We start from the raw sequence: 129561 nt of genomic DNA, 5'->3' as shown, positions 1-129561 counted from the left end.
GTGACTGAACCACTGGGTTTCGATGGTGCAGGGAATTTGAGCAGCATTAGAAGGTTAAGTGGTCATAAAAGTGCCCATTGTTGTCGGGTACGACCAGAAAAACAGCCTTCGATGCCAATGTATATACAATTGCGGTGACACTTGGCCTGTTACGAAGGAAGATAAACTTTGCGATGCCGAAACGGAGGTTTTGGAAGCAACTAACACCCATTTTGCAGCATTGGTTCGCTTTAGAAGTCATTTATAGCGTGGTGGCATACTTGTTGCTGGGAGGGTTTGAACTAGGATGACTTCGAGTGATTGCTTGCGTCGAGGAAAAGTGCATATGATAGTTCATTTGTGTGACGATGAATTGAAGGTACAAAGTTTCTGTACTGTATAAAATTCAATTAATCTACCGAAGCGTTAAACGAAACTCGAAACTTGTTCTTCTACAGTGTTGAAGCTATTTGTTGTATTTTTTTTTTGCTTTCGAAGCTTCTGGCTTCGTTCCGGATCGTTCGACACTTTCTGGACATTTTCTGGGCAGCACGGATGTTAAAGCAGAGGTTCAACTGTCTGCTGAATACGTAAGTTCAACAACTTATTATTCAAGCGTAGTTAACTTTTATCGAAACAATCGAAGGTGGTAGTAAAGTTGTACCATAAATTGTCGTCTGTGTGCTAAAGAATGACTATGCTTGAGAGTAATCTGGAAAATCTTTTAGTAAGTTTCTTCCACAAAGAAATGTGGTAAAGTTTTCAGCTATATCGCTTGTGGTTTATAAGGTTTACAGCAAAACAGCATCATTTTCTTTATTAACAAATATACAGTACATAACATAGCACAAACTACAATTAGACTACATTATATACATACGCGGTAAATAGTATTGCAAAAGCACATCTACATGCCTTAAAAATGTAACGGAATTATTCTACTTTAATTTTTCTATGTCATTCAACTACACATACATAGGATATGATTGAAATCGTTGAGCCACTCTACGACATAATCGAAATTCATGCTAGTATTTTTTTAAATTTTCCTACTCAAACGGCAAATTAGATATCTACACTTTATGGTAATTCTTTGAACACGTCAGAATCTAAAAATTTATTTCCCATGTTCGGAAAAGTATCAATTACTAAATTATTAGATCCTGGATTATCACCTGAATTGCAAAACAGTGTTACTTCCTTATCGCGTTAACCGCTTTCCCCGAGAAAGCATCGTTCGACAAAACCGTTCTTAAATTGCACTGGCCGGCAAAACCGTTAGGTTTGTACTTTTGTACTGTCATGCACTGTTGTGTGAGAAGTAGAGCGATTATGTGATGATTTGGATGTGAATTTAATATATCAACATTAAAAAAAGGTTAAAGGTCCTCCAACAAATACGTGACCATCTTAAAAGTGATTACTAAAATTTAACATATCTTTGAAAGGGTTAATGTTTAAAGTTGATTTATTTCATGTATTGCATCATAGTATCTAACTTAACAATTTCTCTTTTATAACACAGAAGTCTTGTGCAACAAATCAATGATTGAAATTATGTTTGATCAAAACTCTCTGTACAGTAAAAAAGGAATAAAATACCACTTTCCATAATACTGGGAAAAAGTGTCAAAATAGATGTGTCGGTCAAATTTATGCAAAAATAAACATTACCACCATCCTCGAAAGAAGCGTTTAATAACAAAGAAAATTATTGAAATTCGAAGGAGATTCTATTTTAGTGTTTTTTTTTTCTATTAGAAATGGAGGGTTTTACTAATAAATACAATTTTTATTTGTAAAAGTCATGTGTTGTTTATTAAGAAAAGAAATGTATTGGCACAACATGTTTTATTGACACAAAAACGAAAAATGATTATGGTATGTAACACGAATGTGACTATTTGAAACAGTTTTAAATGTGTAGAATAAATTCATCGGTTCCCTGGAATAATTTTGTGAGTTATCCGGTTATCCCAAAATGTTATGTAGCTTCCTGTAACAAACAGAAAATAATCAATTGAAATTATTCATCGATTCGTTCAACAAGAAATACAATTGTCTGTTGCTTGGTAAAATTCGGATTTTCCACACTCTTTTGTCCATATCGGAGGTTTGGAGATGATAGTTTTTAAACAGCTGGATCGTGCTAATTCAAATCAAATGGTGGTTATACCGGAGCCTGGTGAATCAAATTCATTGTTCGATCGGGAACGGAACGGTGAATTCTTTACTGTGACCTAAAAAAAAGTTATAGTATTTTGTTTATACGTTCTGTTCAATTATCCGTAACCCTATATTGTTTTGCTGTTTCCTCGCCTATGGAGTGTCTCAGAGTGACTCTAATCAAGGACCTTGGTCTTTGACACGGTTGAAGCCGGGCTGGGACTCGAGACTAAGAATCGCCTAGGACTTTTACGACTCGTTGTGGACTGAGGTGCATTTCTGTTCGTTCTCTGTTAATGGAATATCAGCACTCTGGTCTCCCTCAGCAAGGATGAAAATCGATCAGTTCGAACCAGGTCAGCTTACTTTGTATTTCGTTGTTGTATAAAGTTGAACAAATTATCAAAATATGATTTAAGGCAATTACGTTTAATGGGAATTACGGAAGAAAAATGCATTTTTTTTTAAATAAAACTAGTTATAATAAAATCATATTCATCGTTACAACGATGACCATTATGTGAATGCTGTCATAAGGGAACATAGTCTCGTTACTGTAAATTCTGAACGATATGGCATATCAATTCGCAGTTTACTCACATTGGACTGCGTATGACATTTTGGATAGCAACAACAATAATGTCCTTTCTCAGCCTACACAAACAAAACAAGCAAACAAACAGCTTTTGTAGCATATCTACATTAACATTCCTGCTGTTCTTTAGCAGAAACTTTACGCAGCAGGTGTTTCAATCACTTTACATTACGACCAGACCGCCCTACACCACCATCAGTAGCAAACGTCTCAATATGGTAACGGTGCTGTGTGTATTCCTTCCGGCCGATTCACGGGGATGGTACCATTTCTCTTTCGTTTTTATTACGTCACCGCACCTTCGTACCATTGCTCCGGTGCTATTCAAAGCGAGCGTTCGGTCGTGCTAAATAAACATGAATGTGTCACCGTTATTGATATTGATGGGCAAACTGTAATGTGTGCGGTGGTTGCACGTAGCTCCACAATAGCACGAAATCATAGTAGAAGCTTCAGCTTCGGAAGCTTTTACGCTAAACAAATCACATCAGCATTACAGGAGATCCCGTTGCCATTCGCAACAGTCCAGTAAAGGAGATATTCAATTTCGCATCCACAATTGTACGTATATCAAGGTGACAGATTGCAGGCTCGTTCTGTGAAAAAAGATTTGCAGAATTTGTTGCAAATATAAATGAACTGCGACAAAAGCATTTACTTTTGAAGGTGAGATATTTGCTTCGCTAAAGTTCATATTTATATCCTTAAATAATCAGCACAACGTATCTCCAATCGCTCTCAGTACATATTAACATATAACAAAATATGTGAAATAAAATCGATAAACTGCCTTTTAAGAAACAGATAACGAATAAATTAACGCAGTAAGCTAATCTACCTATTACAAAATAATATTTTTTTCGATAAATTTTATTTTTTGTTCAAACTAGAACGAAACGAAAATTTTGTTATTTCTGTTTCCTTTAATGTTATTCGAAACCGATGATTCGGTACCATTTGTGCGCGAGGACACACTGCATTCTCAAATTACACCATAAATCAATCAACGGAAAATATGATCGAATATTCCGTGCAATCGAAACCCACTGCCAATACATCTTTTATCGGTTTTTTTTTATTAACGAATTCTATCGACCAGTAAAAACGTTTATAACTTTGCAATGCTAACGTGTGCTAGTTGCTCGTTGAAACAAGGGCACGTGAATTGATAATTTTGCAAAATATTTTGATTCATGATTTTCCGTTTAAACCTTTCATCGGCTAGGGAATGTGTATGGTTTGCAAGATTGAAAGAAAATATCTGGCAGTGACACTCGGCCAGCTGCTGAATCTGATATTCCAATTACGAATTAAAAATGTCGCACTTGCGTAGCTTAATGGAATAAATTGTGCATTCTGTTTTTATTTCCAACGCATGTGGGTAGATAAAAAGTGATTGTTTTGTACGGAGATTTTATCCACTATAGACTATGATTTCTTTTTAAATTGGTATATTGAACTCTAACGCTTTGAATGAATGGAGAAACGAACAAAAAACCTTTGAAAAGTGATTTTGTAATTGAACCTATCAATCGCCATAACCCCAAAATATCATGACATTTAATGTACTTGTATAGCGTCATCTCGTTCTAAACGCAAAACGGTTTATGCATGTGTAATTGCTATACAACTGGTGGTGGGAAATGCTTAAATGATTCAATGATTGTAGCGAAGTTTTTAAATATGTTTCATTACATTTGTCGAGAAATAATAATGATTCATGCAACATAAAATGGAATGTATCTAGTGTAAATAAATTACGAATGATACATATGTGGGTATATTTGCTTCACTGTTTTATGACCATACACCATACTTACTCAAAACGCTGCTAATTAACTTGTACAAAAAGCACCATTTTAAAATAGCGCAGCATAATACAGTTCGCAATACTGCTTGGCCGTTCTTTATGAATAAAGCATGACACTATTTTTTTTTATTCGTTAGAACGGTCTGGCCGTGTCGACTTATTTTACCACGTAGCAGGATATTCAGTCCTTGCTACGGGGGATTGGTCCGGATGGGATTTGGTCCGGTCCGTTCGTGTGAAGACCGGCTCCGCTACCATCATGCCACCGGGCCGCCCCTATGAAGCATGACACTATTACCATTGAATATGAGCTAGCTTATTACTAAATTAGAAAAAGTTGCAGAAGTAATAAACTCGTAGAATTATTGAAAAGAATTATATTCGTTTAGATTTCAACTATTGCATAGTTACCGAAATATACTTCCGGTTTTAGCCAATGATTTACACAAACTGAGTGAATATGCTCTGAATCAAGCTACCATCGCATGCATGCAATTCGCATATTTCCGAACAGGACGAAGAATAAAAGAAAGTTTTTCAATGTAAGAACAAGTGCGTCAAGAATATTGATGTTGACAAGGCGCCAAACGCATTTGTCGTAATTAAAGACAAAATTTTAAAAGCATTCATCCGTAAAAGGTTGAGAAGAATGGTTGCCAAAAAAGTTGCCATTTGAAATACGACCCCGGAGAGACACAGCCAACGGATGTTAGAATGGTAGCCAACGTGTCCAAGTCTTCTGGTAATAGCCAAGGAAACTACCAAAAAGTCACTCATGTGAGCGAACCCCCCAATGCCGGAAATGTGAATGTCGCCAACGGTCGTTTACCATTTTATACTTTCTGTTAGTTTTATGGTCGAAATTACGCGCAGTTGGTTTTTCATGCTAACAGACTGCCTACGAGGGTTTTAGAATGCAGCGTTCTTATGATATCCAAAATGATAACATGTGATTGTTTTGTATAAACATAACACACAAAAGTGTGTAAAGTTCTGTCCAGAGTTTCATACTAATTTGAAAAATATTGAAGTGTTTTATCAGCCGGTTCTTTCAACTGAATTCCGTGCATGGAAAACAATTGTAAACTATGCCATAACATCGTAAATATAAATAGTTTAAAGATCGTTTTTATCGAATAGTCTACCTTGTGAATGACTTCCTCGTAAAAATAATCATTTTCAATATCCGCTACGTTGTGAACTCATGTTTCTGGGTATAGTAGACTATCTGTTAGAATAATGTGTATCAGAAGATCCTTTCCTCAACCGCACAAAGCGTAAAAGGAACAGGACGTGAACAATTCAATTAGCTCCACTCCGACCTTGATTTCCTCGGGGTGTTTGATCGTAAGACGAGTACGTGCTTCGTTCGTAACAGCGTTTCGATTATGAATCTGACTTGTTGGATATTGGCTAGATGGAAACTGCACGAGCTGCTCGAATGAAGCACCTGGGATCAAGGTGAATTTCGTTGCATCCTATGAGACACTCGCGGTATGGTTGAAAATGGATACAAATAATATGTACAACATCAATGGATAAACAATAGTATTAGCCTGCTACCAATCATATATAGTGGATGATAATTTCGAATTAGTAGCAGTTAACTTTGCTTTGTTAATAAAAGTACATGTAAGAATCCAACTGTAATTAATTTATAAAAATATCTATACGAAATCCATCAACATATAGTTTGTAACAACATTAGGTATCTTTGCAAAATTAATGGAGATGTTATTTCTTGTTCATTCACGTCTTTAGTAGTGAATTTCAAACCTTTTATTCCAGTAGGTTTATGAAATTGAAATTAATATTTCTATCGAAACAGAAGGTAGGGCTAATCTTGTTTTCATGTTTTCTCTTTCTGTCTGTAACATGTTATCTTTAAGTCTAAGTAGTATGTTTAATCGTCTTTTTGAAATCTGTCTGAATTTGTTTTTTCACTTTCTCAAAAATTGTTAAATACGTGTAGGTTAAAATGTATTAAATGTTTGTGTTGTGTTTTTGGGGAACAAAAAAATTACAAATTAAGAAAACATTTCCAAACCTTATAAACAAGACCAGCATATATAACAAAAATAATATCTTTTAACACTTTCCATGGCTTTCAGCATATCCAACTTCATGATACTTTATATCCACTAATATTTTTCTGGAAGTAAACAGCTCCAGCAATTGGAGAGAAACTTTCAAATGTTTCAAAAGCTGGCCGTGTAAAAGGAAAAGTGAACACAAGCGATAAAGTACTTCACCTGATTTCCTGGTCACCCTTTTCCTTCCAATCATGGGCGGAAGTTCCGGTTGCAAGGGTCGAAAACATTTTAAGGGAACAAGAATATATAAAAAGGACAGACATTGTTTTTTTTGTGAGGGGAAATCAAGAAAGCGAAGGCCAAACATTTTACCTTGCTCATTAGCTTGGTTATTATTTTCGCCGGATTCACCAGTCACTGTTATAACCTGTTGGGCGTTGAGCATGATGTGGATTACGCACATCCAAAGTGTTTGTATCTTAATTTTATGAAAGCTGAAATTGACATTCTAGGGTTAACTTAGATATAAATAATGATATTGAACTACAAAGCAGATATATTTTTAATCAGGTACTACCGATAATCAATTTTAAGAAAATTACTGCTGTTCAATGTTGAAAATATAAAATTTTGTGTTTTGTTTTAATATCACTCTTGTAATGAATCAAATTAATTTTCTTATTGTTGTATTTCGAAATGAATATTAAGCGAAACTATAAACAAATTTAAAGCTAAACTCATACAACAGCAGGCTAGAAATCGTAATGACTTGAGAAACCGAAGATCAGATAATTGTGGAATTTGGGATCTATACTACTTTTTGGGAGTTGCTCAAACCTCGAACTAGGTCAAAAAATAGTTATTTTATTTGTTCATTAAATTTTGGTTTTGTTTTTTTTAACTAATTTTTTCCTATTTTCTAACAAGTAACAACTATAGTTCAAAGAAGAACAAATTAGCAAAGTTCGAAGATATAATCATTCTGATTTTGTTGCAATACATACATCCAGGTCGTTATTGCCTGGCCTCTGCCCCTAATTTAATTACGGGTCGAGTAGAATTTCGGAATGAACCTATCCTCTTGTTTTTATATGTTTTGTGTTTACGATTTTCTTTGTGTGTACTGAACTCTATTAAGGTTACTAAGGCAAAGAAAAGTTAAGCCGAAGACTTAGAAGGTGATATTTTTTTTCAAAAGCTTGAGCATTATTATTATTATTTATTATTTATTAGTTTGTCCACACAAGCTTCACAAACATAACTTATAACTAAGCGCCTTAATTAAAAACTAACATAGAGGAAAAGATAAGATAAGACTTACTTACTTACTTAGATAAATTAAGACTACAAAGGCAAGGGAAAGGAGGAATGAAGGTATCAAAGAGTGGAAAGGAGACGAGCACGATAGGGAGAAAGAGATCGGTGAAACTCAAACAGGTGACAGGAGGAGTTAAACAAATGCATTGCTCGCAACAGAGGGTTGTTGCAGCCAACAGGAGTTCGCAATGTGGGGGTATTTAAAAAAGGCCGGAGGGAGCGGGTGGGAGTGTACAAAGGTATTGCAGACAAAAGATCCGGTGCATCCGTGCAATCCAGAAGGAGAACAGCGATTAGGGAGGATTGTGCTACAGAACGGCGTGCCTATAGAGTTTCAAGGTCTAAATCACGACACCTTGAATCATAACTGGGAAGGGCAGACGAGAGTGCCTCAGAGCGTTTGCGGAAGACGAATCTGGTGAAAGACCTCTGTACCCTCTGTATTATGTGAAATGCTTGGTCGAGACATTATTATGTTATATATATATGTTGCCAAAAGATACAAAATACAAATAGCAAAAGATAAAAGCAATTTATGCAAATAAGATCATGTTTAATTAAAACTCCCAGAAAATGCGAAAAAGCATTAACATTAGTTCAAGTACGTAGTACATTTGAATATTACCTGTCAAACAGACTATTTTTGGTACATAAAAGATAATGAAATTCTAAATGATCTTTTTAAATTATTATTTCCCTTCAATTAGAATGGAAACTAATGTCCGCTGTTACGATTCAAATTCGAAATTGTGCTCCCCATTTAAAATGAATGGGACGGAACGGCCCAGACGGCTGGTATGATCGTAGCGACGCCAGTCTTCACATGAGTGGACAGGGCCAAATTCCCATACGGACCAATCCTTCGTAGCAAGGACTGATCATCCGGCTATGTGGTAAAATAACAGATCGTTCTAACAGAAAAGATTGAATGAAAAAAAATGTGGAAAATTCGTATTTCCAATCTCTTCAAATGAAATTCTTTTATATATTCTAAACGAGAACTAAATTGCACAAAAAGACATGGATAAATGTAGTTGTCATATTTTAATAATAAGTTTGAAAATAATTAGCATTGGCATTAGCATTTTAGCTGTCGTAGAGTAGACGGTTAACCCTTTGACTGTTAAGCTAAATTTTAGTACTCGCTTTTGAAATTGCTACCAATTAATTTGGTAACTAGATAATCGTGATTATCAAAAAAACCCTATATAATTAACATAACCCGGTCTGTTGGTTTGAGCCAGTAAGACAAATCAACTAATGCATTCTGCGCACACTAAATATTTAAGAAGGATTTTGGTCATGTCACTCTCGTGAGAGCGAGAAAAGGGTTTAAATTAATGTAGTGCTTAATGAATCTTTTGTGAAGAGTCATTCATATGAATTGTATTCATATTCATTCATTTAAGGAGGAGTTATTCAAACCAGAAGTCGACTCTCAAAAGATTCATGAATCCTCAGTGATTTATCCTCAAAGATTCATAAATCCTCAGTGATTTTGTGTTGATAGCGTTGGGTATATTGGAGCGTTTTTCATCATCGCCAAAAATAAGAAATTTTATGCATTTTCCAAAAAATTGTATTAGCACTGCTGGTATTCTTAAAGTTGAATTACTTAAACCTAGCGAAATGAGTTTTATGCTTGTTACCGTAACTTTGCGTTGCCCTTAGAGTAATCCCAACGTGATAGTTCTTTTTTGGAAACTATACATATTTGTTTGAAGATTAAATATAATTGTGTATAAAATAATTAAAAACTGTTGACCCGCAAATACCCGGGGATGTTAACATAGCAGATTACAAAGCTAAATTTAGCTGGAGAGATCGAACGAATTTGCCGCACTACAACGAATGCATGTTGATTCTAGGTTTACAACCACTAAAAAAACGACGAAAAATGGCTCGAGTCACATTTAAAGGAGGCTTAATACTAGGGACTATTGATGCGCCATCGCTACTTGACACAAACAATACTTATGAATATAATAACGCGTTGTTTCAACGTGCCTTTGAGTAGCAAAACGTATTGGAATAGTAATACTGATATTTAGGTAAATTTATTTATTTATGTATTTATTTATGTATGCATTACCTCAGCTCAATTAGTTTAAGCAATCTAGCTTTATGAATGCTAGCAGTGCAAATAATAACTTTATCTGTATAAACTTCCTTATTTTGGACGAAAAAATGATAAGAAAACGGTTCAGAATTATGTTTCCGGAATCATGATTCTTGGGGATTTATGAATCTCTAGATTCATACTTTCAGTTCAACGATCCATTCAGATTCATGAATCTGAATTTGAATTACCCAAAACTAGCTAGTTTAAAGTATAGTTTAAATTGCTATTGAAATTGCGGCTAATACAACCTTTTTTCCATAGCACAATTTGTACGCCCATTTTTATGCAATCAATAGCACGAACATGTACTAAAAATCAGTCAAGAAGCGAGAAAGAAAACATTTGCTGACCGGAATTTAGTACTGGTTTGTGTCTCAGATAACGTGCTAATGTGCTAGCTAAGCTAATGTGTATGCAATATTGTACAGTGATTTGTTAACAGTAAAAATTTTTACGTAAACGTACACACGTGTGATCGCACTCTACTCCTCGAAGAGGATATCCTATAGGGTATATAGGATATATCCTATATACTCAAGGATATGCTGTGAAGAAATATACCCTGTTATATACATTAAAAGAAATAATGAATTTGCCATCGCTCGTAATTTGTGCGTCTCCAAAATTATTATTCTTCGTTTCAACAATTTCTTGTACTGGCAAAGATAAAACGATAAAATGTGTTCAAGCAATCATTGGCCTTTTCGTTAACTGGGAAGCAGCTGGCATCAGTGTGGCCGGCGAAATATGTCAAAAATTCGCCTGCTGTATGGGAATTTTCGCCCGTTTTGATCGGAACCCCGCACAATGGGATCTTAAACCAGTACATGGCCTAAATGTTCACCCGGATAAGCGAGACTCGTGAATATATTTTCTATTTACTTTCAGCGAGCATCGCGCGTTTTTCGGTGTTGCTTTCACGCTCAACCTCGTCGACGGAAGTGTTGGACGGAAAGTGCAGAGAGAAACGCGTCCCGTTCTGACGTAGCCAAGGTAGAATGTCTTTACAATTGGTTTTGGTAAAAGTAACGGTATTTGTGCTGCACCTTGAATCGCACTGATACAATACACAGGTGTTACACACATGCATACCTTCGGAAACAGAAGGTGCATTCTGTGGAGTGTGAGTGGTGGAAAATGGAAGCAGAGAAAAAAGCTCGAGTGCATTGAAGTGTTGCAGTTTGTTTCCGAACCATACGAAGTAGATATTTTGCGTGTGGCTCTTGTGACGACATTCAATGTTCGATCTGAATGCCTTAAATAGTGCGATCCGTTTTGGTACGAAATGGTGGCCATCGATTGAGCGAGAAGCCAAATTTGGCTGAGTGTTTTACTCCGTATTACTATTTGCCAGTGCAAATGATCGGTTTTCGATGCTGCGGAAGCGGAAGCGTGAGCTCTATTGAGAGGTGTTTTTTTTTCATTTCAGCAGTGCTAAAATGTTGTTTGTCGTGTAACTTGTCTCTTTTAAGCAAAAAGTTTGTGTATTCGTTCAACAGTGAATTGTTTTGTGTATTTGTACCGCGCGACGAGTGTCTTATAAGATAAACGATTTAGCAAGTAGTGTTTTTATTTAATGTTTTATAAGTTATATCTCCAAAAAACCGTCCTGCTAGAAAGAAGCAGTTGCGTCAACACCGGGAGCGAAAAATAGAAAGTGAGCAAGCATACAGTTGCAAGCAGCAAATTCACGTTGCAGCAAGGTGGGATCGGTACGCGTTGGATAAATCTAGAGGATATCTCTCTGCAGCGGCACAATTTAAAGCTCATCCAAGCCGCTGAAAGGCAAAAGTCATCATCGAGCGAGAAACGGCATTTGCAACACAAACACACGTCGCAAAGCGTCGTGGAATAAGCGAACGTGGGTTGAGTACAGCCAAAGCAGACCTGCAACAAAAAGCCTCACGATCACATCACATCCCAGCAACAGAGGGTGAACCCAAGCTCACCTTTGAAATTCCTGCTCATCGCGTGTTCATCGCCGTCCCACCTGAACAGAACCCTCCTGCCCACACAACCTGTCTCGCCTGGAATTCGTCTGCAAAGTACCTTCGACGCACATATCTTCAGTCTCTTCATTCAAGGTAGGCTTCTCTGGCCGTGCGCCGCCTTGTGGCGAAACAAGTTTTCTTCTGTCCCGTTTTCCACCATATCCACCACTCGGCCCCGTTCTCGAATGCTCATCCAACGAGTGCCTTTTTGTTCGCACTCGTCCATCTTACTGGCTGGCGAATGGTCTCAAGCTCTTTCAGTCGCACGTGCACGGTTGTTTCTCCCGACCGGATGGTTCCAGTCCCCGTTCATTCCACTTTTATGGCCGGCCGAACAGCAGCCGTTGCTTGCATTTACCTTATATTGTCGTACCACCACCGTGTCTTGTTTCTTCTCTGTGCCTGATGGACGACGCCGTCTTCGGTCCCTTCTCAATAGTCACGGGCCCGTCACTTCTCGAGGCGGGGGAAACCCCAAAAGCAACCGTACACTCCATTGTACGTTTGCTTTGACCGCCATGGTGAACCGGTTTCGGAGTCGCATCCAACGGTTGCGGCAAAAAGCAAAGAAGTCGAAGGCGCAGGAGGCTGTGTGTTTTTTTTTGCTCACTCAAATGTGAACCTGGTGTAAAATGAACCTAATCGTTTCGTCATGTAACCTGAGGGATGGACGATATGCAGCTATGACTGCCAAGATCTGGCTTTCTTAGTGATTTGAGGTTGTTGATTTTCTGCGGTGGGCTACAAATCGTACGATCGCATTTTCAGCCAGATCACTGAGTTGCGATATAACAGTAAATGACAGAGCTGGTGGTGTTGTGGCATGCAAATAGCACACGCACATTTTCCCCTTGTATTGAACAGTGTGTACTGCCAAAACGACTCCGGAAAGTGTTGCTTACGGTGATGAGTTTTAGATTGAGTACGGTGAGTCGATTGTGCTATAGTAACGGTGGATTGGTGTTAAAGGAATAAAAAACAACCTTGTCGAACAAAATTAGAATTATTTTATTTAATTAAATCATACATACATACTTACATGCTGTATACATTTTTGAAAATGAGGAAAAGGTGTTATCAATCATTGCAGACAGTGCGAAGGGCTTGTTTGGTAAGCAATCCGTATTGAACTTGGTCTAAACCGAGAGTACACTAGTACCATCTTCTGAAGGTCGAAGTGGTTTATTGGTCTCGAAACGTTTACAAAAGAGTTTAAAAAACAATATCTATGGAGAAATGTTTTTTTTTCTATTTTTGTTGATCGATATATCCTATTAGGTAGCGCTAGATGCGTAACATCTTGAGCAAACATAAACACTACAGTTTCATCTGTTGAGATATCTACCAAAAACAGGCAGGGATAAGGCCAACAAAATGGAAATGTATAAAATGCGTGGTACATTTAGAAGAAAGCAGGTGCTTTGTGCTACAGAAAAAGTAAATAATGATGTGCGACGGTGTATGTTTTGTTTTCCATCCAGAAGAAAACAACCAAGGAAATTTGTGTCAATTTGGAAGGTTTAAATGTACTGTCATTGTGCAAAAACATTTGTTTGCCACTATTATTCTTATTATTCTGTCTTGGCTTTTTAGTTCTCATCGTAATGGGATGTTGATGGAAGCTGAAAGTATTCCGTTTTTGATGAAATACACATCGTAAGTTCGTTCCGATGATGTTACATTGAACTGTATGCCCCGCATTTTCCCTGGTATCTGGTGTTCTATTTTTCTAAAGATGTGGAAATGGGAACAGACACTTAAATTCAGGGATGAATCGTAGCGATTAGGTACGGGTTTTCATTCGCAAAGCCCCCTTGACCCGATACAAGCACCGTATCCATCCCGTGAGTGGAAGACTAGTAAATTATTGAACCTTCCAAAATTGAGAAAAGCATGATCAAAATACAAATTTAGGGAGAAAACTCTGGTGGTAAGAGGTTGTAATTTAATGGGAATCCATTAAAAATGCCCATCCGAACACATATGGAAGAGAAAATTGGTTATAATGATATTCATCCGTGTGCAATCGGCTGAGAGTTCGACGTATTAATGTGAACCAATGTGTAAGACGGTTTCCTAGCAAAAGATCATATTTCTGCCACTACTCCTATCAGCTGTGCTAGTATTGGTTCTGGTTCTTGCTCCGAAACCCATCCATCTCATCAGGTGGGCTTGTAAAGTGTTTCGCTTCGTAAGTTACATGAATCATTCGAATGAGTGGTCAAGAAAAGAATGAAAAGAAAAGAAGGGCTGGCTTTAGTTTTAAAATATATGTGAGAAAATCATCGATACGTGGAGGAAATCGGACGTGTGCGGGAGGATGTTAGCCATCGATCGCCGCGTGCATGCATTAGCACGTTTCGTTCCATTCACCATCAAGCAGCAAATAGTGGTGGGCTATGCCTTGTACATACGCGTTGTTTCACTTCATGCGTACTGTTTTGTTGAAACTGGTGTGGTTTTTTAAGAGGAAACCTTTGCCATGCTTTATTGTTTGTCTTTCGCTTGAAGGCAATGGTAGTATGTTTTATGTACGGATGGTTGATTAAACTGCTGTGTGTGTTTGTGTACGGTTGGATATGGTTACCGGAAAACAACGATGTTTTATTGCGTACCGGTAAGCTGTTTGGAATGGAATAAAAATAGGACGAATAGGTGGTAATATGGTCATGTGACCAGGTGCATGTGTCAGCAAATTCTGTCACAAAATGAGATTTGTCAAAGTTGAAGCAGTTTCCAAAAATACCCTCTTTGGAAGGTGACAAGAAGATAAACAGCTATTGACTTTGACCAACTTTTAATTTTTTTCATTGCAATTATGTAATGTTCGTTCGTGTATCGATTGAGCTAGTGGGAATAAGGACTCGTTTCCCAAACACCATATAATCTAGGTAAACAAATTGCATGAACACATTTGATGTTTACCTTTTGTATTATACATTTATGGACTCCCCAATGTGTGATTTTCCGACTAATAATAGTCATTTGCGGGATGTCTTACCATTCTAGTATTTGTGGGAACCATAAGGTATCTTATGATTATGCTTTTGCTGCTTTTAAATATATCTAAAAAAAATCTAAGACACTTCTTGAGATTCTTGATAAGGAATAAAAAGCTAATTGTGTGGTCAAAATGTCATCTCACTTCGCATTGAGATTTTGCAAACCAACGAATGAACCATTATGAACCTCGCGCGCTTCGAAACTAAAACCGTTCAACAGTGGAAATGTTTTATCGTAGAGACATTTTGTATATCTAATGATGCAGAAGTAACAACAATCCTCAGTAGTTTTTCTATAGAAAATCAAAACAAATTGGATTTTTAAAGAAAGTATGTAATTTCATCCACCTTTCAATTTGACGACAACCAACCAACGAACAACACTTTTGATGTCAGTTATTATTGATTTAATGAATAGCTATTGCTCTTTAGATATTACGGTATCAAAAAATCACCTATTCCGCTCCGGTCTAAATAAAACATGAATTAAATTGAATCTGACTGCTCAGCAGTATGAGTAACGTGAGAAATCGAGCAAAAGTTTATATTTTGGATAGCTCTAAAGCACGATTAGAAGTCATTAACAGCGACTTAGCTTAATAGATCTTTCCAAAATGGATACCTCATAATTACTAGACTGGATAGGGTCAGCCAGTGCTTTATTGGCAGCGGCGCCGGTCTCGATAGAACCGATCTAAAATCCCATCCGGACCAGTCCCTTGTAGTAGGAACTGACTATCCGGCTACGTGGTTAAATTAAGTGTAGTAAGCCAGAAATGGCAGGCATTACCTTTAGAAGGTCGTTACGCCAAGAAGAGAGAGAGATAAATATTGGACAAACATTCTGTTTAATGATAATATTTGGAAAATATTTTGCAACACATGAAACAAATAAATGTTTGTTTCTCTGGACACTAATATACACTCCTTCGTGCGTACCGAATCTCACGAAAGCAGCGTATTTATACCGGTTCCCTTCCTTTCTGTTGCAAAGCGCTATCTATATGAAAAACAACTAGACATGTGTCATGTAACGAAACACGTCGTCTGTGTAGGTCGTTACGTATTTGTGGTTATTGTCGAGTATGTTTATTGAAAAATCACGTACTATCGCTTATGTGTACTTTGACGATTAACAAAAAGGCTAGCACATCGTCTCTTAATAATCCACACTTAATATGTGCACCCTTACTACTCGACACTATACTCTTAATCAGTCCACATGTAATAATTAAGTTGAATGATGTGTGATAAATCATTTAGACAAAGCTGGAAACAGGTCCTAAAAAAAGCTGCCCGGAAAAGACCGAAATTCGTTGAGAAAATTCATACTCATGGTCGAGAACGGCTGAAAGTTTGTGCTAGAACAATTACCGATTAGTTGGGTTTTGAAAATCGAAACGAAGGCTATGAAGGGAGGTTCACTTCCTTTAGAGGTGCATTGTAGACATGGTGGTATAATTTTTAAAACCAGGAATAATGACAAACTTCCTGTCTGCGACGCAGAAAAGGTTTCCTTTTAGATGCTTGCGCAGAAGGCTACGAAGGGCGTGCTTGTTTTTTCAAGCATCTTGTGTGCTGTATATGTGGTGCTGTATAGTGAAGTATTAAGATAACCGCTCAAAGATACTAAATGTAAGTGGTAAATTATTCTCAAGAGGTCTCCATAACGTGTGTACCATTTGTATTGTCTCGATCGGTATGGGCCGAGAGTGGAATTAATTATTTTGTGAAATTTGGAAAACATCAAAAACGCGCTTTAAAACAGTTTTGAACTATTTTAGTGAAAGAAGCTATCTTTTGGTATTTATGTTTTTGCACTGTTTTCTCATAGCATACGAAACAGTAAAGCTACTGTACTGTGAGATTAAGATTCATTTTCAAGTGATCATTTGTGTGGTTTTTGTGCCGCTGTATATATATATATATAGGTCATTTGGGAAAACGATTGTTATTTTTTCATACATCTTACATTCATTCACCCGTCCTCAGACGTTAAGCTGGAGATAATCAGCTGTTTGAGTACTGTGCGTTTCGGTGGTATGAGTTTCTATGAACCGATCTCCACTGAAACGTGTCATGTGACCCGGTTGGCAAAAAAGTAAGGCACACGTTTATTTTTGGGTTAATACTTTTCAACAACTACGAGGTTTTTCTCCCCTTTCGTAATACCTTCAGTTCTATTTGGTTTATGTGTTGTATATTTACTGTGCATGTGAAAATAAAACATTTCTACATAATATTTGTTTTATTCCCTATTGTTTTACGTTGATCTAAATTATTCTTTGCAGGGAGAGTATTCTAGCAAAAATACCATATTTTCTTTTTTATATGTTACCATTTTAAAGTTTGCATAAAGCATCCATCGATTTGAAACTGTTGGCCTGAAGTTTTGCTGTAAAATGTATAAGCCTCTTTCGCGAATTCAACTTTACTTTCTCCAATTTCCGGTCCATAACATCAGCCGGCTGGCACATATTGCCTACCTAGGAAAATCTAAATGTAGCATAAGCAGTACGGTTTAATTGTGAATGTTAAACTGCAACTTCCCTGTGAAAAGTAGAAGATAAAAGCGACAACACGTGCACGTGATGGCAAGAGATTGTGAATATTATACCGGGGCAGTAAGGGAGAAATAGTTCGTGATGAATTTTTCATGACCATCCATAGACTGCATTTGACTTTCGGCACAGCTTTCGTGCCGCTTTTGTTCGCAAACGGTGTTCGATAAAGCAAAATGATCACTTGCGCGGATGTGCTCTGATTGCGGTGGAGTAGTGTAAAACTATAGTGACTATTACAGGTACCTTTACAGGCTTCCTCTATGTTGGTGCGACAAAATAAGTTCACACATTTGATATAACCAATGTGGGGGTTTCAATATCAACTGTTCGAAGCGGGAGGTTGGAGAAGCCTTATTTTTTTGTGTTTTTGTGAACAGAGCAATTCATATGAATCTTTAGCGAGGAGTCATTCGAATCACATCACGAAGCGACTCTCAAAAACTTAATGATTCCTTTGAGCAGTGGTCTATCATGCCCCTTGGGGGCCTAATGGTAGTTGAATTAGGTCTAATCTGAATCAGATTCATCCACTACTAGTTATTTCCATAGCAAATATCGTATCATTTTGGATTGTGCCTTTATTTTAACCCATTGCGGTGTCATTAGAGGTCTTTCTCTGATGATCCGAAAAAAGGTTATTTTCGGGATTTATAAAGAGACTTAAGGATTACTTTCTCCCAAAAGTTTTTTTTTCATTTCAAACTGGATGGTTTGGCTGTATTCTTAAACGCTATTTTTCAAACTCTTAAAAAAAACTGAACTGAAAACTAAATCGGCAGTAGCTTGTGTACTCTTCTTGTTTGATTGTTGAGTAAATTTTCTTTTGAACTATGTTTACCAGCTATGGGTTTCGTACGGGTTTCGGAACGGTGCCATGTGGTAGGAAATGCATCTGATTTAGGGAAAAGTTTGAAACAAACAAACCACCTGAGGCGTGAAGGTGTTAATGATGTGCAACGATTTTCTTTTACAGATGCATCAATATATAATGGTACGTTTTATCAAACACTTGAACGCTGTGATATACGAGTGTATGGATTTTGTACTTGTACTTGTAAAAATCCCAATGGCAGTGTAATCAGGGGTGAATGCCTTTTTTAAGATAAAATAATTTTATAGCGAGAAGAAATATAGTTTCACGTGACTCTGCAGACAGTTGCTAGGTGCCGTCCGTAGCCAGAAAATAGCTTAGCATGTTACTGAGCAGTGAAAAGAGAATTGAAAATCGGTTGGGCCGACGATGTAGTGACTCGCGCATCACTAGTCACCGGTCCCGAGGTTGGTTTTCTTTGTGGGGGTTAGATGTATCGGTTAAGATATCGCGTAACGCTTCGGCATCATAATTATGCAACCGAATAGTTAGCGAAAGCGCGGAAAATAGCTTGCGATTTTAGGCTTCGACTCGAACTCCCGTGTACTGCTGCAAACCAAAGGCGGAAAACGGTCGCTACCATCAAGCTTCGTGTGTTCCACGACTGGGTTACTGAGCTGGCTTTAATAGTAAGGTGCTGCTGTTGTATTTAAGCGCTAGGGCTCCTGTAGGGCATGTGTGGGATGTCGATTAGCGCACTACCAGCGAACCGATTTTCCCACGAAACTTTTTTCAGGCTTGGGTCTTGTAAAACTTACATTCGTTATTTCACCCGTTATCTTTGCATGTAAGCCTGTTTTTTTTCGCAGTAATGTGAAAATAGCAACGTCTTTCAACGTGATGTTGTGTGTTTCTGTGTATAGGTTCATATTTCCACGAGGATGTGTTTACATCCGCTGGGTTTCAAGTTATGGCAGCTGCAGGAATTGAATTTCCGTTTGGGACCGGATAATTGAAACGCCTGCCTAAATGAAGTGCAGCACAATACTCATCGACATCATTGCTGCACATGTTCATCCACCATGGGCTGTGCAGAGGACGATTCGGGTCATGCGTTGGTAAAACACATGTCGTCTAGAGGCTACGGTTGGGTTGGTGAAGGATCGCATAAGAGATCGACCAATAGGAAACTGGGACAGATGGATCTTCCTCTGCGGCGGTGCGCAGGATGATCATGAAACTTCGCACCGGCATATCGCACAAGGGATGAAACGGAAATAAAGATAATCGTGTTAATGGTACCCTGAGGGATTGTGAAGACGATACATGGCTATGTGTGGTTTTCGCTGTAGGACAACATTTGTTAGCGATAGGAACTACCAGATGCACTTCTTTCAAAGAATATTTAGCTGCACGATCCTAACACCATGTGCACCATGTCTTAGGGTGATAAATGAGCATTAGCTTTGCGCAACATCATCGACGGAAACATATGGAATAAGTTTAAAGTGTTGAAATGTACAACACTTCTTTTATTACTTGAAGTAGAGATTCAACTTTTCGAACGATGCTTCAATTCGCTGTGAAGGAAAATGATTGTTCGGCAGTAAACAAAAATTATTTATAGTGCGGCGTTACACGGATGCTTCGGTTCGATGTTTTAGCACATTCTGATTTATAAACAGTGCAAAACACAGACCATAAATATTCCTTCTGGCGAAGATTAAAAATATCGATTCTGTTAAACATATACAGCCGGTGCGAAACCTGTATGCGGACGAAATCATCCAGCCAGAAAACTTAAGTGTGAAATTAAAAATAGCGTCTAATGTTCCTTTGCAACAGTGCATCACGGGACTGTGAAGGTAAACAGCGTTTTTACTGATCTCTAGGACCGGCTTAGGTTTTCAAACTACTTTTGCAGGTTTCGGTCTGCTCGGCATAGGCAAGCGCGTTTTTATCCTTGGTTACATTTGTGTTTTGTCGTATAATTTTTCACACAACTGTGTTTGTTAAGCAAAGGTCAGTATAGTGACGACCGTCTCTAAATTTGAAGACAAGACGACAGCTTCTACGATCACTTCTATCAAGAACAACCATTGGAAAGCAACGCTCAAACCCGCCGCAATATGTGTATATGTGTGGATCTTCTACAGTTATTTTTACTAGTGATGTTTCGAAATAAAAGCTGACACGACGAGCGCAGGTTATTCGGACTAAATTATGCTTTTGTTTTCCCCATTTATTACCTGGAAGGCAGGCTTTGAAAAGTAAAAATCAAAACAAAATTATGCTCACGGGTAATTTACGTTAAAATACAATACCCTGTGCCTGTGTGTTTGCAATCCAACGGACGATCATCGTCCGAGCCGGAGCTATTTTTATGCCGGTCTAATCCGGAAACGATGTCGGTGCAGGTCAATCCCGTGTCCCAGTAGACAGTGGTTGCCGACATGCCAGGGTGCCCTAGGTGTGGTATTAAATTAGAGTGATTCTGATCGGGGTGAAACTGCACGCTCGGATTGGCATGCGATTCAACGATCGGCTTGGATGGGACAATAGCACCCCCGATCAGATGATCGGGGGGAAAATAGAGAAAGTGAAGCAATGATCTGTAACAAATTTCATGGTTCAATCGGTTTGGACTTTGGTTCAAGCCTCAAACGGTGGCTCCTGTTTACCCGCACAGCCAGATAGATACTGTGGGATAGATAGAAATGCATCCGGTAAGCTTAATTTATTGGGATATACCAATTTCTTTTACGAGAGTGTTATATCGTTTCTTCCACCCTTGGGCCGTTGTTTGGAGGGTTTAACAGCTTCACTCAAATCATAGATCGATGGTGAGAGATTTATTTAAACGTTGTTATGTTTGTGCTTGTGGAATGTGGTTAGTCATGGAACTTGATTCTGTCGCAAGATTTTCACGTTGTATTGTTCAGTAGTACAAATGTGCTTTTTGAAATTTACGAGCATTGCATTATATTCATAATAGCGGTGCCAGGTTTAAAATGCAGTTGAATATTTAACTGACTGTGCAGTTATGTCGTTTTATTTGTGTATGAAACGTCTTTTTCTTCTTCTGTAATCATTCATTTATATTGCGGATTTGGAAGTTATTGCTAAGCTTGTTTATATAGAAAATAAACATATTTACCCATGCTACTTCTCTGTACGCTGAGTTGATTCCAAAACTGGTCGGTTGTGAACTTTACAAGTTCCGTTTGAAGAAATGAATTGATTAAAACAGAACTTCGATAGTGTATTAGCCAAAAACTACATGATTTTTAGACTGTTTTCTCAAAGTGCTACAATAACCAGGAACCACATACACAGAATAGATAAAAAACAAAAAAGTAAAAATCAATAACCGTCTGGGTCGAGGATGAAAGGAGACCAATCATTACTTACATTGAAATATAGCATCAAAAAATCAATAATCATGTGCTTGGAAAAGTTCTTCAGAGTCGCAGGGGTGAGTTTTCCGACAATCACCTTTTCAAGGCACGCCATCGCTAGCATGGTCAGACAACAACATCGCTGTGGAATATTCATGTTGAAAAAGTGTGAACTCAGGAGCTAGAGGGACCGTTTTGTCTACAGACTGATTTGATTCCGGCTGGGAAGGACAAACGGAGAAAAGAAACAATTTTACATGTTTTCTGCCATGTTTTGCTCGGTAGTTCCTAGCACATGCACGAAAACATTAGTTGTAGTAGGTCAAGGTGTAATGACCTCTTTTTAATGAATATTGGAATGGTGCACGAAGAAAGCTTTTCGAAATATGTTCGTAGTACTGCCAATGGAAATATCGTTTCGACACATTCGCTTCGAATGGCTTTTGCGCTGCAGTGACATTAAGCGTTATTATATGGATTTCAAAAATTAATTCGATCAAGCAACAGCATGGTATAGATGCAAATTTGGACATGGTTTCGATGCAATCAATCCATTCAGTGGCCATGTTGTGTCCTTGGTTATAGTAGCATGATGCTGACGGTGAATTCCTTCCATAAAGTTTTGAGTAGTGAAGAAAGAATATAGTTGGGCACCGTTATTGGTCGGATTGATTGATCGGTGGACATAAAGCTGTGCGTAACTCTGTAGCTGATGGAAGCTTCCAATGCCAATCGTTATTACCCTGTGTGATTATACCTATGATTCTTAGTGGGATGATAGGCTACGGTGGTGTATAATAGCCTAAAGCCTTTTTATGTATATGTATAACTTTTTGTGTTATAGAAAAGTTTGATGTTCATGTAGCTTTTTGAACGCTACAGTGAAGAAGTTAATAAGCAACCCTATGTGCGTGATACTGGCTTTGGTAGAGGGTTTTCGGAGTTGCACAATGTCTAGAGATTCGAATCATTGAACGTAAAGGAACGGAAGTAAAACAAAATCAATTTCTCTACACATGATTCGGATAATTGTGCGAGTGTCTGTTTCCCCACGCGTTCTGGTAAGCTACACGCACCCAGTCGCCGTCGATAGAATGTTAAAAGATGCACATTTTGAAACCCTTTATTTAAGCCCTTTCCATGTTGCATCGGTGAATGAACATTAGGTACAAAATCAGATACATGTTATTCTGACGATGAGAAAGGCGTCGACTAGAAACTTGTATACTCTTGTGCAGTAGAATTTTTTCAAAGGGTTGAACGTTCGTTATGCGAATATGTGTGCATTCTAGCAATAATTAGTCATGGTACTGGCATAAATCTGTTCGTTCCCTCACGTTTGCTTATGTTCTCTGTGGAGTAATTTTATTTGCTACAGAATCAGTTCATGTGCAAATGGGTACCGTTTGTTTTTAAATAACACGCCAGGTGGTCGTTATTGTTGCTGATATACGGCAACATGGTGGACTGCTGCACAAAGCTGAACTTTGTGATGGTTCAGCCGCTCATACAAAATATTTTAAGCTTTTTAGTGCTATAGAGTGTGTTAATTTTTTTTAGTAAATAATTGTATACATCCCAATTGTAATTGTATTTATAACTTCAATTATTACAATTATTTTGTCACAATCATAATTGTATTTATAGTAAATATAAGATATGTTAAAATGGCGAAAGTGATATAAAGATAATTGTAAGGATTGATTTTTTTTATTCAAGATAAACGGCCAAGGTCGTATTGTTAAAATTTAGACTCATCAAGTAGTAACAATTGTCTTGTAAAATGAATCTCGAGTTATGGTAGTGGAGGCAATGAGTACAAGTATAGAACGAATAAAACATAACTCATATAAAACCGTTGATACATAACATTATCTTTGAGACAAAATGTGAGCTCTTTTGTAGATTTCATTTTCTAGATATTATGGCTTCAGCAAAGCAACTATTTAAGTTTCCGTAAAGAAAAGGGAATGAAAATATGATTATAAGAATATAACATAATTGTTCTCTTAAACTGAGCTGTTTAAGCTGTGCAAAGAACTATCATCATATTTTATTAGTAGTTGTTTGAACAAAAATGGGTGTATTCAATTGAAAAGGGGAGGATGCAAAGATAACATCGTCTGTTTTTTTCTACGAAGGAAACACAAGCATCTGTTTTAAACCATAAATAATATGACCAATAAAATAAGAACCGTTTAACGATATTAAAATGTAGACTAATTTTTTGTCATATTTTATTCCCATTCTAACTTATCGTTCTTGACTGTGTACAGTATAACTCATTTGATGCAAATGATTCTCTTTGTTTCAGATTACTAACTCGGGATGATGGCTCCTTCTCCTTCAAAAAGTTCGAAAACACAACATCCATCTTTCTTAATAACAGCAGACTCGGTAGATACAAGTCCAGTTCCTTCGAGCCCGCCAAGTACAGGTAAATTCAAACAATGGTACTTATTCAACCGTTTTTATTATCCATAGAGAGTAATTTAACTATTTTTTAAATAAAACCATACATCTGAAGGTTTGCTTATTTGCTATAGGTATTTATCGTAATTGAGTACTAATTTCGTGCATCTCGCAAACACTATATTTGGTGAATTGAATTTATCCGATTTCCTCTAGCATTGTGTCTGTCGTGACCGATATTGGTTTGTTATTATTTTCACTTTCCATAAATTAGCGGTGGTCTTTTTCATCGGAGGCAAAACATAGGACTGTATTGCTTAAATGGAGGCATTGCAATATATGCGTGTGCCAAACAGAGAACCCTGGGTGTTTGCATATGCTCTGTTTTCATTTCCCCACTATTTTTCGTGAAATTTCTTTACTCTGCTTTTCCTTTTCGTCCCAAGCGTATGCCATCGGCACAATGAAAGAGAGAGTTTGTGGCAAAAGTAAGTTATCACTTTTCTGTGATGATGGATTTTGCCTCTGGTGGTAACCAGCTACTGTGCTTTTCCGAAGATATGCACACATGTCAATGCCATGCTGTCATCTATGAAACACTTTCTACGGTACGTCTTGAGCATGTTTTCGATAATGAGTGCGTATGAAACTTGAGTCTGTTTATGTGAAACAACTGGCGATGAACAGTTGTCCATCGTTCAAAGTTACGTGCGATGGAATGCTTTCTAATTTGTACGATATGAGTGTGGGGTATCCATAGTTCACACAGAAATTACGATGATAGCAAATCTAGCTGAATTAGTTGGAACGAGCATTATGTAATGGTTTTGATACATCTATTTTTTCGATTATTTAACATCGATTGGTTGCAAGACAGTTTCAAACCCTAATTGGGCTGTGAAAGTCGAAACTATGTTTGTATCACACACCATAAATAATTAATTTTGTTAATAAATGCTGGTCAAGATCATTCTGGTAATTGTAACATATTTTCTTTCTTTTGTTTTCAGATGCGCCAAAATCACAATGTTCCTCACTATCTGATGGTGAATCGTTTGAATGCTACGGTGATAACGACATCTCTATCTCAGAAGCTGGTGGTGTCGATCTGGAATTGGCGCCACATTTGAACTCAACAACGGTTGCGTAAGTAACTTTGTAACACTCTGTGTTTGCATGGTAAGACTGTAGTACGACAAGGATTAACATATGCATGTTGCGTTCTTTCGTTTTATGTATCTGGCTGGTGGTAACAGTGAAAGCAATGGTAATTCGAACAATCCAACTAATTCCGGAATTACCAGACATTCGTGGAGCCGGACCAGCCTGCGTGGTGCACCTAAAAGGTTCGTTTAGTAATGGATGTGTCAAAGTCAATTGGAAAGTAAATCACAAATAAGATAATAAGTGTCTATTCAGTGTCTAGCTTAGAGCAAAATTCTAGCTGAATACTGAAGCAAAGCGTTGCTGCATTCAAAACAGTAATGAAAAACAAGAAAATAGGAAATGTAATGGAAATCCCAGATTTTGATCGATCATGTATGTAGCGTATCGCAAGAAAAAGCTTGACAATTTGAGCAAAAGTTGAAATTGAAGCTTCGTTAGAACTTTGTCCCACTGAAAGTTATTGATCACAGTTCATAGCAAAATGCATAGAGCTCAATATAAATATAAAAAAGATACTGAGACAAACAAACATCAAGTAAACATCAGTTTTATTTCACATATGTATGAAACAAGTTGGTGCTACAGAGCAGTTTTTCGTCTACTCCCAAACATTAAGCATGGTTTTACTATGCAGTTACGACCCAAGTTAGAAGTGTTGAAGTTATGTACTACAAAAAGTAAACAGTTCAAACCTCAATACACTGTAATGCGATCTAGATAAAGTAAAGAATAATGGCATCGTTAGTTCAAACGCAAACGCACAAAGATATCCTTATTGCCTCGTTTTTGCCTATGATTTGTACAATACTAGGGCAACATTTATAAACAAATTTAATTTCCGGTTATAAAACAAGTTTTAAAAAGATAATATTGTAATATTGACATATTAATTTTAGTTTAAAAAATTCGATTGCGGTTGCAAAGATTACGTAGCACGATTGTAGTTAGCAGATGTTTAAAAGTAATTGATTTCGATGACGAATCGTCAACTAATGATAGATGAACTCGGGACATAACTTAAGGTATTCATACGGTAATGAAACGGTTAGAACTATTATTAGTTATTCACAATATTGAAAAGTATTGAGTAGTTATTGAATAGTTTGCTATAGAACATGTTTGTTAGAATATGAAATAATATGAATGTTGAATAACTACATATTCTACTATAAAAGCGGTTCTATGTAATTGAACTAGTACTGTGATGCATAAACATAGGTACTGTCGAAGTGGCGCACTGTTTTACGTTGCTTAATTTATAATGTTTAGTTGTTCTGTTTAAATGGCAAAGATGCGATGTTTCAAAGATGAATTATTTAATTCATGTGCAATTAAATTAATATAATTAAAAATAACTTATTCAGATATCGATTGCAGCTCTTTATTTTTTTATCTTAAAAAGCTATTTTGTTGCATCATGATTAAGTGTGTCAAGGTAATAGAACATTATTCAAAAACAATGCCAAGCTTTTATTTATAAAAAAATATGTGAAAATCCACATTAAGTTTCTAAATGGTCAGTATTAGAAGAAAATTTTACCAAAAAGTTCTCAATCATCAGTAAACTAGCTTTAAGAATGGAATTTTCAATCACAATTTTTCAAATGGGTTCAAAGATGCAAATATTTCTTCAACATCTAGTTCAACTAGTGACAATTGAGCATATCATCCGCATTAAAATTTGTTGTGAGCTTGATACAGGTTGAAAATTATTGCTGATTGACTACAACTTTTTTTTCTGTTACGAAAGATCAAAAAAGTTTACAGTACTGGTAGATATTTTATTTGAGGTAGATTCTACTAAATTTTCTACGAAATATTAGTGAATTTTCGATGTAACTAAGATCATAGAATTATAAAATTGATAATAGATATTTATCATATGTCGTTCCATGATAAATCCATAATGACTTTGCCTCCTTGTAACGTTCTGACATTTTCACTAACAAGTAATTTAAAAAACGCCCGAAACGGGTTAAAATATAGGGTTATATCTGTGGAAGTTTAGATAAAATGTCGATATAGCGATTAGGTAAAATAATAAAAATAATTAATTAAAATGCATAGAGCTTTGAATGAAACAAATATGAAACGTAATCGTACTTTGATTTAGGAATGATAGACTCTCGGCTATATACTGCTGGGAAATGCAAGGATGCAGAACATCTGTAGGTTTATTGTTCAAATTGGATTTTGGAAAATAATGTAGTGCGCTTTGATTCCACAGTTACAATAGTTGAAGTGTTATTCATGTTTGTTTGTTCAAGGATGTTTGTAGTGTTTTTTTAGAGGACTTTGGAAGGATAAAGTTTAATGTTGAATGAAGTTTGTATTACTAGTTTCATTATCATTTATTCACTTACACTTATTAAAACTTATTCCTATTTTTATTTTTTATACTTATCTTTCAGTCACAACGACAATCTACCTAACAGGCGCTGGGGATCAATGAGACAGTAAGTATACCTCATTATTTGTGTGATAATTTGTTAGGGGATTTATCGAACTTCCTTATGTAGAAAAAAAAGTATTATTTTGCAGTGTTCCACATTATGTCATCAACAACTAGTAACTAACAACTTGTACAACTAGTGAAGACTACCATAATCATGAAAAAATGCTTCCCAATTCCTAATAAACTTAATGCAACGAGTGTAGCGTTTCGTGTCTCTTTGGGTATCACGGCTGTGAGTGTATTTAATTGAAAAAAATATAGATCGATGCGTGCAATGAGAGAAAGTGGAGATGGAGAATGCTGTAGCGTTTTTGTTACAAGAATTGTCACACCACAGTGTGAAAGTGTCATAAATGAAAAGAAAAGAGTATGATAGAAAGTATGGTTGTATGTAAAAGGAGAAAACATTATTACTGTTTTATCCAGGAACATGCTATTTGCTCATTTTCTGTTTTCAAAAATATTGCTTTTAATTTGTAATATTATTATACATATTGTACTTTAACATATTTTTTTATAATTTCCATTGTTCAATGTGAGCGTATTACTTACCAACGCATCGCGGTTGAATTTACTGTGTATTTGTTTGACTATTGGTGGTGATTTTACAGTTGGTTATGTGTATGCGTTGAGATTTATACATTAATTGGATGAAAGTATTCAGCACGCGAGCGACACGTTTCTATCTACCTGTTTTCTTTTCCCGACACATGCTGTTTCGTTTATACAACGGAACGTTTGGGGTTTTTTTCTCGCTAACTTAGGAACGTTTAATTTTTTTATGAATCCCTCAGGAATGTTATGTCTATTTTCCTTGGAAAATTGTCCATTGTCCCTAGATGATTGCGTTGTGCCAGAGCTATTTTTGTTGTTCAGTATAGTATAGTCTCAATAACTATGATTCATAAAAATAATTATACAAATGCTTGCGGAATGTAAAAATATTTCTGAAACGTTGAAAGCTTTCGGCCCAGAGTTTCTGGTACCGATTGCTGAGATTATTTGGTGGAGAGAAAACAAAATCATGCTTGGCTATCTTGGGTGACATATAATCGCCACGCGTAAAACTGGTAAAAAATGGATGGAAAAAAATATTTGAAAAAAATCAACAAAACATAAATCCATTTGCCTGCCTGCCTGCTGCACACGCATGTAGTGTTGAAACGTATCACACAGACAGCCACACCGCGAAGGCTTTGCTGCGATATCCAATAAAGCGCGTTCCACGTACATGTTGTCAACAGGCAAGCAAAAATAACATAACGTACATAGTGTTAGTTGGAGCCGTTAGCGAGCCCCATCGGCTGTCAGAGTGCTGTGGTGTCATGCATTTGCCTGCCAGCCTACCGTTCAGCACAATCAAACAAAAGTTGTCAGTTGTAGTCGTACTGTTGAATCGCTGGCAAGGTAGAGACAAAGCGGTAAACGAAATCCAAACTGCACGAGCTGTGGTACCGCAAATCATATTTGCGTACACACCCTACATAGTGGAACCCAGCCGATCGAGGTGGAGGGATCGGTCGGAAACATTTCTGCTCTCGTGACGAACAGCTTTCCCTGTGCGCGTTCGATGATATCATCCGGTGTGCAAAAACCCACAGTGAATGTGAATTTGTTCTGTTACTCTCGATTTAGTGTCAAAGGAGATTTTGGAATTGCGACACTGTTGAATCAATCTGATTTTAAGCAATAGTGAAACATTGAACCGGCTTGAAGATAATGTTTCAACCCTCGCGCAATCAACTGAAGCTAAGTGCTTCCAGGTGACGAAGCGAGAAATGTGCAGTCCTGTGCACTAGACTGCGAGTTGTATTTTGAACGAGTTGTATTTCAATTTGTGCACGAGCACTTCCATTCGAGCGGTGTGGCGCTTGAAGTATTTTAATGTGTAGTGTCACATGTGTGCTATGTAGTGTGTGTGTGATGTGTAATGCAAGTGTTTGTTAATCAGCTGATAAGACAAAGATTGCAGCCGTGCGAACGAGAGTGAAAATCTTGTATCCATTATTTAAAAGAATGAGTTCATGTATATCGTGTAGATCTTCATCAATGGTATAAATTGATTAGTGCAGAAGTGTGATTAAAACAGGGATAGTGAATCGGTAACGTGAGTTCGCTAGTATTGCTACCTTTGCGCGACATAACAGTTAATTGAAATTCTCGATCCCGTAAGCGTTCCGCGTTACGCGGCCAGTCGTCCCCCAAACACCATGGATAACCTTTATAAATTGATGGTGTATAACAATGCTAGAAAGTTTGTATTAACCCACGCCCCCGTGGTTTGACCGCGTGCGGTGTTGTTGAATTCTATCTGGACGTTACGCATCCATAGGTTTACTTTGTTGTTGGGTGATACATGTAGGCTTGTGGACGTGCACTAAGGGCTTAGGAAAGCGGGTTGGTTGTGTAAAAGTCGGTTATGCATATGTTATTGTTTCGTCTCATTTATGTTGCCAGCACATTCGGGTCTCTAGGTAGCTCTATCCCTATCTAATCTGCTTAGTTGGGTTTTTAGTTGGAAGGCTTGGTGCTGCTTAGCGCGGTGTTAGTATGGATCGGCATAATAGTGATTTTGATGTACGTGTAGCGACGATGGATACTGAGACGATTTAGGAATATCTGGAAACAGCATGAAAGACGCCAACAGGGCATTCATCCGACAAATTGTTTGTATGTTTCTTTTCGATGTTGAATAAAAAGGAATCATTTTGAAACTTGATAGGTTGATAGGTTTAGTACATAATACATTTAGTCTCCAAAGTACATGGTAAATGATATGCGTGTATTCGCATATTTTGAAATATTTCAGCTGAGTTAATTTACAGCACATAGTTCAAGAAAACTCAAAAGAAATTGATCATCTAATACAATGTTGTTTTTTTAGAAATGATTTGCCCGTATTTTTTTTAATTCAAGAATATATCAATTATATGCAATGGAACCTGCGGACAAATGCCGAGAAACTGCATCAGTTGATGAACTAGGTTTTACAGTGTGTAGTGAATAAGAATATTGTTTTGAAATCATTGTTCGGTGTTAAATTCCGTTTGTAATGTAACATTTGTTTACTGGTACGTGTATGCCGCATATCATACACCTGTATCAAATGAAAACAGGCGTGAATTCGCGTCTTATCGCAACTGAACTCGTAGAGCACTTACGTTTTAAAGGAAGACGAGTACCATGCGGTAGCAAAACATGCTTCAATATTTTTTGCAAGTGATATTTGTCGATTATGAACTAAAGCTGATGTTGTTGGTTAAAAGTGACGAAGAGGAGATAAATCGAATATAAATTTTTTGTCAACCCGATAAATAAGATTCCATACATAAATATACTATTAGAATTATTTCAGTATTATTGAAATCATTCATAAATAAAATCCAAATTCTATTTTATAATTGAGTAATAAATATTAAGCACGGTGCATCGACACAATTTTGTGTTCGGGAACTCCAGATCGTACAATTGCGTCATATGATGGGACACGCGAAATAATACATCGTTATCAGCTACTGGTTTATATTAATTATTTTATAGCCTCTCTGTTGCTTCCATGGACGGTTTTCGGCGGGCTTTGGTAGATGGAAAACATGAACGAAGTCAAAAACTTGAATGCTTTGTAGTGCATTAGTTCTATAAATTTGTTTTTACTTATATAAAAAAAGAAAAGCAGAATAGATTTGAATATTTTTACCGAGAAAACTAACTGTTGAAAATGCAGATTTCTATTGGAGCTACTGATATACTAATCATCAGTAGCTCGCATAGAAGCATGTACTACATATACTAAATTTAATTTACTGCGAAATGAGTACTAAAGCATAATCTTTTTTACTACTTTAATTTCAGCAGTTCTGGCAAACGACAGCTGGGATCCAATGCCTTAGCAAAGTAAGTTTTGAGACGAATGATCAAGCGATGATTGAATGTCAGTGATGCTATAATTGATTTGTTGTGTATTGTCTTAACTCATTTCAATTTTCTCGGAATAACGTGAAATAGTATGTGTAACCACATATGTCTAACCGTGCTATGCCCAGAATGTTTTGTGCAACTGAAAAAAGTTTGCTCCGGTGGAATGTTATCTAAATTTCTAACTTTCTTTTTGCCCTCAATTGCACAGTCCCAATTGGGTTGAACTGTAATGGTTTCTTATAATGAGCCAGTTGTATGGCGCCCATCGTGTCTGAATAAGACTACCCTGTCGACCTTGGTGGGAGAATGTATTAACGGGTGATTCATCCTTTTTTGACAAAGACTTCATTTTAGTTTTTTCATAATTTGATGTGGCGGATAGTCTTCTACAAAGAGCTATTTGTCCATTCAAAACAAAAAGAGATGTTGAAATGTAGCCAAAAGTACGTAAACGAGTGGTTAACAGGTAGCGTGTAATTCGCCACTCGCTTCTTAAATCTGCCGACACTTTTAAAACCCCATTGAGAGGTAACCATTGGTTAAAGAAAAATTCAAATGTTGTCATTGGGCTGAACTATTTTTAAAATGATTGCTTAAAATTAATTAAATGATTTAAGCTATATCACAATTTTAATTTGGACTAGAACCGGTTTATAAATTCCACATCTTTATTAGTTGCCAACATAATAAAGTATCCACTTCCATGTCAATGGACAATGAAATTATAAAGTGTAAGCTTAAATATAAATTACTTGTTTTGAAATATGTTTGATAAGTACAAGTGCATCAAACAAGTAGGAACCAAACTACGTTTAAGAGCCATTGAAACAATAACCCTTGTGCTTCTTAAAGCTGCTATAATGAGAACAGAGTGAGAGAAAAAGCCTACTCAAGCACTCGTGTGCTTTATAGCAACCTGAAAGCTTCTAATGCGCATGTAGTTTTATAGCGTACAGCGGTGGTATAATGTTGACTCACATTTATTGCAACTCTAGTCATCTTTATAGATCGTCGAGCTTTAACTCGTCCGGTAGGAGTTCTAACTGTGATACGGCCGAAGACATGTACAGCGATGTCAGTTTGGAGGACGTACAAGACATAAACCATAAGGTATGTATGATTTTGAACTAGTGAACTTATGTTATTGATGTTGTAATTATGGTCAATACGGTCCCGAAGCCGTGCTTTAAACTAGTGGCATATTGACTGAACAAAATTTACAAAGAAAATGTTCCTTTAAACCATATTTTGGTTTGAGTGAATTTTTTTAGGAAATATATTACATTTACAATACTAAAAATGATGGATCATTCTGAACTGTGGGGGAAATACATAATTTAACGAAAGATGATTGTAGCACAGCAAATAGTACATAAAACGGTCAGTAGATGAAAATATATTTTAGATGATTAATGATTTGTGACATGCATCGATTGTAGTGCAAATATGCTCCAAAGAAAGTGATAGATACCAGTAATTAACTATGCTCACATTCTATCAATTTGAAACTGAGATTTCGTGTTATCGGTATGATCGGTAGTGAGCCGCAATGTACAAAAAACGAAATAAAAGATTAGTGCATGAAAGAACAAGTGGGACATTAAACGACATAGCGCTGACGTTTTCTTTTGCTTACCTGCGTGCATAATTATTTATAATGTAACGATCGATATAATGTAATGATCGATTAAATGAAGCAGAAAATTTGTCGTTTGTTGTGCTCCAGCAGCGAGCGTTTGTGGATCAAATCATTTGAGGAGAAAATGCTTTAAATAAGGTCTAACATTTGTCACTCATTTTCATATAATATACATATACATATGAAAATAATACTAATAACAAATAATAAATCATATAGTGCTGCGAGTGATGTGATGAGTTAACTGAATAAGAATAAGATAAAATCTTCAGAAGTATCCGAGAGATTAACATTTAAATTATGTCTGTCTTGATTGATCTTCATTAGGTTCATGTGATTGAATTGATGGCCATTATTCGTAATATATTATGTGGAAATCGCATTGTTAAGCATGCGTGACAATCCTATAGGTATGCTATTATATATTTCTATTTGTGCTGATAATGGAAATTCACATTATTTAATTAGTCATGGTCATTCTTCTGGGTCATTGTGCATACGTGAATTAAAGTGTAACAAATACGAAAAAAAAAATAATATTTAATAATCTTGTTTTAAATTTTTATTAGTAAAATCCTGTGATGCCCGGTGGTTTATTTGGTAGCGGCGCCGTTCTTCAAACGAGAGGGCCAGTATTCTACCAATACAAAAAAAGGAAAAGAGTAAAAAGTGGATTATTTTGAAAGCTAAATCGAATTCAGTCGGATCTTGTACCACTATCATTCGTTGCTATATCATAAGAGGTGAAAGATGAAAAATCGTTTGTGAGTGTTATTGTGACACTTGAAAAAAGTATTTGAGAAAAAAGTAACAATGAGTGGAAAATTGACCCTGTTTCCTTAAACATGGCTGCAGACAGGTAGCATTTGTACAGCGGTTGCTAACAATGGTCTATTAAGATTTAGCAGATGTAGTTGGGTGAGAAAATAGCTCAATTCAGGGAATGACTGTCAATACGCATGCAAGTTCCGATGAAGTCTAGTTTTTCACTGAATAAACATGATATTCAACGGAAAGGAAATGGTGAAAATACGCCCATGATGGAAGATTAAGATGGCGATAGTTCTTCAATGTTTTGCTCCGTTTGTTTTGAATCTTGATAGGGTAGTTTAATGTACGATACCGATGCAAATTGATACCATAACTTGATATCATGGCATACAATAAACTGCAAATAAAGAAGAATCCAACACATTTTCCGCTGAGGTCAATGTCAAATGAATGGTTCGGAAATACTTTCCCGTACAGATGTGTGATTAGTGGTGTTTGGTCCTTCCTTTTTATTACTAACACACATTTCTGGGAATGGTAAAGTGGTGATATCATACTGCCTCCAAGAAGTTGCAGCAGTAAGCGTTTGAGTGCGAAAAGTGATCTATTTTTGGTGCAGTTTGCTTACGTAAGCTTGGTATCGCCGGGAGATGATTTGTTCGCTGGTTTGCTCAAGGTCTCAAATAGCTATTTAAGAAATATGTTTTACATTTGAAATAAAATGAGATAGTGATTCTCATGGTTGCAAAATTTACACTGCTGGTTACAGATATGAAAAAGTGAATAGTGAAAAAAGTGTAACATCCAGAGATTTAATTTAAGCGCAGTGGTTTATATTTAGACTACTGCTCTCGAATTTAAGCATCAGCTGAGGTCAGCTACATGACCGTTCTCGGCGGCATTGGCAATGGAGGGACGATGCGAATATGAAGGAAATATTTAGGTTAAGTTGAACTTAGCATAGGTTAGTTTTTGAGATTTGTTCTTCGCCTGTAAAAAAGGTTTAATTGTTAGTGCAACGCGTAAATGTATTATCGGATTACCCAAAATAAGGAAAAGCGTCATCGTAGAATGAAAATTAGAATAATTGAGACGAATGAAAGACATTAAAATTAGCAGGTCTCGTTGATTCTGTTGTCTGGAAAAGAAACATATTTTCCTTTGCGCTAATGGGAGGAGATTTGGCCTAAATGGTATATTTATGCGCCAAACAAAAAGCTCACATTCGTATTGCTTGCCCCGTGTTATGCATTATGGGAAGAAATTTTTGCGTTGAGAAATTTTCAAGACAAACGGTCGATTTCGTCGCTGTTCGTGGAAGCGCTGAAGGAATGATATTTTAAAGTTGTTCAAATTAAACCAGTCTGTTTTGAGAGTCGAGCGTTTCATCCCTCTAGGTGGTCTATTGCGGGTGGAAGTAAAATTAATTCGGTTTAACGCCTAGTTCCACGATGAGCTATGAACAATCTTGTCACGGTAATTGCAAACATTTGATATCATTTTCGCAAGTTAATTTCCGCTAGATAGTTTGCTAAATGTAGGTAACGTTTTAAGAGAGAGTAAAATTATGAGGAAGCAAGAAGATGCTGGTTGTGTTAGATAATTCATAGCTCTTTCGTAGAACATTTGGAACATCTGGCGGTCAATGAGTGTACTTTTTTTGCATTCTTTGACCATTAGGGGTCCGTTATTTATGAATAAACAAAAGCGACAGCAACGAATACACTATTCAAGAGCTACTGTTTAGCCGAACGGTAAACGAAACTTGTTTGACTCTACATTAATGAAAAATGTCCGTAGTAAATGAAAAGTAACACCGAAAAAATATTTCTTTATTTTTTTTCTTGGAATTATAAATCTTAGAACGACTGACTTACAATTTGTGGTTTGGGCCAAAAATAAAAACGCTGATAATCAAATAGAACAGCATTTGCGAAACGCTGCAAAAAAGTACAGAGCATACCATGTGTTTTTCACATGAGAAATATGACGGACATGGTACAAGCGAAAAGACGAAAGATGTGCATGTTTACTCGGTGGTTCAACCGCTAAACATGATTGAAAAGTAATTAGGCAAATAATTCCAATACTAGAGGTAATAATTTAAAAGTAAATAAAACGTGTACTCCGAGAGAATTTAATTTACATGTTACGATGTTGTGATGAGAGATTCCAGGTGTTTCACTTATCTGTACATGGGATGCAACAAAACACTTTGATTCGATAACAACACTAAACTAGCGGTTACATTCGTACTCTGCGAAAAATAATTGCTAAACCAAGTTGTCCGTTGTTGTTGCGCCTCCTGCTAATCCTGAAGGGGCATTTCAGCATCAAATTTGAATGGCATGGCATCCTACAGCTTGGGAATAAACGTATTTGAATGCTATTGAGTAAAGCAATGCCAGCGTTTGCGAATGTATTGTGCTGTTTTGAAGTCGTATGTGTTATAGCAGCTGTTTTTATCTGGTTGGATGTGAAGCTGTTTAACTGGTGCTTGGAAGATGATTACCCACGCGTAGAATGAAAATTGTGTCTCGTAGTTGTTGTCGCTCGGACGACATGACCTGCGTCATGACACAATTGTGTTGAATGTTGAGCAATATGTTGCTGCACACGCCGTTCGGCGAATGGTATCCATCGGCGATGAGATCATCCAACGAAATGGTGCTATTAATTTACTTACACTTGCGGAACAAAAACGTTCGTAAGTTGTTCTAAATTGATAATAGTTTGTAGTGATCTTTGACATTTATGCTGTGAATAAATGAAATTCACAAGAATCCGTTTTTTGCCGTACGTTTGCAAATTGCTTAATGAATCACATGTGATTTTCATCAGTTGTTGGACGAGTATCAATATGATCTGTAACAGGGGTTGTGATTTAGAAGAAGACTTCCACATGCACGCACTGTTTGACTTTCAAGGGTAAAGAAATGTTCGTTTGTTTAAGATAGTATAAACAAATTGGATTCAGCTGTTATGAACTAATTAATGCCCATCATGACCTCAAGTTACATGAGTCTTTATGTGTAGTACAATAAGTGCCTTGTTCGACTGAAGGACAATTGAAGGTTTGTGTTAAATCGTAACGGTGCCGGTCTTCATACAACAGAACCGGTCCATAATCCCATCCGGACCAATCTCCCGTACGTAGGACTGACTATGCAGGTACGATTAAATAAAGTCAAAAGAAACCCAGAAATGGCGGATTGTTGTGCCGATATGGTTCAACAAAAGAAGAAGTTTAATCCTTCGTTATTCTAACATGCGGTGGACCTTTGGACAATATTGCAAACGTATTCCGAATAAAAAAAATGCTTGCTTGCTTTTATCAATATAAATTGGTTCGGCAATGTTATGGCATCTGCTCACGTTCATGAACGTTCAAAACATACTATGGAATCCCACTAGGATCGAATAATCTGTGGTTGCTTAGCACCGCTGGGACCGCTCCTTCGACAAACTTCCCAATAGAAACAACAAAACTGGCCAATCATTCATTGCATAAATTAGCATTAAATTTAATGTTCCAACGCAACTTTATCCACTTAATTATTTATTTTCGAAAAGGCGTACTTCGCTCGTAAAAATGTAAACTACAAACCTACACGCCACCACATTTCGATCATGGTAGTTGCATACATCTGCATCTGTGCATCAAACATGCAGACTACTATGCCTGTGACGGTTTTCTGCTTTGTGAAGCGCTTTGTCAACGAGCCGAGAGCAGCTAAATTTAGCTAAACTACCAAACACCGTCGATAGTGGTGTTGAAATCGCTTAAATATTCTTCACGTTAAGAGGTTTAACAGCTGATGCGCCGTAATATGTTTGATTTGCTGTAAAAGATCAACATTACCTTGTGCTTCGTTGTTTTCACAGTGCGTGAAGATAGAACTCCCGTGCAGATGTGGAGGAATGACAGGAAACTTGTTGGAGTGTTATGTAAATTTTGAATTAGTATGATCGAATAAGAATTCAGCTATGAGAAGTGACAAATTGAAGGTCCAATTGGGGTTTGGGTTGGATGGATTCCTCTTCAAATTTGACTTGGATATATTTGTTTTTGACGGTTTATGTGGTTATGTGTAAAAATATATATGTATAAGTTTAATTTCTGCACTGTGGTAAAAACAGTTATATGCAGCTATATACAGTTTTATGGATCTAATTAAATAGTTTAAATTAATATCAAACGTCTGAATAAATAACGACGTTTTTTTCATTCCAACAAATCATTGATTTTAAGGCTAGTGCTGTTCAATGTCTTAAATTTTGTTTTCATCAGCATGTGAGGTATTTGAGAGAGAATTTCTTTTTATATGTACGTTCAGTTTTATTTTTCGAAAGGTCGATGCTGGTCGGAGAGTTTTGAATGCGTAGCGCGCTTGCTGTTGACGAGCCTTTGTGAATCAAGAAGCCAAGATTGGTAGGGAAAGAGAAAATCTCGGAGCGAAAGAGCGAAAAAGAGAGCTTGAAGAGCGCGAAGAGAACCCCGCGAAATCGCTAGCTCTCGATCGCGGTCTCCATTGTTTTGATCGCAGACAAACGCGTCAGTTGCTCGCGAAACGTCCGCACCGTGCATTGGTCGTTGGTGCGTTGATTTCGTTTAGGAGTTAATTTACTTAGCAGCTATTTTTCCTCACTTATCTTCTGTACTCCGTTCCTTCGAAACCTTGTTTGCAAACCAAAAATCAACTATCTTGGCCGAGAGATCCGTTATCGCGCATTGGGGTGCGTGTGAATGCACTTGGTGTTTTATGTGTGTGTGTGTGTTTCTGGTGTGGTGTGTGAACGTAGGTATCAACACGAGTGGGGCATTAGTTCAGAAAAAAAATCTTTCGTGATCATCGACGGCAAGCATATTCGAGTTTCGTTCGTGTGCGGCTGCGTTCGTGCATTATTTACCACAATTATTTCGGTATGGCGTTGTGTTGTGTTATTAAAACATTTTTACGGATCTTTTTCACTGCCTAGCTACTCGCGATCTTCATGAGCTCTCGCACACCGTCCGTTACCGTTTGCAAGTGAGAAGAAGGATGATGTATTCGGTTTCGAAGCCTTAATTATGGCACTTTTCTTTTTCGCCACCATTCCAAAATCGCACCACAAAACCACCACACCGAGCGGAGCGATTGTCTTTTTGATGTGTGCGCGTGTTTTACAATGAATAGTGTGATTTACTTTCCTTTCGAAATACTTTCTTCGACGTTAGGGGTGATTTTTCATTATGATTTTTTTCGTGTGTGAGCTCCATTTGATGATCATTTTAGCGTGATAGTGTGTGTACATTGTGAGAGTGTGTGCCGCTATGGGAAAGATAAGAAAGTGATAACATATGTGCAACGGCGACATAAAATGAAATGTGTGTTTATACGGTTTCAAAAGCGTTAAAATAGCAGCTGATAGTGTTGTGAACAGTGAGGCATCACTTTTTTCGTTTATGTATACTCGACCGCTCTGAAACGTTCGAAGAGGCGCAGAGTCTCCTTAACGTCCTCTGGCGCTCTAACACGTAGTTTATTGATGATAGGAGCATTTGTGCGGTGACCGGATCGACTCGCACGAGCTCCGAACATGGGTTCACCGCAAGCTGGCAATAGTGATAAGGTCGCACGATGACACACTTACCTTCTGAAGTTTGGATCTCCCGTGGCAAGTTATGAGGGATTTCGAAATCATGAAACTGGTTCCGGTTCACGCTTCTCCTTGAGTTGTGCATCACGTTTGAAGAGGGAACAATACAGCTGTAGCAGTGTCTGTTTGTCTGATTTTCTGAGAGACGCGGAAATGTACATAACATGGAATAGCGTTCCTCGAGCGAAACACGATCAGGATGAGCTGAACTATGATTCGTCTTGAAAAGCTAAATATCTGCCCAAAAAAAAACGGCGATCCATGTGGTGTTGAGAATGTCATGAACCTTCGAGTCGGTTATACATGGCCGATTAGAAAGGAAATGGACGAGGAAGTTTTCTTTGCGTGTCAAGAGCAGAACATTGTTCGCCGTTGGACGCAACGTAAAGTATGGGAAAGAATAATAGAAATGTGCTGGGAACTTAAAGGTCGACATACGTACCTTGAAGAGTGGAAAATTGAAAATCATAAAAGCCGTGGGAAAACGCTGATGCTCCAGATATTGACAGAAGTGCATTTGGTTTGCATTATTGCCTCTGAGGACGCTTTCTACCAATCGGGTTGGTTATTTGTTGAGAAAACCTGTAAAGTAGTCTAGTACCCGAGAGCAAGGGCTGGATTTGGAATCTATCTTTATAAACAATTGCCAAACGAAAGGGCGTACCAGTACTGTGGTGCTGTGGTCGTCCCTAATTGGTGCTGTTAATGGTTATTTTACTGGTTTCTCAATTCTCACACTCCAGTTGAAACATGTGGCCTTGCCCGAGTTGTTCACCCTACAATGTAACGCTAGTGGTGGCCCTCGTTAGAAAACAGTTGTGGCTAGTTTTATCAAGCATAATGGCACGAATACTGGTGGACTGATTGCGTGTAAGAACGTACTTCTGTTGGTTCTTTGAATTGTTATATTTTTGTTGCCTCTGTCCAGAAGTATGCAATGGTGAAGGTTTGCCTCATTTGTATCCATGGGTGCTTGAAGAAACGGGAACTTTACGGTTATGGAAGCAACAGATCCACCACCAATCATATGGTCGTTTCTCATATAGTTTACTCGCTTATGTGAAGTGGAAGCGTTGCTACCGGTCATGGATGATTGCCTAAGTAGTGGCGTACGCGGATTCTAGAAACAACAACACAGAACCATGGTTGTGGCTGATGGTCGTCAATCGAGCATGAAAGAATTCGTTTCGTTCGAGTGGTCCATAGTAAAAGAGATTGGAAAACGAACAGACTAAAACAAAAGCAATAGGAAAAGACACTAGGAAGATATTTGCCATTGAAACATACCATCGAACAAATGAAGCTTCTTGTTTAGCAGGTTCGGATTGGGTGAAGACAAAATATTTTCGCCATACCGTGCACAACAAATGGCGAACGATAATCTTATCAGCGTTACGCGGCGTCCCATTTCCGCAACGACACTCTGTAGTCTTTGTGATCAAGGTCATTCCTGGAAAAGGAATGAATTTGCTCACGCATAACAAAACGTTTACCGGTGTTTGTGTTGGGATTTTGGTTGACCCAACAGTTCACTAAATAAGCGAAGAACCATAGCTGAAAGTAAGTGGCTTCCCCTCCTAATATAGAAGCCAACCATATGAGCATGTACCCTCTTCCGTTCGTAATTACCCGTGTCCATAATCGCGATGTGCCGCGTTTCGGCCTAGCGTGGAATGATGATACTGTGGTCGTTCGCCGGTTTCACATCAGTGCTAATTTCAGCTCACTTACGTCATGCGTAACCAGTGTTAATACCAATACTAGCGCTTTGCTGTCATTACTTACTGTTAACGAAAAAAATGTGTGAATGTTGTTGGCATTCTTGTCAGTGCTTAGGGTATTCATAAGTTAACAGATTATGACAAAAGAAAATATTACGTTTTATTTAGCTATGTTTGCATTTAAAAAGCACCTAAGCCGAGAGTAAACTAAAATAGAAGCTCACAAAGAATGTTGCCAAAATGTGAATTCTTTAGGTTTACAGAGAGAGAGAGAGAGAAATAGGAGACCACATTTATAGTCATGGTCGGATCACGACACCAGTATATTGAAAAAAAAAGTCGTTTGAAAAAAAGATTTCGTTTCGGTTCGGTTGGAGATAGAGTATGGAATAAACAATGGTGTAAAAGAGATCATTTGAAATGAACGTGTCTAACAAAGGCCACACTTAAATTTACTTGAACTTAAGGCAGGCACATTCTTCTTTGCAAAGGTAGGAATGACTCTGTAAAGCAGAAGGAATACGTTGGAACAACTATACCTAGCGCTTCATATACTGCATTAAATTACGATATTGTCTTCTATCAAGATGGGCCAAGTTGCCGGTTTGCTGGTCAGCAAACTGTCGTCCATTTGCGAACAAATATGGCTGGTTTGCTATGCACAGTTGATTATGCACATACATATATTCATTTTGGAGATGTATGATCTTCGAGCTCGACTCGACATAGCGACTATCTGAAGAAAGACTACACTTGGATATATTTTTACAGTTGTACGTGGACGTGGGCATTATACGAACAGCGGCGTGACGAACGACGTTGTCAAGTCCCTGCAAGTACTTCAGGCACTTAAACATCATACGGTAAATTTTACTTTACGCTATTGGGTTGATGAAATGACTGAGAGTTTATTAACATTACATTCCACATAAGATCAGCAATTGTGATTGGTCAGCGTTTTTGATAATGATAATATGTAGATGAATGATTTTTTTTTAAGTTTCAAAGATCTATTGCCACCTATTTCATACGGTTACTTTAATACTATTCTCTGCACTCACACATCCGCAATGCCCTTGTCCAATTAGTTGGGCGGTATTAGGAGAGCCAACGAATTTTAAGCTTGAAAGCAATTTGCTTCCATTTTCCGTTGGCTGACCCATTTCCTTAGCACACACCAAATCGGTAGTTCGGGTTTTCTGGTGCAGCAACTGCCAACCCGCGTAACTAGACCATGGCAAAGGTGTGTTAAACATGCGGTAAAACAATTGCATCGCTAATCGCTACAGCCACTACCAGCTTGCTGTTGGTAACATGAAAAAAGCCTCAAAACATCCGATAAAACATACGCTGCTGTATAGCACCCCGGCACGTGTGACGCAGTTAATGGATAGGATACGCCTTGCTGGTGCGATAAAAGTACGCTCCTGTGCCAAGGGCCGTTGGTAGTTGGATTGTGGTGCCTGTTCGTTGCTTTTTTCTGCTGCAAATATCTGTTATCGTAAGTGGGAGCAGTTGTGCTGTAGTGTAAAGTACGGTCAGCGGCCTATAACTCGCTTGCGCAATCTCGTGGGCGAATTTACACAAGTTATGCACCGCTATTCTTCCATCCAATTCTGATCAATTCTTTGCAATTGTTTTTTTTCTGTTATTTTCTCTGCATGTTTTGCCAGACTTTCTGCTCTGGTTGAAATTCTAACATGATTTTCCATATCGAGGAGTCTGCCTTTGTAGATGCTGCGCAAACCCACACTATAGATTCTACCGCTATATTGAACATACGAGTCGATGTGCCATGCATCGCTCCTCACGCACATGTTAAGCTTGTTCAAATTGGCCTTCAACGTTTCACTTGCACTAATTTAGTTCAATTAGCTACTGAATTGGTAGCTTCTGACGTAGAGCAAGAGCTGAACTTGTGCGTGGAACATTCCATGTGTCGTGACTTGGGGTTTATTAGTCGGTAGCTGTCGTTCTTTTACTAACTAAGGGCACAATAATTGACGTTAATATTTGGCATTTTATTACGTAACCCAAGCGAACTTAGAAATCCTAAAGGTAGAAAGAAAACATGTACTAACAATAACAATAATAATAATTTTAAAAGGCTTATACTTTAATTAAACGCTTCATCCGGAAGTAAATCGATCGCAAAAGCAGCAAGTGATCTGACGGAGCAAAGTACAAGAGAAAAGCCCCATCGCTGCAGTCGATTAAATAACCAACCTTTCTACTGCACTGTAGCCGTATTGAAATTCAAATTGTTGTACTCAACCGATTCTTCCTGTCCTGCTTGGGAACGATCGTTTGGTGTCAATTTGCACGCCTTTCCTTTCGAGCGCGGATATTTCGAAGTGCAAAAAAGACATTCCATTGATTGGTATTTAGTGTGCTGGCAAAACACAACCCTTCGTCAATTGGTGCAGATTGCAAATGAGAACGGCGGAAAAGGGTAAGATGGGACCATTGCCACGCGCAGTCGATGTAATGAAATGATCTACCACTGGTTGAAATTCGAGCTTTGAAAGATCCGGCAGATTGATTCGGCGAAATGTAACCTGCGCCGTTAAGTCTACACCACACCACATCTGCTGACACGAATCGCTCATGCAGAGCGCTAATTGAGGTGTAAAGCGAAATTCGTCCGAAATTGAAGTGTTTCCGCGTGCGTTTTCCTTCGATGAGGATATTCATGGTCTCGAACCGGTGGCCGGTTAGGAGGCTTTTATGAAGTGGAAAGTTTGGAAATCAGGTGATTCAGGTCAGATTTGGGCAGTAGTAGGAATAGGGCAAATTATCTGTTCCGAATGGTTTGATTAAATTTGGTCTACAATTTATGAAGGTCGTTTGGTTGCTAGTCGAGGACCTTGTGCGATACCATATCGTCGTAGTTTGAAACAAAATAAATGTTTATTTTTCCCCCCTGATATAACTTTTCTTAAAATATTTTGGCCTCGAATACCGTCTACACACTCAATGATCAGTGTAGCAGGGATTAAAATAAACAGTGCTGGACTAAAACATACCTTGCTTACATTTTCCACACCTTTGTCCAATGGTATGTTTCTTTTCCGGATAACACCTTTCAAGTCTTTGATTAGGTAATGGTCAGCTCAGATCAAATAGGATTAGTAGCTAGCTCATTTCCCAAAGGCGGCGTCTAGCTCAAGGGTGAACATTCAACATGCGACAGCGCAACACTTTGATGTTATGCCGGATTCGTGGTGAGCGAGAAAACATGACTGGAACAGAGCAATCAAAATCTTCCTGCAGCGGTATCGAGCGCTGCTTTACTTTTGGAAACACATTGTGCAGCGATCAATCACACTTCAGGGTAGAGTTATGCAATGCTTTTCTTCTCTTTGCGCCTCTGTCGACGATCGAGACATGTTCGCTGTAATGTAAAGGGTTTTAATGGTGCATTGGGTTAGTGTAACAAACAACGGCGGACGGCAAAAATAAGGTACCCGAGACAGTGGTACGGAAGTGTCGCACCTTTCTTCTCGAACCGTAAGACATTAGGTAATATCTCCTCAGTACCTCAAATCAGGCAGGTTTTGCGAACATGGTTTGTTTCGCTAGAGTGGAGGATCTCGCCTTGATTGCAGTATTATATGCATGGGTTCAACGACGGAAGATGAATTGGATATTATAGCAGTAGAGCAGCTGATGTTTCGCTCATGAATGTCATCATCTGTCTTCTCGATGTAGCTTTGTTCACAAGGCTGTGAGTCCATTGTGTTTCACCGACTCCTGATGTTTGTCTACAATATATGCAAATACTTAGGACGACTTGTGTTGTTTTCTCTATTTGTAATTAGTCTAGAACGTCGCATGTTCGTGAACACTGAGTGGAGCAAACATTTTTGCTAGAAATGTTTCATTAAAGTGTGGTTTTTATTTTTATTTCCATTTCATACCTAGCTCATTTTGAAAGCATAAGCGTGCGAACATTTTACAAGATGGCAGCAATTGGATGCAAATTTACTGTATGTCACTATTGTTGACAAAACATCATAGTGAGGTAAATATGTCTCACGACCTCAACGGAAGTTCAACATCTGCTGCCATTGCCAACCCGAAACCGTCTCAAACGCGACATAGGATTCGCCGGTGTCACAATCATCGGCGAACGTTTGAAACACTTGTTATGTTTGTTGCACTGCTGATTTGTGTGCAGCCGTCGAAAAAAATGGACTGTTTTTTTAATTCTGGTCGTCAGTGCTATTTATGTGCGCTGTTGGATGCGCCGCGGGATCTGAATGTTTTATCTTCTTTTATGGGAGCAGCTAAGCTTTGCAGTCAATCTGCGATGTTGTTGCATAAAAGTAACGTTGCTGCAGGGGGGTATTCAGTTGATGGGCGTATAAATTGTCGTCCGAATCGTTGATTGTGGGACGGATGTTGCATTCCTAGCATAGCACCCGAAAGCATTTTGAAATCAGATGCATGGTGATAGGGCGTGCATTTCTCAACCATAGATGGTGGCGGCTATTCGATGTGAAACATTTCAATTTCTTTCGTCTTATTTTAGTGGTAGCTGTCTCGTGTTAGGGTTCACAAAATAAGGGGTGTAACTTTAGTTCCGGTATCATTTTTACATTTTTCAAATACACATCCGCATTCAGTACGATCATTCACGATCGTCAATATAAGCAGTAAAACTTGTAGCAATAAAACTTGTGTCACCCTAAGTAAAAAGGGCAGGTGCAAAGTGTGAAATCAACTTGAGATTCTAATTAAAAACAAATTAATGGGGCGGCCCGGTGGCATGATGGTAGCCAGTCTTCACACGAACGGACCGAACCAAAATCCCATCCGGACCAATCCCCCGTAGCAAGGACTAACTATCCGGCTACGTGGTAAAAATAAGTCAATACGGCCAGAGGCCGTTCTAACGAAATAAAAAAAAAAAGAAAATAAACAATGTAAAAGCATATAAAATACTCACTGTTTTACTAGGTACAGAACTACTAAGATTAAAAATGATTTTTTCAAAGATGTACGGGCAATTGAATCAAATTGTAGTAAATAAATTAGACTTCCCATGCGATATGTGAAACTATTTCATTTCTGTTGTATAAATGTGTGAGCGTGATAACAGCTAGTTTTTGGGATTTTTTTGCTAAACGATATAATTTTATAGTTTTTTGCCAATTTTTACCAATGACATAAAAAATATAAATTGTAATAATATTTTATAACCTCATATTTCTCATATATCTCATATTTATACTTAATCGAATGCCTGATTATTTATCTAAAGTATAAGGATATGTATAGTATATCTAGATTTGGATCTGGAGTATGTTATATTTCTTATTGCTTAGAATGAATTCGTGTATTTTTCAGTAAATAGAAGTTTGTATAGCATATTTTATAATGTACTCTTTTGAAGCAAACTAGGCAAGCTTTCCTCGACATGGCTTGTGTAAATGTGTAGTAGCACAATCATGCATTACCGACAAACGCCTACAGTTTCCGGTGCATTCAAAAGACCAGTTTAAAATCACACCAGCGCGGGGGCAACACAGTAATAACAATTCGCATGGTAGACGATCGCGTTGGTAGCAACCGTGTACCACTTGGTCATATGTCTTCAATCTTTGCATCTCCTGCATGCCAAGCATAGCACGACGGTATACTTTGCTTTTTCAACTTTCAAGCAGGAAATTTTCCTTTCGTTTATCGCTGTACCATTCGCTTCCAGTGATGGATGTGTTGGAGGGAACAACGGTCGCACTGTACGTTCGTGCTGTTGGGATGGTGTGCTTCGTGCAAATATATTGAAGGAGGTTGCACCAGGGCAATTGCACCGTGTGCTGCACCATTTGCATAACAAACTTTGCGTAAGCTCCAATTCAATTGACCTCCGGGAAAAAGTATACTGTGGGCTGTACTATGGCAGGCATTAAACAGTGTCGATAATTTGTTGATAGAGTGTTTTGCATAAAGGTATAAAACGCTGTAATTCTCGCTTTCGAACAAAGTGTGCTGTTTATATTGTGTGCATTTTTTACTAGGCTTTCTCTTCGATAAACTCTTTGATAAAATGCATACATTTTGTAAATGGTGAAAGATTGTTATAAAATTACAAATTAGAAAAGCTTTCCATATTAATAACATGTATGGTATTCCATTAGCTTTGTGACACTATTCTTTGTTTAATACTTATGTTGCACTGCATTTGATGATTATATTAATCCCATAGAATAACGGAGAAGAGAATGAAAATGGAAATAAAACCAAATGGATCAACTGTTGTACTTGATTGCAGGGTTACGTTGTCACGCTAATTTAAAATTAAAAACTCTTTAAACTCTTTTTAAAAAGAAACTTTTAAAACTCCTTTTCACAATCGATGATAAATTTCAAAGAATAATGCTATGTGCTTCCCTGCTACGCGGGAATTATTGTTTTAATAGATTTGACTTTGATCAATGACTCGTGGAGACGTGGTGTAAAATTCATCAATGTACTAGTTTGCATGTTAAGTAACCAAAAAGGCAAGAGTTTCAGTTGAATACCATCTGTACGGTGAATGTGTGAAGACTTTCTTTAAAACGGTTTCTTTCCCAAGGGCCGATGACCAATAGAAACAAGATGGAACGGGAATGGTATACGTATGTTGATACACGATGCAACCTTCCACTCGCCAACATCGTTCGCAAGACATTTAATTTTCTTGCAAAACGGTTGCTTCATTTTCCATGGACTTAGTCGCCGTCGTGTTGACTGTTTTTATTGCTGGATTTCAACAGAAAACAAAACATCCAGAAAAGGCGATAGAAAAATCTTACGACACGTGCCGCCAAGCCAGTTGTTTTAATTGAAGTGATGTATGGACCATGTTTATGTTTCAGTGGTCGAAGGAATGTAAAGCGTTGTGGTTGTTTATTTTTTACTATTTGGAATTAGAAGATATTCGACTTGGTCTGTGGTTCCTGTAGTGCAGCACGAATAGCAGGAAAGTTAAGTATCTCCGGTGTGAGTCGAGTCCCCTTCAACTCGAATGTAGATTGACAAGAGCTATTGGTTCCGGACATTATTGACGGTTGAATCGAGGATCGATTTAGACTTTGGTATGAGATTGTGGAAGAAAAATAATCGTAAAGAAAAGAAGGTAATTTTATTGGGTTCGTCCAACCGACTTCCATGATGTAATGCAATGTTCAATAGTGATCTCAGTGAGGTACCCCTTCGAGGGCAACAGCAGTGAGCTTAGTCGTGGGGTCATTGTTTTTCGATCCAGTTTTCATCCAGTGTGATCCCAAAAAAAAGAGAAGTAGCGTGAATGGATTTAGGTTTAGCTTAACACGCTCTAAACCATGACGAAAAGCAGAAGGAACACGGCGAACCAACGATTGTACGATCGAAAAGAGATTTATTATTCATGAAACTCAGTCCATTCGAATGGCGGCCATCCTTGGCCGCATGCTGTTACTGAAGGTGAAGGGTACCGAGGGTGGTACCTTCGCTGCATGCACCACTATTCGAAGCCCGTACTCACACGGAATCGGTGAATGCAATGGTTTGTTTAACGGAAATTGAACAACTGTACTTGAACGAGTTGAATACAGCGAAACGGGTCGTCAGTACAACTCTAAGAGCGCCTTTAGTTCGAAAAGCGATCGGCAGTGGGCAAAGCAAAAGATTCCGACATCTAATATTAGCTCTAGGCAGATGCAACATGTTTGATGAATGCTACAATTAAGCATTAAGCGAAAGCAGAAAAACTGAATGGTAACAGCATGGCATTCAGCGAAAGTAAATCGTGTAATATTTCGATAAACATTTTTGGAATAATTACCAACAAGTAGATTGAGCGTTGAAAATTAAAACTCTAATAATCAAAAGAAGAATATAATATACGAAAAGTATTTGGTATTTGGTGAAGTACATTTAAATGCAACTTAGTTCTCATATTCAATATACATGGAATATTACAATATAAGTTTCGTTGGACATTATAGAAGAAATCATTTTTTAATATATCGTCATTATCAAAATTATTGTTATTATGCAATACTAAATTAATAATTTTCGACATGTTTTGAAAGCTTTAAAAGCCGAAACGATTTCCCCTCGTTGCATGTTTTAATCGAAAAATGTTTGCATAACATAAATATTGTTTCTGCAGATTCATCAGATAGTGCGAGCTAATCCATCCGAAATGAATGATGAGGTTGGTTTTGCTACATCAATCAAGAAAACTCAATGAAATTATGATGATGTTCGATGGGCTTATGCCAATGAAGGTAAATTTTGACCGGTTTCTCCTATATAAATAAGATTGATAATGCAGCTCCATTCCAGAAGTCATGTTGACCAATAGTAACATAGTGATTGAGACAAGTTCGAAAACAAGCTGAAGACAGATTGCTGAAATAAGAATGTCCACTTATACTACTGTAGAAAACGCAGGGGTGTCCAAAAGCAACACATCCGGTTGTATCCGGATCAAAAACTCGTACGATCGTTATTCGCTCACCGTGCGTGTAGTAACGACTCCTACTACAGACAGAAGCATAAACGCCCAACCCGTTGTTATCCAACAGTAGTACAATGCTAGTTGTCTTTCCTGCATGACTGTAGCCAATTCCACGGACCAAGTGGTAAATTGATTTTCCATTCAAGAAAAACGCTGAGGGACTACGTCGTAGATGCTGGTTTTGTAGCTCGGCAAGGGTTTTTATGCATTTACCTCCCCCTTCCATTTGGTGGCTTGGTTCGACGATTATGGTAACTGCTTATACGAACGGAACGAATAAACCATTTCATGGTACAGTTGTGTCTACGCGGTAGATTCTACTGTCAAGGCAATGTTTTGTTTCTCAGTAGTTTACTGCTCTCTTGTGACGATAGTATCAGTTGAAATTTTCCATTAGAATCGTAAATCTAGAGTTGGGCAACCTTCAGGAATATTTTTTGTTTATAATATTAATATTAACTAAATGCTAAGAAATGTGAAATATTGTTTTCGACTTTTCGTATTATATCTAAACTTAAGCCGAATTCCAATCGTTACATGTGCAATTTGCAAATTCACAACAAATATTTGTTCAACAAAGTTGAAAAAGTGGAAAGCAACATTAGATGTGCAAAAGACATATTTAGTTTGCTGCCATGTAAAAAGTGGCTCGTTGATTGAAATTTCATTACCTTCTTTGCCAATGGAATGGTGAATGGTCGGCTTCAATGCAATGGACACAATTATTGTGAACGAAACACTAATTGAAAATAGACAGAAAATTCATCATTAAGAAATGTATGAGGTACCTACTGCTGGCATGAAATAATCGAGCAATGCTATTGCCATAGACAATTAATTTATGCCTGTGCACCGGTGTAGGTGCCGAAACAGTCCTGAACGGGTGCAGATCAATGAAAAAGTTGTAAGACATTAACAAAATTGCTTACGTCAGCATTGCATTTATGAAGTTTGCCGAAAAGTTAGTCCGATGTTTTATTTACTTTCATAAATATTGCTCTGTTATTATGTGATCGTGTCCTATGCGTACATCTTTTTCGTGAAATTTCATACATCGAATCAAAAGTGTAAACTTATATTAGTAATTCATCAATGACATCAAATTTGAGTAAAACTTGAACATTTTACACCACCAGACAAAACATGTGTAATCAGCGTGTTTTGAGAAATCGGAAGGCCTACATGAAGCAGATTTGAAAGTTCATTAACCCAGTTTATGCGTGTGCTTTGGAGATCGACGGATGTCAAGTGAATGTTGATTTATCACCAAAATTGCTTCCGATGTAGCGAAACGAATCATGGAAGTAGACGGAGAAATGAAGTAACCAGACAACAGACATGGTATGATGGAGTGTGTGATTATAAATCTTTTTCGAACAGTTCATTTTATGTCCAATTTGGGAGCGAATTTAAGTTCAGACGGTTCGTTAATTTTATTATTTTATATTTGTGCGCAGTGTTTTATACGTCTTCACTTTTCATCAAGAAAAGATCATTGTACTAGGAGAATGGGAATTTATTTACAGTAGAATGTGCGTAACGTTTTCGAATATGAAGTCTATTCTGCCGTGTAAACTAGTGGACAAAATTATTGTGGTAATGCATTTCATTTAGCAACATTATTTGCTGGTTATAAAAATAATATATGTACGATGTATACTTAGAGAAAAGTTAATGCCACAAAAAGCGCTAACGTTATTATCGTTAAACAGATCATCCAGAGTGTATACGTGCAAATGATTAAACATAATTCATCAGCGTAGTGCAAGTAGTGAATGGTTTGATACGGTAAAGGCACACTAAGCCTTTAGCTGTGACTGTACTGTGTAAATAATGACCGATCGCTGCCAGCCCAATGAATTGGCACCGACTTAGTGACAAACTTTCTCCGCTAAAAATGATGACTACCACGAAGAAAGTCGACTACCTGTCGACGACACCAACATCGACTACGACGCCCTCCTCCACCAGCCAACCGGACAGTCTGGATCTAGACTACGATATGTGGCAGGGTCAGTTTGAGTTCGTTGGTCCCACCGTTGTTGTGCCGATGAACGCTGTGAACGGTAGCAGCAGCAGCAGCAGCATCATCGGCTTCACGTCGCTCGACAAGCAGTCGCGCACGTCCTCATCTAGTCTAGAAGATTTACGCTTAAACGGGTACATCCCACCCGATCAGCCGGTGCTGATCGACGAGGAAACGTTCCTCAGCCTGCATCCAAATGACTTCCCTTCGTCCGGACCTCAGTCGGGATTTTTCCTGGACGATTACGGTAACCCAAACCAAAACGGAAACGCGCACGAGACATACCAGCTGAACAACAATAGCATTACAGCGAACGGTAATGTGAGCGGCGGCATACTCAACATCAAAATGCTCAACAACAAAACGAACAACCTCATCAGCTCGAGTACGATCGAGGAGAAGAACGCCAAAAACAACCTAATCAACAATAATCTAAAGCTGATCAATGACAATCCGGAGCTGGGCAATAAGTACATTTTAAAATCGAGCAACAGTAGCAGTAAAATGAGCGATCTAATCAAGACCGACTTATGTGATAATTTAAACGAACAAGTAAGTAGCATTATCAAACAGCAACACCAGGCCCCGGTTTAAGTATTTGTGGCGGAGAAAGGAAAGACAAAACTATGCGACCCAAGTAAAATTGTTGTGATATTTTTGGCAAACATGTCCGTCGAATACATCGTTCATTTGACGTCTTGCAAATATTACTGTTGCAAATATTTTTAAAATTGCTATTCTAAGAAATTAGGTAGAGGTCTACAACCTCGGATGGTTGTATATTTGAGTTTGCGTAGATCCATCAGTGAATGATTCATCATATTTTGTATGTTTAGAAATATTGTTGTATTCGTTCAATTTGCTTCGCACTAATAACGATGTTTGTTGTTCTTTTCTTGTACAAAATAACAGCTGGAAATACTACAACGGCAAGTCACCAATCTGGCAGATACCCAGAGCAATGTCGACGACCGTACGAGTAGAACCAAAACAGAATATGCCGTTCTTCAGGCTCGTTATCACATGCTGGAAGAACAGTTGAGAGAGGTAAGCTATAACATTGGTGTGCAATTGGATTATTTAGAAAAAGCTGAAATCTAAACAGCGACGCAAGAGATGTTTGATGAGATATTAACTAAGACAATTAAGATCAGAGAAACATAATTCACCTTTTTTGAGAAAAAATGTTACTTTCAAATGTTCAAGCGTATTGTTCCGACTGCTTTTGCGGTTAAAATAAAGGTGGGTAAAAGGAGAAATGTTGTTTATACAATACTTCGTTGATTGCTTAATTGTAAATATTTGGGTGTGATATGTTGTTTTAATTAAAATTCATAGAAAATGTAAACGAACATAACATAATGTATGTGTGCATTAGAGGAAATGACGTAGAGCAACCACCGCACACGAAATAAAGAAGTGGTCGTAATGGTTGAAAATGGCAAAGCTGTCCATCACGGAAAATTAAATAAAGGTATAGATTAGCAATTCACCGTCTCAACCCTTTACGGTGATGGCCGCATGGACGGTGAACGATACTATCGCAGTGAGGCTTACTAATAATGAAAGATCGTTAAAGAAAAAGGGGTATAATGAAATTGAATATTCATATTCAGTTGTGTAAGATATACTTGTCGTATGCAATGCACGATAGCACAATATACATGTGTTGTGGTTACCGTGTATTATGGCAGTAATTTGTGTTGATGTTGCTAAAGTTCATTGACATAGGAGAGTATGTTTTTTTATATTATCCATTGATTCATGCTACCTAACCTGTTGTAGCATTATGCATTGAATGGGAGCCAAATTTTGAAGTTTTTTTTTCATTCTGTTCCTTTTCCAAAAAACACAATCACGTGAAATTGTTCTGGTGAATGAAATGGTGACGAGAATCACTCAGTACAACGCATGTGTACATTTGATTCGTTTGCGCTTTTGTCGCATGAATGATCATGCCGATCGGACGGAAGCGGATGGCCTCACCCAAGGGTGCTTCCACTCATCCGGTGGGGGCACAAGCCATTAGCAATCGCATTGTAAAACTGTTTTCATTTATAAACCGTTCATTCGTTATTGCAGACTGAGTTACGAGCGGAAGAACGATTGGCCGAAGAACAAAAGCGTCACCGGGAGCTATTGGCCCGTGTCGAACGGGAGGCAAAGCTGCAGAATGAAAACTGCCAGATCCGGATACGTACAATGGAGATGGAAGTAACCGGGTTGCGCGAGGAGATACAGCGATTGCGTTTGCAAAGTGACAAACAGGCGGCCGATTTGCATGCGACCGAAGAGAAGCTGGAGAAAGCCCGCGACTCGCTGATGATCTCTCAGCAAGATCTCGTTGAGGCGAGAGCAGAAGAAAAGAAGTATGTGTGTTAGCAACTGATAAACAGTCAAGGCTGTTTTGATGTTGTGTATATGGCATGATCATATGTTTATTTTTTCATTTTACTTTGTAGACATCGAGCAGATAAGCAGGCGGCCGAGGAACTGATGGTAGAGTTGGGCAAAGAGTGTGAACGGCTTCGTTCTGAGCGTGGGCCCGCGCTGCCCACGACTTCGCCAGAGTCTCTTCGACTTGAGGAACTACATCAGGAAATGGACGAATTGCGTCAGAAAAATAAGTCACTGGAAGAAGCGAACGAAGAACTTCAGGCTATGATGCTGACGCGCAGTGTCGAAGAAGGGCGCAATCTTCTGAACGGCACATCGAACAGTTTGGCCCAAGAGCTAGAAGCCATGAGCCAGAACCAGGTAATGCATCCATCCCGCGCCATCATACGTTCAAGTCGTATTGTCGTACGGGGACGAAAAGTTTGGCTTTCTACGTCAAGGATGGTTAGGGTGTCTTGTTTTTGTTACTTTATGTTCAATCACGTTACATCTTGTCCCTTATCACTAGAGCTTAAATTAGTTTAGATATCACCGCACCACGGTAGGGTAGGGGTTGCGTCACACCCGTTATCCTACTTGGTGTTGATTCGCCCTCCGAAATCGAAATCGAATATCCGTCTGTTTTACGTCGCCGGTCAGCGACGGTCACCGTCTACTTGTTTGTTGAATTCCATTTTGTCACGCTTCTGTATCTTCTTCTTTTTGCCCCCTTCACAGGATACCGTTGATTCGACCACTTTAGCGTCATTAACACAGGTTAGTTTGACGGTAAAAATGGCCTACTCTTCCGTTTTTTCATGTTCCTCAGCTCCATACAATTTTTCGCGATCCATGGGATTTTTTTATTCGAGCTTATCAAATCGGAGCTACGTTTCTTTGTCTATCTTATCGGATTGTTTCATTTTCTTTTCACTAACATTGGGTTTGCGTGTGGATGTGGTATTATTATTTGCAGACTTTCTTTTGATTTATTAACAATATTCAATGATGTTCTGGAATAGCATTGGTCATCAAAAGTGAAATATGTTGATTTTGTTAGCGTTCGTCATACTAGAAAACTTGGTGAATTAATATTAAAAATTCTGCTTTGTGGCGAATAGAATGATATAGTTTGAGTTGAAATAATCAATTTGAAGATTGTAAATATTTAACAATAGTATATGCAATAGTTATATACTTAATGGCGATGGTCACATAAACATACAGAGACATAATTGCATTTTTATTGTTATGGAAAAAATAAAGAAAAAGTATAAAACATTGATATGTATTTTAGGAGTGAATGGAGGAGGAATTGTAGGAGTTAACTTGTTTTTCAAATAGTAGTAATTATTACTATAACCAGAGGAATTATTTTTTCTTATATGTTTTATTGTAAATATGTAGCGAGTATAACGAACGAAGTCAAAACCAAGGTACTAAAATGCGAAATGTAATGTTTGTGTTTTTTTCATCTGGATTGTGTAATTAATAACTGTTCACACTATTGCCATACGTTGTGATTCTGTAACAATATCAACGCTACAAGAACTATGATCGATGACTGACGCTCTACCTATTGTTATCTATTGTTCTTCAATGTTATCTGGTTGCAAACTAATCTGTGTTAAGTGTGCTCTAAATTCATTCTGTTACGTTTTATGCTGGTGTTGGTTCTAAATCGTTCTGACCATAAGGCTGTATAAAAGCTTACTCATTTGGTAATGACAATGCGTGTTTTGTACTCCTTTACAGCTGCAGGTGGCATTTCAGGAAAAGGAAGATGAAAACCGACGACTGAAGCATTACATCGACACGATGTTGTTAAACGTGGTGGAAAACTATCCGCAGTTGCTAGAAGTGAAAGCCGCTTGAACTGGATTTAGGATGGTTCTGTTATGCAGTTGGTTCCCTTATTGTAAAGTACATTCACTTTTTACAATCAACCTAACGCATTACGTTACACAGGTACACACAGTGCAGAACATGAGCGTATGTTAAAAGGCACAGAAGAGGTAGAAGTCAGGGTAGAGAAAACGTTCAAGTTAAAGTAACGTCTAGGGAGGAAAAATTCAAGCAATATAATGTTTTTATACAACTGACTACATTAAGAAATTACACACATACATTAAAAAAATACACACCTACACACACAAATTGATCGCCGTAGCTTGTTAGTCTATAATTTCTTAGGCATCGCTAAACTAACGAAAGGAAGAAGTAAATAATTCTTTAGTTCGAATGTAAAGAAACAATCGCAGTTTATTTATCACAGAAAATGTTGTTTCACGATAATACTACTGGTACACATTGGTATTGTTCGGCAAGAAGTACGTCCCTCCATTAAAGTTGCTCCATTGGTATGTGAGTAACGGGTATGTGAGTATTCTCCAAGTCCCTAGCTTAAAGTTGCGCATCATAAATCGCCTTGCATTAATCAGAGCAGCTTTGTATTAAGCACTTACCAGAATCGTGATAATTCATCGGTAGCCTTGAAATGTGTACTATGTGTCGGATCCTTTTTATGTGAGCGTTGTAAACTATTGTTATGCGTACAGCAGGGAAGTTCGTAAACGAGAAAACGAGTGGCCAAGAAGAACGGTTAAAACAAAACTTAAAAAGAAGAAATCCTTAAATCATTTTTAATTATGCAAAGTATTTCGGTTGTGTTTATGTTATCTTACATGACTTCTCGTTTACAGTTACAGCAAAGAAGGATTCATGGTTAGAAAGGCACGAAAAAAGTGTGACAGTTTTTGATAAAATTCTTTTAAGTAGCAACCCAACAATCGTGCGTTAATGTACACATAATACAGACAGATAACAACGTGCGTTAGGAAGCATGTTCAGTTGAAACATATATTAACAAAACATATTTGGAAGGTACTATTTACAAAGAATAACTAGTTGCGACTATTTCGTGAGTAGCTTATTGTTATTGCGATGCAAAAAGTGGCTCCGCGGTGTGATTTGTGAACTAAATTTGATCATTCGTGACGGTTGGAGCATAGAATGATAGGATGCAAAGCAAAAGAGAGGAAGGGAAAACTGGCGTATCTACGGAGTAATTTCTAAAGTTAAGATAAATGACTGGTAAGAAAGCTGAGAAAGCGTTTTCAAAACGATGTGTGCAAGACGTTCGGGAGCGGTCTGCAAGCACTCTCTTTTAAAAGCATGGATGCCAAAATAGCGTTCTACTAAAACAAAACCCAACTGTATTATTACACAGAAACAGAAATAAAAACACTTACAACATACATGGAAACAATTGATTCGCTATGCATTAAAACGCCTCCACTATATTGAGAATGCTACCACATTATTGTGACATTCACATTAGAAGATAAATCATTTCAAGGTGTGTTTCTGTGTGTGCTGGTGATAAAAATGTAGATGATGTCAGCTAATTGATCATTTGATAATGATGATGTTATCGTTAGTCAAACAACCGGTATGTTATGTTACCAAATGTTTTGTCGATGTAAATCGGTTTCGCTTATCATGTGATTTTAGAGTTGGAATGCAAATGTCGATAATATTTTATGGTTTTATGGCATCGTTAGGTATGAAAGCTATCATCATTAGCGAATAGTCTACCGCCAGAATGGGACGCTGGGCAAGATTGCTTCTAGGTGCAACGTTATTCTGCATTTATTTAGGTAATGAAGTACAAAGATAACCAAACGATTTTTTTTTCAATTAATACAATTCTCCTTTGCGTAAAGCATCTTCGAAAGCTCATCGCGACAAAAGGATGGCTTCGGGAACGGAAGTCGAACAGTGGGAAGTGCCGTATCAAGTGTCCTTTAGATTGATTGAAGCGGATCGTCATTTAGGTAGTGGTGCCATCCTTAACGTCCGATACATTATAACGCAAGCCTCGTTCATATGGAAACTGCTCCGTACCTATCCGGAGCAATCCCTGTCCGCATTGGCGCGGATTCGTTTAGGACAAGTGGAACTTAAGTCTAAAGCGGATGATCAATTCCGCTCCATCTATTCGTACACCTATCACCCTTCTTTCGATTTCGAAGCTGCTCGTAACGATATAGCCCTGGTTCGCACAGTCGAGTATATAGAATTTAATAGATTCGTACAGCCAATTGAACTTCGGAGAGGTTCCATTCCGGAAGGCAGTGCAGTGATGTACACGGACTGGGGTGCAGAAAAGGTAACTTATGCGTTACATAACGTAGCTACATTTAAATTCTTTTAAATATACTTTTTTATTATTTTAGGACACTGCAACACAGGATGAGTACAAGGAGAAGCTTCAAAAATTAGAAGCTCGTGCAATATCGAATGATCAATGCAAAGAGTTACTGAGCCCTTGGGATTTGCAAGATTTGGTGTACGACACCCGGTTGTGCGTCTACACGAACGGAACGGGAAGCATCTGCACGGTATTGTACAACCACCATCTTATGGATGTAACACGCAATAGTAAAAGAGTTTACTTTTTCAATCCATCCAATACCAGGGTAACGTCGGAGGCCCGCTTGTGATAATGGAGGATGGAAACCCGCTGCTCGTAGGGGTTATGTCTTACGTATACAGAGCATGCAACGCATACGTTCCGGGCGGATTCGAACGGCTTTGGAATCACTACGAATGGGTCACTAAAACGGTTACCATTGACTACAATTACGTGAATTTCGGTGAAATGTGTCGAGTAACACGGAACGTAGCAGCCCAACTATTGATGAAGAACAAAGAAACTGTGCGACAGCGAAAAGCGATGAAAAATTCTCAGTCTGAAAATTACACAAAGCTGTAGTTTCGAAAGATGTATTTGCTATAAAAAGGGATGATAAAAAAATTTCAGTGTACTCTTACGATGGAAGGATTTTTGTAGCGCTACGCTCTAGACCCTCCTCCAATCGTATCTGTGGAAAAAGAGCATCAAAGTTCAGTAAAGCCAAATCACGATCAATTTCTCGATGGCTTCTTCGGTTGTCCGTCAACTCGAAATCGTCGCCCTGCTCTACTTGATTACGTTCGAGGAAAAGCTTCATTTGGCGATCAACGTCAACGTCGAAAAAATGATCCAATTTCAGACCCGTGCAATCTAAGCGGTTTTGCATTTCGGCAAAGTTAGCCTCCAGCTTTAAATCATCAGCCACGGAATCCGTATTGGTTGTGAGCAGGTCACCAATTTCCTGTGACTTATCACCGATCTTGCATAGACTGCAACGTGTCTGAAGCAGCTTACGTCTAGCAGCCTGAAGCTCCAACCTTTCCTTGCTAAACTCGATTTTTTCTTTAGCCAAACGATCTTCCCGTTCGGACACTTCGCGAAACTGTCGCTGTACCAATTGCATCTTTAGCTGTATGTTTTGCTCAGACTTGCGAAGACTACGGTATACCGTTTCTGCATGACGCTCCCTTTGTGAAGCTCTATCGATGGCGGCCTCTAGTTCGTCTTTGGCTTCACGTAGCTTGCTTTCGCGCGTCTGAATCTCACGGCGCTTCGATTCGAGCTGACGCTGTAGCTGAAGATAACGTTCTTTCTCTGCGTCGGCGAGGCGAGCTGCTTCCTCAGCCACCTTCAGGGCGGCATCCACCTCAGCGCGCGATGTAGCGGAACCAAGTGAAGAACCAGTACCGGGAGTCAGTTGAGCCATTGTTTCTAGCTTGGCTTTCTCCTGCAACAGTATTTGCCGTTCTTGTGCCACTTTATCCATCAGACGCGCGTGATCTTCTAGCTGTGTTCGCTTAAGTTCCGCGATACGACTTTCCTCGCGTTCGTGTCGATCGCGAAGAAACTGTTTTTCTTTGTCCATACTTTGCTTTTCAGCTTCTAACTTGATACACTTTTGCTGATATTCCCATCGCTCTTCCGACGATATCTGCAAGGTTGAATTTTGATAAAAATGGGCTCATGCTAATAAAATGAAAATAAAAATCTAACCTTTGTCATCTCGGTAACTTTACCCTCTAGCATTTCCACCAAGTTCAGCAGACGAACGTTCTCTTCTGCTGCGGCATCCCGAGTGTGCTCGAGCTGCCTTTGCTGATCTTCGAGTTGCTTTTCGCGTTGCTTCAACAGAAGCTCTTTTTCCTTGTGTGAAAATTCGATTTGATCCTGCAGCGTATCTCGCAACTGTTGTAGATCTCCGGACGCATTCTCTAGATAGCTGGAAGCACTTTTGAGCGTGTTCAGATAGGATTGATTTTCCTGCACGACGGAAAACTCAAGAATTTTCGATTCTCGTATAGTAGCGATCATTTCGCGGTGATCCTGTCGCAACTGTTCCAAATTTTCTTCGTATCCTTGTTTCAGTTGTTCGATCACTTTGCGGTGCTGTTCTTCCATCGACTGCACCTTCGCTTCATGATCTTTAACGAGCTTTTGCTGCTCTTGTTCGATGAAGCTAATTTTGGCCTGATAGAACTCTTCCAACTGCTTATTGTCGTGTTTGAGCCTTGCCTCCATGATGCGAAGACTGTCTTCCAAAAAGGTTATTTGCTTTTTGTAGCTTGTTTCAAGTATCGAAAGTTCTTGCTCATGGTTCACCGAAAGGCTTGAAACCATATCTTCCAATCGAAGTTTTTCCATTTCGAGCCGTTTTACATCCGTTTGGAGTTCTACCTTTTCGATTGGATTTTTGTCTGAACCGTGTTGGATCTCATTTTCGGAGTGGTCTGCCGTATGTTTGCTGCCCAGGAATGGGTTAACGGGCATAGCAGCAGGCTGGCTCATAATGAGTTGAATGTTCGCATTTATTCGTTGCTGCTGCTTCGCAAGGACATCTTCCAGTGCAGTGTGGCGTTGCATTTGCTTCTGAAGCAGTTCGTTAAATTGTGCTTCCTGCTTTTTGAGAACAGCCTGCTGTTTCTGCTGCATATCGACTAATGCTTGTTCTTGGGACTTCATTTGACTTGCCACAGACAATTGAAACTCTTGTTGTTGCATTGTCGCAATTGCACTTTGCGCTTCCGCCTCCACCAGCTCGAGGGTGGTGGTGAATGTTTCATGGTCGGTTAATAGCGGTTTGGGTTGAATAATAGGTTGGGCAAGAACAACGGACGTTTTAGTAGGCGATGGTAGCCTATCTGGCTTTGCGAGAACAGGTACTTCCGAAGCAATTTCTTGCTGTTTAGGAGTTGAAGCAATTGGTATCTTTGTAGCTATGGAATCACGTTGTTTGGTTAGTGTAGTCATTGGGATGGGATCCACTTCCTTCACCGCTGTGTCATCATTTAGACCCAACCAGTCAGCGCCTCCTTTCTTTGGTTGCTTTGTTTCAGAACGGGGAAGTTTTTCTTCCGTGGTGGAACCAAACAGTCCCAAAGGATCGTTCAGCATAGAGACAGAAGATTTCCGTCGTCCGCTTCTCTTTGGCATTGCACCGGAACTTGGCACGTTATTGCTGCTAGGTGCGTAGCTTCCCGTAACTGTACTTTCGGGTGGTGGGTTGTCGGAAGTTTCCGTTGTTTGACGAGAAAAAGCTTTATCAGTATTGGGCGGTTCTTCTAGCGTCGTGGTAAGGCTTTGTCTAGGTTTAGCAATAACACTTTTTGGCGGTATTTCTTTAGTTGATGCAGTTAACGTACCACCGAGAATATCGTCAAGAATGCTGGACTTTGATCGGGGCTTTTTAGGATCGAAACCTAGGTCCGCCAACAGGTCACTATCATCGAATGAAATCTCTTTCTTCTGTGGAGTAGCGGGTTTGTTAGATACAGTAGAGCTAGCGGGCTTGTTTGCCAAGGTGTCCGGTTTCCTTCCCTGGACACTGGTTAAGCTTGACGGTTGATGGGTAGCCGATGTAGATGGTTTCGTATAATCTAACGATGCCGGTTGCACTTTTTCCGACGCTGTTCCGCTTTGTTCCGCAGTTTTGGGAAACGAAGCACCCTTTGCTGGGTCGGTTTTAATACCGAACAAGTCCTCCATCTTACCGGGCTTGGTAGTTTTGGGAGGTTTTTTTGATGTTTCATTTCCAAACAAGCTATCATTACTGCCATCACTTAGCAATCCTTCCAGAGGATCGTCTAGATCGAAATTCATTGTTACTATACACTGCGAAGAACTGAGAAGTGATAAAAATCGTATCAGATAAATGCTACTATATGACTGATTAGGAATAATAAACAGTTTGTTGAATAAACCTGTTGCCATAGTAACGCCTTGTACGGCTTGTAGTTGGACAGCATTGTTTTGTTGGGTTCGTGAATTACATACATTATAATTAGTGTCTTTTTACGTACTAAAATATGACTTTTATTTAAACGTCCTATTTTGTCGTGAAAAACTGTAAAATTAGAACACGCAACAGAACGAACAGAAGGAATTCAAATGAAAATAACACCTCCATTGTGCAGCGAACTCATTTCACTAGGCACACACTTTTTGACGTTTCTGTGGGACTTGGGGCGAAAAGCGAAATCAGCTGTGAAATGACATAACATAAAACATCAACAAAGGTTAGCTTCCGCAAAAAGTGCAGATCGGTAACGGAAAATGTTATAAAACATGAAAGTGGAATGTAACTAGGAAGCATACACTAGTACAAATATTGCGGTACAGTAGTTTCGTATTAAAATGTTGACAAATATCGTGCGCACTGCCTGTAGATCATCAATTACAAATTCTTTTACCAAAGCTGGGCGCTCGTCGCTAACAGAAGCACCGGTACGATGGTTCACCGGGAAAGGTGTCGACTCACAACGAAAGTTTAGAATACGATCAACAGTGTATTATGTGGCAGCTGCTGGTGTATTGACCGTAGGCTTAAGCTATGCAGCCGTTCCATTGTATCGTATGTTTTGCCAAGCCTATAGCTATGGAGGCACCACAAGTCAGGGGCACGATGGTGAGAAGGTTGAGACCATGCAAAAAGTAAAGGATAGAGTGCTAAAGATTAAGTTTAATGCCGATATTGGTGCATCGATGCGGTGGAATTTCAAACCACAACAAACCGAGATTAAGGTATGACCGAGAAAGGAGGAATGTTGCGTAAAACAATATTGATACAATTGTCTTGCTATTTTAGGTCGTTCCCGGTGAAACGGCACTAGCGTTCTATTCGGCAAAAAATCCCACCGACCATCCCGTTGTGGGCATTAGTACGTACAACGTGATCCCGTTCGAAGCCGGAGCGTATTTCAATAAAATACAGTGCTTTTGCTTCGAGGAACAGCAGCTAAATCCGCACGAGGAGGTAGACTTGCCGGTATTTTTCTACATCGACCCGGAATTTATCGAAGACCCTAAGATGGAACTCGTAGATTCAATAACGTTATCGTACACTTTCTTTGAATCGAAAGATGGTGTAAACATACAGATGCCAGTGTATGCAAAAAAACATGGTTAAGGAATGATGCTTTAATTTTTGAAACGATTTCAGATATGTTTGTTTTCATCCTTGATATGTTCATTGATGACATACCTTTATCCGTGTGTTTGTTTGTGTGTTTATATTTTTGGTTCTATTTTATGTATTTTCTTGTGTATGATACCTTAATCAGTATTCGATATACCACAATTCTCATTATAAGAAGGAGATGTTATCGTAGGAATGGTATAGCAATTTTCCAAAGCAATTGAATAATAATTGATGTAAAATTAAACAGAATTCAAACCCTCGTTGGATTCATTGTCGTATGATCGACGATAGACAAGATATTCGTGTAGGTTTCGCACATTCTGTTTAGAGCATCATTTAAGTTGACAGAGTGTGACTCTGTTATGATATATACTAACCATGCCTTTCAGAAATGACTATAGTTACGGTTTAATCAAATGAGATCGTTTCAAAATCATCAAAATATTTCCCAAATATTAACTGGGTGCATCGATGAAGCGGCATAAGACGAATATTTTTTAATTTATATTTTACAGTTATTTGCTATGTGCGTACATTTATGCCTTATAGAATGCGTTACTGAACCTAACCTAATACGATATATTTTGGATCTCCTATGTTGCTATGTGTGATAATCAAGGTGTAGTAACATTGTTAGAACCGGCAAATATATTGAATAACATATTATTCATGCCCTTAGTCGATTATACTTTTTTGTCCTGTGAACGGCGAGAGTCATTATGTATTATTATACATAATGTTCTGATTTTTTAACATATAATTTATGTTCTGAATCCAAAATTGATTATTCGGCTTTTTAAATCTAATGTAATAGTTTTATTTCATTGCTAATCATTGCTATGTTGATAATTATTAAATAAATGGAGAATTGGAGTTTGAGGTACTTCGAAAGATTAAGGATGAATAACTAGTAAATAGAGCGATGAAGATCCTGAAAAACACAACAAGAATTTTCACGCGCTTGTTCACGTTAACGACAAAAAGGAAAGGGTTTTTTTTTTTATATCGGAATGTTACTGGCGATAAACAGTAGCTGTGTTATAATAACTCAAAATGTCAGGCAACGTATGGATGCCCCGTCCTATCATCGGCAACCAAAGTGGGTATTCAATACAAAACGATCATGCTGTGTTATTGGTGGGTCAAGCAACTTGTGATCCATTATGAGTTGCTATAGAAGAAAGAGAAAAGATCACAAGGCAGGTTTACCGACGAATATCGTCGTTTTTGAATTGAGCATTGGTTGACCAGCTCCAATGTTGAAGTCTAAAATGGATTAATTATGCTTAGATAGCGGCCAAAGAACAGTGTTTTATCCTGTACGTTAGCTAGCAATACCAGAAAGATGAAAAATTGTAATGGAGAGCGATGGTAAATATTTTGAACAATGAATATATAACCAATAGAGACAAAAACTCTTCAAATTGAAATTAAAAACGTTACTAACTTTTGGGTGCTGCTTATAATAGAATAATAAAAATAAAGTGAAAACTTCGAATAAAAGTAAACGAGGCACATGACAAAAACACACTGACGTGCTGCCCAATGATTGAGACCATAAATATTTCCAAAGCGATACTTTACAAACAATGTTGTTCACTGTGTGTATATTAACACGTTCTGTGCCCAGGGCGAATCAATACTTTTTCTGCGGGACCAAAAATTTCACTAACGCAATTTGCAAAAAAAAATGCACGAATGAAACAATTGTGTTTATATTTATCTTTGCCTTTGATTCATGCGATAATGATTGTAGATGTATTTGCTATGATGACCACAATAATACAAATAGAAAAAAAAATCATTGAATGATATACAATGATTGGCTAACGCAAAATCTAGTCTCTGGAACTAACAATTGCGTCTCGCATTGGAGAATTGCTGAAATGATCGGAAACTTTAAATAAAAAAGAAAATTGTTGAACAAATGTAAAAAAAAATCATTTAACAAAATCTATTCGAGTTGCTCAAACCTCGACTGACGTGGAAAATCGCGAATTTTTTTTATTTCCATAAATAATACTTATCTATAGTAGTTTAAAATTACTGTTTTATTGTTCATTCCTCATTTACACAAAGAAACTTATTCTAGTGATTCTGTGTCAAAAGTACGAACAAATATTTTGTATGCTAAGGGCACAATAACGTCACCCACATCTGGGTGACGAGGGCTCCTTTCAATATTCCACGTCATCCACATTTGGGTGACGTGATACGGAACGTGTTAACCACTGCCAAAGCTTAGTGCCAGGACTGTCGTAGTAGAAGTTTGCTGTCGCAGTTGCGTTGCTGCGATAGCTGCAATGCCCTTTAATTAACACCTAATTAATCGCTCCACATATCAAAGCCAGCAAGAACGGGCGGTGTTCGTACTTGTGATCGCTGCACCATGCTGTTTTGGTGTTCCTGTTTATTTCCTTTAAAAAATGGTCATGTACACCCTAGTATGGGCACAACAACAGTTTAAAAACAGGCATCATGAGAATGTGGAAAATGTTGGAAAAATACATCCTCCTTTCAGAGCATACTATGTATGCCGAGATCCACCGGAACCAACGGAGAGAAGCTGTGAAATGAGGAAAGTACAACAAAATGTTTTTGTAATTTGTTTTTTTTCCAGTAACGATATTCGGAGCATTTAATATTAAGGGCATAATGCGCTGGGGAGATGAGATTGGCACCTTGCAGGCGGAAGCGCTTAGCATGCCATGGTCATAGTACAACCGTAGTATAGCACATTCGAAGCATTCATAATATGTTGGTGGTTAATTTTTATGCTGCGACACCTAGGAACGAGTGAAAATGTCGAGACACAAACAAAAAAAGGAGGGAAACAACACACATGCACAATTATTATTCCGTCATAGAATGACGAAGAGTGAAAGTGTGGAAAATTGTGAACATTTTTTCTTTTGGTGGTGTGTTAATGTACTACCGGCACCAACATCCCCAAATGATCCCCCTCATTTGCATTCGTTTCAGTTTTTGTCGTCGTTTATGATCACTCTGGTTGGAAAAACGCAACCTATTTCCGTCACTGCCGGCACGTTTGGAGCCAGACAGCAGCGCTGGAAAACAAGCTCGGCAGAGGGTTAATAGAAAAAAAAATCCCCCCTGACCCCTCCAACCAGTGGTAGCTTTCGAAGGTATCTAGCAAAAAAAGGAGGTCCTTTAATGCTGGAATGAGGCACGCGGGGGTGTAACGAAAGGGTGTAACTTTCATCTGCCGGCAGCAAAAGACACCCTGGTGGGCAGATTTCTACAGTACCCATTTGAAAAAATAATCACCCTTGTCGCTTCGACGGGACAACAAAATGGCAAGTGCGCTACAGTAGTTAAAGCAAAACGGTTTTACGTGCGGGTATGGATGCGGTGTACGTTTTTATGCAGCAGGTGTCATGGGTGTCGCGTAAAGAAATCCTATCACCGTGATGCACTCAGCGATAGCAGTGATGATGGATTTTAATTTCACGCCGGCACACCACCCGAAAAGGATTTATTAAAAGGGATCAATTAAAGCCATTTTGAAAAGGGGTTGTTTTTTTAGTCGTCGATGCTTTAAGGAAGATAACATCCCGTAACAGTTGTTTTAGCTTTAAGCAATACGTAAAATAATGCATTTTAATTGTGAATGAACAAATATTGGCCTCTTATTGTGATAATTTTCTATTTACGATTGTAAGATATGTTCAATCAATTTTATTGTTTCGTTAGAACGGCCTTGGTCGTATCGACTTTGTTTTACCACGTAGCCGGATATAGTCACAGTCCTTGCTACGGGGGATTGTTCCGGATGGGATTTTGGTCCGGGCCGTTCGTGTGAAGACCGGCTCCGCTACCATCATGCCTTCCGGGCCGCCCCATTCAGTGGTAAAATTATTATATTTGCAAAAGAGATAAATATCTTGTTTTCTTAAAATATTTGTTTGTTTTTTTTTTATCAACTATAATACTAGGTCTACTACCTGGATTGGTTACACACAACGCTGTTAAATGCTTGGACTGTTAAAACATAGTTGTTGTATACACTTCCGGGCTCAGACTGCTGCAGACACTAGATTCACAGAAAGGTTTTCAGTGTTTCTCAAAAGTAAAACACCACCATGGTGACCATCTTGGCAAGCTAATTGTCTTGAAATGATTATTGATCGGAAAAGTATATGAGATTGGACACTAACGTTCCGATCAACAAAGAATAGTGGATGGGAAATTTTATTTGACCCGCCTTTTAGTACAGACTGGTCACTTTTCGGCTACCACTTGTGCTTCTGTTTAATGGAAGGGAATAGGTTATTCATTATTTACCACCAGTTAAGTAAAAATATAGCTAAAAGAGTATTTTCAGATGGAAAATGAATAAAATCTTTTAATTAATTTTTCACAATGAAGCCCCGTATTTTTTCAATTGTAAGGAAAAACGCAGGATCTCAAACTTCTGTACCTTACTAAGAATGTAAGGGTATCAAGAACTTGTAATTCTTATGCACGATATCTATGCCGTATTGATTAAAAAATAAATGATAGTTTATGGCATAATTTTGATATAATAACTATGCTATCTGTTAAGGACTGTCATCATGATTAAATATATACGTTAAGACGTGTTATCCAGAAATCATCTCAGGATCTGGCAGATTCTTTTATAATCAATTCGATATTTATATTCAATGGCTGCGCAGTCAGCTTTTCAAATTCCTACAGAATTACATTAATATCACAAAGATCAGGTATCGAACAAAAAATGATTTGAATAGTTAACCTCAAATTTTCCAGGATTTGAATGTAAGGATTTATTGATTTGCCTCCCGACGATTTGATTAGGTTTGGTGGAAGTTGTTGCTTCTTCTGCTGCTATTATCATGGCGATCGCGAAAATGCTGTTGTGGTCCGGGAGCTTGGTTGGGCATCTGTCGTTTTCTGAGACGATTCCGCATTCTGCACCAGTATTGGAGACAGATCCAGATCCAAAAAAATCTCGATTAGTCCGATTTTTGCCGTATCCTAACATCTTGAATAGGTTTAATCGATTACTAGAGGTTTGCTTGGTGAAGGAGCAATGAGCAACGAAAGATAGTTTCGAATCTAATAACTCCTAGGATTGTAGCTTTTTTAGCTTTAGGTATGATAGATTGATTATATTTTATAAAAGGTGGTTTTTGTGTGTGTCGTATGCGACAAATGTGCGATGTTTTGCATTTTCCAGCTAAAAAATCATATTTTGTGAATTTTGTCCAGTTTTGTAGACCTTTGATTCCGAATTGTAGAATTTTTCTGAATTCAGAAACAGGTTTGACCGTGGGAACTAACGTGACGTCATCGGAATATAAAATGTTTTTAATTTGTTAGGGATATGCTGAGTTAGAAATTCTAAGCTTATAAAAAAGTGTTAGATATAATTGACCCTTGGGGAACTCCATTTATAATTTTTTTTTTATTTGATAGTTGAGACCCAATAAGGACTTTGAAAGAGCAATTATTTTGAAAATCCTATATATATGATGTAAGGCGTATTTGCTTAAAGGTAGTATAGCGCCATGTTCTATCAAACGCTTTACACAAGTCTATGATGGCACAGTCCATATGAAGATTCTCATTCCTTGCTTTGGTTAACAATTCTTCAAAGGAAGCGAAATATGTTGAAGTGCCCCTACTGCTTGGGGTCTATTAAGTAGTCGCCGTAATGAAAAAAATGTGAACGTAATATAAACGTGTTTTGATGAGCTGTTGGCAACAAGCAGTTTTTTTCTGTTTCAGCAAAGGAAAATAGTAAGATGTAACGGACTAGTAGTGAAAGGAGTTACCTATTACTTTTGTATAATAAATTTACCTTCATTTAAATTACATTCAGCATTGGTTTTTGGATGCTTTGCATATACCAATCTACAACGGATTAAGAAGCTGTGCCGTAAAGAAGAGAATGGATGCGATCAACCAAACAATAATCTTCTATCAGTAGCAATCGACGTTCATATAGTCACATTCCGTCTGAACGTCGGTCTCGTTACTTTGTTGGTATTTTCCCAAAATGCAACAAAAAAAAACGGTAAGAAAAAACGCTGACAACTGTGCAAAGCCATGCAACTTGAATAATGATACCATTCCAATCGGTACGACTAGAGAGATGAAAGGGAATAAAAAAACTCCTGGCGCATCGGTACGCGCATCAAGTAGAAAAAGTGTATGCAGTCTATGCAGCGGACCGAATTTCAACGACATCATAAAACGTGGCAGCAATGGGTAGCAGATTCGTGGAAATAAATTTCCACTGATGACGATCATCATGGAGTCAATAGGACAACGATTTGACGGAGCCGCAAATAGGTTTACGCGGTAACGCTAATTCTTCTTCAAGGGTGAAACGTTTATTTCAAAATCCATCTGCTATTCTCGTCGTGCGTTCACGTTTGTTGGTCTTGTGGAATGAATGGTATGAAGCGATGCGCCACGTTTATGTCAGATTAGGCGTTGGAGATTGACAGAGCCGGGAAAATTATTAGCACGGTCTGGATGATAGAGATACGTGGCAGCTGAGGAAGGAAGAGAAATTTATGTGCCTCAAACTTTGCGTTTTCTTCAATGCGAAAGGACATCCATCTTATAATAAAATGACACTACCAAGGGGGTTATTTAAAATTACATTACAAACACAAATGGTGTAGTAACTGCAAGTAATTGTTCGTAATTAGGGAAAGACAAAAAATCTAATACACAGCAGCTTACGTGCTAAATAACATTGAAACTGAATGTCTATAGATAGGATAGAAGTAGAACCATGTTTCGACTGTGGCTTGTGAACGATTTACACAATAAAGATTTTTTATATGGCAAAAATTAAAAATTAATGGCAAAAAATGAAGAAGTTCCATATGAACTTTGAAGACCTTTTTACCTATGAGAACGCTTTTTGAGGTTTGTCACATTCCACCAGTACGTTATCTTTCTGGGAAAGTGAGTGCAAGTTATATTGTAATTTTTTGTTTACAATTTGTCATAAATTATGTTTTACCAAAGATCGCATACCTTCGCAGCGGTACTAAGATGCGAGGGACAGAACCGCACAGACGGAGGAATCGCGCAGGTAAAACGTGAACCAAATTATAACATTCAGGCTGTGGATGGCTCGGTTACGCTTCTGACTAGTTAAATTGCCATTAAATTTGGACTAATTTTTCAATGCAAACGTTACTTTTATTTTCCAGCAACACGCATTGCTGTCTCGATATTCAATGATACATGGTCCATAAAAGGTAGTAAAAACGTAGTAAAACAACGTAGTAAGTGAAAAAATCTAATTCGACAAAAAATAATAAATGATGACACATTTTACAAACACTGTCATCACTCTTTTTACTTGCAGCTTGAGAATTCAACCGAATGAGTATTCGATGATTATGTTTACGGTTTACGATATTGTCTTGCAATCGACCTTTCCAGCAGAAGTATCTTCATGTTGCACTACTTAATAAAATTCTTTCGTCTTCAAATTTCTTTGCTTCTATACTGCAATAAGTATGAAAGACAATGATTTTGTTTTATTATTTTAATAATTTATTAAACAATTAAAAATATGCTTTCGTTTCCACTGTATAAGAGGTTTTCTTCTTACTATAGTAGAGTTTTACTGCGTTTTTCAGTGTATTTTCTTTTTTGTTTTGTTTGTGTGCACTTCCGCTTACGTAATATGTATATACATATACATATATATACATATATATACATATACAGATGCACACACATATATATATATATATATATATATATATATATATATATATATATATATATTTATATATATATATATATATATATATATATATATATATATATATATATATATATATTACATATATATATATTACATATATGTTGTTTTTCTTCCAGCCTACAAAAAAGGTTGTATTCTTTACGTGACGGAGGCTGGTTTTCTATCGCTAGTATTTATAAGTTTCCTGCACGTGCGTACACTGGGAACGGAAAATAATCCTAACACACACACACATATACAACTGTTATTTTGTGTTTTGATTTATGACTATCTGCTTCCTGGGCATTGAGGTCCCCCGGGCGTCCTTGCTTGATCTTTGATTGGACAGTTTACGCTGTCACCTGACATCCTATCTTCGAAACCAAACGAAATTGAACCAGAGCTAAGATTTTTAGCTTGAAGCATTACATCGTAAAAAAGCAAACAATAAAAAAACAAATGTTTGGTTTCGGTGATGGTTGTGCTTTCCTCTATGCAACGCAATAAATGAACAATATTCGTATACAGTCTATGTATCTGTTAAAACCAGATAATTTTAAAACGTTTTCTTTATTTGTAAATTTCATTTTCCCTTTCACCTGCAACACTATCTTTCTGTTGAACCTTTACGCGCAAAACAATATCCATTGGATACTATCGCCACTTCGTTTCGAGCGTGCTCTTTCCACGTTGTGCATGATCATTGGAATTCTTTTAATTTTCCCTGGCCGCTAACCTGTCAGCAGGAAATTTTAGTTCGGAACGAGATGTATTTGCAGTCGAAGGGATAAAATAAATGTAGGAGCTTCAGTTACCTTTGGTGTTCAATGATCTACTGCATACAGTTTGCACTGCACTGCATAAATAGAGCTTGGGTATGCTTTTAAAAATTCAAATCACTCGAACGCTAGCAAACGAATGTTTCCGCCTTAAAGAGGAGGACAGTTCCGATAAGTGTTGTAATTGCTTTTATGCCGAGATTTCATTTTTGATAGCTTTTGGGATTTTCAGGAAAGCAACTGATGCGGAATATCCGTACTTTTTGACATCATCATGTATTATTATCTATCTGTTCCCAGCACGAAGGTTTAACTGTCTGTTTAATGTTAGCGTTTCCCTTATTGTTCTGTTTTCATTTCTTTTAGCTTACGCATCTAAATATCTATTTATCGTACTGTACACAAGCGATCACACCATGCTCCAGGGGGTGCTTGAACACCTGGATCAAGAGGATCGATTCTCCTATGCCGTACCAATCCAAGGGTGACAAATAAATTACATAACATTTACAGTTTTTGTTTGTTTTTTCAACTCTCTTCGATGATCCGATTCCATTTCCCACTATCTGTCGGTGTTTGGCGACGTTACATTTTGGGATCGAGGTGACAACAATTTGAAACGGATGCTACGAGCTGATCCAAATTGCATACAAATGTATCTGCCATTGCATTACGTTGATATGTACAATTCATCCTTCTGCCCGTGGTTTACACCGGTTGGTCATCGATTACCTTCGGGAGAGGATGAGATTCGGTGTCTAGTCTATTGTTAAGCCATATAATAAACAAAGCGGAGACAACATGCGTTTCATTTGTTTGCCAAGTTAAAAAAAAGAAATGCCAAAACCACCGACAGTTTTGCTACTTCCAATTCGAACCTAAGGCAACAAACAATAACAAAAATGAAACAAATCAAGGAAATAAAAACTGCCTGAAGCACCTCCAAACCTAAAGTAAATCCCCAGTGGAAGATGAATCGAACGAAACTTAACGTAAACCTAACCTTATACCTTAACCGTCACTTGCAACCCTTTCCTTGGCGTGGACAGGGTATCGCGCTTATGACATTTATATGGCAATCTGAGAGAAACTTGCACTGGACGAAGTATGACTTGGCAAACAGATGTGAAGAAAGTTAACACAAGAGCCAACGGACGCGTTACAAATGAAAGAAACAAACGTTAACAAAACCGTATCGTGCAAATGCAGTCCGTTGTGCAACAATATGCATAACGCGGCAAATTCACACACGAAAGGCTGGAAATTCGAAGCGATAGGGCGACTACAAGATATAACATGTTCTTTAACGAAATGCAAAAAATGCATTTCGACGAAGCTGCACTAGCTCTATCAAACACAGATACAGAATAAGTGACATTGATTTGCAAATATGTACGTACGTTTGAACAGCACACTGCTATTGCTATCAGAAGGGGGCAAGGTTTAGTAATTTCCATTTTCCAATCTGCGTTCGTTGGTTTATGACCAATAGCGTTTTAAATTAACTCTAATTACGTATAAAAGTTCCATCAAAATGCACCATTTTTGAAATAGGGTTTACTTTGAGTGCTTCGCTGTGGTAGAAGGATTATACTACAGAGGATTATGGATTGTTAAAGGTGTACAGATTCGAAAGCAACATAATATTGGTGGCAGTGACATTTGAGTGTCGATCTTCGTTGGAAAACTCTTCATTACACAATTTTAAAAATGTTTGTTTGCTTCGTTTCTTGTCCGCATGAAGAGGACTGAATAGGTATTGTCACATGCGTTTCCTTCTTTCCTGTGCGGTTATTGTTCATTTCTTCATTTTCGATAGTTGGTAATCGCTGTCGATTTGGCGAACAATTTATCACGCTCGACAATGAACTGACGAAATGTGCTTTCATTCCCGTGTTACTTCGTTCCACTCCTTTGTTGACGTTTGTGAGTTGTTTAGCTCTATGTATAAAATATAACTTACAAACATCCACAACTCCATACTCCATCTCCACGAACAATGTATCTATTACCATCTCTAAAAACTCTATTCCACTACTAACCACATCATCGACTAGAAAGAGAGCCGCTAACTTGAAACTGTCCTTATACTAATGCTTGTCTGTCGGATAAGTTATTCGCAGGGAGCTATAATTCATATTCATATATGTATGTGGGCGCATGATTACGGATAAGGTAGATAGAGCATAATGATAGCTTATGGTGTGATCAGTGGTAGCAGCATTTTAGTCTGGTTCGTACCACCACGTACACCTGTTACAAGTGTGTCCACGCGTCAGCACGTAGTAGAAGTAGTATCGATTTGAGTTGAGTTGGTTTTAATACTATTAAGAATTGCTTTCACGCTCCGCTTCACATTCGGTCAGTTTCATTCCCAACGTATGCTACCACCTGCTGGACAATGGACGAAAACGTACTGCTCTGCTGTACAAAACTCGCGCACCAATTGTGTGCAATGGCTATATATGGCTCGAGAGAAAGAATTCGTCCTCCAGAAGAAAATCGCGGATTGGGAAGTGTAGCGCACCGAACGGATATTCACAGTTCACTTAGATTGCTGGGTGGTATTCTTCGAGTCGCCGTATCTGATCGTACGGCCAACTATATCGGACCATAATCGCTGAGGGCTTGCCCTGGTTGCGGACCGGGAAGCGTTACAACGACTGAGACGGCGCGCGGATCAACGACCGATCCGGATCCGGCTGTTAAGGTAGATGCGCCGCCTATATCTCCAGGTCATACGTGACTAAGCGGTGCCTGCTTGAGAACGTGATGGTGCAGATGGTGGTGGCTGGTGGAAGCCACACTGCCAACGGTTTGTGTGTATGGCGTAGCCAGTAGTGAGGCTGCCGCCGATCCTGGCACACCGATGCCGGACGTAGCGTACGGTTGGGGTAGTGGAGGTCGCGGCTTAATCAGCACCTGTCCCGCGCCGGTGGGGTCAGGCGAACCGAACAGTCTTCTCCAGAGCCGCCGCCACGAATCAACTGTTTTCCCGGACCAGATCCAAACGCCAGACGTAATACCGACGGCTAACGCCATGAAGTATTTCAACATGAGCACCGAGTAGAGCGGTTTCTGTCGAAGGCCAGGTGCCACCTTGCACGGACACGTTAACCCGGTCATCCAGTCCTCGAAATAGGACGCCTCGTACAGATGGCAACCGATGACGATTGTTGCCGGCACGGTGTACAGCACACTGAAGATGCCTATCCGAATCATCAGTTTCTCTAGTTTGTCTGCCTTGGATCCGGCACCGATACCACCTTGCTGCTTGATTACGGATCTAATGCGGAACAGTGATACAAATCCGGCCATCAGGAAGGTGGTTCCGACTACAAGATACATGAACAACGGGGCTAGCACGAAGTTCTTCAGATTCTCGACGGAGGTGTTGCCGACGTAGCAAATACCTGCCACAGGATCGCCGTCAACGGCGGGTCGCAATAAAACCGACACAGTCTGCACGGTCGGAATGAGCCACGCGGCCAGATGGAAATACTGCGAATGTTTCGAAATCGCTTCATTGCCCCATTTCAGCCCGGCCGCCAAGAACCACGTGAACGAAAGGATCACCCACCAAATCGACGACGCCATGCCGAAGAAGTAAATCATAATGAAAATCATAGTGCAGGAACTCTGGCCTGTCGAAGGATATTTGATCGATTTCCCATCGCATGCGATTTCGTCGTGGCCGAGAAAGATGCGCGTCAGATAGCCACAGGAAACAATGAAGTAGCACGCGGATAGGAAAACGATCGGTCTCTCAGGGTACTTGAACCTTTCGGTGTCGATGAGGAAGGTGGTCAGTGTCATTAGGGTGCTTATGCCGCAGAGGCCGGACCACAGCGCTATCCAGATCCCGGCGAAGTCCTTTTCCTCCTGGGTAAAGAACGCTCCCCGGCACGGGATCGCGCAGTTTTGCACGTCGCCGACCCTTTCTACACTTTGGTTGCTGCTTAGGCTGCCGTGATGGTGCAGTAGTGTTGTGGTGCTTTCCCTCCCCAGGGTGACCAGTGGCTCCCGGCACCGGCACATGCACTCTTTTGTTCTTTCCCCTGGGGGATTTTGGCAGTTTTTTGAATTCTTGCCCTTGCATTTGTTGTTTTGCTGGTTGCCACCGCTGCCTCCGTGAGATTTGCGTGTCGGTTTACCCGAATGTCCCGATCCACCACTACCGCCGGCGGATGCACCTCCTGTACCGCGATCTCCGTGCTCTTCCTCATTCGGCATTTCCATGCACAAATTATCACTATCGCCCGAAACAGGCAGATTTTCACAGGCCATTCGTTCTGGCCAGTTGAAGCTGTATGACTCCATAATCGGTGCGCAGCCGGCTCTCGCCCGTTCACACACGCTGCGACACACCGGCAACGGTTTGTGGTAGTCCTCGATGCAGATCGGGGTGTACATTGAGCAAAGGAAGAATTTCAAATCTGGTGAACATTTGATTTCTACCAGTGGCCAAAATTGATGCACCTCCAGCCCGGCTTCCTCCTGCGTTTCGTGGTTCATCTCGTTCGGGAACGAGGTTAGATTGTATCCGATGCCGCGGCACATTGGGATGGTGATTTCTTCGCAACGTGAATTGGGGTCTTTCGGTACTGCTGGCACGTGAGGCATCGGGCTAACACCGGAGTGATAGCTGCCATCGACCCTTCCGCTGATCAGCAACAACAGCATCGGTAGTACGCAAGTGAAACAGCGTACACTGGCCTGTTGCAATACACTTCGCATTGTTTGCCTTCTGTGTTTACTTCGTGCTTGTGCCATCGTGTCTGTATGTTTGTCAAACGTGGTACGTTGGTGTTTGTCTGATTGGGATTTTACTGGGTGGCGCTTTATCGCCTCGTTACGATAATGTAGCCTCTGGTGCACTTCGCTAGTGCCCTTACACTCAATTACTCGATAAGCTGATTAAATCCCGTTTGGCAGGTTGCTTCCAGTCCGCAGTAAATGTGGTATTTAGGGTTAGATTGTCCACATTGTGCCGAACATATCCAAGCGGTGTATGTGCAGCGGGTATATTGAATAATTGCATTCGGACGTTGTTTTATAATGCTCCTACGACATCGCCCAAAACGATGAACTCTGTGGAAGAAACGAAAACAAAAGAGACCGTTTATTGGTGATGAAATATTTGTTTAAAATAAATCATACAAGCAAGAAAAATATAAATTATGGTAAAGATTAACATTTAAAACAAAGGCCTTTATAATAAAGTTGTTTCCAATATTTAGCCTTTCACTCATTAAATACTACGACACATAAATACTCAATCAATAGTACGATTTTTTGAATCGTTAGATTTGAACGTAGAGTTGGAACTACTTCAAAACAGTGTTCCATCTTGGTCCATTCACTAGCGGCTGGCGAATTTTATTTGGGTGCCGTTTAACAATGCGCGAAACGCATCGTTGCACGATATGACGGTCAGTGTTGCCTTTTCCCCCTGTGGGGCTGTGCGTACTGAATTAATACATGAAGGGAACAGATGTGCGACATGATGTTTAGTTCTGTTCGGACCGAATACTGTCTGGGCGTACGCATTTTAGAAAGTCATGCTTGTCCTCATGTCAAAGCATGACCATTAATGAAAGAGCTCTCGGTCCCTTAGGAACGGACTGTTCCTGAATTAAATGGAGCGATGGGTAAATGTCTAAATGATGTGGTCTTCCCCGTACCAAAACAGAATGGAGCAAAGACGAGCAGCCTGATTTGGGAGTCAATTTATGTTTCGACGAATGGGGAATCTGAAAGTTGCGTACTGTCCTTGTCATTAAGGATGTGTGCTTGTGCTACGAGAAGCATATTCTTGGAAGGCTCTTTCTACGGCTTCTTGGGGAGCTGAAGAACAAAAAGCGAGTAAGAGGACCATACGACCGCTTAGGGTGAAGTGTTTGGAAGGTGTTAAAATTATTACACAAGCTGGTTTCGTCTATCGGTAAGCCGTCCAGATACGTCCAGAAGGTGTTGGGGACACTTGCGCAGGTTGTCCCGCACCAAAGTGGACCCATCCACTGGCATGAATTTTTGCCCAGGAAAACGCCGGGCGTTAAGTTACCATTGGTGTATCAGATTTTTGCCACCCAGTGTGTGGTTTGGCAAACAGTTTTCTTTGCTGCCTTCGTTGCTTGTGCTTGATAAAACTGATGGGGGGTGCATTTGATAGGTGTTGTAGCATAGCCTTACGCTCTCGTGTAGGTAAAGGTTGACACTTTTCGTTTCTTATCCCATGTTTTCGCGTCATTCCGTCAGCTTGTTGCAAAGCAATACCCCGCACCTTTCACGATGGTAATCTAATCGTGTGGAAGACTGTTCAGCAAAACATATGGGCAGAACAAATGTCAAGCGTGCCGGGTTTCAAGACAATGATCGCCAGTGATGATTGCAAAAAATAATGTTTGGTTGTATTCACACTTATGTTGTCGATTGGACGTCCGCCGAATCTGCTGGTTGGAATGTTCTCAATCACTTCTTTATCACCTGCATTAATAAATGCCAAACGCACTATACATGCGTGCCAATTATGATGGGTATAACACTGAATGCGTGGCATATGCGTTACATAATACACGTGCAGTAACAGATTGCAAATAGTGCAAGATTTTCAACCGTTCTACCGCTTGTAAAAGTTTTCTGTTTTCTCCTCTTCACGTCCATGCTGTTATGCGTCCACAGAGATCGAGTTGAGTTACGGAGCAACAGGAAGTGATCAATAACGACCTATTCGCAACATCTCTCGACAGGGCGTGTCTATCATTAGTCTCGTATTCAGGTGTATTTGCCACAGCATATGTCATCCGGTGGTGCATGCAAAGGAAGAGGAATGACACGGACGGCACAACCATTTCACTGCATGTTGAAGTTTGGCTGTGCTGCTGTCTACGGTAACTCGCTTAATGTTTCATCGAGTCGGTGTGTCTGCACCGGTAGCAGACACGGTTTAGAAAGACGAAGAGCATTAAATTTTATTATCTGTAAACTATTTTTATCGAACTTGTGGTGCACGGGTATCCGACGTTGTTTGTCTTTCAGCGTTCTTGCCCGCTGCACTTGCTCGGGTGGAGACTACCCTGCACTCGTATGCAATGCATACTGATGGCGCGCAGCATTTAGAAGGACGGCGTGAAGGAACTACAAACCAGTAGAGGAGGTTGTCAAAATCAAACCAGATACCGAATGACTGCCCAGCTGAAGATGATGTTGCATCGACTGCAACCAGGCGGATGCGATATGCGTACCAGCAGTAAGGGCATGAGTCTATGTTTAAGAACCGAACTCTGCGCTCCACGTTGAAGTAAACATGGACGCAAACAAACAAATGCATCTGGAAGCTCCTTGCATTGGGGGCAGCGCAATAGACCGCGTACACCGCACATAGTGCAATGGAGGAAAATGTACACAATGTTATGCTGGATTGTGCGAGATGCAGCTAGCGGGAGCTTGTATGATTTCAGCTTTCAATATTGATTTTCATACATTTCTACGACAATCGTCTTCCATCCCTACAATGCATGGTGATTTTGTCACTAGTTTCATTATGTGCATAGTAAATGGTAAATAAAAAATGCATTAAATTGAATAAAACTGAGTGGCTTGTTTGACTATTTTGTATCTAAAATAGACCACATGCATTATACGACAAACATTGAATTATCAATAATCTGTTTATGATTTTCCACAGGACATATTTTTGTTCACTGACCGGCTCCCTTTGGTCAATTATTTTGTTTGGTCCAATTTTCCTCGAAAAACGAAAATATCTACTGTTAATTGCATTTTAATTACCAAATAAACCTTCAGAGCTGAACCGTTCAGAAGAAGGGTTGCGGATGGACCTGGCAAGTAACGCCAATACGGGCACATTAAAAAGTCGGTGCAGCCGGAAAACGAACATAGGGACATCCGTTTGCGTTTACATTATGCTGAAACCGCCGTGAATATGATTGAATTAGTTTACGTACGAACGGTGAGTGCATTCGGGCCGCTACTGGATGGCCCGGTAACAAAGCGAAAGTGAACGGGTCACATGATGAACTAACTGAGCTGACTTGTACTAGTGTGTATCGATTGACACGGGGGTGGATTGTTTACACGTAGTGTAGTAGGTACGGTGCGGTGTTTACGGAACAGAGTCTTCCTAAAACCCCAAGTGAATGTTTTTAGGGAGAAAAGTCTAGCAAATTATCTAAACTTGATATTCATCGAAATCACATCCCTTATGGAGGTGAGTGTTATTCTTCAAATATTTGTACTATTTGTAGCTAGTTTTTCAACTTTTCTATTATGTTTTAAATAGCAGAAGTTAGCGTACAAATGAGCTTCAACAGAAAAGTCTCTCGGATTGCTCACATAGGCGAAGAACAGAGTGGATCGTGTTTGGATGAAGCATGATTACCCTATCTTTAACGCAGTTTTACGCGTACGACCTCAAGTCAGCGTGCAAACGCGCTCAGCAACGCAACACGCTTGGCGCAGCAGGTCAACGCAGTGCGCTTGTTGTTATTCAAATTTATCGTTTCCCAACACCCGGGAACCAGATCTTGTTCCACTGACAACCTGTTTATAAAGAAAAATGTTGAATCTCTCTCGACGTGGTAGGGTTCACGCTTGCAACTCTTGTGTGTGCGTCGCCCTGGTTCATACGTTGGCGATTACGGAGGAGCCTGTAGTAGACCCCATCGGTTGGTGTTGTTGATTATTTTTTTCTTTCACAACCACATTCCCTTGCATTCCACCACTTTCTGATTTTCCAAGGTACATACCCGTAATTTATGGGACAGATTTGTACAAAATGAGGAAAGGGACAAAGAATGAATGAGAAAGTAGAACAAACAAAAAAAAGACACGAGACGCACTGCAATCCACACTTTCCTGAGCACCGTGCATAAATCTCCAACATCAACAGCACTCGGATAGCGTCGTTCGATCGTGTGCCGATTATTTGCATTTTAATTTATAAGTTTATGAATTTATGCCTGACTGTGGGTAACCCACATAGACACACAGAACAATTCATCCACCTCGTTGCGTTTTAATACACAACTGCTCGCTGAAACGCTGTACAGTTACGGGTCATGGCGTCATTGCTCGATCATCCTCCTGGCGGTACTATCCCGGTAATGGTACTTAAATCGTGGGTATCTGAACCGTAAGGACGGAGCCACGATGGCGACGAGAATATGTCATGTGTTTATATTTATTTTCCAATCAATTACTTAAGCGAGCTCTGTGGGCTGGGGCTTCATCGATTCAATTCCATCGATCGTGCTTGGTTGGCGTGGGCAATTTGGTATTTTGCATCTCCATGCTGTTACCCGTAGAGCGATTGGGGTGCACTTGACGATGTTCGATTAATTTAAGCCGTGTGGACCAATTACACGCGAACCGGCAAAGGGTGAGTGTGTAAATAAATGTGAACAAAGCATCGTGCCAAAAGATGCAACTATAGCGAGAGCTTTGTCCATTGCGTTTCTCGGCGGTTCCTCAAGATCATCACACTTTCTCGTATGAAGTCAAGCGTCTGTTTTGGAAGCATGATGGTGTCCAATAAATATTTTGACAGCAATCTGAGCAATTGTTTCGCGATGACCTTCTACGAACAAGTCTCCATAGGCGGTGTAAAATACAAACACACGCACACAAAACCGCACACGAAAAACAATCAACGATGTTTTCTATGGACACTTTTACTGCTATTGGTATTGAGCAAATGGACTTTAGCAATTTTAATCAAGCCGAATCAATTGACTTCCAATCGAACGACCGATTGGTGGGTCTTCTAGTTGCTACGAGGTCATTTTTTGGTGCGACATTCTGCGACGGGAAAAAGGAACGCAAAAAAGTCATCTCAATAAGGCACCAAATAGCATTTCACATCCCTATCGTACGGCTTGGTTAAGGTAGCACTTTTCCTTGCCGAAACGATTTGTCTGTAGGATGTTGAATATGCGAAGTTGATAAACCGTATTGCATGAAGCCATCTTATCGATATTCAGATCTTATACTATCAGGCACAACGCGCAAAATATGCGCATAGTCATTTTCCTTCTCAGTTATCGGTGAATCTTCAAACAGCTTTAGGGCTGGGATGCTACAGCAACCGTTACGCTAGGTGAATATACTGAAAGTAACGGATAAAAGGAAAATATAAAATCGACGACGACACGCGTAAGAAAATACGATTACCAAACAATCGTTCTCGATGTGTCAGTTAGTTAGCATACGCATATGGTCCCGCACAGCTTTTCTACCACCTACGTCGATTAAATCGATTGTAATGTAATATATATATACACCTTTACAGCTTCCCGCCTAGAACAGCATCCATATCCAACAACTGCTCAGAACGCCTAAGCGCTTCACTGTAGGGTAGTTAAGAACAATCCAAGGTCATAAATGTATTTTTTTACTTTAAATAGATGAAATTCGATTTAATCACATTGAGTTTTCTTAGAATCAACTATTGGAAATCGAGATGGCGTTAAACAAACGATCATGATTCTAGTTTTAATTGTTTTGGCAGAAAAATATGAAACACGGGCCACATGGCTGGAATATTGTAATCTAGTTTATGATTGAATTCTTATTTTTTAACAAAAGTTGTATCTTTACTATTACGTTAGAAAATCGAAGTTAGAAGTTAATTGACATTTTCGTGAATTTATTTGACTTAGATATTTAACTTGTTGTTCAAATTATTCGTAGTAAGTTCTGCGTTGAATATACAGACTATACAAAGTCAACACATTCCAGTGTATATCAATTTCAATTCCCCCGTTACTACAAATGGGTTTAACCTCTGGTTAATTAAGAACCCTGGACGTATGAAGATGGTCTAGTTCATACAGAACGGAGAATCATTTATTGTAATTAAAACAATTATACTGATAATACGGCGAAAGCCGTCATCATGGAAATATAAATAAAATAATTATTTATTTATTTTTTGGGCTTCATTATTTGGGTTTCTTAGGCTTCATTACTTACAAACCTCAATGGAGCTGGCGAACTAGTAATAAAAATATTTATACCACACCTAATAATGATTAAGAAATAATATTTCGGGTCATGATGCTCTAGTTATCTAAATTATAACAAAGTGAATCAAATTTTAAATCGCAAACAAAAAAGAAAATTGGACATATGGTCGGTAACGCACTGCACAATTGGGAAACGAATGTGAGTAAAGCTTTGGCAAAAAAAATAAATCAAAAACATAGCACAACTCTTCTAAATGATGCCGAAAACCGTGGTATAGTCGAGCCGAAGTCTATACCTTGTGGACATAAAATACATGATGTTATGTTCATGAACAAAAAAAGTAAACTCTGGTTGCACGCTCATTTTCGGAGGACAAGTTTACCCTAGAGTGACAATGTTTTTTTTCACGCCTCCATGGACAATTCAAAACACCTTTCGAGGTGCAAATTTTTACATTTCGCTGTTGATGGGCCTGCGGTAGGTCGATTGGTTGGATGAAATATAAAGTCAGAAGAGAAGGGTCACGGGATGATGGACGGGCAGCGAATGCAACATTCATTTCATAAAATCCATAAAATATAGAAAATGTGGTTTTATATTACGCATTTGTGTATTCCGTAATAGCCATAAATACGCCTAAATACTCACACGATTGCATTCGTTCGTGTGTCAGCTGCTGACGACAAACCACCAGACAAAATACACAAAGATTTTCAATGCTTTACCCTAGATCGGTATCGACACTGGTGGAGCGCTGGTGCGGCTTCCACTGTTTAAATATGTATTCTCAGCTCGACATTCCTAGTCCTTCTGTTTATTTTACATGTTCAATATTTTCTACCGCATAGATTCGCTTTTTACCAGCCCACTGGATGTGATGCATGCGACTGTATGGTGTTTTGTTGGTTTTTTTTTTAACTGTGTAAGTTGTAGTCTAATTTTTTCTCGCTTAATGCATCACACCGTCAGACCGTCATTCGACTGGCGTACCCAGACGCTAGCGGTCTAGTCAGACAAACAAAACCGATCGACGCACAACACACGGCTGTGTACGGTTGGCTCCCCGCGAAGGAAAACGTTGGTACCGCGTGGGGTAGAAAATAAGAACAGGCCGTGGCCGCGAGACGATCGGTGCGATGATTGACATAGCGTGAAAATATTGAACGTAGCGTTTTTCGTGCCTGTAGTTTTGTTCGTGTACGGGCGAAGAGCGAAAAAATAATTTTGCCACTTTTCTTAACCACGCACAAACGACTCGAGAAGGCGGAAAGCGGATGACAAGAAATTAGTACCAGACGTAGCGAAATTATTCGCACCCAGAAAGGAGGAGGTTTCGCTGCGTCTAGGAATGACACGCAGAGAGGGTAAAAGCGAAAAATGCTCCAACTTAACGACAGATGGTAATTAATAATAATTTCTGACTTTTCAACGCCAATTTTGTGTGGCTACTGGATAAAATTGGTTGTTGTTTGAAAATAGTTCGCAGATGCCAAATGCTGTGTGAAAACGGGCTACAAAGATGACGCTGAATCAATTTTAGTAGCACGATAAGTTGTGTACTTTTTGTATAAGCTCCCCTTAGCTTCACAAATATTTACTTGCTGCGTTCTGCAAAATGCCGATCCAGTTGCGAGTTATTTAACTTTCCTAATGCAAAGAAAACAGGCTCATATTGCACAAACCAGCCCAGAAGTAGTGCAAATCCTGCGCATAAATCACTCATCGATTGTGAAACACATAGCTGTTTACTGAGGGATACGCCTATGGGCAAACATTGACATTGTGTCCGACGTATGTTCGTTCTTGTTTGTCGACACTGATATAGCTTTCTTAAGTGCGCGCTTTTGTTTGCTTTAAAGAAGCTGTCCAGCGAAGACCCGATTGATAGGCCACCGGGAGAATAGCCAGTTACAAGCGCATGATAAGGGGATTCCATAGTTGCACTTTACGATCAAGATGTGCATGCTAATATGTGAATAAACACAACTTTTTGCGCTGGAATGATCGTTTATTGGCGCACAGGACGTGGGGAGGGCTGAACCACTCATATCAGCGTAGCGTTGACAGTGACAATTTGCATTTGTCTACGATGCACTCTTCAACTGCGGTCATTCAATGGGAATAAATGGAAAGAAATCCGTACTACAAACATGCAAATAGTGTAAGAAACTGCACAGATGGAAGCGACCTTACTCGGTAAGCGCGATGGAACGGAAGGGCTTCGCGGTGGTTCAGGAAAATGAAGAAAAGTGAAAATTGTTTGTGGAACTGTTGGATAAACACTATTAAAATCTTAATTTTCACTACGACAATCAATAACAAACAACGGGCTCGGTATCAGTGCAACACTACACGCGTACCGGTTACTCGCAGCAGGAACTCGGGCATCTTCCGTTTTGGTGTTCGGCGACGTCTGTCACCGGAAATCGAAGACTTCATGCAGCGGATGTGAATCACTAGGGGCCCTGGTCGAGAGCTAAGCGTGAACGGCGATGCCGCTCTGTCTAATCTATTTCCAAAATGGAAAAACATTAGCGGAGCTCCCGCTTTTGCAGGAAATCGAATGCTGTCAGCCAGCATGGCGTTAGGTAAACATCTCATCATCATTCCTAAGCGTTTTGTACATCACAGACACACTGCAGGAAAAATCACATAAATGTTGAAAGAAAACTCACATCATGCTTAAAGTAAGTGAGTAAGTGTAAAGGTATGAGACTAGACGAATATACGATAAATACATGATGATTGACACTACAGATTACATTGTGTTGTTGGAGTATAAGATAAAAAGTTTACTCTATAATAAACATAAAATTTGTGATACGAAAAAGAGAAGTACATCTCAAATTTATCATAGTTGATGTACCCTGAATCCGGTACAATGTTAACTGTCATTCCAGTTTAGAATGCAAATAACATTAAAGAGTACCCTCATCTGGGTGTCATGTGTCCTGGTTGAAATTGCTTGCCAGTCCATGTATTTTTCCAACCCATATGGTACGATTCCAAAACGTAGCCCTCGATTAATGGATCGATGGAAACATTTCATATGACTTTGTCATATTGACTTAGACTAATGACTAACTCAAGGCGATGTTGTCAGCTCCATCACATGGTACCTAAGGTGATTATCGAAATTCCAGAGATGGGTAAAAAAAAATCCGAAACACTTTAGTGTAAGCTACTCTGAGGCAGGGTGGTGGTAATTAAACACATAATCAAATTAAGTTTTGCTCGCCACTATCGTAAAAATTGTATTTTGATACAATGATTTGTTAATAATAACTCAAAAATGTGGCGAGCAGCAATAATTTAAATCATTACAATCGTTAATCGTGCAAGTGGGACTTATCATCATCACCAAGTTGGGAGCATCGTTAGTGTCAGAAGAAGTTCACAGTCATCATAAATCCTTCTGAAAGAAGACCAATGTTTTTCTCATCATGTAAATGTCATTTACGTCTGGAAGAGAGTATCGCGTCGGCGACGAAAGCAAAGGGACATCCAGCGTTATTGGGTTGTAGGTAAGATCTGATCTGGTAACCATTGGCAGTTTTAGTCGTAAAATGATGCATTTATGCGTTAAATCGCGAAATAAAACTAAACGATATAGACATCACATATCCTTCACGAGAGAGACTAAAGTTTGCTTTATAGTTGTGTAGTACATTCATGCAACAGTGGATTGACGCATTTTGCGGAGTATGTAATTTTATACAAAACGAAGACTACAAAGCTGGAAATAAAAACGAAAACATTGCATCAGTGATTTCGTTGAAATATCTTCTTCATGAACGCATACGCTGTACGTATAGTGTAAACTAACAACAAACGAGAATTACTCTCACAATGTGCACGAGAAAACACCTTCACAGTGTCTTCGAATGTTTCATTACAAGACTTTACCAGCTCGAAATAAAACCCGCGATGGTTAATTTATTCTAACATGATTTGATTTCATCCGCATCTTTCCCGCTCTCTTGCCCCACTGATAGCGTCGCGATTCGATGACGAACGAACATTTCATTCCTACCATGTTTCCCCGTTTTCAGCGTCATTCGCTACAACGAGGTTCTAGGAAAATTCCCGCAGGGGTGCAAAAGAAAACAAACCTTCGGAGTTTCAAACCGCAGCAAGCAAAATAAATAAATTTTAATTATTTATGACAATTTATTTATACATGCACTCGACTCCCGTGTGCGTTGCCTCTGCCAATCGGCTTTCTCTTTTTCATATTTTCTTTAGCTTATTTAGTTCCAAACGTTGCGAGTACATGCATTCCCACAAGGTCTGTGGTTTTTCCTATTGCAAAGCCCTACACAATGAGCAACCATGTTGCTATGGCACACGATGAAACGTTTGTAACCATCATAAGCAACACGCGAAGGTTACGATGCTTGTTGGCCTTTTCCTACAAACATCTTAAACTCGACCATTTTCGTCATCGTGCACTCCGGTTAAGTTGATATTTTGCATTTTTAATATTCCGCTTACTTGGGCAATGATGTGTGGAGGTTGTCTTTTCCTTTATCGAATGACAAAAAAAGTGAATTGAGCCAGTGTGAAAAAAAAAACATGAAACCAGAAATGGAAAGAGCTGTTCGACCAGAAACGAGATGAACCAGAAGTTGCCCAGAAACGTCTTGTGCATGACGACAGGAGCTGATGCTGAAGTAATTTATTTTTTTATGTTGCATTTTGCTCTCATTACATATTCTTTGTAACTCTTGCATGGTGTCTTTCGATAAGCGATATGCAGGTTCAGCATTTCTCCCTGTTATATACTGTTATATACGAAATGATAACTTAAGTAAAACTGGTAAGCTTGAAAACTGTATTTGTTGAATGCGGGTTTTCAAAATATTACACCTAAATATAAAGATATTACATTTCGATCAACATTTGTTCAAATCCTTTTCTTCTAGCGTACTTGGAATCATATTAAAGTAGGCAGGAAGATTAATAAAAGGGTGAACATCTACAGTCCCGTATTCACGGAGCATTTGTGGATTGAACTGTAGCTAGCGGTTTAATTTACGATCACAGCCATGCGTATGTCATCCGTGTGGGACGACACGTACACACGACTATAGCAGGCCACCAACATTGGCGGTTAGATTAAATGTCCACCCAGGCTTAATACTCGTTCGTGGTGAGATGTGTATAACGGAAGTCTACAACCCTAATATCCAATCGTTGGTCAGCATCAGTATGAAACATAGTTTACACCTTTCTTGACTCATTGTCGACCAAACATTGGTGTATTTATTCCCTCGGTTGACAGAGATGAATTCTGCGAAAAAATGTCAGGGAATATGTTCATGATACAGGATACACAAGTAAGACAGAGCAGGAGTAAAAAAGTACGATGTGAACAGCAGGATAAAGTGAAAGGAAAAAAAGATTAATTATTTTAATGTCACATAAATAAAGTTTTCGAGAAAAGGCTTGTAACATTGCTTCAAAGGAAACGTAATTGAATTTGAAATGTAAGCTGGGCCAAAAGGGCCCTTTCGATTCCTTTTGACTATACATTAAATCACAACATAGAATGGCAAGAAACATTAGGTTAATCGCAATGTATTATAATATTTAGTAACAACAGTGAAATTCAGAAGAATTCAGAGAAATAGAATAACACCAAATTTCAAAAATAAGTAGTTGAATTATTTCCACATTTTAACCCATATTTGGAATGTACTACTGGGGCGGCCCTTTGACATGATGGTAGCGACGCTGATCTTCACACGAACGGACCGGACCAAAATCCCATTCGGACCAAACCCTCGTTGCAAGGACTGATTATCAGGCTACGTGGTAAAATAAGTCTAGTAAGGCATGACCTAGTAGGTCCTTACGCCAAAAAGAGAAAGAGATGCATGTATGCTTGTTTACCATTTAGAATCCAAAATTTGTGTTCCAATATATGAATATACTATAATAAAATGCAGATTTCTTTATAAACACAGACACAAAAAGAATATCCTTCATTTTCCAACTGGAGTTGAAGAATCGATTTTTTTAATCATTTTTTAATATGATTTGCAAGCAGCATAGCAGCATTAGCTTTTCTCATCATTGTGACATTAAGCAACATTTGACAGGTTGATAAAATTCATTGATTTTTAAACAATCAACGAAAAAAGGGAAATCTTCACGAACGATTGAAAAGCAGACAGGCTATGCGAATAATTTCATTTAAAAATCACTCTGGCGTTATCCTTTGGGGAGCGGATCTGGTGCGCAAGTCGAACATCCCCCATACCCAACGCGTGTAGGTGGAGTAGAACTTTCTTTGTCTGCTCCTGTCTATTCCTTTCCGTCAGTAACAATATTTTTCTACTCCTGTTCTCCAATGTGGTGTTTTTTTTTCGTCCGTGCAATTTTGCGCATAGCTTTCGAGTGAGGGTTCCGGAAAAAGTTTTCCGCTGACTTTTCTTGTCATGGACAACGAGTTTTTTTTCCTTACATTTGTTATTTTTCGTAAAACTTACGAAAACCCTAGCGATCAAAGAGACAAAGTTTTTCGATTAGTCTGCCACTTCCCTTGTTGTTGTTGTCTGCAATACCAGCCAATGTAGGATATGATTCAGTGTAGAAATCGTATTAATCGGCTTCTAACAACATCTGCAGGCCAGCTGCAGAAGGCACGGAAAAGTATGAATTTCCAGGTTGATTGTTTACAGATTAGGCTTGATTGGTGTGGTTGCCACTGGAGCTGTTTAACTACGGAGTTAAGTATACTTTACATCGAAAACTTTAGAAGAGGTACAACAAAGTTGTTGATCGAATGAAAGTCTCAAAACAGAGTTAATTTAAGGAATGACTTATTCCAACAGTGCGAGTCTCTTATCTTGTCCTAAATAAAGTTCTTCTTTTAAGTGATGCAGAAGGATTGATGGGACTCACAACCGTAACACTTAACATTTGCTTGTGCTTTTCGTGAACGAGCTGAAGGTGGTTGATTTTCGTTGTCCTTAATTTATACACAACAAACACATATAGCGAAACATGCGGCGTCTCCCGAGTCGAGCATAAACATGGCACAGTATTCGTATATTGTTGCGATCCCTGAAATTCGATAGCTCACAGCTTGGGCGTCGAGCGTTAATGACCAGAGCCGCAACTCACGCTTCACGAAAGCTAACGAGTCGGCGTACAAGTCAAAAACATAAGGAAACGAACGAACGAGGAAAGCAACCCAGCAGACGTGGTTAATTAACGTGGTAACGAAGCGTCGTCGGCGCTCACCAACCATAACCATGTCGCCAAAAGTGCCAGATTCGTGTGACAACTTGAACAGAAAATGTAGTCGATTGGGATTCTTAACATACGCTGGGATGAAGCATTACCTTCACATCGACAAGACAGTACGCTCGGCTAGTTTTCATAGCGTTCTTTTTCCACCATTCCTACCCGAGCCAACTCAAGTGTCCATGTTAAAGCCGAAGAAATAACATTCATGTTGCAGAATCCCAGCGGGTGTGCTTCCGGGTGTAGTAGCGACAGACCTATTGGACGAAAGCCCAAAGGTGCACAAAGGTAATAATAACGCGATAGAACGCCTTAGCGCTGGACACCGGTACAACACAGACGACTTATCCAACAACAACTTTCAGCCTGTCGCCACGTTGCCGAAGGAAAGCTATTATCATCACTTTCCAATCACAAACCCTTGCTAGATAATGTGGTCCGAGCGATTGCACACGTTAACCGTAGTCCATGTTCACGCCGCTCGACGTAGCCGTGTACGCTATTGACCTATAGACTGCGAAATATGACATCTCGGAGCCTGAAGCAACTACGTACCACTAGGTAGACGGCGATGTCAACCTTCCATTTTAGCTGGCAGAGGTCGGTATTTGCCAGTTACAACCGTCCCTATTCGTTAGCAAACGTATGGTCGGTGATGTACTGTTTATTTATAAAATTTTTACCTCTTGGTTAGCGTTTCAGGGCCAGAATTACGGGTGGGTGATAAAGGAGCTTCTCTCTTATGATGTTTCTTCAGTTCTTCGATTAGTCTAGCGCTCTTTTCGTCAGAAGACGAACGTGTAACCGGAATGCACCGTACTGCAAATCGACAAAACACGAATGTTCTGTGCTTGACAACGACACTCAACCAGAACCTCGGGTGTCCATGGTGGTAATCACGAGCTCACGAAATATTTGTAAGCTTAGCTTGCAACGAAATTAAAAAAAAACTCGTGGATATTCAATAAGGTGTGTGTTGCACTGCACCAACTCAAGTCCCTGTGCTGTCATCGATCTAGAAGATGCAACCGGGTAGATAAGGGACACGAAAAGCGGTGGTTTCTCAATATTGCACCGTCTGTGTCTGCCCTTTCTCGAAATTCAGCCTGTCTTCTGCATTTGTGAAATCATCCCTTCGAGATGGTAGAGTATGGCGTTGGATAGGATGGTTAGGAGAATAAAACCAACAAAGCGCATCCAAGTTAAAAAGGACACCACCACCAGATGTGGCCGCAAAGATGCACTCTCCGTTTCTGTTTGAAATGCGGCGAAAAAGGTAGCCAGTAGAATTCCAAATGCTGGGACAGTCCCACGCAAGTCTGAGGGTCGTGGATGCAATTGATCTTTTTTTTCTTTTCCTTGTTTAAGGTGGCTTGCTGTTCGTACCGTACCATATTTCTTCTTTCGTTTTGGAAACACGGATCTCCTTTACGGTCGACCTTCGCGCGAGTCTTTCTATCCCCCAACAGAACAAGCCCGGTTGTGCCTCATGGCTGTACTGTCATCGTTCTCAACGGATCGGATCAGATTTCCAAAAAAAAGTTCCTTCGCCCGCTGGTTTGTTGCTGGCCAACGCCGTTTCCCGGAACAATCTCCCTCCCTAGCAGTGCTTTTTTATTATTGTGGTGCTTCTTTCCGATTTCTTACGATCGTATCAGAATACAAGAATTTCAATAACGATATTTTCTACAATTTATAACCTGCGTCTCATCATAAGATGTCGCCTCGGTAAAATTCATAGCGTAGGAAGCTGAAATTAAAACCGTCGAGGTAGATTGTTTACAACTATGGTTATAAAAAATACTTCGTATTTTAATACACAAAATGTCCCAGTTTGGTAGATCCCAGTTTGATGTTTGATAATAGAACAAACCGAATGTATAATGTAAGGTTCATATATTTAGTGTATTTTCATTACTTCAGATACGTCGAACCAATTGAGATATTTTAATGGCCCAGATATCATAAGTTGTTAATCGTAACAAGTATGATGATCGTAGACAAATAATCACTCATAGTTAATGCTATCGCAATGCTATCGTAGATCGCACTGTCCGTATGGTGGTATAAGCTAGTTTACAACATTGCAATAAAAAGAGAGATGCATAGGACCAGAAAGAAAAGCGACGAATATGACGAGCAGCAATAAAAATAAGATGAATATTTAATCAAAACAAAACAAATCTGACACTACCGGGAACACCATGGGATATTGGGCATGCGGTGCCACTGTTGCCGTTGGGAAACAAAGCATAAAAACAATGACAAGAAACCTGTACACGTAGGCAGCTTCGTCGCGCAGGAATGCCGGCGAGGCGTCTTGCTTCTATCCACTTGTGTTTTATGCTGAGCTGACTGCCTCTCTTGACGTTTCCTTGTTGACGTCGTGCCATCCGCCTTGATCGCGACGCTTAGTTAAACAACTTGAACGCACGCAGCAGGAGGGCTCCATGGACTCGTGGATCGGCGATGCCCGATACGAGACGGTGGAGTCCATCGACGGTCCACTCCAAGCCGAGTCGGGACGCGCCGGACATACAAGAACCGGAGAGATTCCTCGTCCGGAGAAACAAATCTCCAAGGAACGCACGACTACATCGATCGTCTTCGCACTGTTTATGCTCATGTTCATGTTGGCTGCCTGGAGAGACGAACAACGTGAATGCGAGATGCGAGATGTATTTGGTCTGATGTCTGTCTTTCAAACACGACACGCTGCTTGTTGAACATTGCGGCATACGTTCGCGCCACCACAAGCACCACGCTTTTGTTTCTCCCATCCCATGCCATTGCTCAGTCTACGAGAAGCGTTTAAAGGATATCTGATTTCATTCCGTTCCTGGTAGGGCTTCCCTTTTGAGCCGGATCGAGGGGCGAGGTGGTGTGTTTATTTTATTTATTTTGCCGGACCGAACACAGCAGCTGGTGCTGGGGGCTGTTATGCACTCGATGGGGTTCATCCGTTCAGAATGGGGATGGGGTTCAGCGACAAATAAGAGTTTGAGATTACAACCGGGGCGTCGTCAGTCAACTGGTCATATCCTGCGGTCCATGGTGTGTATGACGAGAGAAAGCGTATGCTCATTTCCTACCTGCTTCTTCGGCGCAAGGATCAGGGAACATATTTTAACCCCTAGCCGAACGACAAGGTATACATGTACCGCACTACCATCGTCTTACACCGCACCACATGAAGAATGGAAATTCATTAACCCAAACTATACTCGACTCCACATGCACCGCTACATCATGTCGCGCTGGAAGACGTGCCTGGTTCCATCCGCATGGGGCAATGTGTGCGTATCTGTGGAAGCCTCAAATTGGTATGCATCATTCAGCCTCGTTTAACTGCTCTTGCCCTCAGGGAGTCCCGCACCGAGCTGGACGGGCAAGTTTTACGGTGTTTACCACCCGCCGAACATCCTTGCCGTCCGGAGATGTCCTGGTTTATGTTTTGTACCGTTCCTTTTTCCACTCTTGCACCTTCGCTTTCCCTTCATTCGGACCGAGGTTTGCAATCAGCACCACGTAAAGCATTGGAAGAATGTAAACCACGCTCAGGTGTTTGCGTGTACTTTGACTGCAAGATTTATCTGTTTTGAAAGCGTTCTGCCTTTTACAATGTATTATGTTTCATTCGCACCGGTTCTTTCTTATTGCGTGGAATCTTACTTTACCGAATAATGTTCTTGTTTTTGATAAATGTCATCCATTTATTAGCTACATTGTCGGTGGCATTAGCTGCGTACCGATGAATGGAGCATCATTCGCCGAGTTCGAAGCCTGCTAGTGGAACTATGATCAAATATTATGACAGTGAACAAATTCTACACAAACCTGCGACAACATAATTGAACAAATTTTACCCTTACAACGTAAACAGACGATTGATTTTTAGATTACGACGGAATGGAGAAAAATATCACAAATTGTTTGACCTACGAAAAAACAACGCACTAAATATCATCGCACACAAACGGGTGTGTTGCGGGTCTAAATCCAGTCATTCGAGAAACTACCCACCATTATCCTCAGCTACTATCGGAGGAAGGCAAGGTCGGGTAAGTTATTCTCTTCACAGTTGATTTGATGCTAATTTTTCATCGAACGAAAGTCAAGAGGCGAATGGGTGAAGCAGCTGCTTAGCCGGCAGGCGCGAGATGAAGACACGGCCAATTCCAGCCTTGGAAATGACAGCATGATCGCGAAGTAAGGCGATCGAGAGGTGCTGGAGCCGATGGGCGAGGAACGTTCGAGGGAACGTTCAGCGAGATAATCGAGGGAGCGTTCACGTCGGGGGAATGAGTAATGCAAACATTACACGTCGTTTGTTTTAGCATTTTCGTTGGCACTCGGCAGAACTGTGGCTAGTGGACCGAAGCGAGAAGGCAACGGAGCGAATTGCGCCCGGGTCCCGGAAACGTGCAAAGGAGCGACTGCGGGCGACGTGTGCTCGATCATGAGCATCATCAGCTACATCATCAGCATAAACAAGCCCCTACTGCTCCGTATGCTCGGACTCACGCTGTCGTTCGTTCGCACCATGGACGCGCCGGGACTGCCACCGTTGGGACGTGGTAACGGTTTGCGCTGACGGTTCGCGATACGCGCAGGCAAAATCTCGTACACCAAAACCCCAAACAACACAACCCGATCGAACCGGTGGCGGGGGCTGCGCGCTCAATCGAGCTTGGAGCCTGGCGGGAGATAAAATTGGAGTGAGAAATGATTGCAGACGGTGAACGTTGCTCTCCGTGGTGTGTGGCTTTTCCTCGTTGTACGTCCGTCGTGTGTTTGCATGAGGGCATGTATAAACAAAACAACGCGAAAACTCTGTCGAGTCAGATGCGTTGAAAAGGATCGTTAGCAAGAGTCGCGCTTAACGTTCCCGCCGTGCTTGCTACTATTTTCTCTTCCAAGTGTCCACAGTCTACGACGATGTTCTGAATCGTTCTGGTGATGTCGCTGTGCTCGGGGGATTCGTTGAGATGAAATCAATTTGACAATGTTTTAAACATTTAAATAAACTCATTCATATTTGTTTGGATGGAAAAAAGAATCACATTAAAAGACGACAATTATAGAAGTAATTATTCAAAAATTATAGTACTAATATAACTTGGAAGAAAAGAAAAAATAACTCAAGTAAATCCTTTTCAATTTACATCCTTTCGAACAAAACTATGCCATTGAATCAATAGCAGTATTTTATGCCCATTTAAAAAAAATACAATGACGGCGACAGCTTTAAAACGTCCGTTAGTCCCGAAGCAACCGAATCCTTGTTCAGGATTGCTAGTTGGAAGAACCCTTTTTACGTCCATCAACGCCAAATGTGCACCTTGCGGCTCAATTGGAAGGCGCACCAGTGCAATTTGATGCAAGTGCAACTTCCTCCCTGGAAACGTATTGAAAGTATTGCTCACTACCACAACTTCAGAACCACTTTAGCATGAAGGACCAGAGAAAAAACTGTAAAATGAAGAGATGGAAATCGGCAAATAATTTACGACCTCGCCCCGTTTGCTCTACAAGCTCCCTTGCCCTTGGTTCTCTTTACCTCCTGAAGATAGTTTGATTTTGGTGATCGTTGGTGGTTTCGTGCTATGCACAGCATTGAACAATTTACAGAGCGAATGAAGAATAAAAAAAAAAGAAACTCCAAACTGGATGAGGTGATGATAAGCATGTGTGCATATGCCTGTGCCAGGCTTACGTATGTAATTATTATTTTCGTTTGCAGTGCGTGTTGGTAAATAAAATAAATATCCCAAAAGGTAAAGCCGCAAATTGATGTATTTATAGTGAATATTGCTGTGGGATCTGTATTTTTTTCTTATTTTTGTCCCAATACGATTCTAATATTGGAGATAATAGGTCCGATGATGCATTGATAGCGACACCGGTCTTTACACGACAAGACCGGCCCAAAATCCCAAAATCCCAACCAAGCTCCCTGTACGTTAGTCTGACTATAAAACTACGACTAAATAAAGTCAAAGAAACCCATAAATGCCAGCCGTTTTGTTGTTCAGAAAAAAATATCTAGACAATGTATACCAACTTTTGATTGTTTATACTAAAAGGAAGACTCCACTGCGATTCAGCAGCGAGCTCGTTTCGAGTAATGTTTACACTCGTGAACGTCATCGTACGATCGGAGACAGAAAAAAAATCCCACAAAACATGGGTGCAACTAACTATGAACACGCAAAGGCACAACATGGTGCGTGAAAAGCACAAAATCAATATTTAACTAACTCACGTATTAAAGATAACAATAAACTCGGCAAATAATTACCGCTGTGCTTCCGAATAATTGCCTAAATGATCGCGCGCTGAAGCGGTTATTATATGGCCCCCGGTCCGTGGAGAAGTTTCACGTTTTTGGGGTGCGGTTCAAGAATTCTCAATCCGTTCCTTCTGCACGGAGCACCGTTGGTGGTGTTGGACTTACGAATTTGAGAAGTAGATGCTGTAGCACCATTCCGCTCGTTGATTTTTCTTGTGTGTTTCGCATTCGTGGCATGTGTGTAAAGACACCACCTCTAAAAGCACTCGTTCATAAGCAAAACAAACAAATCGTAACCTCAACTTTCGCACCGCAAAACGTCTTGCTACGTCCTACCCTACTGCAAGTTCGCTTGTGTTCCTCTCACGACCAAAGAATACAACACAATCATTCGTTTCTTTTGCATACTTCATCATCATGTCATGCTCAGGACCGTATTTTGACGGTGGCGAGTGCAATCGAGTGCCACAATCATGTTCGCATTTTCGCCGTTTGCTCATCGTGAATCTTGAAGCAATGATCCCCAAAAGAGGAAGTCATTACCGACGGGTCTGCTGCTGCGCTGGTCCGACTATCCGGTGATAGTTCACTCGGAACATCTCAGACTGCATGTAAATTTGGTGAGGAAAAATGTGAAATATGTACTCCAACTTCCATCGTACTATGGCGTGTAAACAATGGGTAATGAATGCTCCCAAATGGGAGGAGTGCTGCGCCACCGTGATGTTGCGTGCTGTTGTTTTCCGCACTGAACTTTCTAAATTAGTTTGAACAGAGGGCGAAATACGTTTGATTTGGATCAAATAATACCACAAGCGTTCAGCGTTCAAGTTGCAAAAACAAAAGTGTGAGCACAGCCATGGAGAGCCACAATCGTACAATCATTGTGGAGCTACTTTCTTTCTCAGAGAAGGTATGCTTTCACAGCATCGTGCCAGCCAGCCAACCAGCCAGTGCCATCAGTGGAAGTGTTGCTTCTGTCCTCATAAGCTATTTTGAGTGATTTACATAGTACATTTTCCGCTTCGTTCAATTGTTTTGTTGCCATCGAAGGTGTTTTTCGCTGACTAGCTTTGTTGAAAATTTCGTAGGAAGCATCGTCTCAGCGCGATGTGATGGGAAAAAGTAACATTCCCGTGATTTCTATTAAATCGTTAATTTTCATTGGTTGTTTTTCCATCAATCTATTGTTCCAAGGTAATAAATTGTAAGATGGGGTTAAATACAATGTTTCAACACTTTGATAATCTCCGGAGGACGTATACCTTAATTCAATCGAAACTTACAATCAGCACTCTTATCACGATATTTTTTATCAAAATTTAATTAACGCATCCATCCTACGTTTGCCGTGTCCAGTGCAAGAACAAATCAAGAAAACATTTCTTCAAGGGCAGTCAGATAAACTAACAACAAAAGAAGGCTGGAAGAAATTGCATTCTTTGACCATGTCCACGTAGTGACCAGCGGAACAGCATTTGCCTCGCAAAGTATAACGATATGCAGAGGATGGATCGTTGGGCAAAGTACAAAAAACCACTAAACACGTCAACGCTTCATTTTCCTTTTCCGTTGCTCCCTCCCTGTTCACGTGCGCCAATGTAATGCTATAGTTATTTTTTCTGGTGATCGAACTCCCCGGAACGGTTCAGGAGTAGTCCACCGGACGCGAGCAGCATAAATGGCACAGCAGAAAAGCAGCATAACGTTCGTATAAGTTGCTACTCCAGTTAAAAAACGGTGGAGTCGAGGCAAGAAGGTTTGGGCGAGGAAAAACAAACAAAACCAAAGGAATTGAAGAAAATTTATGATATCAGCAACTGGCGATCTTCGCGTGAGCTCCGATTCGCCGAAGCCGACGGGAATGGATATGGTCAGTGTCGGTAAAGGCGAATCCTGCTCTGGGCCGGACCAGTGCGTCTCCAGTACGGATTCCTTCAACCATCATCGGCACCTATCCATTGATCGCGTTGCGTTGCGGATTGAAAAGTGCATGCATGTATAAAAATGTTCCTGGTTTGGTGAGAACCAAAACTCCGTTACCAATGTTCTAAAGAACATGTCACTACACCATGCGCAGTCGTAGTGTCGTATATTTTACAGATTTTTAGTTTCAGGCTTGCAGCATATCTCGAAGAACCTATCAATGCATGCGGTTGATCACTTCATGCTCGTTTTGGAGTAAAGGCGATGGAAGAGCCACCGGAACAAATTCCTTGCGTGAGCCCACGTACTGTGTCGCGTCGGCCGTACGAGCGAATAACTTGTTTGCATTTTTAAGCAACGATCCAACCCCAATTTCCGTCCCTTGCAGTAGGGGCAATCTCTCGCGAGGCGCAGAAGCGAAGCGATTGGCTTCGGGTGAGTTCCCCGGTAAAGGTTGGTCGTGTCATGGATAATCTGCTAATGAGCTGAGAAGCTTATGGGAAGGCGATGATCATGTACCATTTTTTCGTTCTCGTTTTCATGCCCTAGTCTTGGGAGCGTTTGGTATAATTAGAGTAACTATAATTCTATACAATTCGTTCATGCCGCATGAAACATAATATTTAATTAACTGCGTGTATGTCTGCTAGTTGGAAGCAGTAGCAAGTTTTGGAACGATTTTTGTGAATTTATTTGAATTAGAATTGAAGCACCTTCAAACACCCAGCGTATATGTCAAGCTCAATTTTTACCTCTTAAAGTTGTTGATTCAATGCTATTACGTTCATCATAGAACGGGGCGTTTCGGGGGTAGTAGATATGACTTCAACTGCATGTGTTAGACGATTGCTCCATCCTGTTCATGACACCACTCGCTACAGTTGAGTGATTTTTCCGGAACTAGAAGAAGATAGAAAACATTGCAAAATGAGACCAACGAGTTAACTACTCTGTGTGCTTTTAAAGTGAGAAAAGGGTGAAAAATTAGTCCAGCTCATTAGAACTGTAAATTTGTGCTCGTTAAATTTCCGTTTCGTCAAGTAGCTGAAACGCTTCGAAAGTTGTTAGTGATCGTTGAGTGGCGGTTGTTTCGGTGGGATGTTACGCGAGCGTGGATGCTGAACCCTTTCCCCCCGGCGTTATGTTTCATGGCGTGTTCCGAGTTTTGGGTCGCTGGGAAGCAGTGCGGACTGCTTTTTCTTGTTTAATTCCACGGGTACTGAAACAATAACAAATAAACTTCGTCCAGCAGCACTGTTTCAGTTCGGTTGCTTGGTTTAGCTGTGATGAATTTATTCCTCGTGTTTAGTGAATCAACAATCGACGAGCATTTTTTCTTCTTGCCAACTCCTAGCGATCGTGATCGTTTTTCACAAAGACTGTGGACAGGCGAGCCACATTTTCATGGCACCAATTTTCTTTTCTCTTTATTAATCAACCCGGAGGAACCCGGTGGTTCCTCGACTGTTGTGTGTGTGTGTGTTTGTATAATCATTTGGCAATGGTGAGTAAATGGAGATTTCATTAAAAGCTTTTCTCACATCTATTTCTCCATTGCAGAGCACTGTCCGTCTCCAACTTTATTTATTTTTTTCAATGAATCTTTTTCTCAGACGCGCTTTTTTATACGTTTATCATTTTTTATGTACACATTCCTTTGGTCAGCGATTAATTTTGCTTTTTTTTTGGTTTTCCTTCACTGCAGGAAGAAGATTTTACTGTCATGATTTAAGCGTACGACCAATGGTGCACATCTATTTATAACAACGCTATTGGTGCGAAAGGCAACAAATGGCGCAACTTTGCTTTGAGGCCGTTGTTTGCTCGATGATCTTCTTGCACCGTTGGTATTTTCATATAAAACCGCCCAAGCTATGGCTCATCATTTACTGTACAATCTAGCATTGGCGATGACTGCAAGGATATATTCGGTGCAAGATAATTTTAAAGGGGTAACATAAAGAATGTATACCAATGGGAATGCACAGATTAAACATGTGTTATGGCTGTGTTAAAATGTAGATCAAGCGAGAACAATGTTTTTTTAGATGTAGTAAAATTTATCGTTTATATAGTAAAAGTACAAAACAATCTACCAGTTACGAACAGAAATCCAAAAAATATAAACTGTTTAAAATGTAACCAAATTGAACTGAATTGTAGGCTGTTGTGTCCGTGACCCAGCAGCAATTGGTATGCAGAATAGGTACGAGAACTAGCGCATGACTGAAGTTTGTATGTAAATATGTGGAATTTTAAATTCGTCACCAATTGGCCATAAGGGTAAACGACATGGCACCTCCATATTATTCGCGGAACTACACGGATACCAACTTTATGAGAGTTGGTTGCGATTGAAACAAGATTGAAGAATTGATATAAAATCGAACATACTAGTCACGAAACGTGGTCAGAACACAAGACCGAAAGCTTTAATCACATCGTCAACGATGCAAAGTTTGCAAGTCAATAGTAAACGTCAACGTTGGTTCCTAAAAGTATCGCGAGTAGTATATTTTACAGCAGTCATTAAACCATGACAAATCTAATAGTTTCTTCAGTTTGGTAGTTGGGTTTTGATTACAGAATGTAAGTACGATTTAATTTATCTCACGTTTCAATAAAAAATATCGTGCTTTCTGCTAAGCCTAAATACTTTAAAATGTCACCACATTAAAAAAAAACAACATAGCACTTACTGCTTAGCAATTCAGTGAACACATTCAGTACAAAAAATAAAACCGCCATGCTCCAATTTTTACGGTTCGTTGTTGAATTAAGACTACAGCAAATGTGCACCGGCCAGTATTATTCTAGCCTGCAGTTTTGCAGCTATTTGCCGAATTCCTCTACAAAGGTATCATCGTTCTTATGAATGCACTACTCCTTCTTCTTGCACTTTGTCTGCTCCTTCATTTGAATATTCATGTTTCGTTGATGTTGATTGCGATGGCGCATAACTACCGGTACACCGGCGCGGTCAAATCGAAACATCGTGAATACATCATACGGAGCACCCTGTTTCGACATCTGATCCTAACTATTTCAACCAACTCTGTACATTATACCAGCGACTCGGCATAGTTTACGTTGCTCCATTGTTTTGCCGCACTATTCACTCTGGTTTTGTACAGCAGCGGTAGAAGTATTGTGACAAAGCAGAAGAACCTAAAATATAAAGTATGGTACGTGTAGAGAGCCGTGTTGTTAATTTTCGTTGCGCTGTCCAACATTTTCGATAGGTCCAATGGTCACATGGCATGGCTGGCTGGAGTTCAAAGAGCTCATTTGCATTTCGGCATGGAGGCATCGTCATCGGTCTGACGATGGGGTGATTTGCATCCCGTTTGTTAAGTGAAAGCAAAAACATTCTTCACTCAACGATTGTTAAATCATTCGGGATTTGATTTTTTTAAAGATTTGCGCAATTTTTTAATCACACCAAATAACAATGTGTAAATTCGTGGATAAAATGTGTGTTTAATTTGAAACACAGGAATATTTTCCAGGCTGTACGACGAGTAGTATTTTAATATTTCATCACAGATTCAGAGAATCCTGCACATTTTAGATTTTTTGTTTTACCAAATTTTGTTTGAAAAACATTGTTAAATTTTGATCAAACATTCAACCTTCAAATTATTTATAAAGTTCTCCCAAGATAGGTCGTAAAAAGCGTACTGTTATTGTGGCTTATAAAAACTGTTCCACTGTTTTTTCTCGCTTTATCGCCAATTAAGGAACGAATCTAATGTATGGCAGCGGTATTATTTTACTAAAACATGTGTGCCTAACACAGTAGCAAAAAAGAAGAAGCCGCCCTCAAACGTTACCAGCAAGTTGCTATAAACTGGTTGCGAATTGAAAATGTGAAATAGTTCAGCACCAATGCTGTACCGAGCCGTATAAATTTAAGACCTGACGGAATGGCCGTTCCGAAAGAGGCTAGCACCATAAAGTTATCTACGAAATATCTATCAATAAATCGATTAATTTTTGCGCGCATATAAACCGATTCGAATATTTTCAAACCCGGTTTGCAATGGTTCTGAAGCTCCGATGGAGGTTCCGATGCTCACTTAATTGAAATGTGGTGTTAAGCGGTGATGTTGCTTTTTCAGCGTTGCTTAAGCTTGTATCACTGTTTACATCGTTCATATGAATCGTGTCGCATTCAAAAGCGTTGAAGAACTTGGCACATTCACTCATATTTTTCGTATTAGAAAATTCATCTTTTGTATTAGAAATCACTTCATATTAAAATTTTCTTAAGGATGTTCAACCACCAGCTAGGCCAAGCCATACACTCCACGAGTTCGGTACGATTTTCCACTAGATGTTCACTTCCATTCTTGGTAAAACCACTTGGAAAATCTTGTTCCTAGCAATCACCAACTCACTAGCAACGCCGGACGCTGTTGTTTTGCATTGCTTCAGTGTGTTTGCTTTGTTGACATTACGCCGAAGCGGACACAACTACATACACATAGTGGCGTATTCTTTCTGGGATTTCTTTTCCATCTCACGCACTAATGCCTCTCGCACAAAGGGAGTTTTCCATCTCTCTTCCACTTACAGCCCACGCTGCGCACTTGGGAGCCATTATTCTTTTTTCACTGGAGAGGAGAGAGCGAATACGGGCACATCGTTTTATTCACTTGTTCGTTTCGTTTGCTAGAACCGTGTTTTTTTTCTCCCATTAGTTAAAGCCGTGCGTGCTTCTTTAAGGACACAATGGAAACCAGCATCTACGATCAAACTTTGCACCGTTTTGTAAATATAGCCAATATTAGCATGCGTCTCACTCACCTACAACATCACGCACGTTCCCTTCACTCCATGATGGGTTTCGATTTCGTACACACACTGAGCAGCGGACTCTCAAACATTCGCGACTCGAAAACAAATTGCGTTCAATAACCCGCTTCACCTGGCACAAAATTCACAATTTATTACAAGCTGCCGGTTAACACCACTTTTACACTTTACAGCAAAACGATTGTAGTTCGGGAAAGATTTGAGGTACACTTGAAAAACACCTTTTCACTTCACTTGCTACAAAGTATAGCGCCGTGATCTCGAGCGCAGCGCTGTCAAACCGCACGCGACCGAAGTTGAGATTGAAATGCGAGAGTGAAGAAAAAGTGCGTGAGCACGAGCGTGTACTGTCTTGCTAGTGTGCGTGATATCGGTTGGTCGCGTTAGCTGAGCGAGAGATTGTATAGATGAGAGCGAGAGAAAGAGAAAGAGAAACACGCGAGATGTCTAGCGGATTGTTAGAGCAGTATGGTAGGGAAAAGGTAAGAAAAAAATGCTGTAGACAAGTTGGTGTGCGTTCCAGCAAGTATTTACATCGAAGTGTCCAGGGTTCGTTGTACGTTTTTAAAATGCTTCTATGCTCCAAATATTAAAATCTATATTTTAGGAAATTAAAGAATGTACGAAAATAAATTTACGATCGAAATAAGTCAAGTGACGAACCGACCAGTTTAATCCGACCCACCAATTCCGACCGACCAAGGACCAAGAATTAGGAACCCTGCTTGACTTGCATGTGCATTCATAAACCATCTAAGAAATCTGCATTTTTGTCTTTTTTCTCCAAAGGCTCGACTTTTTCCATCTGTTGTCTTTTGGCGTATGTACGTCGTCTGCAACGAGTAGGATGAAGTCGACGAACGACATTCAAATGCGTGGCAAGCTGAATTTTCTACTTCAAATTAAATGCAGATTCTACATTGCAGTTCACGTATGAAAAAAAGTTCATATTTACATTAATGCAAAGACTATATTCATGTTCTCTAAATCGAAACTATATTATACAAACAATACTTGTTCAATAAGTAAGCTTCTTACACAGTTTGTTTATCAATTTACTATCGCCACTAGTGGCACTACTGATATGTAGACCACTGGTAGGTGCATCAGTTCCTCAATCCCTCATATATACCCACCTATCCACATATCAGCGAAGTGCACTCTCGTGGCTATCTTTGATTAAAAACTATGTGTAAACAGTCGCTCTCTTCCCTTCTTAAACGTTCCGAGCATAATCATCATCATAACTTGTGGTCTCCTGCATCTTTTCTTCACCTTTTTCAGCATCGATGGATCTAAAACGTTATCTGTGGTGGCTGGCACAACATGCAAGAATCGCAACAACTTTCCTTTAAAGAGAAATAATTTTCCCTTCGTGCACTCCAGTGCAGTGCAGCGTACAAATAAAGAAGATGCCCTGCTCGACTGGTTACGGTATACCGCATTTGTGTGATGCATCTGTCTGTCTGGCTCGTTTGTACCATCGTTGAATTTAGTAGATAAATAATGGTACCTTATGGTACCTGCGGAATGAACGATAAAGTTGGCAGCAAGAAATGTTGCAGCAGTGCTCGATGCGAGGAGGGAGGTGAGGTCTCCCAGACATAAAGGATGCATAGAATGTAGCGCACTATTTAAGGCACTGGACACTGATGAAAGGGCTGGTCATTTGCTCACTTTCTGTAGGATGCATAAAACAGCTTCTAATGTCAGTAAGTATGGTGAAAGTACTTATTAAATAGGTAGGACACTTTTGGCTTGCAGAACCCATTCTGTGGAGGGTTGATATATTACTTCAAACGTTTCAATGATTGTGTGAACTGTGTTTATTTCATTTTCGGTTTTTATTTTGCTGATCAGAATACCCATTTATACAGAAAAAAAAACATCAGAACTCAAATAGACACATTTGAGCTCCGCTAGATCGTAGAATGATATTTGACCTTCGTTACATTATCAAATTATGGTGAGCAAAATACAAACCTACCTTTCCTGTCTGATCCTTTCGTTTTAACGATAAGGAACGAAAAGGCACGTTTATGATTAGTACATTTGGGTGTTTACTTTACCTTCGGCATTTTCGGTTTATGGTGCCAATAAATGTAGAAATAAGTGTGGCTGTACCTCGCCTTGTTATTTAGTCTCACATTAAGAAGAAGGTTCCAATGGTAGGTGAAATTGTATGTTTCCAATTGTTTGCTTTCCGAAGGATAACACTAACTTTTGAAACATGTTTCTCATTTTTTTCACATCCAAGGAGTAAACATGTTAAGGGTTCATTAAGAACAATTGGAAATAGCATAAAGCATGATTGCTTAAAGAACAATCACATGTTTAGATCGCGTGTATTAACATTTTAACAATATTGTGCCAAGCAAAGCGATGATATTGTCAATACCAAAAGGTGTTGCTAAAATGTTTCATTTATTGGCTTTGACATTTCTCAATCCGAGACTAACGGTAGCTTTAGAGAAAAGTGTTTTAATGTTTCGCAACAGCACAAATAAACTTCCAGTAAGTTGCTCCAAAGTTGCTTTGAATCCATCGCCGTTCCAGTTAAGCAAGTTTTATTGGTTCAAGCGCCTTGTACGTCCCGAGGCATACAAATATTATGAGGAAGAAGAAAAAATCAGTGTTTGAACATTAGCATACAACAAACACACTACGAGCCTTTAGAGCAGCTCCGTTAGCCTCATGTTTCTCGTATCTTCGTTTGTCATCGTTTCTTGCCATACACGTTCGTTTGAAACAAATAATTTCCACACTAAAACTTGTACCGGAGACATCGCTCACTTCCAGATTCATCTGCAGAACAGCAGGTAACACGGTGAGGTAGAAACATACAACGGCATGTGAGTTGTGCGAAGGAGGCGATAGAGGTTTAAAGGAACCACAAAAAGATAGACGGAAAGGACAGCGCAAAGAATCGAAGAAACAAGTCGAAATCATGATAAACCATAATATATGACCCTACTGATCGATTGGACTGATCGAAGATGGATCGGAATGGAATGAGTCCACGAATCGCTCACGAAAACGGAGGAGCCCAACGGAACAACTGCCACAATGACTTGGAGGAAGAAAATCGTGTTCGAAATTAAACAAACAAAACGCAATCTCCAATTCCATTCCGCAGCACGGGCTGCGTGTTGTACTGCCTGCGCGGGAAGGTGATGTGTGTTATGGGAGGTAATCGGTTTTATTTTTCTTTTTTTTACAATCGTCGCTGGGTTCGTCTCGTTAGCAGATATGATATTTGAGGGGTGCAACTACCTTGCCCTATCTTCCAATGAGATTTAAATCAAGTAGCAAAATATAACAAAAAATAGAAGATTTGCGTTTCTTTTAGTAGATGGGAATAAAACTGATGGTTCCAAAATATTGAATAAAATTTGTTTTTAATTTGAACTAAACTTAATTCAATAAAGTCATACCTGAACAAATTCCCATCAACAATGGCACCATAACGTAGAAGTTTGAACGATTTTTTTATGTCTATTGTAGATGGTAAAATATGTTGTATTGTTTGTTTTGTTCTGTGTGAACCCACAGCTGTAAGCGTTAATCGAAATTAATCTGTTGCAACGTAAATTGAAAATTATCAAACAAAAAGTCAAATACCTGCTCCCAGTGACGTCGGGTGCCGCATTTCGACTAGTTAGCAACTGAGCTTCCGTAACAAAGCTACACCTTCAATCTCGTCAGGAACGCATGCAACGCTGGGTGGGCAGATCGTGTAAGAGGCAGAGAGAAAGAGAACCACAAGAACAGAACAAAAAAGGAGGAAGAAGAGAATAAACTAATCTCCATAAATAAAACATCTTAACAAGATGAATTTTAAATGTTTTGATGCGGAAAACCAACAAGAATGAACTTTAAAGAAGCATACAAAATCGAAAACAGTGCAGCGTGCACGGCTTTTGAACAGCAGGGAGGAAAACACGCAGTAATGGTAATCATCAGCAAACGAAGGTGTATAGAAGGTAGACAAAACCTCGATCACATCGCACTCACACAAGCAACCACCCTGGTGCCAGCGTAAAGAGGGACTACAAGAGCATCATCCGAAAAGCCTACCATCGAAATATGAGCAGACCATCTCGGACATGAAGACGAAATACACCAAACCGTGTCTTGTCGAAACGGTGTGAAGCAAACGAGATGTGTTCGATAGATGTTCAAAATTTCTCAAGGTGTGTGGGGCATAAACATAAGCATAATCAGCCTTTCATGCCTCTCCTTCGGTCGTAAAAGTTGGGGCAGGTGGCAAGCGTGGATGTTTCCTGTCTCAAACGGAACGCACCTATTTCGGTGGAGACCGTAGGCTTGGGTTTGGAGCTGGCAGCTCACGGGCTGGCAGTTTGCTACAAACCGACACGACGATGCTAAACGATCGACTTATGCGGCCATCCCTTCGATCGAAACGAAGTCTGCTTTAGAAGTGAGACGCTGGTAGCAGCTAGGTCGAACATGGGAGGTTTAAAAAATTGCTAAAGGTGTGCTGATGTGGGCCTAGGCTTCAATTTCTATAATTGAATTCCGTTCTGTAGCGATTCGAGCGTCTAGTTGGCTCTCCAGGTGGCTGTGATTTTATCTTTCGAACAGCCTTTATCTTCCGATTATTGAAAATTTGTTTTGGATGCGTCCTTTGCGAAGAGACCAATTTTCCCGAACCAACCCTGGAGTGATCGATCAAACAGATGGATGCTGGTGGAGCATCACAGTTCGAGGCTTGCATATATGTTTGTTTTTGCTTTCTGCTGAGTCATACGTGAACTATTAGCGGCAGCAACCTCAACATAGCCCAACGCATGCATGTAAAGTTATTGGAAAGTTGACCGTAATACAATGTAAAAAATTAAATACTTACTTTCATGCAAATTTTTGCTATTTGTTTAGTAATTCTATAACAGCTTGTCCGTAAACGGGAAGACCTTTGTATGAGGGTTGTAGAGAGTTGGAAAAGAGAAATAAAGTTTGGGGAGCTATCAATATCACAAGAAACTTTCATATTATCTGCGTTCCGTACCCAAACACTTTCCTCGGTATTTTCGTTGGAAAAGCGAAATGGCAGCAAGCATAAAACAACACTACCGAAAAGACATCGTCGCTTTCGGTTGTCATATGCGTGTTAAGGATCCAGTGCGGGTCCCATCAATCATTGCACACAATCTCGGCAGGATCTCTTCGGGGTGGCTTTGGTGGACAGGCAGATCCGTGCAGGTTTCATAGCACGCGTAAGGTGCTCCGGACTGGAGGAAGGGTGCTCGTTTAGAAGGTTGCTGGAGGACATGGAATGGCAAGGTGGTTGGGTGAAGGTGGAATTATGTTTGATTTGACTTAGCAGGGTGTTCGGAATGGGGCAATTTGTTTCGATCTCCTCCAAATTTCTGGACGCTACAGTAAGCGTAGTGTGCTATCGACAAGTTTAGATCAAACAAACCGATGGCTAGGCATCAACCCACGCTTTGTTTAAGATACTCTGCTGGAAGTAGCCGAGTTCGGAGGGAAAATCTTCCCGTGATTGCCGCTTCGTGGTGGATACTCTATTCGCATAACGAGAAGCTAGTTAAAAGCGCAGATGCTCGCGGGAACATAGATGGTGCACGATGGCGTCACGACCAACGATTCGTTGGCGGAAGAAAAATGAATTTTGAAACGGTTGGCTGATTAGCTTTGTATGATTTGTCTGGTTCGGACATGGTCAGACTTCAGACTTACAGTTTTGACTGACAGTCTTCGAGCATACATTTTTTTTCTTAGCCACAAATAGGTTTTTTCTCATAGGAATGCGAATTACTAGATGGGTTGCTAATGTGTTACACAAAATTTTACGGATTTAATTGTTTACAAAACGTACAAACGTACAAACGTACAAAACGTAAACGTATTGCGAAAAGTGTATTTTCGATTCAAGTACGCGATATGGAAAATGTTTCTTTGATAAACGAGCTAGAAACTAGCTATGTAATTTGAATTTCAACATAACAATAGTTTTAATGACGAGTTTTTGTTGTATTTTATGCTATTCTTATGTGTGATTTTTTCATAAATGAACCAAATAAGCAATATTTACTAAAACCTCGTCAATCCTGTCAGACATGAACAAGTAACCTATGGTGCTTCAAGAAGCAACATATTTTCACTGATGAATAAGGTCATACCCATTAAATTGAACGTTAAATATGTTTAACGGTATAATAACAACATTGGTAATTAGAAAAAAAAATCAATTTAAGGACCGAATGTTTCAAATTATTTGCAATAATTTTATGCGATACAGCGTTTATTGTCAATTCTCGAAGTAAACGCGGTACAGTTCGATAAACTAGTACTTGAAAATCTCTATTGTGGTATTGGGGTATTCAAAATGAAACGTTTCTACTAAACTAAAACTTTTATCTGCTAACATTTTTTCTCAAATTTAACCCATTTATTAATAAATTTTAAAATATTGAATGTTATTACTATTGAGTGAATTAAAACTAATCAAATTTGGTTTCATGAAATCATTTGCATTTTGCTGCGCCATATTAATTGACGATCATTTTTTCATTCTTTTCGGATATATGCTCCATCATATGTCAATAGACTGTTGGGGGAACATACGCAGCACGTTATGAAGCAAAAGTGCTTTGGTCGTCAGTAAACAGAACGCGGGTAGAGCTCATCGACGCAATGATGTTTAGCTGAATTCCCGCGGTTTGCTGATAACAGCATTGACAACTCGTCTATCGCAACGTAGCCATGTCATTGGATTGCGTCAAGCGAGGCATTGCGACGAGGACGGTAATGTGTAACGATACTACAGCCGGCTGTATGCTTCCCGATAACGCTTTGATTAATAGCAGAATAATCAGTAGCAAGTCCCGCCTGGTGCTACTCAATTAAGCGAAGCCTCCGTGTAACCGATTGGGCATCAGTATATCGTCAGCTCGTTATCTCTTTGCTAAGGAATCGATTGAAAGTGTGAGGGATCGACATTTGGAGGAGATGTGTCCCGATCAGCTTTGAGGGTAGGCTCCGGAACGATAGTTGGTTGTGCAGTGCAGACTTGTTTGTGTATGATTGTTTCCATACACAATCTGCTGAATGAAAATATGGTGTTTTTGAAATGCAGCGTTCGAGTGATAATGACTTGAGTTATAGCTATCAACCGATATGAAGGGTCATACTCGTGCAGTTGATGATCCACCCTGAATGGGTAAAGGGATTGATAATTTAAACATAATGATATGGCTATGGTTTTCGGACTGGACGTAAAAACTCATTCAAAACCACATTCTAGATGAAGTTTTTATCGATTGATGCGATACTGATTGAGATAATATTGTTAAAAGAATGCAGATCAATACTAACTATGGTATCAACGCTTTACATTCAATATCGCGTGAAGAAGGAAAATATAGAAACGGTCTCATTAGGCATTTCAAGGGAACATGTGCAGTGGAATGGCGTTGCTGTTGTTGTTATTTAAAATCATTATTTTCCCCAATAATGATGATCCTAATAAATTGTGTTAAATTTGGAAGCGCAAATAAACACAGCATGGGAACGAAATAATTAACGGTAACGACACGAGCGCAAGAGCTAGAATGAAATTGAACGTGAACGAGTGAATGCATAATTTAAAACACAAACAGCATTGGTTCCAGCAACGGCAGTACCGCAACGAACTCGGACTGTACTGATGGTAGGCTACGAGAGCAAAACTGCGGTCGAATGAAGAAAACTATTAAAGAGCTGTTCTATAAATCATCTGCAACAAACTGTGTGACGATACGTTTTACATGCAAGCCTAGTACGCATAAATATTGTTCTTCTTCGTGTTGGCTGTAGTGTACATGGCCGGGTGTCTACGGATCCACCGGGCGATGCGTTTCGATGCCGTTTGAAAGTTTTCCCCGGGACCAGCCCGTTTGTACGTCTATTTATAAGCAGCGTAGCACAGTGGCAGACGTGTTAATCAGGTATGTGGAAAATAGCGGAAGTAGTAATCAACCCAGTTAATTAAACTCGGTGCGCTTCCCTTGGTAAGTTTGACCAAGGGGAGTTGCTAGACAAACTATGATGACGAACGCTTCACCACATTTTCTTCGTTTGCGTTGTTCGTCTCTGCAGAGAGCGGGGAGTGTAACGAGGCGAGCATAGGCGAGAGGCGAGAAAGGATTAAAATGGGAAATCTGCTTAATCACAGGAAGCGTAGAACGGAGAAGGCGAATAGGATGGAGTTTATGCTGCTGCTTGTTTGCTTTTGTATGATGCTTGACTGGTTAACGATCCAGTAAACATCGATCGACCGCGGGTAATTAGGGCCATCGATTTCTGCCGTTTTTGCGGAAGTGCTCGATTTTTTTCGGAACAATCTACTCATACACACATACATTTACAAACAAACAGGCGAGAAAATATGCTCTGTTTTAATTTCTTAGTTTTCCCAGTCTCAATAGTTAATGGACTTATACTTGAGGTAAGAGCAAAATGCAGAATTCTGTTCGGATCAGTGAGCGACGCTTAAAATTGGTCATGCAAAAGTTAAAATTGATATCAATACACCAGTTGTGCAGAGAGAGTGAAATAAAATGTAATATTGCTGAACCTACTCAAGCTAGTTAATTGATGTACGTATGTGATTTATACACTATAGGACGATAAGAACAACTTCCATCCGGACCGTTTTCTCATAACAAGTACTGACTATACGGCTACATGTAAAATAAAGCGATACGATAAAAAAATCATATTTGTGATGAAGATAGGTTTGATAGTAAATGTAGCTTATAAATAAAAACATGCGTGGTACTGTGGTTGTTTGACTTATTCTTTTAAAACCTAAATACCTTCAGGGAAAGACCTTAGATATACCATGTATTAAATTTAAATAAATTGAATGATATTAAAATTACTCAGTGTTTCACCATAAGATGTATCATGTATGGTAGCATAAGCAGATAACATACCATTTTAAAGACTTATTTTATACTATGTTGAACATATCGCTGTTCATATGTTTTACTGCGGTCTTTTACATACGAACGTAGTATTTCAAGATTTGTGTTTTCTTTAAAATTGACGATCACATAAAATGTCACCAAACAACGATATGACTGATGACAGATTCGCAAATCTCGAATCATCTACCGTACGCCACCGCCAGCCGTCGCCAGCTTGACTCTGATAGGTCTACCGAACTCAACTGCTCAGCACCACACGTACGCGTTCCAATTATGTTTCCATCATCGTCAAAGCGTCTGTCAGGGAAAGTGATCCCAATGCATTGGGTTACGGTGAGGTTTTTCCATGGGGTTTGGGATTCGGTTTTAGTGACATGGTTTCGACAGGAACACGTGGTTACAGAGGACATTTTTCATAAATATTTATAGATCGCAATATTTCAACCCAGCCAATGTGTACGTAGACATAAGGTGCGGCGAGAAAGTGCGTGCGTAGATTGGAAAGGGTATTAGCCTTCGTACGGACTGAGTTGCTGGTCCAGCTTCTAATGGTTAGGCATCTTTTTCGGTAAACTACACCTCAAACAAACGTCAAGATTGTTACAAGGGAGTAGATCTTTCCGAGGACCTTCGATGCGTAACTTCATTTACGGCGTGTATATTTTTCCGAGATTTTTCCGACCCCGACGAAGAAACGCAGCCCAAAAAAAATCGTCCCTCGCCTACGTCACATTGGAAATATGTAGTTAGGTCCCGTGTGTGCGCATTCATGCTCGACAGGGCGAAGGTTAGGCCTACCTAAGGTGTATGTGTAGGAAAAAATGAATATTTATGAGACAGTGATGACGATCTGTAATAATGGTGTGTGTATGTACGCGAAGCTGCCTGAAAGGGATCTGTTTAGAATGTGGTGGCAGAGAGAGTTGAATTAGGAAAATAAATTACAACATAGAAGAAAACCAAACAAAGCTCGGTAAAAGAGATTCTCGCGGTATTGTTACGTACAACCATCTAAACCAACGTCTTTCAATTTGCTGGATTCGCGGAGTTCCTTTAGTTTATGAAACAACAATTGATATTTCTAATGATTGAAGAACACATTATTAATGAATTAAATTTGTTTAAGAAGATGTCATGTTAATTCTAGAAATATTCTGTTGTACCTACTAGTGTACAATTTTCAAGGTTTATTCAACTACAAAAAGTTTTAATAACTCGTGTGAAATGGTTTTACTCAAATGCAACTCGAAGGCCCAATAACCTAAAGAATGTAAAAAAAATAAAAAAAAAAATAATCAAATGGAAAACAAAAATAGGTGGTGATAATCTAAAATACAAATGTGCGACTGTCACTACTATCAAGTTTGTTTCAAATAAACAGTATAAATTGTTTGGCTTCTGCTCGACACTCATCCGTATTGTTATGTGATACGTTATCATCGAGGTTTAATAGATGGGGTCATCAAAGCAGTAAGAAAATAAAAGATTGTGCATAGGACGTATTATTTCGTACATTAGTGCAATCTACAATCCACACCCAAGATGCAGGGTAAGCCAAGGACACACGAAACATTCAACTGTAGTGTTCGATTTGGCGCCTTGCGACGACATATTGACATTTGTAATGGGTCGAAGCATTGACTCTTGCAGATAGTGGAAATATGGATGCTGTTACCGTTTTTCTTAAAATTTGAATAAAGCAACGAGTAAGAACTAAAATAAAACGAAGAACATTTAAATGAGCTGTGCGTTACTTGGTATGATTTAACATAACTGATGTATAGATATTGAAAATGTATAAAATAAGATTAGGATATGACATATAAATTTGTACATATATGTGTTTACATTAGCTGTTAGTTACATTCGTCAAACGCATAATTCGCCTAAACTTCAAACAGTGAAATGTAAATTACATAGAGATGCGCAGTGAATCAACTAGATTTTGTTTGATTTCATATAAAATATTGTGATTATATGAGGCTTTTCTTATCTTCTTCAATATATGAGATCTTATAGATGCATATAGGATATTTGTTTCGTATTGCAACTTGTAATATTATGCAAACATAAAAATTCTTCTATATTTGAAATATGTTGTACAAATTGAAACAAAGTTTTTGAAACACAAACACCGGCGCCGTTATCAGAAACATAGTGTAAAAGCCTGTCATTTAGTTGAAAGAATTATTCAAATTTATATAGAAATAATAATTTCTTTTGATTCTCAAAATATATGAATCGCACATTACAAACTGTGAGCGTTGAGTTGAGTCGAACGTGTAAATCGTGTAGCATTTGATCTCATGAAAATGTCAGTGTGGGTGGCATATTGAAAGAATAGTCTTGTACAATATGGTACTACTTGTGACACGCGGATACACTGGATATGAGGCAATGTTTTCAATAAATATCACAATTAATTGAACATCAAACGTGACAGTGATGTGATTCTGAAGGAAATGTTAATTAATAAAACGCCATCACGCGACGTCCGGTTGCAGCATTAAACGTACTCCAAGGGTTTGTGTTATTAGAATTACTGATAAAACCTTTCATTCTTCGTCGTTTGTGCTTCATCAAGCGACAGAAGCGCCGGAGCCGGTGAACGCAACGATGCAATGAACGTTGAAAGACTTTGATTGTATGGGATGGATTGTTTATAATTTCATATCGTGACTCATAAAACCGACCATGGCATCAACTGTTGGCGTTGATGGTTTGGCGTTGACCTGATTTAGCTGTCGTTTCAGGATGACGGCTGGCGAGAGCTCGTTCAATGGGAGAGTTTCGTCCATATGGGGAGGATGAACGGGTAAAAGAAACGTAGAACAGGATACAGCTGAAAACTGTGGAACAGATCAGAGACAGAGAGACACATAAATCGGAGGAGTCAACCAGGAGGAAGGTAGTGGCATGTTGCTTTAACAGTGCAGAATATTGCTCATACTCCTTTTTAGCTGTTACTGGTAGTTGTGGCGAATTTAACAAGCACACTCTCCAGTACTGCACTTAACAACCTCGGTTCGAACTAATCAAGTTGCTACTTCTCATGCAGCTTGATTGTATGAATACGGACAGCAATTTCGCACTCAACGCATATGATAATTGGTGGGCCGTACATGAACTTTTAACGATTTGCCAACATGGGTGGTCAGTCAATCAAGAATGGAAATTTGGACGCGGCAGATTGGCTGGTTATAATGATCGTATCTTCTGGATTGAATCTTTTGAAAATATATTTTAACAAAAATTACGCTAATACTGTTGTCAATGAGTAATTCAAAAATATGCTCATTCCAGTTTTGAAGCTAACAAAAAGACATGGTTAACAAGAAAAACAATCCTGTAGTTCATTTTAATTCAAATAATCCTCGTATACGTGTTATTGAGCAACGAAAGAGTTATGTTTGTCCAAAGAATGAAAATATGTGATTTATTTTATGTAATATGACAACGAAAAAGCATGAAACGAAGAAAAATAATACGAAACGGTAGCAAAACAACTTAATCAACTTAAGCCAAGGATTTTCAACATTTGAAAGTTTTGGTCCAGATATATTATAGACACACATTGAAGAATAATGTTCAAGAAGGAACTGAAGAGCGATTAGTTAAAATTAAATGAGTTTTCCAACCCTTGCGGAATAGAAATGAGTATTTCGTTACTTGAAAGATTTAAGACAGGACAACTGGTGCTATGTCACTCACGTTTAAGTCGCCTTAGTTCAATTGCCACCTTAACCATTTCAATTTGTTCGTTTTCCCCCAAACTCCCCAAACTGCAACGATCCGGGTTGAAGGGTGTTGCTCTCGATACTCGCTAGAAGTGTTTTATTCAACGTTTCTTATTGCCTTGCGTTGAATTCATTTGGTGATGCTATTGTGAATCAATTTTGTTGGAGTACGCTGATCTACTGTTAAGAAACAACTACTGATCTAGGACTAGAGATTTCTTGCTTTTATTCCAGCCCCGTTCCATTGTTGGTCGGTTCGACCCGATGCTTCGAATTTTTGCTGAATTCAATGATATCTCTGATGCCTTTGACTCCTGCAATTTATCGCACCATTTCAGAGATAGACTTCATTTCGTGCTATGGCCGTCGTAACTCCACGGATTCGTCCTCATTTTATTTTTTCTTTATTAATTTTGTTTTGTAAAATATGATAACAAAATGTACACCTCAGTTAGGCCTCGAAGCCCGTTCAAGATTAATAAGCACAATATACACAATATACTGGCACTGGTTGGTGTACGTTCATTTCCATAATTTTTCCAATAGTTTAATTGTTGGGAAATGCCTATTTAAAGAAGTCCCAACATGTGTTGGGAACCCTATTTTGATTTGAATATCAGGCAGGTTACATTTGATAGAATGCATTATTGGATGACCAGTAAAGAACCTTGATAGAAGATTGGGGTTTGCACATTTTCTATGAGATTTCAAAATATGGCCACTTGCACATTCAACAATAGTACTAGTATTTTATAATTACGTCACGTTGAAAATAATGTGTGGTAAAATTTATTATGAAGTTATATTTAAAAAAAATACAGAAAATACACATATCATGTCGAAACGCACCATCCATTTATGGCGAATGAGTGAAATGCTACTGAAACGGTGTAAGAAAACGTCGTTATAATCTAGTAAAACGATTCCATACTGTTCGGTTTCTACCAACCTATCCTACCTACTGTCAAGCAGCACCAGATGGCACGACGGTGCCTCGCAAGCAAGATTTAGTCGTGGCTGCCACTGATGATGATAAATTACATTTAATTTCGATCAGGACTAGATTTTGCCTAGATTCTAACGCTTCGCTGCGAAGCAAAAATATACCACCGACAGAATATTGGAGTACGTATAAAAAGTGTGGTCTGACAAACGGTCATCAAGAAGATTGAGTATGTTAGTATCGCTCGTGTGCTGTCTGCGAGTTGGTCGATGGGAAGAAATTTGGGACCCGGAAATTTCAATAGCAAATTACGCTTTGTAGACTGGAGGCATGAGCCCAGCCGTCTCTCCGCTTTTCCTGGATGTTTGATTGCAGTTAGGACTATTATGGGAAGGGTCCGGGGTAAGAGCCATATCATGCGAAACGTTAGCATCCTGCTATCGGGTGATCAATCAATTAAATTCAATTACTATCTGACACTTTTCTAGCATCGCTTTTATGGTGACAGACCCCTACGCCAAAAGCAGTAGGTTTGATGCACTGATCGGCTTAGTCCAGAACAATCTAGAGTAATAATTCCCAGAATGGATTAAGGAAACCTGAATTCAGAACAGAAAATAGAAGCGTTAAATCCTACTCCTTTGTAGTCAGCAAATAATATAAAAGATAGTTGCATTTGGTAACCATTTCGTATGCTGATTCTAGATGATATCTAAAAGAAATCGAAAACCACCGTGCAGTTTTAATTGTAATCGCTTTACACTGGATATTGATTACATATTTTCAGATTGCAACAAAACGGATGAACGTAACTAAAATGGACAGGGATATAGCGAAATAATGAGTTATAAATTTACTGCGATTGTATCACACTTTGACATAGAGTTTTTATGCTTTGTTCAAGAATAAAATATTTTTTACAGGCTTTGGAAAACCTACCATGTTTCATGCTTTAAGAAATCTTCAACTCATAATGCAACAATATCACGGCTAATGTTACAGCTACTTTATTGTTTCAAATTCTCTAAATTGCTTTCATTCGTGTCTTGCATTATGAAACGAACATCACTTTATTTTATGATTGGGTATGTTTGACCTCGGTGTCCTTGTCGATCTACCAATAATCGATTATCGAACCCTACAAATACACGTCAGAATCAGATCACTTCCTCTGCTTTCGAGCTTCGAAGCTAACTGTTTGAACATAAACATAAAAAGATGGTGGTCTTATTATGTTGTTTTCTTTACATGTTTTTTCTTGTCTTTTGAAGCTCTATTCACCCAGTTTATGATGTTGTATGTTTAACGCACTATGCACAAGCGTATGGATAATGAGACATGTGGTGCTACTGCTGATACGATACTTGTTTTTACACATCTTGTTGGAACATTTCCCGTAAGAGTTGTTGGCCTTTCTCTTGACGTTGGTGTTCGTATGAAACGCACTTGAGCAACTTAACTGCGTTCACTGGTGAGATGGATGTTGCTCGTTGCACCGAATAAATCAGCTCGGTCCGTGTGCAGTGGAAGGCATTGCAAAGGGAACCGATGACGTTGAGCGAAGCTGCTCATTTAAATAAGGGATAATTAAATATTTCTTGCTAAACGGTGGCGTTCACTCTTCGCATGCAATCAAGCGACCGTTGTTTGGAGATCTCGTCTACGACCAGCACATCGTCCTGATGGTAGTTGACGGAATAAAAGCCATGAACGAGCTGGGTTGTTGGTTATGTGCGGCACTCATTCTTGAGTAACATGTTGTCAATGACCAAGGATGACTCGGTTAACAGCATAAACGGCCTCAATAAAAGACTTATAATGAAGCCCAGTGTGACTTGCTTGGACAGAATGTAGCAACGCCACGGCAAATGTCTCAGCTAGATTAATTTGTTTTTTATCAAATCGAGAATTAAAACAACATTTTGATAAATAATTACTTGCAGTAGTTGCTATGTTATGTATACGTGAAATATAAGGTACTCTGCTGTAAGTATAATATAAAAATAAATAGAATGCATCGTTGAGAAGAATAGTTTTGAATGATGCTTCGTATTGCGTATTTAATGAAGGGGTGTTACAAACACCATTCCATGGACATGCTTTTCAAAACATAGTTAAAGTAAAGGTTTATTTTCCTGCATAAATAACAATAACTGGTACGAAAAGAACATGATGTTGTTAAGGAAAGAAGTAAACGAGATAGAATCTTAACTGTAAAGTCACTTTTTTGCTGATGAGTTATATATTTAAACGCTAAAAGTCTACGTGCAGATGCATATATTTTTCCTGCATGTGAAACAGTGGTTGAAAGTCATATGGAGCGACAACCATGAGCATGATGCACACACGTGAGAATGAATTTGCTTTTCTGATTTCGCATCATTCAGCGGCGCCAGACGAATCAAACTTTATTACTTCCCATGGTGCAACTTGGGGGCCAATTTTAGCATAAACTCATGCAACAGATGTGCAACTTGATGCTTCCAGTTTCTAATGTGATTGTGTTAGATCTTTTATCAGTAGATCGTACGTCGACCCGTATTGGGAACTTCAAACTTGCGATCAGTATGGAATGTTATGTTTGTTAGAATTTCGAATTGAAACCAATAAACAATAAGGGCAATTCATCAAGATAATGAAATGGCTATATGTTGAATAAATCTAGTTTCTTTGTTATAAGGAAAATTGAAAAATGATTCCAGTGGTTATCGAATAATCCGTTTCTTTGGACGTTATCAGTTATAGCATGTTTCGTATAATGGCATGTAAATTCCTTAGAGCTTTGATAGAAAACGCTGCAGAGTTTCCATAACCGACGTTTTGTATATCTTTATAGGTCTGCAGCACATTATTAAACCGTTTGCTTGTCCCCTCAAAGCCATTGTTCGACCGTTTTAGATAAATTGATTTAGGCGAGTTTTCTCGCCCAGTCAATCGGTGACACTAATCCAATAATGTCTCTATCAGGTGTCGTCAGCGTCGTGCATTATTCATCCTCTCCATGGGACTGGCGACGTTTCCGAATGAGCTTGAGTCTAAAGCTTGCCAAACAAAATGAAAACAAAAAGATAACATGGAAAACGGCTTTTGATTCAAACAGGTTTGGGGTTTCTCTGGGATGATCATAAATTATGGCGTTTAAGCATCAAACGGCGGAGGCATTAGGAGCGAAAGCTGAATAGACACACCAACAGAGCAGGTAATTCCACAAACACACTCTTGGCCTGGGAACTTAAAGTTTGTGTTGAAAACAGATTTGGAATTAGCAACGAAGTTTCGAAAAGAAGAATACTGATGAAGTATTTTGGCATATTTGATTTTATGTAACAAGCTTGTACTGTATTCTGTGATATATCTCATTATGACCAAGTGATATAAAAATGTTACATTTTGATCGTAAATATGCTTCGTTAACAGTAAGGCTTTTTAATTCATAGTTTTACATTCATGCAAAATACCTTTTTTATTGTTTGCATCCATGTGTGGGGCTTAACGACGAATATTGCATTTATTTTAAATCGCCCCCCCCCCCATTTATTTTCAAATGCTTGTGCATCAGACCTGCAGTCTCATGCTGTGTGGCTTTCGATTGGAAGTGCGAGTTGGTTTGATTAAATAAAGTATTATCAAATCTAATCTTGTGCTGCTTCAGCTTGATTGCGCACTGTGCAAAAACACTTGGCGACTAACAGTAACGAAGTGTCGCGAAACAAATTTCATTGATTAAATCATCTGTATCCGTCAAACGGTTGACGACGCGGCCGGATAAATTTTCTGGCCAAAGTGAAATGTGTTCCACTGCCAACGACACTGATTGTTGCACATAAACAAGCTCATTGACACTTGCATAGAGCAATGCATTCGGCTGGGCCAGCACAATGAAAATCATTGAATTTGATTACATTTTCGTGTAAACGATTTTAATTGATCACCTGATTCTCATATATAAAGAATTATTTTTATGCAAATTCGTGGGTAAATTTAACTGACTGCAACGGAGATGACCTGATGATAAAAATAACTAAAGCCATGCCTTATTCCGGGTGCGGATTATTAAGAAATGATGATTGAATTCGTTCAACTAGAAATGAAGATTTTTATGTTGCAAAAAGCAGCAGTTAAATAATCGTTACTCGTATCAAATGATTGGATTTGTATGAGTGAGTAAATAAATTTACGAAGGTAATCGGTACCTAACAAAAAAAAACCCTGCTACAGGAAGCTCATTTCATCGAACACAGTAGTGCATGGTTGCTGATAAGATAAGCCCAAGCCCAACCAAAGCGAAATCAAGTCGACCACGTTGCGTTCAGCCCAACGACTGTGGAATCTTTAACCTACCATCGTGCTGGACGACGCGATACCATCACTTGCAACACGTATTCGTCCGGGAGAAGAGACGGTCTGTGCAATGATAATCGATCCGAGGGGAAAGATAAGAACTATGAAAAAGTTGTTGTATTTTGGTGATCGCAAAGCACCTGGATGAAGTAGCTGGTAAAAACGAGCCGCTCGTCCCCGTGTTTGGATCCTCCGTGGATTGGGGTCGTGGTTACCGGTTCATGGTTCAGTTGGCCCTTGATGATGGTAGCGTCCGAGTTTCCATTTGAGGCACATACATCCATGTTTCCCCTAAATGTTCTCTGCTATCAATGACAACGAATCGATTGTGGCGACCAGCGACACACGAAGGAATGGTAGAGAGTGACATTTTATTGTGCATGATTTATGGGTTGCGGATTAAAGTTGATCGATTTGTTGATTATTTGCTAGCGAGAGTGGCAGGCCGGTTACCCGTGGGGATCTCTTCCGCGGCTCCATCCCTAATGTGTACTCCCATAGTGGCAACACGTAGTGTATGCTGGTACTGGCGACATACGATGCAGTAGAATCGGACTCACACGCATTTATCGATGTGTGCCATAATTGAAGGGAGCGAAGAGGGATTTAAAATTTATGGCATGGCTTTTTCGCATGACCACTGGCATTAGCGGTATTTGAATACTTTGCCCCGGAAAACAGGAGGTACCGGTACCATCGAACTGTGGAGTATGAACTGATTAGCTCAAATAGGCAATTTGGAACTTATCTTTAATGCGGCATAATCCGACTCGAATGAATACATAGATTCGCATGAATTTTAGGAACAACCGTGAACGTATTGAATGATGTTTGAAGAACACAGCTGCAAAGTGTTGTGTATTGAGTTTTAATTTTTCACCTGTTGCTTATGTTCTATCAAAAGATAGTGTTTGCTTATGTACTGTGTATTCTGCAAATTGTTGTTTGACAAAGATTAAAGCAGCAGAAGACTAGCGCTGTATAAAGGGAGATAAATTGGAATTTGGAATGTTTCTTAGCACAGCATGTGCTGCGTCGACTCTTGGAGTCACATCGTATATTATTGCTCGGGCCGATTCAATGCGCAAAGCAAGCGTGACCTCCGCAATTCTCGCTGTCACATAAACGTCACCAGGCGTTATTTATGTACCGAAACACTCAATTAGGTTTAATTTAAAAATAAAAACCAAATATCACAACTCAGTCACTGATGCTAGAACGTGTTCTTATGTCTGTCCCCACTAGGGGACAATTGCTTTCACCAGACAAAGTCAGCCGAAGTTTTAACAGAAGCATTGGATGATGTTTCATGCAGTCCATGACCACAAAGCGAAACGGATAGTTTCATCAAACGAAGCATGGTTCGGTGGTAGCATTTTTTTAGTGACGAAACTCGGAGTTAGTTGGACTGTAGAGTGAGATGTGTAGCGTATGTGTAAAGTTAGTTGAATGAAATTATACATAACATGCGTTCTTTAAATATTGAACAGTGCATAACAACTAGATCATGTTGAAAACAGTTAGTTGTTGAAAACAACCAGATCATTAAGAGTTTTGAATAATAATTGGACATTGCGACATTGCTGAACAAAAAAAGTACATTGCGCTGCTAAGACACCTGAAGAGATAACCTATAACTTGAAGTCACCTTGAAATTTAAAAGTCACAAAAACAACAGGACAAAATGCTTGATGTTGAAGATATGTCAAAAGTACGGGATACAACGAAGTGGGCAGAAAAGCAACTCCCGGTGAATATTGACTCCCCAATTGAAGTGAGGGGCTTTTCCACTTCATAGTCATAATCGGCAATGCTTGAGATGCTTGAAAATGACTCGACCAAAAGAAAGATGATCTGTGCGAGCAAATGAGAGATTGGGGTGTATTTGCAATGTCGGAGCATGACGTATGTCCGTTGCAACAGCGATGGCGTAACGTCGGTTATCCGAAAATTAAGAATATTAATAGCCTAGGCTAAGACGATTCGTAAAGCAATCCATATGGTGCTTCAGGTCGAAATAATACTTCATTCTTGTGTAGGGGGTTGTGTGTGTATAACGTGTACCGTGGAGCCGAGTCATTTTGTCGAGTAGGTTTCAAAAGCTGCTTGAATCGTTTTTAGTTGTCTGATTTGACATGAAAGATGCTGGATGCAAAAACAAAACGAAAACATCTGACTAATATTGGCTTGGACCAAGGCACGGCATTTCAAGTAGGGTAGCTCAATGGTGTGCCGTCAAATTGATCGGTTGGATGGGAGTTTAACAAGTACTCTGGCTGTTGTTTTATGAGCCAATGTCATCGCTGTAGATTTTTGTGGAATAATTTCAAAGTTTCAAATTCCAAAGCTATAAAAGAAATTGAAAAAAAAAATAAAGCGTAATCAGATATTTCAAATTAGCCACGATGCGAAGTTTTTCAACGACGGAAAAAAAATCCAATCATACATTCGATTCTTTAAATGAAAAAAAAATGTAATCAGAAATCCATTTCCCGTCGAATTTTCATGGCATCGACCCCTGCATGTTCCTCGTCATCTCCACCATTCTGTTACCTTTACTAGTGTTTCCATCAAACGGAGTGATGAATTATTCCTCGAAAGTAAACAATAAATCAATAACCTGTGACAGATTGTGCCGTGGTGGTCGTTATCAGTAGTTCAAGCTCGTTCCGTTCTTGAGGCACATTTCTGTCTCCATGTTTGCATGCGTTTGTATGGGAAATTTGTGAACGGGCTGTGTGCAATATGCCGCTTTTGGCTATATTTCATATTTTTCACCTTTCTTAACCGGTTCATTACACTCAGCATATCTGTCATCAGTTGCCATAGGCTTGTAGGTTGAATACAATAAGCTAGATTAAGGATATTCATATACATAACCTTACACATTGCTTCATGCATTCTTTTAATCTACCATTAATCTATCATAAAAATAAGAGGAGTTTCTTGTTACAAATTTTGACTAATATTCTTACCTTTTTTGTTGCATAAATAAGTATACGCAAAGTAAAATTTCTATTTTACGTTTTACACGAAATCAAAAGAGCTTAATAAATCTGTGTAATGGTTTCACCTTTCAATCCAAAATCTATATTTATCGTTATTGTACTCAAGCTTATCTGTGCTGTAAAAGGGACAATAGGATTTATACAAGATCAGTCGTATTTAGAAATGAGGACTGCTAGTGTTTATAAACATTACGACAAAAAACGAGGTAAATATTATCAGCACAAACGCTGGTAGATTCCCAGCAGGTTGCCCCAATTGATGACATAAATGCACTAAACTTGTCTGATTGTGCATGATTGATGGATGTCGATAATGTATGATGATTTTGTTGAATATATCTCGACGATAGTACGCTTCTGCGTTCGTAGTTGGTGGCGGAAAAATAATGTGCAGTTGTATAAATATAACTGAAATTGAAATAATGATTGGAAAAAACACATATGTGCTATAAGCTTTAATGACCGGCAAAGGAATTGACGTTGCATATTTTGATTATAGCAATATTTTGAACAGAGAACGCGTTTAACAATAGAAAATATAACAAAAAACTATAATGCTTACTGCATCGCTTAAATAAGTACATTGTTCATTGCATAAAACAATTTCCTTTTCTTGGTACATGTAGGGTAATAACATATTGTACCTGAAGTTCAAAACTGCAATGGATCTAGAAACTACGTTAATATGATAATATTTATAGCTTTGCAAAGTTTAATTTATTTTATCGCGCTGTGTACCCGTACGGCTGATTCAAGGGATGAACCTTTATCATTGCATTTTAGCCAGCGAGAACAAGGTCCGTTGTATCTTGAGTATTGCGTTGGGTGTTGTGGAACAAGATTCTTGTAAATGTCCAAGCCATGATGGACCAAAGACGAGAAACAAGTTCTTTTTCCGCACAGCTTATTAAGCAGCAGGAAACAGGTTGGTGTCAAACCAGATGAAGCCATAAATCGATAAAAGTTGTGAAGACTTCGAGCCAAATGGTGAGAATTCCTCTCACCTGACATATTTGGAAATTGATTCAGCCTTTCGAAGGAAAGGTTTCCTGTTGTATTTGTACTTTAGTAACTTTTATGTAAACTTGTGTTTTTATGCTATTTTTCAATTTTTGTTTGCTTATTGCCATATACTTGTGTATAATAAAAATCCTAGCTAAGGAGAAACAATTTTAAATATTTATGAATTTGATGTATACAGATTAGGAAAAAGTTCCAACGGTTCAATAAGTTGAAGGAAACGAAATGTATTCAGAACAGAATATAAAAAAGGAACAAACATCGACAAAAAAGCAGATTTTTTGTTGGATGAAAGTAATGAAGAAAATGTTAATGAATAATTCGAAAGCATGTGAAGTACGAAACGTGCTGCAAATCAATAATGATTTACGCGTACAATGATCGACTAATGGATGCAGTGCGTAATGTAGTTCGAACCATTGTAAAAGTTCAAGGAATGAAAAAAAATCCAAAAGCTAGTTTACCATGTTTGGTAAGTAGTTGACTGTGTTGGTGGAGGTTATAAAGCATAATTAGGCTTTCGGTTTCCTAGCGAATATATTCCTGAACATATTAGTGTGTTTTCCAAATATTTGTTCTATTATGGTCTTATTTCAACTGATGATCCAAAAAAGTTTTTAGACATGCTATAACTTGATGAATATTTTCAAACGTATCAAACAATTAAATTATTATGTTTCAACAGCAATCCTTAAATTAGTCTTAAATAATCATACATATTTCAGCAAATTGATTTTGCATATGTAAAAGCAGATGTCCATAATTTGTAATTGTAAGAGAAATGGTTATTTTATTGTTTGAAAAATTGTGTAGGTGTATGTTTGTTAAAATCCATAGCAAGTTTATCTTTCATCCGATTGTCATGAAAGTTTTTTTGATGTCTTGACATGTTTTGCACCTTGTGACTTCAGTCTTGTTCATTACAGAACCTGTTCGACCATGTTCACCAATCGTAGCAAAAATGTCATTACTGCACACGTCCGTGGGATCTCCGTTGAACAAACGTATAAATTAATGATCGATATAGTTTCGTCGCAGACACATGGCCATTCCATGAAATATTGCATTATACATTTTGCACTCATTTGGACCCCTTCCTTAGCTGTTGTGTGCCTCGTTCTCATATTAGTGGTTGGTTACCTTATCGTAAAAGCCGGCGAAGGTAAGACGAGTCGAGTTAGTTGCTGTGTTTTCCTTTAATTGAAGTTGATTTTGAACAATGTCGAACCCATTTTGAAATACGGCCGACCTGTTTTTCTCGTGATATAGGAAACCTCATGCCATTTTATTGGTTTTGGCGCGACGAGAAAGTTGTCATTCGTGCTGCTGATGCACTGTTTAGCAGTTTTATTGAATAGCTGATAAATGATAACCATAAATGAACCTAAAACAGGAAAAGAAGTTTAAACAAAACTAAAACAAAAAAAAAACATATAAAAGAACGAATCGATGCTACGAAACAAGGATGTTTAAAGTAAAATATTTTCAAGAGCAGCTGCAATGGTAATAAAATGGCGCCGAAAAGTCGAATTTGTTTTTAAACTAATTAACTTTGCATTATTTCTGCATATCAATTGCACAACTGCTTGTATGTTAATAACATCGCTGTTATTACAGAAAAGGTGTTTGGCAAGTGTTCATTGTAGAAGTCGATTTAACCCTTACATTCTTCAATACCTTTTATAGGACTTGAATAAACCAGGGTATTCCACTTTCGCTGTTCGGAGAAGGAAATGTTTTCATAAAGACTGCGAGTTATACTTTAAATTAAGATTCCAATAGATTAAAGCAATACGGCCTGGCCGTTCTTCATGAAAAAAAAAAACTAATAGATGAACCAGCGTTTATAATTGTACACATCATAATTGCCCGCGGTAGAATAATCATTGACGACATTTAAATTACCGCTGGTTACAGCTGGCATGTTTTCGACATGTAAGGAAGGTGCCTGAAGAAAGAGTCGTTTGGAAGCAATTATGTTATTACAGAAAGTTGTGAAAATGGACGCAATTATCATCGCGCTTTCTAGACGTTGTAGTTGTTAGCAATGAGAAATTGTAGTAAAGCGGTTCTTATGCTTGAAACTTGCCAAAGAAAACAAGAAGTAAAGTTGTTTATGACCAGAACAACCCAACACGTAACAAAACACACAGCAGTTGATATAAACATCAGATTATTGATTTATAATTTACAGTATAAGTGAATAAGATATAGTTTATCGATGTGCAGTTTTGAGTACCATGTATTTGTGTCAACACTGCAATCAGCGAGTAAGAGTGGAATGAAGATAGAAACAGTATGTACGGATGTAGGCTATAAGGTATATACATTTTCTCTTCATTTAGTATAGTGACAAATAAAATGATCCAAAATTCTACTTAAAGCCATAACAAAAGCAACAATGCGGGTTGAAGTATTGTGTTCAATCATTCCTGACGTTGGCGGTCACCGTTTCACTCTCTTCGTTCCCAGTTTCAATTGTAAAAATGTCTGCACGATCTACAGATGCCTGCCCGACTCAGTTAATAAAGGTATAAGTAGTAAATAATACGTTTTTATTATGATTCTACAATTGCACTGGAGTCTAAGACGGAATTGTGTGATGATATTTTTACCACTACCAAAATATTAAGGTAAGCAATACGGCCTGGCCGTCTATGAATAAATAAAAAAAAAAAAAAAAAATATATATATATATATATATATATATATATATATATATATATATATATATATATATATATATATATATATATATATTAAGGTATAATTAATTATTTATAACGTGTTTCTCTGTATTTATGTATTGTTTATGTGTGTAGGTGGGAACATTCAGTGTGTTTTATGGAGGTCGAAACTATACCCTTATGTGGGTTGGGCGAAGCGAGATGATCGTTCTCAGATGTGTTTTCTACTATTTAATTATTCAAATATAAATTAAAAGTATGTCAAATATTGCAAATACAATAGAAGCAGAATGAAAATACAAAATCATAACCGTTGTAAGTTCAATAAAGTATTGTTTCGAGCATTAACGAAGAGAGTATATTATGTATAGGAAGAAAATTATTTAAAATAATGTGCGATATTAAAAAAAACTTTGGTGTAAAAAAATAGATTGAAATAAATATTGCTATGCAGTATAAGGAACTATAATTTTCATGTTCTATCACAATGATTACAAATAAGTACACTAGTTTTATTATCACTAACATGCATTTCACTTATAACTTATTTTCAATTCGAAATATTTGTTGCTCATCTGAATTTGTTGTAACATTTGAAGAGTCGCATATGTATCACGTATGAACGCATAACACATTTAATATTAGAACCATTATACTACCAAACATTCTCGAGAGGAAAAACTTTCTCCTAATGCGTCGTAAAAAGAAATCATGAATGATTTCCCCCCTTTAGTATTCGTTTCCGTCCTAGTTAATTTTTCCGGTAATAGAAGTTTGTGTGTTCATAGGTTAGGCTCGAATGCCAGGAAATATATTTTTTGCTTTGACTCCCTAAAGTTGAAATCCATTACGCCGGTTGTTTCCACTTCTGCATGAACACTGTGCTTCATGCTGATACAATTCAGCTGAACAGCAACGTGTGGTAGTATACACATACACACACACACACACGCACTGCCAACGTGACAAAAAGGAAAACCTGATGTAGAAGCCATTTTTCTTTCGACCGTGCTGTTTCGTACGAAGAATGTGAGGAAATTATTGGGAATCTCTTGCACAAACACATGCGCAAAAGACGTAGAGAAAATTCAGCTTCTAGTTTGCATTGTACCCTATTCCAATGGGAAAACTAAATCGCGTGGTAAATCGGGAATTTGGGGAAATTTTCAGTGAATTTTTTGTTCGTACTACAGCTTGACATTCGTTCGATTTCAGTGACGGCCATGGTTGAACTCTCCAGAGAATAGTCCCCCAAAAATTCTGCGCAACCATAAAAGGTACCTTTTTGTGTTTTGCCAACCACAAGGAAGTAAAATTACATTAATGCTCACCAATG

At 39.1% G+C, this 129561-nt stretch overlaps 4 protein-coding genes and 1 pseudogene across 20 annotated transcripts; 3 read left to right on the top strand and 2 right to left on the bottom strand.

Annotated features, from left to right (window-relative positions):
* The first annotated feature begins 10898 nt into the window (after positions 1-10898).
* On the top strand, positions 10899-57660 carry LOC128299753 (rab11 family-interacting protein 3). 17 transcript variants are annotated; one of them, XM_053035816.1, is made up of 13 exons: positions 10899-11015; positions 11452-12106; positions 24103-24225; positions 25211-25346; positions 25457-25546; positions 27779-27823; positions 31678-31716; positions 32748-32850; positions 52941-53075; positions 54111-54397; positions 54491-54785; positions 55143-55181; positions 56160-57660. In XM_053035816.1, exons 3-13 carry the CDS (start codon positions 24117-24119, stop codon positions 56277-56279), a joined length of 1398 nt encoding a protein of 465 aa, XP_052891776.1. In that variant the 5' UTR covers positions 10899-11015; positions 11452-12106; positions 24103-24116; the 3' UTR covers positions 56280-57660. The 17 variants fall into 17 exon arrangements, with proteins under 17 accessions (XP_052891776.1, XP_052891774.1, XP_052891775.1 ...); XM_053035814.1 differs by having other exon boundaries at positions 32736-32850; XM_053035815.1 differs by having other exon boundaries at positions 31675-31716.
* A 264-nt stretch (positions 57661-57924) lies between these two features.
* Positions 57925-59181, top strand: LOC128297069 (trypsin-1-like; annotated as a pseudogene).
* A 55-nt stretch (positions 59182-59236) lies between these two features.
* On the bottom strand, positions 59237-62418 carry LOC128298350 (fas-binding factor 1-like). The gene is made up of 2 exons (XM_053034100.1): positions 60316-62418; positions 59237-60253 (listed from the first exon to the last, which is right to left on the bottom strand). The coding sequence occupies exons 1-2, from the start codon at positions 62416-62418 to the stop codon at positions 59237-59239; spliced, it is 3120 nt and encodes a 1039-aa protein (XP_052890060.1).
* A 414-nt stretch (positions 62419-62832) lies between these two features.
* Positions 62833-63750, top strand: LOC128298008 (cytochrome c oxidase assembly protein COX11, mitochondrial). The gene is made up of 2 exons (XM_053033736.1): positions 62833-63339; positions 63404-63750. Exons 1-2 carry the CDS (start codon positions 62953-62955, stop codon positions 63722-63724), a joined length of 708 nt encoding a protein of 235 aa, XP_052889696.1. The 5' UTR covers positions 62833-62952; the 3' UTR covers positions 63725-63750.
* A 7856-nt stretch (positions 63751-71606) lies between these two features.
* On the bottom strand, positions 71607-77117 carry LOC128297029 (frizzled-2). The gene has a single exon (XM_053032580.1). The coding sequence runs from the start codon at positions 77030-77032 to the stop codon at positions 74996-74998; it is 2037 nt and encodes a 678-aa protein (XP_052888540.1). The 5' UTR covers positions 77033-77117; the 3' UTR covers positions 71607-74995.
* Positions 77118-129561: the final 52444 nt, after the last annotated feature.

This window comes from Anopheles moucheti, chromosome 2, assembly GCF_943734755.1.
Source record: "Anopheles moucheti chromosome 2, idAnoMoucSN_F20_07, whole genome shotgun sequence".
NCBI lineage: Eukaryota > Metazoa > Arthropoda > Insecta > Diptera > Culicidae > Anopheles > Anopheles moucheti.
This window is presented reverse-complemented; position numbering and strand designations above follow the sequence as displayed.

What these genes read in the sequence shown, in the direction of transcription:
- LOC128299753 (XM_053035805.1), top strand. Translation starts at nt 51,858, where the DNA reads ATGAATTGGCACCGACTTAGTGACAAACTTTCTCCGCTAAAAATGATG. An exon ending in GCGAGAGCAGAAGAAAAGAA is followed by an intron (nt 54,398 to 54,490) that starts GTATGTGTGTTA and finishes TTTACTTTGTAG; the next exon opens with ACATCGAGCAGATAAGCAGG. An exon ending in CTTTAGCGTCATTAACACAG is followed by an intron (nt 55,182 to 56,159) that starts GTTAGTTTGACG and finishes ACTCCTTTACAG; the next exon opens with CTGCAGGTGGCATTTCAGGA.
- LOC128298350 (XM_053034100.1), bottom strand. Translation starts at nt 62,418, where the DNA reads ATGAATTTCGATCTAGACGATCCTCTGGAAGGATTGCTAAGTGATGGC. An exon ending in AAGTTACCGAGATGACAAAG is followed by an intron (nt 60,254 to 60,315) that starts GTTAGATTTTTA and finishes TCAACCTTGCAG; the next exon opens with ATATCGTCGGAAGAGCGATG.
- LOC128298008 (XM_053033736.1), top strand. Translation starts at nt 62,953, where the DNA reads ATGTTGACAAATATCGTGCGCACTGCCTGTAGATCATCAATTACAAAT. An exon ending in CACAACAAACCGAGATTAAG is followed by an intron (nt 63,340 to 63,403) that starts GTATGACCGAGA and finishes TTGCTATTTTAG; the next exon opens with GTCGTTCCCGGTGAAACGGC.
- LOC128297029 (XM_053032580.1), bottom strand. Translation starts at nt 77,032, where the DNA reads ATGGCACAAGCACGAAGTAAACACAGAAGGCAAACAATGCGAAGTGTA.